This window comes from Lagenorhynchus albirostris, chromosome 10, assembly GCF_949774975.1.
Source record: "Lagenorhynchus albirostris chromosome 10, mLagAlb1.1, whole genome shotgun sequence".
NCBI classification, from domain to species: Eukaryota; Metazoa; Chordata; class Mammalia; order Artiodactyla; family Delphinidae; genus Lagenorhynchus; species Lagenorhynchus albirostris.
In genome coordinates this window covers 66,732,648-66,850,729 of record NC_083104.1, presented here as the reverse complement: position 1 = coordinate 66,850,729, position 118,082 = coordinate 66,732,648, and the positions used below count along the sequence as shown (strand labels likewise).

At 49.7% G+C, this 118,082-nt stretch overlaps 3 protein-coding genes across 8 annotated transcripts; 1 reads left to right on the top strand and 2 right to left on the bottom strand.

The window, feature by feature from the left end:
* Positions 1-20,229: 20,229 nt before the first annotated feature.
* On the bottom strand, positions 20,230-60,317 carry FGD2 (FYVE, RhoGEF and PH domain containing 2). 2 transcript variants are annotated; one of them, XM_060162740.1, is made up of 17 exons: positions 60,303-60,317; positions 59,680-59,924; positions 45,229-45,495; positions 43,572-43,652; positions 42,718-42,866; positions 41,275-41,431; positions 40,950-41,088; positions 40,385-40,443; positions 39,996-40,142; positions 39,186-39,278; positions 33,678-33,757; positions 33,562-33,592; positions 32,920-33,012; positions 25,491-25,622; positions 22,484-22,630; positions 21,163-21,309; positions 20,230-20,815 (listed from the first exon to the last, which is right to left on the bottom strand). In XM_060162740.1, exons 2-17 carry the CDS (start codon positions 59,776-59,778, stop codon positions 20,600-20,602), a joined length of 2,037 nt encoding a protein of 678 aa, XP_060018723.1. In that variant the 5' UTR covers positions 59,779-59,924; positions 60,303-60,317; the 3' UTR covers positions 20,230-20,599. The 2 variants fall into 2 exon arrangements, with proteins under 2 accessions (XP_060018723.1, XP_060018724.1); XM_060162741.1 differs by lacking the exons at positions 59,680-59,924; positions 60,303-60,317 and adding an exon at positions 48,443-48,677 and having other exon boundaries at positions 45,229-45,460.
* Positions 60,318-63,807: 3,490 nt separating this feature from the next.
* On the top strand, positions 63,808-82,505 carry MTCH1 (mitochondrial carrier 1). 2 transcript variants are annotated; one of them, XM_060162749.1, is made up of 12 exons: positions 63,808-64,143; positions 68,293-68,377; positions 71,492-71,598; positions 72,007-72,084; positions 72,452-72,509; positions 72,836-72,887; positions 74,396-74,455; positions 77,021-77,114; positions 79,233-79,280; positions 79,451-79,518; positions 79,796-79,871; positions 81,681-82,505. In XM_060162749.1, the coding sequence occupies exons 1-12, from the start codon at positions 63,823-63,825 to the stop codon at positions 81,750-81,752; spliced, it is 1,119 nt and encodes a 372-aa protein (XP_060018732.1). In that variant the 5' UTR covers positions 63,808-63,822; the 3' UTR covers positions 81,753-82,505. The 2 variants fall into 2 exon arrangements, with proteins under 2 accessions (XP_060018732.1, XP_060018729.1); XM_060162746.1 differs by having other exon boundaries at positions 77,021-77,165.
* Positions 82,506-84,901: 2,396 nt separating this feature from the next.
* Positions 84,902-97,025, bottom strand: PI16 (peptidase inhibitor 16). 4 transcript variants are annotated; one of them, XM_060162745.1, is made up of 8 exons: positions 96,809-97,024; positions 92,634-92,855; positions 90,711-90,820; positions 90,338-90,426; positions 89,611-89,709; positions 89,032-89,346; positions 88,678-88,817; positions 85,291-86,356 (listed from the first exon to the last, which is right to left on the bottom strand). In XM_060162745.1, exons 1-7 carry the CDS (start codon positions 96,977-96,979, stop codon positions 88,696-88,698), a joined length of 1,128 nt encoding a protein of 375 aa, XP_060018728.1. In that variant the 5' UTR covers positions 96,980-97,024; the 3' UTR covers positions 85,291-86,356; positions 88,678-88,695. The 4 variants fall into 4 exon arrangements, with proteins under 4 accessions (XP_060018727.1, XP_060018728.1, XP_060018725.1 ...); XM_060162744.1 differs by having other exon boundaries at positions 84,902-86,356; positions 89,161-89,709; positions 96,809-97,025; XM_060162742.1 differs by having other exon boundaries at positions 89,032-89,709.
* Positions 97,026-118,082: the final 21,057 nt, after the last annotated feature.

Genomic DNA, 118,082 nt, shown 5'->3' with positions numbered 1-118,082 from the left:
GAACAAAATAGGCAAAGAGGACTGCCCTCGTGGAGGTTTTCTTCCAGTAGGAAAACAGACAATCAAGTAAGTGGGCAGTGCCCTGAAGGAGCATCACACAGGGTAAAGGAAAGAACACAGTGGTCAGGGAGGGCCTTTCCAGAATAAGTCATATTAGCTTGTGGTTGTTTCTGAGAAGACATTTGAGTGGAGGACGCCTGTGGATAGCCGAGGAAGTGTGCCAGGCAGAGGAAACAGCAGTGCAAAGGCCTTGAGGCAGGAGTGTGCTTGGGTGTTTTGAGGAGCATCAGGGAGCTGAGTAGGTAAGTGGGGGAGTGGTAGGAAGTGAGGTCAGGGAGGTAATGGGAGTGGGGGAGGTACAGATCCTAAAGGCTTGTAGGTCATACTGAGGTCTCTGCTTTTAACCCTGAGTGAGGTGGGAGCCATTGGAGGGTTTTGAGCTGAAGAGTGACCTGGTTAGACTTAGGTTTCAAAAGGATCTTTCTGGATGCTGTGGAGACAGACTCTAATGGGGCAAGGGATGGAAGAGGACAGGGAGATAATGGGGGGCTGCTGAGACCATCCAGGTAGAGATGGGCTAGGTTGGTGATGGTGGAGTGGGAAGAAGTGGTCACCTCGGGATGTTCTGAAACTAGTCCCAACAGCATTTGCAGACTGGACAGGAGGTATGCAAGAAAGTGACAAGGTCAAGAGCGACCCTGGCTCCAGGAGCAGGAGGGCAGCTCTGCCCAGGCCAGGTCCACCCAAAGATGGTGCATCCTTCGCCTGGAGCATGGCATGGGGCATGGCACTGCCCGGGAGGATGTTGAGTCTGGACAGTGCTGGGCCCTTCTTCCCTCCCACCTTGCGGCTGCATGGCCTCCTCATTTCATTTCAAACGCTGTGAACTGGGCCCAGCAGCTGCCACTCCCCTCCTACCCTGGATGGGACCATCAACCTGCACAATGTTTCTGGAAAGCATTTTGTCCATATGTATCAAGAGTCTTAAAACTTGTCATGGGGCTTCCCTGGTGGCGCAGTGGTTGAGAGTCCGCCTGCCGATGCAGGGGACCCGGTTCGTGCCCCGGTCCGGGAGGATCCCACATGCCACGGAGCGGCTGGGCCCGTGAGCCATGGCCGCTGAGCCTGCGCGTCCGGAGCCTGTGCTCCGCCACGGGAGAGGCCACAACAGTGAGAGGCCCGTGTACCGCATAAAAAAAACCACAAAAAAACAAAAAAACCAACTTGTTATGCCCTTGGACCCAGTGAGTCCCTTTCTAGGAGGTTCCCCTGGAGAAGTCACCTGAAACGCGGGCAGCAGTGAATGCATCAAGACCTTCACTTAGGCTCTCGTGCTGCCCTTAAATTCATGTTTCCTAAGGGTTTTAATGTCAAAGGATAACATTTATGCTACAATGTCAAGTGGATACAATATTGTGCATGAGACACATATACAAGGAAGGAAATAGACAGTGATTACCACTGAGTGGAACTTCGATCGCTATTTTCATTTTCTTCTTTACACTTTTCTGCTTTGTACTGATGTTCTAAAATGGACATGCTTTGCCTTCATGATAATTTGATTAAAAAGCACTATTCAAAATAGAAAGAGAAAGGAAATGTGAGTTCCCAGAAGCTGAGGAAGCACAGCAGAGGCCAAGCCAGGAGCAGAAAACCAACTGACCCATCCCTTTCAGGGAAAGGCAGCAGCCACGTGGAGAAAGGCAGGCCTGGTGCCCCGCCAGCCGGACAGCCGGCCCCTGGGCTCACTTCCTCCAGCATAACTGCCCAGAGGCTGAGCTGAGAATAGTGGCGGGAGAGAGCAGAGCCAGGTCCAGAGGCCACTCTTCCTCCCCTTCCTACTGCTCAGGCCACAGGGTTACGTCCCTTTTCCTTGGGCCCCTATAGCCCTTGGAGTTTGCCCCTCCATCTCCTCTGCTTCCATCATATCTCACCAGAAACCTGCTGCTTTTGTGCTGTGTTTATAACCTTGTGTCTCGACTGACTATGAGTATCCTGTATCCAGAGGTTCTCAAAATGTGGTCCTCAGACTAGCAGCGTCAGCACCACCCAGGAACTCGTTAGATGTGCAAATTCACAGGTCCCACCCCAGACCCACTGAATCTGAAACTCTGGTGGTAGAGCCCAGCAATCTGTGTTTTAACAAGCCCTTTAAGGCTACAGTTTGAGAGCCACTGCCTTATGATACAGCCCCACTCTGGTCCTTGTTTTACATCGATTATTTGATTTTACATATTGCCGTGATTTCCACTTAACAAAAAAAACAAGCTCAGAGAGGTTAAGGGACTTGGCCAAGGTCACACAGCCAGTCAGAGGCAGAGCTGGGACTCTGAGCCCATACTTTTATTTTAACCTTTGTGCTCTGCGGCTGCCTGGACTTCAGGCTCCCTTGTGGGGCTTGGCTCTGGGCATACACAGTGCCACGGACATGGGTTGAACGGGAGTTTGCACACTGCGGCATCAGAGCCCTGGCTGCTCAGTCGGAAGACCAAAGTGATTCCGCATGAGACCCAGACAGCCTGGCCTCCTGTGCGCTGAGGGAGGCAGGCTCTGTGTGCCTGCTGAGGCCCCTCCAGTGAGGACAGCCAGTGGCAGTCAGGATGGACAAACACCTCAGTAGAGGGGCGCAGTGCCACCTGCTGGCCTGCAGCACATCATCAGCGATGCTGGCTGATAAACACAGGGACCCACACACACTCAGGGACACCGTGACAAGCAAGCACGTGTCTCCTCCCATTGCACTTGGATGGACACATCCACACATGGATGTCTGGACCTGTGGGCACGTGGGGCTCTCAGTCACACGGCCTGGCAGATAGCATTAAATCCACTCATTTATTCATTTCTTCCCTCACCAAATGTTTGTTGAGATATGCCAAGCCCACAGCTCTGGCTGGTTGATGATCAAGAGACTGGGCAATCACTAGGCGATGTGGATAAAAGTCTTGGGAGGAATGTGCCCGGTGAGGTCACAGAGGCAGCCCCTAACCCATCTAGACTGGAGTTAGGGGCAGGGACAACTTCCCCAGGAAATCCATGCCCTGCTAGGTCTGAGCACGTGAGCAGGAGATGGCTGGGTGGGGGAAGAAAACAGAGGCTAAACAGAGCAAAGCCCAGGGGAGGAGCTGGAGAGGAGAGCTGGGAGCCCCAGCAAAGGGCCTTACACACGGGCCACAGAGTCTGGACTCTGTCCCCACAGGCAGTGGGGAGCCATGGAAAATTTTCAGCAGGGGAATGGCATGGCCAGATTCTGGTGCCAAACCTACTGACACATTTGGACTAACACTTAGGCCCTGAGGGTCTCTTAGCCCCTTTTGTGGCTGGGCCTTGCATGTGATTTGTCCCTGTGTACTGTCTCCTCCTGCTGCAGCAGCTGCCCTTGGATGAGTCTGGGAAGGGGAGAGGCACCCCCCAGCCCCCAGAGGGAAGCTTGTGTCCAGTCTAGAAATGAACGAAGCAAACAGCAGCCACCGTTAAGGCAGGCATCCCTGTGTGCCCAGCATATGCCCTTTTTTCAACTCACCAGGCCATCCGAGACAGCTCAGAGGGTGTGACCTATTCCAAAACGTAGCTCCCTGTGCCCACTAGGTCCCCCAGTTCCCCCTACTAGAGGGTCGGTGTCTGTCTGCGGGATGGATGAGTCATGATGGGTGGTGAATACAGTAGGGGAGGCTGGAGCACTGACACGACCACAGTCTGGGTTAGAGCCCTGCAGGACGGCGGGGAGGGGACCCTGGGTGGCTGAGAGACAGGGGAGCAGCATGAGGACCCCCCAAAGAGGAGGTGGCAGGTGCAGCTGAAGAGAAAACCTTGGCAGCTTCCCAATTCAACTTGGCCGTGACTTTGTCAATGGCCAGCTCTCCACCAGCCTGGCCCCTGGCCTGGCCCGCGGCCTGCGGTTTTCCTCAGTAGAGCAGTGGTGGCAGCTTCCGAGAAGCCCCACCAAGACTTTCCTGTCAGAGCAACTCCAAGTTCCTCTTAAGGAAGGGGAAGTGGTGGAGTTTCTCCTAAGGGCTTTCAGTTTCTTTCTAAGAAGCCGGAGTGTCCCAACCCCAGGGCCCTGTGCAGAGCCAGGTGTTAAAAGGAGAGAGGTTCCACGTCGGGGGCTTTCCCACCTCAGTTCCACACGAAGCTCATTTGTTGTGGCCCCGGGGTGGACATTGCAGAAGAGGAAACAAGACCTGTGTTTTGCAGGTCCTTTCCCATGCCCCCTCCTCTCTTCCTCCTCCAGGGACACACCCCCTGCGCTCCCTCCCAGCCCCCACCAACAGGGCACGTGCACAAAATGCTGCCTGCCCTCCCTCAGGGACATCCCGGGTGGAAACTTATTTCCTCAACCCTCAAAGCCAACTTCTTCTGAGTCCTGCTTCCTCCGGGCTCTGCTGGGCAACTGAACATCTAACCTAAACCAAGAGCCAACAGGTGACATCAGCTTCTCGCTGACTCTGGGCCAGGAAATGTGCCCATTTTGGAGACCCAAAGCTTCTTGAGGACACAGTGTGGGAACCCCAAGAACCGAGAGCCCCCCTTTTTAAGAAGACCTGGCTTGGCGGTAAAGCAAAAGTCCTGATGTGATTATAACAATAGCCGTCATTGAGGTTAAGCACTTACCGTGTGCCAGCATTTTACATTAATTTCCTCCTATAACGCAATCCCCCCGGCGATCGCATGACGAGGACACAATCATTATCCCTGAAGTCAAGCAACCTGTCCAACTCACACAGCCCACAAGCCCATTCTTCCCAGTAGACCTCTTCTCAGAAAGGCGGGGAAGAACGACTATCAGGCCTTCAACGTAGCTGGCTGGGAAGGTATGATCTCCAGTATCACCAAGAGTCTCAAAGTAAGCTCTGAGAGGTGAAGAGCAAGCGATCTAGTTAAAGCCTGCTTGCAGCACTGCCACGGCTGGGGTTCTCCCCAGTGCCTTACACACTCCTGTTGACTCTTCTATTTTCCTCCCACGGGCACTGTTTTAGGGTTTCTGCATTATGTCCACATGCGTTATGGGACAATGGGGGGATTCCCCCCAAACCATGATGCTGTTCCGTTCAAAAACATTTGCCTAGAGGTCCACAGCTGTGTGACTCATGCTGCTGAGGTGGCAAGAAAACTCACAGCTGCAGGGTGGAGGGTGGGCAGTTTAGTAAATAAAAATACAGGACACCCAGTTAAATCTGAATTTCAGATCAACAGCAACATTTGGGATGCCCTGATACTAAAAAAAAAAAACAACCAAAAAACAGTGTTGTTTATCTGAAATTCAAATTTAACTGGGCATCCTGTTTTGTACTTGGCAACCCAAGACACTCAGCACCTGGGGCAAAGCTCCAGCCTTCCCCAAGTTTCGGCGGGGAGCTGTCAAGAGTAAGAGGCAAGCAAAACTGGGAGAAAACCACTCACCTGGGATGAAAACAAACCTAGGAGTTTGGTCAGAGAAAGATGGAAACACTGCTTCAAGGGTTCCTCCTGAGCAATCTCAAAATCTCACTCTCAACCCAGGGCAGAGTTCCAAGTGCAAATTCTGAAGAAATGCATGGTGTCCCTGAAGAAGACCTTCCTGCTCCTGGGTCTCAGTTTTCTCATCTCTGTCATGGGTAGGAGGTTTGGACTCTATGATGGCTAAGGACCTCCTAGCCCTTGGCTTTTCTGGCGTCATTGAAAATCTGCTAGAAGTAAGAGAAGGTGGGAGGTAGCCAAGGAGGAGAGAAGGAAGAGACAGCTCTGCTTGAAAAAGTGCCACCCCTCCTACCCTACAGCACCCAAAGGGGACTGGGGCATTGAGACTGGACCCTGGTTACTTGGAGGGCTCCTCTGGGGTCAGACCATCCAGCTTTTCAAACACCCATGGAAACACCTGAGCCACAGCTGGGATCATTGCTAGCTCCAAAATTAGAAAAGTATATTGTAAGGATGAAATGGCTAGATGGCTTCAAAATGTTAACTAGACGATTGTAACTCAGCTCCCATAGTTTATGTAACTTATATGTGCTGTGGCATGTGGGTCCATTTGAGTACATTTGAGGGATGTGGCCTCTGAGAGTAAGATGCCCAGGGCTTTGAAGCCCCACATAGAGCGGTCCCGTAGATGTGCAGACAGTGAATTCCTCCAGACCACCAACCATGTTCCGTGGTCTGATGGCGGTGTGGAGGTGACTCTCTGGAGATAGAGATGAGGGAAGGGCGGGTCTGGGAGTCAGGGAAGGTCCCTCTAAGAGGATCCCAGGTGGTCCCTTGAGGGGGACTGGTGAGACCCGGCAGGGGCCTCAGGGCCAGTCTCCACGTAGGGCTGCAGTCTTGACAGTGAACTAGAGCCCACATGACAAGGCAAGCCCTGGGTGCTTCTCAGGCTGATGGGTGCTGGGATTACTTCCCAACCTTCGCCTGCTATAAAGGCCAGGGATGTTCACATGTAGGCTGCAGTGGTGGCACCTAAAGCACTGGGGGTACCCAGGGCCCCCATGGTCACCATCAGCTCCATACCTCAGAGTCACCACCAGAAGGTAACAGTCTTTGCTGTGGACAATGCACATTTTCTCAATCTTGCATAAAAGTGTATCTTTAGGAAACTTGGTGAATTAGTTTGCTCAGGGGTGTTGGCAGAGTTAATTTCTTCTGAGGCCCCTCTTCTCCTCTTTGTCTTCATGTGGCCTTCCCCTGTGCCTAGGTCCTAATTGCCTCTTTTTTTTTTTTGCTGTACTTGGGCCTCTCACTGTTGTGGCCTCTCCTGTTGTGGGGCACAGGCTCCGGACGCGCAGGCTCAGCAGCCATGGCTCACGGGCCCAGCCGCTCCACGGCATGTGGACTCTTCCCGGACCGGGGCACGAACCCGTGTCCCCTGCATCGGCAGACGGACTCTCAACCACTGCGCCACCAGGGAAGCCCCCTAATCTCTTTTTATAAGGACACCAGTCATATCAGATTAGGGCTCACTTGTCGACCTCATTTTACCTTAATTACCTCTTTAAAGACCCTATCTCCAAATACAGTCATATTCTTAGGTACTGGGGGATTAGAACTTCAACATATAAAATTAGAGGAGGACACAATTCAGCCAATAACACTTGGTGATTTTTAACCTAAAATTGGAGATGAAAACAGCATGCTGGTTTTAGAAATGCAGGTTGAAGACTGGTCTCAAGACCACTCCTCAGAGATGACCACCTTTCTCTAGACATTCTGGAACCTCCCCTGCCTACCAGTTTTCATCAGGGGTAGTTTGGGGATGCAGCCTCTGTACGTGGCCCCCACTGGCCAGTGGGCTGGGAGGGGGTCAATATTGTGACCAAAATGCTGGGACGTAGAATAGGGTGGGCAGCTCTCTCTACCCAGTGATAAAGGTCTGGTAATCTTTGTGCTTGAAAAAATGTGGTCTTTAAAAACAAAGTTTCAACTTATCTACTGGGAGCTGCTATTTATAGGATCATTTATGAGTCTCTAAAAAAAGAGAGATGAACTTTCAGCATTTGTGTTTTTACAAAAGTAGTACATGTTTATCGTTGAAAACACAGATGAAAAAGAGGAAAAAATTAACGATAATCAGTAATTAGACCTCCCAGAGATAATCACCATTAACATTTGGGTTTCTATATCTATCTGTATCTATCTATGTGTCTTAATCTCCATCTTCATCTACATTTATGTAGTTGAATTTAATTTAAAGACAAGATTAACCTTACCATTTCATAACTTCTTATCCATTACTATATCATGATCACGTCACTGGGCATTGAGTTGTTTTCTATGATGCCACTTTCGATGGTGGCAGATACGCACCATAAGCTACTCAACAAATTTCCTACTGTTGAATAATTGGGTTGTTTTACCATTTTTATGATATTAAAGGGAGATGTGACAACATCTTCATAGTTACATCTTTGCCATGATTATTTACTAAGGGTAAATTACTAGAGGTGAAATTTCTGAGCTAAAGAGAAAGCACTATTTAAAAATTTTAAACTTTATTTTTGAATAGATAGTATATTCACGAGGTTCAAAATTTAAAAGGCATCTCCCCACCTCTGTTGTGAAGTCAGCTAGTTCCCCTCCCCAGAGGCAACTGCTGTTACCAATGTCTTATTTTCTTCCCAGAGATATTTTATGTACGTATATAATATATACATGTACATAGTATGTGTGTATGTATATATACACACATATGAAATATATGCATATGTACACATGTATCTCTCTATATATACATATATGTATATACATAATTTTTTTCACAAATGATAGTATCCTCTATATACTATTTTCTTTTTAAAAATTATTTATTTATTTATTTTTGGCTGTGTTGTGTCTTCATTGCTGTGTGCGGGCTTTCTCTAGTTGAAATGAGCGGGGGCTACTCTTCGTTGAGGTGCGTGGGCTTCTCATTGTCGTGGCTTCTCTTGTTGCGGAGCAGGGGCTCTAGGCACACAGGCTTCAGTAGTTGTGGCTTGCGGACTCTAGAGCTCAGGCTCAGTAGTTGTGGCGCACGAGCTTAGTTGCTCCATGGCATGCGGGATCTTCCCGGGCCAGAGCCCGAACCCGTGTCCCTTGCATTGGCAGGCAGATTCTTAACCACTGCACCACCAGAGAAGCCCAAATTTTTTTATTTTTAATTTATTTTTAGACCGCATCACGCAGCTTGCGGGATCTTAGTTCCCTGACCAGGGATCGAACCTGTGCCCCCTGCAGTGGAAGCGTGGAGTCCTATCCACTGCACCGCCAGGGAATTCCCCTCTATATACTATTTTTACACTTTGCATTTATCACTTAAATCATCTTGGAGGACTGTTCATGTCAGTACATAAAGAACTTCCTCATTTTTCTTTAAGCAGCTGCATGGTACTTCATTATATGTATGTATTGTAATATACTTAAATAGTTCTCTGTTGATGGACATAGAGGTTGCTTACTAATTATATATGACTATATAACAAATTACCCCAAAATATAATGACAAAACCCACAATAATTTATTTTCTCTTATGGTTTTTGTTGGTCAGAAATTTGAGAAGGGGACTTCCCTCTTGGTGCAGTGATTAAGAATCTGCCTGCCAATGCAGGGGACACGGGTTCGAGCCCTGGTCCTGGAAGATTCCACATGCCGCGGAGCAACTAAGCCCGTGCACCACTGCTGAGCCTGCGCTCTAGAGCCCACAAGCCACAACTACTGAGCCCGTGCACCTAGAGCCTGTGCTCCGCAACAAGAGAAGCCACCACAGTGAGAAGCCCACGCATCGCAGCGAAGAGTAGCCCCTGCTGGCCACAACTAGAGAAAGCCTGTGCACAGCAACAAAGACCCAACACAACCAAAAAAGAAAAAGAAAAAAAAAAAAGAAATTTGAGAAGGTCCCAGCTGGGCAGTTCTCACTTGGGTCTGTCATGAGGCTACAGTCAGATGTTGGCTGAGGCCACAGTCACTGAAGACTCAACTGGGGCTGGAGGATCATTTCTAAGGTTACTCACTCACATAGCTGGTGAGTTGGTGCTGTCTGTAGGCTGAGTGCCCCAGTCCTTTCCATGTGGAGCTCTCCACAGAGCTGCCAGAACATCACTTCTGCCACATCTTATGGGTCGAAGCAAGTCACCAGGTCAACCCAGATTCAAGAGGAGGTGAAATTGGGAATTCCCTGGTGGGCCAGTGGTTAAGACTCGAGCTTCCACTGCAGGGGGCATGGGTTCAATCCCTGGTTGGGGAACTAAGATCCTGCAAGCCAAAAAAAAAAGAGAAGGTGAAATAATTCCACCTTGTGGTAGTAGAAGCAGCAAAATCATGTTGCAAAGAGGCATGAACACAGGGGTGGGGGTAATTCTCTCCAGGGCCATTATTGTAACAATACTCCATAGGGATGGTGCACAAAGTTCCTACACTGGGTCAGCATGCCCCACACATGCACCCAGAGACCGATGAACTTTAGCCTCACTCTTGACAACAACCTGGCGCCTCCCAGCTTGTTCCTAACTCCCTTCTCAGCTAGTCCAGCTCAGAAGCTCTGCCCATTGGCTCTGCCTCCGGTTTGGGGCCCTGTTTATGCCCTTTGGCCTTGCTGATGCATGTGAGGACTTTGATTCAGATTACCTGCCAGTCTTTCCGCTCTTGGGTGGCCCCTACTCGGCTTCCTGGAACTCACAGCCCCACCCCCTCAGCTGCCCTCTGGCAGGGCCTGGTCTGCCCTCCCCCTGGGAAAGTTCATACAACACCAGTGGATTCTTCTTGACCAATTTCTCAGGAAAACTTCCTAATACATCTGAAAGTACGATATATGTCTTTCCCCTTTTATTCACCCCAACCTAATAAGCTCCAGTAATTCAGACCTTTGAGAAATTCTACAATTTATGCTCCAAATTTTAGTCCCCCCCGCTTTTTTCTTGGTCTGTCATACATGTCCTTTAGAACTCATGAGTTACTGAGAATATAAACCAATGACACTGTTATTTGATAAGAGCTATAAAAGGAAAAGATAATACCAATAAGATAGAATCTCATACAACGGTTTATTGGGTGGGCCGAAAAGTTAACATGAATCACATTTTCCTAATTGAATCGTATTTTTTTTTTTTTTTTTTTTTTTTTGCGGCACGCGGGCCTCTCACTGCTGTGGCCTCTCCCGCCGCGGAGCACAGGCCCCGGACGCGCAGGCCCAGCGGCCATGGCCCACGGGCCCAGCCGCTCCGCGGCACATGGGATCCTCCCAGACCGGGGCTCGAACCCGCGCCCCCCGCATCGGCAGGTGGACTCCCAACCACTGCGCCACCAGGGAAGCCCTGAATCGTATTTTTTGATGTAGTAGCTTGCTGCCTAAGCACCCTCAGAAGGCCATAAGGCAGAGCACAGAATTATTTAGTAATAAAATTTTAGATTTTTTTATAAACCAAATTTTTTGTAAGGAGAAGTCTTTTGGTAAAGATATTAATTTGCTAATTATTAAAATAATTCTAGTGTTTTAAGATGTATTGTTAAGTAAAAAACAACAACAACAAAAAGCAAGGTGTACAACAATGGCACAGTCAAGTACCTTTAGGGTGAAAATGGGAGAATCTATACAACATAACAAAACATAAAACATAATATGATATAATATGTGTGTGTGTCTATGTATCTCCTTTCTTTGGAAATATCTGTAAGAAACCAGTAATATTGAGACTTCCCTGGCAGTCCAGTGGTTAAGGCTCCATGCTTCCACTGCAGGGGGTACGTGTTCGATCCCTGGTTGGGGAACTAAGATCCCACATGCCGCTAGGCCAAAAAAAAAAAAAAAAAGAAAGAAACCAGTAATATTGACTCTTAGGAGAAAAAAATCCGTGTCTGACAGCAGGGTGGGAGGAAGATTTGTCAGTTTATCCTTTGCTCCTTTTGAATTTTTGTACCAAAATAAATCAAAATTGTGGGAACAGGTATCACCTGGGAGGGGCATGAGGGAGTTCTCCAGGGTGCTGGAAATGTTCTGGGCCTTGGTCTGAGTGATGGTTAAGTGGGTGAATACATGTGAAAAGTTATCATTCCATATACTTAAAATCTATGCACTTTATTATAAGTTATACTTCCAAGAAAGTGGTGACTTTCAATGAAAAAATTAAATATATTAAAATAATTTTTTATTTTGTTGGTTTTTGTTGTTTTTTGGGGGGAGGGGGGGCGCTGTATGGCATGTGTGATCTTAGTTCCCTGACCAGGGATCAAACCTGTGCCCCCTACAGTAGAAACATGGAGTCTTAACCACTGGACTGCCGGGGAAGTCCCAAAAATAATTTTTCAAGAAGAAAAATAAAGTCAGACTAGGCGGGCTGCCAAAAAATAAAGTCAGACCTTGCCTTGCTCCACAAAAGTAGATGTGTTTCTGAAAAGTTTACTTAAAGTTTACTTAAGCCAGTTTCTATAAAGCGAAGCATAATTTCCAGTTGGCTTCCATGATAATGTCTAAGAAGTAGTTGTGGACTTCATCCAGTGCTGGTCTTGATCTGAGCATTGGAACCCTGCTGGGGTGAACCCTCCTGCCCTCTGAGTCTGGGCTTGATGATAGTGAGAGAGGGGAAAGGTGATGAGTCTCCCTGAAAGGCCTGAGAAAGGGGAGCCCAGCAGAGAACAGAGGAAAAAAAGTTATTTACGGAGCGCCTCTGTGTCTGGGCCCTGCACACACTGGCATAACCAAGGCAGACAAAGAACCCTTCTGAAAGGCAAGAGAGAAAATAAAAATTTGAAAACAGAACCATATACATTAATCCACTCATATGCTCAGCACTTTAACATTTTCAAAGCCCTTTTACACCCATTTGTTCATTTGACCCCAAAACAATCCCATGAATGGACAGGGCACGTGTTGTTCATCCCGTTTTATGAATGAGGAAGGAAGCTGAGGCACAGACAGCGAAGTCACATGGAGGTAACAGAGTCAGAACTCAAACCGTGTTTTAAAATTCTAAGTCCGATGTGATTATTGTCGCTTCCCAGAAAGGTCACAGAGCATCCGGGGTCAGTTCTGGCTTCCCTACTTACCAGAAGTGTGATTTGCGGTGAGTTGCTGAATCTCTCTCTGCCTCCCTATTCGCATCTGTACAATGGAGCTGGTTTGTAGATTAAATGCACCGATACACTGAAAGCACACAGTAAGTGTTCATTAAAAGTTAGCTCTTGAGGGCTTCCCTGGTGGCGCAGTGGTTGAGAGTCCGCCTGCCGATGTGGGACGTGGGTTCGTGCCCCGGTCCGGGAAGGTCCCACATGCCGCAGAGCGGCTGGGCCCATGAGTCATGGCCGCTGAGCCTGCGCGTCAGCCTGTGCTCCGCAACGGGAGAGGCCACAACAGTGAGAGGCCCGTGTACCACAAAAAAAAAAAAAAAAAAAAAAAATGTTAGCTCTTGGGACTTCCCTGGCAGTCCAGTGGTTAAGACTCTGCACTTCCAATGCAGGGGCCATGGGTTTGATCCCCGGTCAGGGAACTAAGATCCCACATGCTGTGGTGCGCTGCCAGAAAAAAAAAATTTATCTCTTGTTTTTATTCGCAGAGGTAAAGAGAGACACAGTTAAAATGCCAAAGATGAGAAATGAGAGAATCATGGAGAGAAGAGGGTAAGGAGAAGAAATCAGAGGCAGAAATGGCTCCAGCATATCAGTGGCTCAGGGAGTTGGAACAAGAAGGATGTGACCAGGTAGAGGCCAGGGTCAGGCCAGAAGCACCAGTAGGAAGGTGCCCTCACCTCCACCTTGGCCTTTGACTTGCAGAAGCTCACTGTGTATAGGCCGAAGGCCAGCTAGCAACTGGCCCAGAATAGAGCCTGAGGCCAGGCAGAGGAGAGAAGAGATGGAAAAGGCACCTGGGTCACCTTGAGGGTTGCAAGCTCAAGACGTGGACAGGTGAGCAAGGTGGCTTCACTCAGTTACTTCAGGATGCCAGACTTCGTGGACAGTGTCGTGCTGGCAAGAAGTAACAATCAGACCTCTGTTGGGGGATGAGGGATAAGAGGGGGGCTGATTTGCTAATTTCCATGGCAGGAACACTCCCACCATGGCCAATTTCAGGAAGAAGCAGGGCCCTGGGGTCCAGTCATGGGGCAGAGACAGGCAGCCGGAAGGAAAAGGCAAAGGAATGAGGCCACAGCCATTGTTAGGAGACCCTTGTCCTGGTCCCTGAGAGAGTCCACAGAAGTGCCGTATGACCTTGCACACGTCATTCGCACCTCTCTGACTTCCAGTCACCTCAATGGAAGAGAAATACTGCCTGCCATGTTGGTGGCCTGACAGCGCTAGTGTGAATCCAGGCCAGAAGGTGTTTTTCGAGCACTTACTATGTGCTAAGTTCTGGGATACAGAGATGAATAAACGAGCTCTGAGAGGCAGCCAGGGGCCAGATCACAGAAAGCCTGGTGGATTGTAGGAGGGAGGCATCAGATGGACTTCTTACCGTGATGCCTCGGGAGGGTTGGGACCAGGACCCTGGATGGGAGTTTCAGATGGAAAAGAACTCCTGTGTCTGCTGTTTGGAGTACGACCACCAGGGGGTGGGTGTATGAGTGCAGGAGCCGGAGAGCAGCTCTTGCAATCAGTCACCTGAGAGAGGACATGGTGGCCTGGACCAGAGAGGTGGCTGTGTGAGAGGTGTGGGGTGCGAGGAGGCTCCATCTGGAATATATCCTGAAGGCAGAAGCAACTAGACTTGCTGCTGGAACAAATTATCCCAGGAATGTTGCTACATAAAGAGCGTAGCTAATAACAACTCCCAGCTGTTGAGCCTCTCCTGTGGGCCAGGAGCTTTCCCTGCATTATCTCCTTTGGTTTTCACACCAAGCATGCAAGGGGGCATTGCTCAATCTATTTACAATAAATAAATGGAGGCTCAGAGACACTGAGTGATGTGCCCAACGTCCCACAGCAAGCCCACCACAGAGTTGGGATTTGAGCCTTTTAGACTGTCATGGGTGCCCTCCCCATGATACCAGCTGCCCCTAGGATTTTGGAAGGATTAGGATACTGTCTGGCACATAATAGGGCCTTAAATGATTATGTTTGCAAAATATTTACTATTACAGGCCCTTATTTCATTACATCCATAAACTCCCGCCAGCTTTATTGAGGTATAATTGACAAATAAAAATTGTATAGATTAAAGATGTACAACATGATATTTTTGATACATTCATAAGCTTAAAAAGTTGTAAGCACTACACACCCACCAGAATGGCTAAAATTTAAAACAAACAGGGACTTCCCTGTTGGTCCAGTGGCTGAGACTCCATGCTCCCAATGCAGGGGGCCCGGGTTTGATCCCTGGACAGGGAACTAGATCCTACACGCCACAACTAAGAGTGCACATGACTCAACTAAAGATCCCGCATGCCGCAACTAAGACCTGGGGCAGCCAATTAAATAAATAAATGTTTTAACAAACAAACAAAAACCCTGCCTGTGCCAAATGCTGGCAAAGATGTGCACAATGGGAAACTCTGATCGCTGATGATGGGAATACAAAATGGTACAGTCACCCTGGAAGACAGCTTGGCGGTTTCTGAGAGAGGTAATCATACACTTATCATATGACCCAGTGATCCAATTTTAGGTATTTACCTTAGAGAAATGAAAATGTATGACCACAAAAAAAACCTGAACATGAATGTTTATAGTTCATAGCAGCACTATTCATAATTGTCCCAAACCACAAATAACCCAAAGGTCCTTCAGCTGGTAAAGGGTAAGCAAACCACGGTATACCCACTTAAGGGATACTACTCAGCAATGGAAAGGAACAAAGTACTGGTCCATGAACAACGTGGACGAGTCTCAAATACATGAGGCTGAGTAAAAGGAGCCAGACCCAAACGTCTCCGTACTGTATGATTCCAAATACATGACATTCTGGAAGAGACAAAACGACAGGTCAGAGAACAGAGCAGTGAGTGCCAGGGACCAGAGGGTGAGGGGAGAGGATAACTACAAAGGGGCAGCACAGGGAAACTTCTTGGGGTGATAGAGCTGTTCTATGTCTTGATTGTGGTAGTGGTTGCGTGACTGTACCTTTGGCCAAAACTCATAGAACTGTTTTATAAATGGTGGATTCTACTGTATGTAAATTATGCGTCAATAAATCCTAACTCATTTAGTGCCATAGTAAGGCCACTTCCCCCATTCCCCACTCAGACTAACCATTGCTAGGGAACCCCTGGGGACCTGAGCCAGGGTTCCCAAGCTCAAGAACTGGTCCTGCCCTTTCTGAAGGGACTGTTCATCAAAACTACTGGTGAGCTTTAAAATGCCGATGTTACAGCCCAGCCAAATGAGGGGTTCTGATTTAATGGCCTTGGGGTACAGCCCGAGCATTGGGAGTCTTTCAAAAGCTTCCCAGGTGATTTAAATGACCTAGACACTGACTCCCTAAGAGCAGGGCCTATGATTTACTCCACTTTGTATTCCCAGATACTCCATAAATATGTGCATTGCAGTGCATAGAGGCAGACAGTACAGAGTGAAACGGTGAACGCCTGTAATAATCACATGTGGCCACCACTGCTCTGAGTGCTGGACCCCCTCCCCCACAGTCCCCAGGAAGGTAGGACCATGGTTAACCCCCTTTGCCAGGTGAGGAAACCCCAGCCCAGAGTAAGGAAGTCTCACCCAAGACAATATAGCCAGTAAGTGGCAGAGCTGTGTGGAGGCCTGGACCCACTAACCACTGGGGATACTGCCCCCCAGTGCTGGCTACGGGCGGACTTTGGAATAAGACGAGCCAGGGTTTGAGTCTGGGTTCATTACCTACAGCCTGGTTGACCATGGACAAGTTATTTAGCCTTGACTGGTTTTACCTTCCTCATTTGTATGTAAAATGTGGACAGTCGAACCGATGCCAAAAGGCTGTTACTGAATGAATGAGATGACGTGTGCCCAGTGCTGACTGCATAGTAAATACTCAATAATTCTAGCAATAATGAATGTAGGAAGAAATGAGTGAATGAATGAGTGAACGCCATTCCTGGAGCCCCAGGACCAGGAGGGAAGGCAGGGAGGGGCAAGGTCTTCCGCTGACTCGGGGTCTACGAGGCCCTCCAGAGATGCCTCCACCCTGGCATCTGCCAGCCTTCCCTCCCCCCACCCCCAGCTCCCCTTCCAGGGTCAGGTCACGTGGGCACCAGAGCCACCAGACTGCTAGGGGAGCCTCCAGCCTTTTAGATGTAAGGAACTTCAGGAGTGAAAATTTGAACCCCTTAGAGTCTTCCCTTCCTGATGTAGACCATGAGCCTGGGACAAACAGGGTCACTGTGTGAGCAAAGCCAGGGTTTGATGCAGCCAGGGAAGGGCAGAGACTCCCCCAGGCCACACGGGCCTCTTTGAACTCCCAGGAGAGAAGCCTTGAGGATGGCACCCTCTTGGTGTCCATGGCTTTCTGGTGGGACCCTGAGTTCTGCCAGGTCCAGGCTCTGCTCTACCCTCTGGTCACTGCACGTTTCCACATCGTCACACTCATTCATGGAATAAGCACTCCATTCCGGCCAGTGCTTCCAGGTTGCGTTTCCCAGCGGCCACTGGGGTACCCAGCCTCTCGGCTCTGGCACTGATGCCTAGTGATCCCACGTGGTGGCAGCTCAGGATCCCGGGAAGGAGGGCAGGGTGGGTGAGTTCTCCTTTGGTCCTTTTTTTTTTTTTTTTTCTTTGCGGTACACGGGCCTCTCACTGTTGTGGCCTCTCGTTGCGGAGCACAGGCTCCGGATGCGCAGGCTCAGCGGCCATGGCTCACGGGCCCAGCCGCCCCACGGCATGTGGGATCCTCCCGGACTGGGGCACGAACCCGTGTCCCCTGCATCGGCAGGCGGACTCTCAACCACTGAGCCACCAGGGAAGCCCCTGGTCCTTCTTTTATTGTTCCCTTAACACAGGAAAGGCACTTTTGTTCTTGTGATTATAGAATAATACCTCATATTGAAAAAACATTCAAATACCACAAGCATGTAAAGAAAGCAAAACAGCCACTTGTAAAATGCGTCGTGTACCCCTTTAGTTGGTGCAGATGTAAAGTGTCTTCATCCACAGCCAAGTGGGTTGGAATGCTACCTCTTCTACCCCATGTTATGTGACCACAAGCAAGTTTTACTCAACCATCGTTACTTTGGTTTCCTCATCTGTAAAATGAGGATTTGGTATAGTGTCTACTTCTAATGCGATTATGAATTAAGTGCAATCATCTTCGCCAAGGCCTTAATTCAGTGCTTGACACAGAGTGAGTGTTTTAAAATGTTAGCTCCTTCTGTAGTTATCGCCCACTTAACACCTCACAGGCGTCTTCCTAGGTGAGTTCACTAAGACTGAAGCCTTCTCATTGAACAGCGGCAGGGTTCTCCACTGTGTGTACGCAGCAGTTTGCCACAAGTTCCCTCTCCGTGGGCGTGAGTTTATTTGCTGAGTCTCCTTTGGATGGATATTTACAGTTTCCAGTTTGGGGGACTAGTGTAAATAATGTGCGTGAGTCTTGTCACACTGATTTGTCTCCTTGGGGTACATTCTCAGAATTGTAACTGCAGGTCGAAGGGTTAGAATGTTGGGGTGTGTGCAGCTAGAATGTCAGGGTGCTAATGCCTAGAATTTGGGCATGTGCACAGTTCAAATGTTGGACCCCTTCCTTCTGTTTCACACACACGCTTTAAACCCTGTCTCTGATGACAGCTCTCATGTTTACAGCCCCAGCCTAGACCTGGTGCCTGAGCTCAGATACCTGACTACTGGCCGAGGCCGTGAGTGGGCACCTCAGCTATAACTCGTCCATGTGAGAGCTCCTGGTGTGTCGCTATCCCCCAAACTGCCCCTTCCATGGTCTCCTCATCTCAGTTAGTGGCAGCTGCACCCCACCACCTTGTTCTCAGGTCAGAGGCCTTAGAGTCGCCTTTGGCTCCCTCTTTCTCTCCCACCACATTCATTGTATAGGGGAGTCTCCTCCACGCTACCTTCAAAATATACCCAGAATTCTAGCCCTTCTCACCACCTTCACTGCTCCAACCCTGATATAAGCCTCCTTCTCTCTCACTTGATGGTAGTGGCAGCCTCTCAACTGCTTCTACCTTCATTCCTTTCAGTCCATTTCAACAAGCAGCAGGAGGGAGTCTGTTAAAACAAATCAGATTCCCCCCAAGACTCCCCATCTCATTCAGCCCTGCCTCTACTGACCCCCCACTCTTAGTTTAGTGATGATTTGATGTCTTCTCCTCTGATCTCCTTCCTGCCCACTCCACTTCAGCCACACTGACCTCCTCACTGTTCTTTGCATGTACCAGGCAGGCTCCCACCTCAGGACCTTTGCACTTGCTGTTCCCTCCACCTGGAATGCTCTTCTCCCAGATATCTGTGTGTTTCCCTCCCTTTCTTCTTTCCTTGATGTTGTTTTTCAAACATGTGTGTTTTTCACACACACATCCTATTCCCCCTCTGCTCCCTTTCTTGCTTTTTTTTCTTCCACTAGAGTGATGAACCATCCTGGTTTGCCTGGAACTGAGGGGTTTCTTGAGACTTAAGACTTTTACTTTTAAAACTAGTAAAGTCTGGATGGTTTGTCACTCTATTTGAGCACTCATCACATCTGATATGTTCTACCTTTTATGCATTTATTTTGTTGAATAAGAATATAAACTCCATGAAGGCAGAAATGTCTGTCTCCTTCACTGCTGTATCCCCAGTATAGGTACTGCATTTAGCTCAAAGAAGATGCTCAACAAATATTTGTTGAATTAAGGAATGAACTTATGGCCAGGTCAGCCTGGTCCCCAGAGAGATCATGCCAATTAGGTTTTCTTGGGCTTTAAAAAATACCCTATGGGGCTTCCCTGGTGGCGCAGTGGTTGAGAGTCCGCCTGCCGATGCAGGGGACGCGGGTTCATGCCCCGGTCCGGGAAGATCCCACGTGCTGCGGAGCGGCTGGGCCCGTGAGCCATGGCTGCTGAGCCTGCGCGTCCGGAGCCTGTGCTCCGCAACGGGAGAGGCCACAACAGTGAGAGGCCCGCGTACCGCAAAAAAACAAACAAACAAACAAAAAACCCTACGGAAGGGAGGTGGCCTCAGGTTGGGGGGTGGGGGTAGGCAAACTGCTGGGCCTAGAAGGGGACAAAGATCTATGACTGGTCTGTCTCACCTTCATCAGGGGCAGAGCAGCCCAGCAGCAGCTGGGCCTGATGGAAGTGGCTTCGGGTGTCAGGGCCCCGGCTGGGGTCCCTGGATGTGGCCTGCTGGTCATTGCCACCCCCTGGTGGTCTCTTATGAAAAAGCAGCCTCACCCACCAGCCAGAGATGCTCCTGCCCTCTCCTCCTGCTCCTACCTTTCCCCTCCTGTCTTTCCCCATTTCCTTCCCTCTTTCCTCTCCTTTTCTGCTCAGCCAATTGCTCCGCTACCCGATGGACAGAGCCTTCACCTTAGTGCACTACGTTAAAACCTGGCTCTGGCATCCACCAGCTGTGTGACCTTGAGCCAATGACTAAACCTCTCTAAGACTCAGTGTCCTCATCTGGAAAATGGGGATTATAAGTCCTGAAGGTAAAACAAGACAATCCATGTAAAACACTTAGAACAGTGCCTGCCTCAGTAGATGTCTGATATTTGTTATTATTATTAATCTCATGCCTCGCACTTGGTAGTTTGCTTGCTTTGTTCTTCATCCGGATGACCTAGGCTGCGCATCAGGCTCCTATGGGTACTCCTGAAACATACCCATGCCTCCCTATCCCAGACCAGTCAAATCAGAAATCTTTGGTGATGGATCCAGGCCTTGTATTGCTTGAATTTTTAGTTTATTTTTATATTTATTTGTTGGTATCTTTTAAAGCTTCCCAGGTGATACATATGTGCAGCCAGCCTGTGAACCACATTGGTGACCAACAGTCCTGGGTTACCTGGGACTTTCTTAGTTTTAGCACTGCAAGTCCCATGTTCCAGGAATCCCCTCGGCCCTGGGCAAACTGGGATGCTTCGTCATCCCCTCACCAAAGGAATGAACCCATGTGTTCTGAATCTCAAATCAGGACACACGCTCTGAACACAGACGACTGGAAATCAATTCTTTGAAAGCTCAGCTTGGGGTGGTGGGTCAGCTGAAGTGTCAGCCCGTGCGTGGAAGGAGCAGGGCTCTGAGGGGGAGAGGGCCCCGCTGTAGCTTAGTCAGACAGGTCCCTGTCGTTGGGCACCCCGGGGCTCAAGCCGCTGGCCGCCCGCTCCATGGCCTTCACCCAGCGATCCTTCAGCTCCTCGGTTTCGGCCTTGAAGGTGTAGAGCTGGCCTGACTGTTGCAGCTGGAAGACCCGGGGGTCCGCCTGGGGCCCAGCGGTCACCTGGTAGCCCAGCAGGGGGATGGAGGTGTGGGCCCTCATGTCCTGGGAGGGGAGGGCAGAACTGTGGGCTGCTGTCCTCCCATTCAGCACCACTGCCTCAGACGGCTGTTTGGAAGGCACCAGGCACACACCTGCCTCTTGCCCCCCAAAAACCCACGAAGTGGGGTGGGGTGGCAGGAGGGCATTGAGGAAGAGGACTGGTCACCCCCTGAGGGCAAAGCAGTCATGACCTGGAGTCTGGGCCCAGCTCTGAAAGCCACTAACCCTGTGACTTGAGGGAACCAGGTCCTCATTGAGCCTCATCTGACTTATGGGGCCAACAGTACTCACCCCCACCGCCACCCCTGACACACACACATACTGTGAGGAGGGGCGGGGCGTGGCATTACCTGGGGGGCAGCGTAGACATAGAGCACGAGGGGGTCATCCTGGGGGATCACGCACCAGCCCCGGGACCCGCTCTTGCCCCACTTGTCCCCGAAGAGCTGTAGGAAGCTGCACATTAGGCTCTGCTCAGACCCCGCTGCAGCTCCTTTCTGAAACCAGAGAGAGGGACTGTCAGGGAACAGAGCACCCACTATCTGACAGACGTCGGTCATTAGAAATCACTCTTTCTAAACCTTTCGGCAACGGTGCAAGGAGGTGTTATTTGTCCCTGAGGCTCAGAGAGGTCCCATCAGGGACCTGCAGTCACAGAGCTGGCCAGTGGCAGAGCTGCAGTCAAACCTCAGCCAGCCTGACCTCTGCGCAGGTGCTCGGAGGGCTTATCCCCTGAGAGCTGCCCCAGGGAACAGAACTGGAGCCTGAAAAGGGGCAGACCATCCCCTCTCTCCAGGAGCAAAAGCTGTGTGGTATGGTCTAGTGATTGGGGAGGGCATGGGCAGGGCCGGGGCCTAGAAGAATGAGGGAGGATTGGAAAGTGGGCAGATGTCAGTGGAAAGGAACCAACTTGAACCTGGGAGCTGAGTTCAGCTGGAATAGGCTGGGGTCTTCTCCCACCTCCCAAGGACAGCGGGATGTCAACCTGGCTTTAATGAGGGAGTGGCAGAGGGGCGGGGGTAACCAGTGTCTAGGCTGGGTGCCAGTGCCCCAGAGGTGCTGACCAGCAGTGAGAGTGCCTGGGGCTGGGGGTGGGGAGTGGCTCAGCCCCAAGGACAGCAGAGAACATCTGTGGTAGAGATCAGAGAGCTGGTTCCTAACTCGCTGTGTGACCTTGGTCACTTCTCTGGGCCTGGGTCTCCAACCAGCTGGTCCCTGAAGTCCCTTTCAATTACAATGGAGTCTCCAGGCTGCCTCTTCCCTGCAGTGGGACTCTGACCTGCAGCCTCAGTATCCCCATCTGTAAAATGGAATCAGCCGCACCAGCTCTTTTCACCTCCTGGGACTGCTAGGGCAGGGCATGGGGATATGAACAGGAGTGGTCCAGAGGGGCCGTGCGATTATCGGATGAGGATGCAGAGGAAAGGTGGAGAGCCTGGGCCACAGCCTGGAGCCAAAAGTTGCTTCTATTTGGTGACAGGCGCAGCTCTGTTTTATTTGGCCAGGGCCGGGCCGGGGTAGGGGGGTGTTCCGTCGGGGGTGCTGTCTGTGGGCAGAGAGAGAAGGACGGGGAGTGTGACCACGGCAGGCTTGTTCCTCAGCACCGAGGACAGTGCCAGCACTTGGTGAGGCCGTGCACACATTTGCCTAGTAGAGGAAACTGGCCCTCACCTCCAGGATGCCACGCCTCTTGTCCTCCTTGTCCTCGGGGAGCACATTTCCGGTGAGGAACGTGTAGCAGTCTAAACAGACTCGGCTGGGCCTGTTGTCATCGTATTTGAGCTCAGCCCGGTAGTCGGAGCACCTGGCACACACCACCTGGGGGAGGACAGGCAGGAGGGGCTTGGGGGCTGAGGTGAGGCACGGAGGTCCCCGTTCGTGCCTTGGCTCAGGAGGTGGGGACGTGAGAGCAACCCGAGACCAGAGGAAGAAAAAGAAAGCTTCAGGAGAGGGATGGAGGCAGAGCTGGGCATCCCCTGCGCTGGCAGAGGCCCAGCCACCTGGAGGCTGCAGTGCAGGGGGAGAGGGCCCGCAGCTGGGGGCTTGAGGCCTGGCCCCCACTGCAGGAGCTCAACCTCTCTCCCTTCACGTTCCCCGTTGTGAGGGCAGCTACTGATCCCGGGGGCTTGACCTGTGCACACCCCTTGCATCTGATCACTTCTCTGAGCGCTCTCTCTCCCCTCTGTCATCTCACATGACTCCCAGCAACCCCACCAGGTGACCAGCCCTGGGACTTTTACTCTCACCTGCAACGAGGGGACAGTGACTTGATGAAGGCCACAGAGCTCTCTGGCAGCAACTGGCCCTCCTCAAACAGAAGGTGTCTTTACGGTTCTACAGTTTAGCATTAAGAGTCATGCAGATTTTGCAGTCCACCCAATCCTAGAGTCAAACGTGTTCTGATACAAAAATGATGGGCTGGCCGTTTCTGCCAGGAAGACCCGCCATGTGGAGTCTGTGGAGTGGCGCCCGGCCCCCAGCCCACCACGGAGACGTCCCCAAGAAGGCCATCACAGATCAGGCTGGGGAGATCGGGTGAAAGAGGCATGAGAAAACCTGGGGAGAAACACAGGCACTGCAGGATGTGACTTCCAGGAAGACTGGAGTGTCACAGTGAGTCCAGGATGTGGGATTGGAAATGGGGGCAAGAGATAGAGACTTGGACGAAGGGTTATTCATCAGGTAGCCGGTCTGTGTGCCCAGCACAGCACGTGGCCTGGGAGGGAGCCACAGGGGAAGGCCTGGGCTTGCCCCACCATCACCAGGATTCCTGTCTGGCAGGCGGGGAGGCAGAAACTGGGCACCCAACCACGAAAGGATGACTCACAGAGTACAAACGTTCACACGGGCAGGAGAAACCCCAGAATCGGGTGCCTCACACAGCCCCACACACAGGGCTTCAGCTACCTTGAGAATACTTTATTTTGTTTTTTATTGAGATTTAAAATTTTTAAATACAATTAGCAAGTATTTATTTTCTCCTCTCCTCTACCAACTTTTTATTTTGAAAAATTTCAAACCTGAAGACAAGTTGAAATAATACAGTGATACCCCCACCACCAAATTCACGAATTGTGAACATTTTTGCCACTTTTGATTTATCCCTCTCTCCCTTTCTCTCTTTCTCTTTCTCTCTCTATATACATACACACACACACACACACACACACACACACACATACATATATATATTTTTTCTGAACCATTTGAGTTTAAATTACAGTCATCATGTCACATCACCCTTAAATATGTAGCTGGTGTCTCCTAAGAACAAGGGCATTCTCCTCCCTATCTACGATGTCATGATCACACACAGGAAATTTAACATCGATACAATATTGTTACCTATATATGCTTCATAATCAAATTTCCCCCAATGGTCCCAGTAATGACTTCTGTTTCTGGTTCTGTTTTTCCCATCCAGGATTCAATCAAGGATCATACATTTCATTTAGTTCTCAGAATATTTTATTTCTTTTTTGTACCTGGAAGGCAGGTACATGAGTGTTGTTATATTGTTCTTTGTGCCTCTTTGTATTTCTTAACTATTTAAAATAATTTTTTAGAAACTACTTACAAAGTTACAAGCGTGAGTAGACTCAACTCTTGTTTACTGATGTGACTCACCGAAAATGGAAGCTAATCCCCAGATCCTTTCTATTTGGCTCTGATATGAAACTCACTTACACGAACATAGGTGTGTCCCAGTCCTAGAAATTTACTTTGTGTCCTGATTGCAGTTTAACACATTTGGGGACGCCTAGCTGACTGGCCCCAACCTGCCCAGCTGGTCTCCTCCTGTCCCCCGAGGTCATTAAAGACGGAGGTCATTAAAGGGCTTCTCTGTTTGCAGAGTAAATGGAGAGGGTTGTAATGTCAACAGAGAACAGCTCAAGTACAGCAAGTGCTTAAAAAGCAAAGCAAGATCTGCCTCTGATAACTGGGCCTGAGCTGACAAGAGGGAGGAGTGGTTCCTTCCTCAATCAGCTGGTGGCTGTTCCTCTGAGTGAGGCTGCCCAAGTGATTAAGGAGGGGGAAGGAAAGGGGGACAAGGAGAGGGAAGGGGTTGAACCTTCTTTTGTTGAGTCCTTACTACCACCCTGGAGGTAGGTGTTACTAATCCCCATTGTACAGGTGAGGAAGCTGAGGCTTGAACCTGGCGGGCAGAGTTAGCAGCAGAACTGAGCAGGTGCTGGAGTGCTGAGGGTTTGCCAAGAAGAGGAGGGGACAGTTAGCTGAGGTCGGTCAAGAAAAGAGGACGGTGAGGGGTGGGTGAGTAACAGGTGTGGGGCTGATGAGGTGGTGGATGAAAGGCCCGACAGGGGCTGAAGGATTTGGGTGCCCCCACCCAGGAACTGGAGACCATTTCCTGGTGCTGGGCCCTGGGGGTCTTGGGAAATGGTGGTGAGGAAGCAGACGAATGAATAGGGTCAGCTTTGGGGAGTGTCTTGAACAGGTCGCTTAACCTGTCTGAGCCTTGCGTCCTACCTGCAGAATGGGGCAAACACCCGACCTGCTTCACACGTGGGCACCATGAGGCCCCCAAAACAGGTAACTCACACGCCTGGCACAGTTAGCGCCCAGCACTTCTGGCTGTACTGGTTGAAGCGGGCAGGGTTGGCAGGGATGGGAGGGCAGGGCCTGAGCTGGGAAGGCAGAGGCCGAGGTGGGTACTCACGTAGCCGCAGGCCCGGCAGTGGTGGCGGCGGCGCATCAGGGCGTTGAAGGGCTCCTGGCAGCGCATACACATGGTCACCATCTTGTCACGGACCCACTGCGGCGCCCGGAGGCCCAGCTCCTCAGACTGCAGCTGTGGGGTGGCAGGGTGGGTACTTCAGGACCCCCTGTACCCACCTGCTTATGGCAGAGATCACGTGTGCTATGTTTCCCGGTGGCTTCCATGTGAAGCGGACTGGACGAATACAGACCACGTAAAGGGGAGGTCAGTTACTATAAGCCCTATTTACAGGTGAGGAAACTGAGCCCCAGAGAGGTCAAGGGACTCAGCAAAGACACCCAGCAGGCCAGAGTTCAGAGCTCAGATGTGAAATCAAGTCACAGACGCTCTCCATAACTACCACCCCACCTGCCTTCCACCTTCCCTTGGTCTCACATTTTTCAGGCACTTTCAAAACCCAAACCTGGGCATGCGCTCACTCCCTCTTGCGAGAACAACGGAATCACGACTAACTGCTGAACAATCATCCACAGGAAGACAACAGAACTCGCCAGAAAAGATGCCCCACATCCACAGACAAAGGAGAAGCCGCAATGAGACAGCAGGAGGGGCACAATCACAATAAAAGCAAATCCCATAACTGCTGGGGGGTGACTCACAAACTGGAGAACACTTATACCACAGAAGCCCACCCACTGGAGTGAAGGTTCTGAGCCCCATGTCAGGCTTCCCAACTTGGGAGTCCGGCCACAGGAGGAGGAATTCCTAGAGAATCAGACTTTGAAGGCTAGCGGGATTTGATTGCAGGACTTCGACAGGACAGGGGGAAACATAGACTCCACTATTGGAGGGCACACACCAAGTAGTGTGTGCATCGGGACCAAGAGGAAGGAGCAGCGACCCCATAGGAGACTGAACCAGACCTACCTGCTAGGGTTGGAGGTTCTCCTGCAGAGGTGGGGGGTGGCTATAGCTCACTGTGAGGACAAGGACACTGGCAGCAGAAGTTCTGGGAAGAACTCCTTGGCATGAGCCCTCCCAGGGTCTGCCATTAGCCCCACCAAAGAGCTGGGTAGGCTCCAGTGTTGCGTCGCCTCAGGCCAAACAACCAACAGGGAGGGAACCCAGCCCCACCCATCAGTAGACAAGTGAATTAAAGTTTTACTGAGCTCTGCCCACCAGAGCAATACCTAGCTCTACCCACCACCAGTCCCTCCCATCAGGAAGCTTGCACAAGCCTCTTAGATAGCTTCATCCACCAGAGGGCAGATAGCAGAAGCAAGAAGAACTACAATCCTGCAGCCTGTGGAACGAAAACCACATTCACAGAAAGATAGACAAAATGAAAAGGCAGAGCGCTATGTACCAGATGAAGGAACAAGATACAACCCAAGAAAAACAACTAAATGAAGTGCAGATAGGCAACCTTCCAGAAAAGGAATTCAGAATAATGATAGTGAAGATGATCCAGGACCTCAGAAAAAGAATGGAGGCAAAGATCAAGAAGGTGCAAGAAATGTTTAACAAAGACCTAGAAGAAAAAAAAAAAAAAAAAGACCTAGAAGAATTAACAAACACCTAGAAGAATTAAAGAACAAACAAACAGAGATGAACAATACAATAACTGAAATGAAAAATACACTAGAAGGAATCAATAGCAGAATAACTGACGCAGAAGAACGGATGAGTGACCTGGAAGACAGAATGGTGGAATTCACTGCTGCAGAACAAAATAAAGAGAAAAGAATGGAAAGAAATGAAGACAGCCTAAGAGACCACTGGGACAACATTAAACTCAACAACATTTGCATTATAGGGGTCCCAGAAGGAGAAGAGAGAGAGAAAGTTCCTGATAAAATATTTGAAGAGATTATAGTCGAAAACTTCCCTAACATGGGAAAGGAAATAGCCACCCAAGTCCAGGAAGCACAGAGAGTCCCAGGCAGGAAAAACACAAGCAGAAACACGCCAAGATATATAGTAATCAAACTAACAAAAATTAAAGACAAAGAAAAATTACTGAAAGCAACAAGGGAAAAATGACAACATACAAGGAAACTCCCATAATGTTAATAGCTGATTTCTCAGCAGAAACTCTGCAAGCCAGAAGGGAGTGGCATGATATATTTAAAGTGATGAAAGGGAAGAACCTACAACCAAGATTACTCTACCTGGCAAGGATCTCATTCAGACTGAATGCAGAAATCAAATGCTTTACAGACAAGCAAAAGCTAAGAGAATTCAGCATCACCAAACCAGTTCTGCAACAAATGCTAAAGGAACTTCTCTAAGTGGGAAACACAAGAGAAGAAAAGGGCCTACAAAAACAAACCCAAAACAATTAAGAAAATGGTAATAGGAACATACATATCGATAATTACCTTAAACGTGAATGGATTAAATGCTCCAACCAAAAGACACAGGCTTGCTGAATGGATACAAAAACAATACCCATATATATCTTGTCTACAAGAGACCCACTTCAGACCTAGGGACACGTACAGACTGAAAGTGAGGGGATGGAAAAAGATACTCCATGCAAATGGAAATCAAAAGAAAACTGCAGTAGCAATACTCATATCAGATAAAATAGACTTTAAAATAAAGAATGTTGGGCTTCCCTGGTGGCGCAGTGGTTGAGAGTCCGTCTGTCGATGCAGGGAACACGGGTTCGTGCCCTGGTGCGGGAAGATCCCATGTGCCGCGGAGCGGCTGGGCCCGTGAGCCATGGCCGCTGAGCCTGCGCGTCCGGAGCCTGTGCTCCGCAATGGGAGAGGCCACAGCAGTGAGAGGCCTGCGTACCGCAAAATAAATAAATAAATAAAATAAAATAAAATAAAGAATGTTACAAGAGACAAGGAAGGATACTACATAATGATCAAGGGATCAATCCAAGAAGAAGCTAAAGCAATTATAAATATATATGCACCCAACATAGGAGCACCTCAATACATAAGGCAACTGCTAACAGCTATAAAAGAGGAAATCAAGAGTAACACAATAATAGTGGGGGACTTTAACACCTCACTTACACCAGTGGACAGATCATCCAAACAGAAAATTAATAAGGAAACACAAGCTTTAAATGACACAATAGACCAGATAGATTTAATTGATATTTATAGGACATTCCATTCAAAAACAGCAGATTACACTTTCTTCTCAAGTACACACGGAACATTCTCCAGGATAGATCACATCTTGGGTCACAAATCAAGCCTCGGTAAATTTAAGAAATTGAAATCATATCAAGCATCTTTTCTGTCCACAACACTATGAGATTAGAAAACAGTTACAGGGAAAAAACACAAACACATGGATGCTAAACAATACGTTATTAAATAACCAAGAGATCACTGAAGAAATCAAAGAGGAAATAAAAAAATACCTAGAGACATATTACAACAAAAACATGACAATCCAAAACCTATTCGATGCAGCAAAAGCAGTTCTAAGAGGGAAGTTTATAGCAATACAAGCCTACCTCAAGAAACAAGAAACATCTCCAATAAACAATCTAACCTTACACCTAAAGGAACTAGAGAAAGAACAAACAAAACCCAAAATTAGTAGAAGGAAAGAAATCATAATGATCAGAGCAGAAATAAATGAAATAGAAACAAAGAAAATAATAGCAAAGATCAATAAAACTAAAAGCTGGTTCTTTGAGAAGATGAACAAAATTGATAAACCTTTAGCCAGACTCATCAAGAAAAAGAGGGAGAGGACTCAAATCAATAAAATTAGAAATGAAAAAGGGGAAGTTACAACGGACAGTGCAGAAATACAAAAGCATCATAAGAGACTACTACAGGCAACTCTATGGCAATAAAATGGACAACCTGGAAGAAATGGACAAATTCTTAGAAAGGTATAACCTTCCAAGACCAAACCAGGAAGAAATAGAAAATATGAACAGACCAATCACAAGTAATGAAATTGAAACTGTGATTAAAAGTCTTCCAACAAACAAAAGTCCAGGACCAGGTGGCTTCACAGGTGAATTCTATCAAACATTTACAGAAGAGCTAACACCCATCCTTCTCAAACTCTTCCAAAATATTGCAGAGGAAGGAACACTCCCAAACTCATTCTATGAGGCCACCATCATGCTGATACCAAAACCAGACAAAGATACTACAAAAAAAGAAAATTACAGACCAATATCACTGATGAATATAGATGCAAAACTCCTCAACAAAATACTAGCAAACAGAATGCAACAACACATTAAAAGGATCATACACCATGATCAAGTGGGATTTATCCCAGGGATGCAAGGATTCTTCAATATATGCAAATCAGTCAATGTGATACACCACTGAAGAAGAAAAATCATCCATATGATCATCTCAATAGATGCAGAAAAAGCTTTTGACAAAATTCAACACCCATTTATGATAAAACTTCTCCAGAAAGTGGGCACAGAGGGAAACTACCTCAACATAATAAAGGCCATATATGACAAACCCAGAGCAAACATCATTCTCAATGGTGAAAAACTGAAAGCATTTCCTCTGAGATCAGGAACAAGACAAGGATGTCTACTCTCGCCACTATTATTCAACATAGTTTTGGAAGTCCTAGCCATGGCAATCAGAGAAGAAAAAGAAATAAAAGGAATACAAGGGCTTCTCTGGTGGCGCAGTGGTTGAGAGTCTGCCTGCCGATGCAGGCGACATGGGTTCGTGCCCTGGTCCGGGAAGATCCCACATGCCGCGGAGCAGCTGGGCCCGTGAGCCATGGCCACTGAGCCTGCGTGTCCAGAGCCTGTGCTCCGCAACGGGAGAGGCCACAACAGTGAGAGGCCCGCATACAAAAAAAAAAAAGAAAAAGGAATACAAATTGGAAAAGAAGTAAATCTGTCACTGTTTGCAGATAACATGATACTATACATAGAGAATCCTAAAGATGCCACCAGAAAACTACTAGAGCTAATCAATGAATCTAGTAAAGTTGCAGGATACAAAGTTAATGCACAGAAATCTCTTGCATTCCTATATACTAACAACGAAAGATCAGAAAGAGAAATTAAGGAAACAATCCCATTCACCATTGCAACAAAAGTAATAAAATACCTAGGAATAAACCTACTTAAGGAGGTAAAAGACCTGTACTCAGAAAACTATAAGACACTGATGAAAGAAATCAAAGATGACACAAACAGATGGAGAGATATACCATGTTCTTGGATTGCAAGAATCAATATTGTGAAAGTGACTATACTACCCAAAGCAATCTACAGATTCAATGCAATTCCTATCAAATTACCAGTGGCATTTTTTACAGAACTAGAACAAAAAAATCTTAAAATTTGTATGGAGACATAGAAGACCCCGAATAGCCAAAGCACTTTTGAGGGAAAAAAACGGAGCTGGAGGAATCAGGCTCCCTGACTTCAGACTATACTACAAAGCTACAGTAATCAAGGCAATATGGTACTGGCACAAAAACAGAAATACAGATAAATGGAACAGGATAGAAAGCCCAGAGATAAACCCACACACCTATGGTCAACTAATCTATGACAAAGGAGGCAAGGATATACAATGGAGAAAAGACAGTCTGTTCAATAAGTGGTGCTGGGAAAACTGGACAGCTACATGTAAAAGAATGAAATTAGAACACTCCCTAACACCATACACAAAAATAGACTCAAAATGGATTAGAGACCTAAATGTAAGACTGGACACTATAAAACTCTTAGAGGAAAACATAGGAAGAACACTGTTTGACACAAATCACAGCAAGATCTTCTTTGATCCACCTCCTAGAGTAATGGAAATAAAAACAAAAATAAACAAATGGGACCTAATGAAACTTAAAAGCTTTTGCAAAGCAAAGGAAACTACAAACAAGACGAAAAGACAACCCTCAGAATGGGAGAAAATATTTGCAAATGAATCAATGGACAAAGGATTAATCTCCAAAATATATAAACAGCTCATGCCATTCAATATTACAAAAACAAACAACCCAATCAAAAAATGGGCAGAAGACCTAAATAGACATTTCTCCAAAGAAGACATACAGATGGCCAAGAAGCACATGAAAAGCTGCTCAACATCACTAATTGTTAGAAAAATGCAAATCAAGACTACAATGAGGTATCACCTCACATCAGTTAGAGTGGGTATCATCAGAAAATCTGCAAACAGCAAATGTTGGAGAGGGTGTGGAGAAAAGGGAACCCTCTTGTACTGTTGGTGGGAATGTAAATTGATACAGCCACTATGGAGAACAGTATGAAGGCTCCTTAGAAGACTAAAAATAGAACTATCTTATGACCCAGCAATCCCACTACTGGGCATATACCCAGAGAAAACCATAATTCAAAAAGACACATGCACCCCAATGTTCACTGCAGCACTATTTACAATATAGCCAGGTCATGGAAGCAACCTAAATGTCCACTGACAGACAAATGGATAAAGAAGATGTGGTACATATATACGATGGAATAGTGCTCAGCCATAAAAAGGAACGAAATTGGGTCATTTGTAGAGATGTGGATGGATCTAGAGACTGTCATACAGAGTGAAGTAAATCAGAAAGAGAAAAACAAGTATCGTATATTAATGCATATATGTGGAACCTAGAAAAATGGTACAGATGAACTGGTTTGCAGGGCAGAAATAGAGACACAGATGTAGAGAACAAACGTATGGACACCAAGGGGGGAAAGTGGCGGGGGTGGGGGAGTGGTGGTGGGATGAATTAGGAGATTGGGATTGACGTGTATACACTAATATGTATAAAATAGATTAATAAGAACCTGCTGTATAAAAAATGAATAAAATTAAATTTTAAAATTCCAAAAAAAAAAAAAGATAAATGTTGGGAGACAGTTCTCCTAGGGTCTCTTGTGTTTCCTTTTTTCTGGACTGTCTTTTCAAGCATCTTCCTATAGCTATCAGCCTTGAAAATAGATGTTGTCTCTCTAGAGCATAGGGCAGACATACTCACTGCACATTATAAAAGATTCAGAGACTGATTTGCTTTTGTTTGCTGACATAGTCAATTCTGATTCTTTCAAACTGAGGACCAGTTCCTGCCCTTGGAGCATGAATTAATAGAGATAAATAAAGAACTCTTGAAAGATAGCAAAAAAAAAAAAGAAAAAAGAAAAACCCAAACCTGCACACACACCACCCCCACAGCCCGAGTTATACATATAGATGTAAAATCCTTTTTAGCGGTAGTTGCACATAAAGCCTCCCAAAGGAATTTTTTGCTAATGGGGGAATCTTTGGCATTGAGTTTCTGAGTAGGGTGATGTTGGCGTGTGTAAGCTTCCCCTGATCCCTTCAAATCATTCATGGTGGGTGACACTCTCCAGCCCTCCAAGCTGGCCTAGGTAGAACAAAGAGAGGGAATCATTCCTGTGTAAGGCTGGCGGCTCCAGGAGGGATACAGAGCCTTCATTTACCTCCTGCTCCTGGGTGTCTCCCTCAGGGCTCTGGACCACAGCTTTGAAGGTTTCATTCCGCTTCTCGATTTGGTCAATGGCCGCTTGGCAGGCCTGGGGCAAGGGGCAGAGCACAGGGAGGTGGTTGGGGGGCGGCAGGAAGGGCTTGCTCGTCTGTGAATCCATCTACACATTCCACAAACATTGCTAAAAGCCTACTGGGTGCTAGGGGTTAGATTCTAAGTGTACATTGCCTGATTTAAGGGAGGAGAAAATATTAGCCCCAGATTACAGATGTGAAAACTGAGGCTCAGAGACATTAAGTGACTCGCCCCAGGCCACCCAGCTAGGCAGTGAGAGGCAGCAAGATTTGAACCCAGGTCTGACTCCAACTACTACAGAGCAACTTTGAGGAAGAACAGGGAGCAAGCAGGCGGGTTTGCGCGCGCGCGCGCGCACACACGCGCACACGCGCACACGCGCACACACGCACACGCACACACACACACACACACACACACACGCAGACACACACACGCAGGCACACGCACACGCACACACACACACACACACACACACACACACACACACACCCCATCCCTCTCTCCCCCGCAGCCTGGGTAGGGAGGTCAGAATCCTAGGGGCCCTGGAGCATTCTGATACCTGCAACCAGGAGATCATTTCCTCCTGGGACCTGCTTGGAAAGTGAACACAGGTGTTGAGGAGAGCAGCCCCTCCCAGTTTTCCCATCTCACCCGGCCCTCAGCCTGCCTGCCTACCGGGCCCGCAGCTCCAGGGTGCGCTGCTTCCCGGACACCAGGAAGGAGTGGGGGAACTCAGCGTCAGTCAGCTCCCGCACCTGCTCGGAATGGGAGGGAGAGACTGCTCAGACTCGCCCACCCGCCCCCCAGGTACTGTGGCAGGGAGGTAGGTGAACTGTGCCCCAAGGACAATTCAAATTAGAGACAAGGATAGGGAGCTTGTTCAACTGCTCCCTAATCCCATCAAGCCAGGCAAATGCACCTGCAATCTGGCCTCACCCTGTACAGCAAATGGGACTTAGGGCTCCTGGAACCTTAGTAGATAAGTTGGCCCAGTGTGAGGTAGGGGTGACGGCTCCTGACAAAGGAGTCAACCAAAATGGAAACTGGGTCACAAATTGGGTTTGGGGACACAGCTTTTTCAAGATCAGATGTACGGCCTAGAACAAGACCCTTTTACCCCATAGAGTGAATGAAGGAATTGATCACCCAATTCACAGATCCAACAGACCCCCGCCCCACTTCCTGTCTTTTACCATCCTTGTCCCAGAACTCCACAGGTCCCGAGTCCGTTATGAAAGCCACCCGTCACAGAGCACTTACTATGCAACAGCCACTGAGCACCCCACACATGTTCTCATTTAATCAGCACAACTGCTGAACCCACTAATCAATTCTAATGCTTAATGGCCATCATGTGCCCCTGAAGGCAGTACCTGTCAACAGCTACAGTCCCCTGGCACAGCTGAATCTATGGTTACCTACCAGTTTACAAGAATTATGTGGGACCGAGGGACATGCTGAATGACACCACAGGGGTGCGGTCAGCAAAATCCAGACTGTGAGAAACTCTACCAGAGAAATGATCTGATTTCTTCAACTAATAAATGAGAGAAAAACTAGGAGAGGGAGGTATAATGGATAAAAGGGGATGTAAGAAGCATATTACAAATGATTCAAACAGATCAGCTGTGAGAAGACAATTATGAGACAGTCAGAGAAAACCAAGGGATCTTAATGTTATTAACTAATTATCATTAATTTGTTAGATGTAATAATGGTACTGTTGGCAACTTTTAGGGCAAAAAAAAGAGTTCTTATTTCTTAAAGAGACATACTGAAGTATTTATAGGTGAAATGATTATGTGTCTGAGATTTGCTCTTATATAATCCATTGGAAAAGGGGATTAAGAAGGGGATTGCTGAGTAAACCAGTTTTAGCCAGGCGATGAGTATATGGGGGTTCATTGTACCATTTTCTCAGCTTAAAAGTGTCCAGAATAAAAAGTTAAAGAAAATCTTCACAGCAGTCTGGACAGGTAGATATTATCACCCTCATTTGGGAGATGAGAAAATGAAGATCAGAGAGGGCAAGAGACCTGCCTGAGGAAACACAGCATCTAAAGAGCATAATGAAGATTCAAATTACGGTTTTTGGTCCCCAAGGGTAAAGCAGAAGCACATCTATTTCCACCCCACTCCCAGAGCCCAGTAAGCACAGACTTCTCCCAGGCAATGTGGAGACAGCGTCACAAAGGGAAGCTAAGATACAGACCTAGAGCCCAAGGGCCTAGCATGGAGGAACTTTGTTGTCACTGAATCCACCTGACATGTGGGCCCCTCTGCGGGCTCCCTGCCACGAGGTGACCAGGCCTTGGCACACTTTCAGGCGGCCCACCACACCTCAGAGAGCATGACTCTGGGAACATCCTTCCTCATGCTAGGCCTAGTCTACCTCTTGGGCCCACAGAACCAGTCCGTTCCCTCTAGAAGGGGCCTGATGTGATTTGCACTTGATACCCTTGACAATGGGGAGGCTCTAAGGGTTTATAAATGGAGAAGCTCATGTGGAGACAGGTGTTTGGGAAAGCCACTCCAGCAGCTATTTATAAGGGTCGAAGGGCTGGGAAAATAGGACAAACCAGCAGCCCAGAGGCCAGTTAGGGAGGGATACCCTGAGTGGTCCATGCCTGCCTGGAGAGAGAAAAGGTTTCTACCTGGGGAACAGTATCTGGAATCTGGCAAGACTCCATGCCTGATTGGGTGAAGGAGAGGGGAGCGAGAAAAGAAGGGAGAAATCTAAGGTCTGGAGTCCATGGCCAGGAAGAAACATGATGCTTTTGATAGAAAAAGGGGAAGTGGGAAGAGTCCCTGACCTGAGGGGCCACCTCTGCAGAGGGGCAGGATGAAGGTTTCTAGAGGACAATTCCTCGAGCTCCGCAATACCCAGGCTCAACCACCAGACTTGGCCGGTTCAGGCTCCTGCCAGCCCACACAGTGCCTTTGTGCTAATTAGAGAAAGACACCCCTTCCTCAAAACACTTTACTGACATCTGTTGGCAAACTGGCGTAACATTCAGTCAAGTATCTGGTTTGTTGAACCAGACACTTGACTGCCATCTGCCGGACAGTGAGAACTGTAAATATGCAATCTATGCTGTTGTCTGTGGATGAGGTGTGCTCATCTTAGTTGAGGTGTGCTTGCACAGTGCACAACCTGCACAGTTGTCCATGGAGACACTGAGTACATATGTACCCTTACCCCTTCCTTCTTCCCAGGCTGGCCCTGTACAGGATGGCACAACGATAGGACCAAGTCAGACCCTGGGGGGCAAATCAGCTGCTGAGAACTAGGCCTCCTTGACACTCAGGAAGGAGGAGGCCAGGGGGTCACGGCCAGTGGGAGCCATCATGGTGGTCAAAGGTCAGACCCACCTCCAAACCTTAGACTCAGGAAATGATTCCTGCACAAATGCGGGTAGGTGGACAGCTCTGCTCCTGCCAGGCCCATGCCATCCAGGAGTGGGCGCTGTGCGGCCACCAGAGCACCAGACACGCCCTGTAGGGACTATGTTCACTGGGACTGGAGACGCCAGGAACCCAGCACACACTGGGCCTGGGAGCCCTCGGCACATACCCTGAGCATCTGACACTGTCAGGCCCATTTCTATGTATTTTCTCTTTACGATAGTCTGTTGTGGTCTCCATATTTCTTGGCTTTTCTATCTGTCAATCTCTGCCTCTCTTTTTCTATGCCTGGGTCTCTGCCAGTCCTAAGACAGGGCTGCCTGTCTCCATTTCTCTGTCTTTAACTCTCCATAACCTGCCTTTCTCAGTCTCACTCACCAAGGCTCCCAGACGTACAAGCTTGCACGCACCCTAGCCTCTGGGACATTCTGGCCACTTCAGTTAGGAAAGCTGGATGACGCGGGGTGCGGGGGCTGCATTCCTAGAGGAACTCAGTCAGCTGAGATATGGGGGACGGGCTGTGAAGCCCCAGAAGGTGCCCAAGTCCCTCCATCAGCCTTCATCACCCGCAAGCTACACCCCACCCCCAAGCCCTTGATTCAGCCCCAAACGCCAGGCAAGCCTAGTCAGCAGCAGGGGCAAGGCCCTCCTGCTGGGGGCTCTCAGAGGCTCAGGGGTTCTCCAGAGGTGGAAGTATCCTGGTTCGAGTTCTGCCTGCAGCTCTCTCCTGCTGCAGATCCTGGGAGATGGGTGGGGGGAGGGGGAGTCAATAGGGATAGGGAAGGGGGAGATGGAAGGGTACCAAGATAGGCCAGATCTGACCTCTGCTTCTTCCAGCCCCAGCCACCAGGACTCAGGAGCGATCAGAGGGGCTGTCAAGAAGTTTCCCCTCCCATTTCCTCCACTATGCCTTCAATTCCACCCTATGCTTTATCTTTCCAGGTTGAAGCCTTAGTAGGAGATTGTATAGTATGCTGGTTAGGTACAGAGGCTCTGGACTCTGTTATACCTGAGTGTGATCATGCAAACCAGGATTTGCTGTGTGACCCCCAAGCAAGTTACTTAATCTTTCTGGGCCTTGGGTTTTTTTTATTTTTAAAAAATACTTTTTTTTTTAAGATCAGTTTTAGGTTCACAGCATAATTAAGAGGAAGGTACAGAGATTTCCCATATACTCCCTGAGCCCACATATGCACAGCCTCCTCCATTAATACCATTCCCCCACCAGAATGGTACATTTATTAGAATCAATGAATCTACACTGACACATCATTATTACCCAAGGTTCATAGTTTACATCAGGGTTCACTCTTGGTGTTGTAAATTCTGTGGGTTTGGATAAATGTGTAATGACTGTTATCTACCATTATAATACCATACAAAATAGTTTTACTGCCCTTAAAATCCTCCACGTTCATCCCTCTCTTCCCCCAACTACTGGTAACCACTGATCCTCTTGCTGTCTCCATAGTTTTGCCTTTTCCAGAATGTCATATCATTGGAATCACATAGTATTATACATGGTATGTAGGTATATATGTAGCCTTTTCAGATAGGCGTCTTTCACTTAGTGATATGCATTTAAGTTTCCTCCATGTTTCTTCATGGCTTAATAGCTCATCTCTTTTTATCACGGAATAATATTCCATTGTCTGGACGTACCACTTTATTTCCTTTTAAAAGTGGGATTAACTACAGATATACTTACACACAGGCATACTGTACACAGTTATTCACTGCAGTCTCATTTGCAGACACTGACAACTGAGAACAATCTAAATGTCTGTCAGTAGAGGATTGGCTGAACAAATTATGGTACATCCACATGCTGGGAGGCTATGCAGCTATGCAAAAGGATGAGGAAGCTCCTAATGAACTGACTTCCAAGCACCTCTAGAATTAGTAGTTAGTTAAAAAAGTCAAGTGCAGAATAGTGTATGTGAAAAATAGTCTCACTGTTTATGTGAAACAAAAGTAAGGAAGCCATAATGAATATATTATTAGTTTGTGTATGCAAAGACTACCTCTGGAAGGCCTCACAAGAAGCAAAGGCTGCCTCCAGGAAGGGGAACTAGGGGATGGGGTATATATATATGCAATATATATTGCATATATTTTTGATATCGTTTGATTTGGGAATGTGTATTATCTGTATTTTTAGGTAATAAAGTTATTATTTTTTAAAGATTTTTAAAAACCAAAAAAATGCAGGGGATAATAACAGTCCCTACATCACAGGGCTGTTAAGAGGATCCAGTGGGATGATTTAGGGCCCGACCCAACCCACAGTGACCGCCCAGTCGATGGGCACTACTATGGACTGCTGTGCTGTCTCCGCCCATTTGTGGCCATCTCTGGATGGGGACACACCCAAGTCAGCAGCTGAGCTGAAAGTGGAGACCCTTCCTACTCAAAGTATGGCCTGGGGAGCTGCAGTACTGGCATCACCCAGGAGCTGGTTAGAAATGCAGAATCTCCGGCCCCTCTCCAGACCTCCTGAATCAGAACCCACATTTTAACAAGACTCCCAAGGGATTCATGCATGTATTAAAGTTTTCAAAATACTGGGGTAGATGGTAGGGAAAGCAGAGCAAAGCTGGGAGCTGGGAAGGGCCCTGGACAGGACGGCTGGGAGGCCAGGTGGGAGAGATCTAACCCCAAAGCTTTTCCACCTTCATGTTGCCCCGGACCTGAGACCCAGGTTGGCCCCTCCTGCTACTCCGCATACTCGGTCCCACCCTTGGGGTAAAGCCCGAAGGTGGTTGGGGTGCCTCTTACCTTCATGCTGGCCACGTCGATACGGGTCCTGACCTGGAATTGGGCGCCCACCTGGATGACCCTGGGCACACAGTAGAGCAGCATGTTGTTGAACTGCAAGAGACACAAGCATGAGTGTGTGCACAGTGGCAAAGGCAGGAAGGACAATCAGGCAGGCTTCCCTGGGCGTGGGCTGAGCCCCACTGGGTCTCCCTCCCCTCTCGCCACCTGCTGGGCCAGCTCACAGGACCTCACAGGCGTGATAAGGAAGTGGTTGTCTAGCCCCAATCCAACAGGTAGGTCACTGAAGGACTGCCCTACCTGTGGGCATCAAGGGACCACATCAGACCTCAGAAACCTACAAGGCCTTTCTCACAGGGGCCAAGGGTGGCAGGGGCTTATGAGAGATTGTAGCTCCCTCCCCAAAACCTTCAGGTGGGACCAGTTTCCAGGAGACACCCTGGCTTCTTCAGTGCAAACCAGGGCAGTTCTTCCTAGCAGCCAACCTAATTCCCTCCTGCTGTACACTCTCTAGAGCATAGATTGATACCACAGGCTTTGGAGCCAAACAGACTGGGTTCAAATTCTGACTCTGTTGCTTCCCAGGGCATGTCTGGGAACCCCCTCAGTTAGAAATTCCTGAGGCCTGGAGGTAGCACGTGACTTGTCCCAAGTCACCTGGGTGCCAAAGTAGAGAACGATAGAGAAGCAGGCTCGTCCCTGTTCGTCCTGCAGTGCCAGCTGGGTAGATGCCAGGCAGGCAGAACCTGGGGCAGAGGGCCCGCGGACTTCCCTCCCCAGTGTGGGGCAGGCCCCCCAGCATCCCCCTACCAAGAAAAGGTAGCGCTCCAAGGGGCCGATGCGGCGGAAGGAGATCTTGAGGACAGGGCCCTCGCGCAGCAGGGTGTTGGAGGGGTCTACTAGGTCGTCCTCCAGGCCCAGGCGCTGGTACACTTCCCACAGTTCCTGCAGCCGCTCCTGGGGACAGGAGGTGTACCTTTAGCCAAGGCCAGGCAGGGCCTGCCTGCTTCTGGAAGGTTTGCCTTGTGTGGACAGGGACAGGGTGTGAGGGGGAGGTGGGCCAGGTGTCGTGAGGAAGGATCAGGGGATGAGGAGGTACAGAGAGCTGGGTGGGTTGGGGAGGCTGAGAGCTGCAGGGAGGAGGTGACAGGGCCCCTGGGGATGCCTGCTGCTTCTATTCCGAGGGCTGGGATGCTCACCATCTCAGTGATGGCTGTGTTGGAGTGCTGAGCGGCTGAGAAGATCATGTCAAGGGCTTCTGAAATGGGGGCAGGGCCAGAGTTACCCCCTGAAAATACGGGGCTTGTGGCTGAGGCAGGAGGTCCTTGAGGCTTAATCAAGTGGCCTCAGGGCCTACCATGAGCACCCCCAGGAGCAGCCTTCCCCTGTAGCCTGGCACATGAGGTATTTGGATGATGGGGGCCATTTCCCACCCAGAGTGGAGAGACTAGAAGCCACCAAAAGACAGGGCTTAGGCCATTGGCTTCTGTGACTTTCAATGCCCCCCAGATCCAGAGGGTGAAGGCATGGTTTCAAATCCCAGCTCTGTTCCTTTTTGGCTGTGTGATCTTGAGCAAGTCACTTAACCTCTCTGGGCCTTAATGTCTATAAAAAAGTGGCTGATACTATAGACAATGTCTACGAAGTATCAGCGGTCAATGTTGATGGCTGATGGTCATCATAACCATTTTAGCAGGTGCTCCATAAATTATGGAAGTGGCTCGAACCTCCCCAACCCCCTGGATTCCCTGGGGGTGTCCTCACTCTGGGCATCAGCCAGGTCTGGGGCCTGGGCTGGCAGCTTCTGGACATACTCCTTGAGCAGCAGCTCGTAGCGTGGGATTCTCTGCACAGGTTCCAGCATGTGGTGCTGCAGGGTCAGGCTGCCCGAGGCCTCGCTGCTCTTGGGGAGGGAGGGGGGAGGGAGAGCGTGGGGGTGAGGGGGGAAGGGGTAGGTCAGGCTGCCCCTGAGGGTCGGGGGAGTGCGCAGCAACTGAGCCAGGGAGGTGCCCCAAATCACTGGGGAACCTGAGCCACTGCACACTGGGGTGGCAGTGCAGGCTCTGCCCCGCCCCCACCCCAACCTCACCTGAATGCGGGTGATAACCTCCTGGAAGGGTGGAGACTTGTCACTCCAGGTGGCCAGCAGCTCAGCGGCTCGCTCAAAGTTCTTGACATACTCACTGTACATCTTCAGGAAGGGGGCCAGCTTCTGGATCACGTCGCCAATGCGGGGGGTGGTCGTCCTGCAGGAGGGGCACCAGGTACTGCCCTCAGTCTGGGGACCTCTTCTCTTAACTCCAGACAGGGTCAGGTTAGGTAAGGCTCCCTTCACCCCCCAACACAGCCTTTCTGCGGCACTTCTGGGTGCAGGTATCACGGGGTGTCATCCTCACACATGTGTGTGGTTCACTCCCCCTTAGACTGTGAGCCCCCTGAGGGCAGATGCTGCTCTCTCCCACGGATTGGATTCCCCCAAAGGCCCAGTGGAGTGTCAGGCCCACAACAGGCGTTCAATAAACACCTGATGCTTGTTCATGTAACAATAACAAGGGCCACATGCCAAGCACTGCCCAAGATTCTGTGCATGTCTCATCTCATTTAATTCTCACAACCCTGCGTGGGGGAGGAGGGACAGTCAATGGCCCATCTTAGAGAGGAGGAAATCCAGGCTCAGAGAGGTAAGAAAAGGTCATTCGACCCAGGAACTGTTACAGCAGAGCGGTAAGGACTGACCATCTGGAGCTGGCCCGCCTGAGTCTGATTTCCAACCGCACCACTTACTCTAGCTGTGTGTTCTTGGACCAGTCACCTAGCCTCTCTATACCTTAATTTTCCCATCTGAAAAAACTGGGCATGATGGTAGGCAACCTCACAGGGTTGTTTTTTTAAAAAAAAATTATTGCAAAAAATTTTAAGCAATCATAAAATAAAAAGAATATAATAACGAACCCCTATATATCTGTCCCTGCACTTAACAATTACTAAGATTCTTTTTTAACAAAGAATTTTAAAGGACATCCCAGACATCATGGCATTTCTTTGGCAAGATACTAATTTCAGCACTAAATACTTTAGTAGTCATCTCTGAAAACAGAGAGGGGTTCCTGCATAACCACGATGCCATCATCACACAGCAGGCTGATGTGAAGATTAAGCGAGTTAATAGGTGTAAAGCCCAAGGCAGGGCAAGTAGGAAACACTCAGTTAGTGCTGGTTATTTCCACTGCCTCCTAAGTCACTCAGCCTAGTGAGGACCTGATCCATCCCCTTCTCCAGGACACACACACACACACACACACACACACACACACACACACACACACACACACACACACACACACACACACACACACACACACGCCTTGTCCAAGCCCCTCACTGTGCAGACAGAGCAAGCCCAGAGGAGGACAGTCATGGTCACACAGCAAGGGCAGGGGCATAATAGGCCAGACCCAGTTCCCTGGGGGCTGCAACCGGACCTGACCAGGGCTGTGGTCAGGGGGCCTCAGGGGATCCTGCTGGACCTCACCAGTTGTCCAGTCGCTGCTGCAGCTCTGGGAGGAAGAACTGTGCATGGAACTGGTAGATGGAGGCGGTGTTGGAGAAGATGAGCCTGACCACATCCTCGGGGAAGGCCTTGCTGCTGCGGGCCTCCTTCAGCAGCTCCTGGAAGAACACCTACAGCCACAGCTGGGTCACTGGGCCTGTGGCAGAGAAGGACCTCCACCCCCAACACAGCCCAGGGGGAGACAAGCACAGTCCCAGGGGCTTTGGGGTCCCTCCCCAGCTTGCTGAATGCTTCCACCTCCTTAATCTCCCATCAATCTCACAAAAACCCTGGGAAGAGAGAGAAGCAGGGAAGATTGTATTCCGGCCACTTCACAGATGCGCAAACCAAGGCCTAGAGACACAGGGACTTGGCCAAAGGCTGGCAGCTGATGAATGTCAGAAATGGGCCTATCTCGTGTCTGTCAAGTCTTGGACTTCGCCAGGCTCAAGATCCCACTGCTGATGTTCAGTGATTTAACCCTCTCGCCTTAGGGCTCCTTAAGAAAGTGTGAAGGGCTAACAGTGGTGAGGATGTTGGGAGTTGGAATGACAGATGAGGATGCTGTGTGGGGCCTGGAAGGACTGGCTGGTGTGTTCTCCACTCCTGTGAGACCAGCCCAGGCACTAACAGTGGAACCAGGAGTGGGGCTAATGAGCTAAATCCCGATTTCTGCCTGAACTCCAGCCAATGGAGTTAAAAAGACTAAGGCTTCCTAGAATCAAACCCCGAGGTCCTAACTCTCAGCTCTTGTGAGGTGGGTCAGAAGGGAGAGCAGGGGTGAGGTGAGGACATCCAGGTGCTGGGGTTCAGGAGCGGGCGTCCTGGCCACTGGCCTGGTCTAGCAGGTGGAGGCGTGCCACATAGGCCTGCTCTGTCTCCAGCAGCTCCTGGACGATCCTCTTCTCCTCAGGCTCCTGCAGGGGAGTTGGGAGGAGAAGGAGAAGGAGAGCTTTGGTCTCCTCTGATGGGAGCAGTATCCAAAGATGCCCCAGTGAAACACGCCTCCCAGGATTCATGCCCTCCTGCAGCTCATCTGGGCTGGCGCTGGGATCAATTTAACTGAGAGGATGGGGCAGAGTGAGGCTGCGCCAGTTCTGGGCCTAAGCCTTAAGAGGCCTGGAAGCTTCCACTTGTGCTCTGTTGGGAGCCACGAACTACCACATCCGGAGGTCTAGCTGCCCTGATGGAGACGCCACGTGGAGAGGAGAGGCCCTGGGACTACAATGAGAGGGAGCCAGGGGTCCAGCCGTGCCAGCATCCCAGCTCAGGACAGCTTTCCAGCTGTCCCTGCCCGGGCACCAGGCTTGGGAGATGAGCTATCTTGGGCATTCCCACCCCAGCCAACATCTGACTGCAGCCACTTGAGAGACTGTGTTATGGACTGAATTGTGTCCCCAGATCAATACACTGAAGCCCTAATCTCCAATGTGACTATATTTTGGAAATAGGGCCTTTAGTAATTAAGTTAATTGAGATAGAAGGGTAGAGCCTAATCCACTAAGACTGGTGTCCTTATAAGAAGAGGGAGGGACACCAAGAGAGCATGTGAACGGAGGAAAGGTCGTGTGAGGACATAGTGAGAAGATGGCCATCTACAAGCCAGGAAGGGAGCCTCACCAGAAACCAACCCTGCCAGCACCTTGATCTTGGATGTCCAGTCTGCAGAGCTGTGCGAAAATGCACTTCTGCTGTTTAAGTCACCTAGTCTGTGGTATTTTGCTATGGCATCCTGAGCTGACTAAGACAAACTCCAAGTGAGACCAACAGAAAAACCAACCAATAGCATTCCAATCAACCCACAAAACTGTCAGAAATAATAAACTAGTTGGTCTCCACATTTTGGCGTAGTTTGTTATGCAGCAACTGATAACCAGTATACATAGTATGTACTACTATGATCACCATCCCCATTTTATAAATGAGGAAACGAGCACAAAGGGGTTAAAGAGATTTGCCCCAGGTCACATAGTAAGCAGAAGAGCTGGGACGTGTACCCTGGTAGTCCGGCTCCAGGGTGCACAGCCTCGTGCAGCCGAGCTCTTAAATTCCACAGACAAGAAAACTGAAACCCAGAGAAGGGAGGTGACCTGCCCAGGATGAGTCTAAGGGCAGGAATTAGCGCTGACCTCTATTTCTAGTTGGCACTGTTGCCTCCTTCAGTGGGTAAATGGAGGCCGCCCCTGGGAAAGGTACTAGGTTCCAAGTTGTGTGGCCTTGGACAAGTTCCTTAAGCTGTCTGAGTTTCAATTTCCATGCCTAAAAGACTCCTATAGTGAGGGGTATGAGAAATAATGCCAGCAGCAGGGCGCACAGTAGACACTTAATCAAAGGCCGTTAAGGGTGGGGTGGGTGTGAATCTAGCTTTCAGCTGATCTCTGGTCACACAAGACCCCACCTGGGGAAGTGCTGGCTCTGGCTGGGAGAGAATGTGTGGGAAGGAGGTCAGTGGAGGGGCCCCCACCCAGCTCCCCACTTCTACCCCTCGGGCACCTGTGTCCCTGGGCCGGGGCAGGTCCTAGCCTGGCAAGATTTCCTCCAGTCCCTGCTGGACAGCTTGTTCTTCAGGGAGCTCAGATACCTCCTGCTGACCGTCCTGGGCCCGGAGTCCACGGCCTCCTCCACGGTGGGCTTATCCCATGGCCCTGTGGGTGAAGGAGGCCTGCACCCAGGGTGGTGATGCCCAGCCTCCAGGCCGTGGACTCCGGGTGCTGCTCCCGGGGTCCTGAGGAGAAGACAGCAGACCTGAGGGTTTCTAGCCTGTAGAGTAGGGAGAAGAATAGCACCTCTCTGGTGGGGATTTGGGGGCAATTAATGCAAATCACAGATGTTCACTGGCCTCTGAGTACCTGGTGCACAGGAAGAACTCACTGAGACTTCTACTTCCCTCCCCAACACCTCTCTTGGAGGGAACTCCAGTCTTCAAAATGAGTCAGTGTAGACTGTGTCTTGTTTTCCGGGGAACAACACACTTCCTTGTTTAAAATGCAGCTAGGAACCCTTCTTTTTGCACATAGAGGGTTTTAAGTGCCCTCCCAGATCACCTTGCCTGTGGACCTCACCCCTGGTTTTAAGTCTCTGTAAGCAGGAAATCCCCTAAAATCCTAGTAACTGATATATCGAGGGAAGGTGGGAGCCATGGAACACTCTAAAGGGAGGGCAGAGCTGATAAAGCTGGGGCTTTTCAGTGTGAGCTACGCCCTGCACACCTCTAGTGGTGGGAAAAGCCAGCCTGGGATCAGTTTCCCTCTCCCTCCAGGGATGAGCTTTTGTAGTGTGGCTTTGTTATCCTACCTATTGGATTTGTAGGCCAGTTAAGTTCTTTAGATAACAGAGGCCACCATCAAGGAATATATCCAACGACTTGGGCTGGGACCCATTCCCTTTGGTGTGGAAGGGCTTGTGGTGACAGCACAGGGTGGGCACCCTTATAAGAAAGGCAGGCTGGGGAATGGAGGACCAGACAGGTACAAAATCTTCAAAACTCTGTGAGAAAGTTTCTCATTACCCCTATTCTGCAGCTAGGAAAAGAGAGGATCTTGCAGCAAGGGGGGGCAGAGGTGGGATTCAGATCAGGCAGGCTGGCTCCCGAGCCTGAGCCTTAAACTGCCCCTCCGCATGTGAGTCAAGGAGAAACGGGTGCAGAGAGTCAACGTGACCTGCCCCACATCACACCCTGGTTGGTGGCAGAGAGAGGATTGGGACCCAGTCCCCCATGGCTCCTCTCTGGCACTCCAGTGCACCACGGTTCCTCAGTGCACTGGTCTGGTCTGCAGCTCACGGAATTAGCTGAGTCTCAGGCTTTCTGTTCTACATTTGGTTTCAGCTTCTGCATTTCTCCCCAAGTGCCCAGGCCAGCTTCTGTTTCCTCTTCACCCCTCAGTTTCAGATCAGTTAAGGCACTGAAAGGAAGTGCCTCACAAGAAAGCTCAGGCCAAGGCAACTGGCATGGGTCCCCTCACACAGTAAGAGGTGACTCTCATCCTCCCGACAAGACCTCCTCTCACCCCATCTGGTCTGAGGGCTGCCTCCTCCTGCTAGAAGTGCTGCCTAGGCAGAGCACACATGCTGAGGGTCTCCACCGGGCACGCCTGGCTGTTGAGTGGGGTGGTGGTCCAGGAAGGTGCTGCCTAGAGCTGTCCTCGGTGCTGAACAGAACGTGCCCGGCAAAGCCCTCTGGGAGAGGCAGGGTCAGGTCACCCGCTCAGGAAGCTGAACTGCCCTTCTAGGTCCATGTCTATGCTGCCTCCACCATGAAGCCCACAGGAGGCTTTGCCTGCTCTGAGTACACTCAGCAGAGCGTCAAGGCCCCTCCCAGGATATCTATTGTCCATGACCTGGCATCATGGTCATTCCATGAGCTTAGCACCAAAGACAGAAGTCCTCCGGGCAGGGATCATTCTTTAGGCTCCTGCATCTGATACAGTTCCTGTGCGATGCTGTGCTGTGCCACCCACACCCCCTCAGCACTGAGGCACTCTTCCCCTAGCTTCTGGTGGTATGGTGGCTGACAGGTTATTGACTGGGTCCCTCCCTGGGAATTGCCCTCTCCGGAAGAGAGCTACCTCATCTAAGGTCAAGTCCACATCCAATGACTAGTCCATGTGAGGGTACAAAGACCTAGCCCTTTGCCTCACCTGGAACAGCCTGAAAGGCCTCCAGCTCCAGAGCTCTCTGGGACGGGCTGCAGCCTCTGTGGCAAGTGCTCGGCAGTTCAACCTCTCCCTGTGCCCAAAGCTGCCTCCCTCACCCACACAGGTATTGTTCCCAAAAGCCTCCCCAGCAAATTTCCTGAAGCAAATCTCTACCCCAGAGACTGTTTCCAGAGAACCCTACTTACAACAGTCACAATCCCTAACACAGTCCTGGGCTTAAGAAACGCCTGCAGAATGGATTAATGTCACATACAGACACACAGTGACCTCTACACATCCGGTTCAGGCTTTTCCCTTCAGATGGAAGCTCCTGCATTGCTCCTTGCCCATGAACTTAAAGCACTTAAAGCCTCCCCACCTCTCTGTGCCTCCCCTTTCTCATCTGTAAGATGGGTATAGAGATGGAACCTACCCCTAATAGGCTGTTAGATGATTAAATGAAATAAGTAGCAAACGCACTTAGAACAGTACCCTATAGGTAGGCTGACCACATATCCCAGTTTGCCTGTGACAGTCTCAACCTTTCCTATTGTCCCCTCCCTCCCACCAAAAATATTTAATGGCATTCAGTTTCCATTGTGTCCTGGTCTGAATGATAAATTGTATGGTTATCCTACTCATAGGGAGTAAGCACTTGATAAGTATTAGCTATTATTTCTGCTGGAGAGACAACGGGTGGAGTTCTGCAGCCCAAACACGGCATCTGGTCCACCCACGCTCACTCATAATTACACACACGTCTGGACTCTCCCCAACACATCAACACACATGCTCTCACCCCTGCGCAGGCCTGGTGCCCCCAAAACACTCTCCCATGCTCCAAGGAACCCATGGCCGAGGGACGTGGGCACTGCCCAGACAGGAGGAGGTGTGCAGGACAGGGCCCAGAGAGAGAACTGCTCACTGTGAGGGTCCAAGGTGGCCCCAGCCCGGCTCCTTAGCCTGGAGACTGGGAGGGTCTGGGCTGCCCAAGGGCCCAGGGGTGGGCAGAGGAGCTCGAGGGAGACTGCCAGTTGGCCAAGGTGACCCTTCCCACCTCCACTACCCCGTACCTGCTATTCTCAAACGCAGTCACCAGACTGGACACAGATGACAGCTTCTCCTTACTCGCCCCCTCCATCCTGCAGGCCTCCAAGGTGATCCTCAGCTACCCCTGAAGCAGGGAGAGAGGTCTCCAACCAGCACACTCAGCCACCCCCACCTGGGGTCACAGGTGTGCTAAGGTATCCTGGAGTCCCGTTTTTCCTGAGGCCTCAGCAGGCCTGCTCCCTGCTTCAGAGTGAGGAAAGAGGAAGTGGTCCCAGAGCCACAGCCTTGAAGGGGAAAGGCGGGTGCTCCCTACAGAGGGAGGAGCCTGCTTGGGCCCCACCCCACCCCCACGGGGCCTGACCTTTCACTCCTGTAGACCCCCTGTTCCAGAAGCCACCCCAAGAGGGCAACGGGGGCCTAGAGGGAGTTTCTGGAACTGGGCTCTTGGCCTGAGACACTCACCACTCTGGCCAACCACACCTTCTCACAAGGTCCAGTGGATTTTATTTGGTCCTTTCTCTACAACTTCTTTTCTGCATCTGACCCTGCTCACCACTGTAAGAAAACAGCTTTTTAAATTAAAAATAAATCACAAACCTATTAGGGGCTGGCAGAGAAAAGTAATATGGTGTTCCCACCTCCCCACTGGGGTTCTCTCATTTTAATAACTGATGTCTCCACCTTCTTGCCCCAAGGGAGGGCAACTTCCTCCCTGAAACTCTGATGATAATAATAACTAACACAAACTCTTTTCAGTGGTTTAGAAATATTTTCTCATTTAATACCACAGCAACCTTATGGGGTGGGCCCTATTACGATCCCCATTTTACAGAAGAAAAAACTGAGGATCAGAGGGTTTAAGTAACTTGCCCAAAGTCACCTAGTAAGAACGCAAAAAGAAGTCAGATTTCTAAAGCGAAGGTCAGTTTCCTACAATTCCAGCAAAGATTTGGTTGGGAGCCTGGATGATCACATTCCTGATGCTCCATCCTCAGGCTTCCCTATTCCTAGCACACTGGGTGGTCTCTGCCTGATGCCTCCTTTTACCACTTGGTCTCCCAGCACTTCCAGAACAATGATAACTGCTTCTGTTCCCCTTATTTAAGCTTCACAGGCCCTTCAGGGCTCTCCCACTGGGTTCTGGTCTCGCTTGCCCTGAGCCGGGGCCCTCCATTGAGACTGGTCTTTGTCCTGGAGGGTAGGGACTGAGCCTCAGTCATCTTGGTACCCGAAGCACCTGGCACAGCTTCACGCTCCAGTTCCTGTGAAATACTGGGGCCTCACACACCCAAAAGCCTCACTCCCTCAGAGCTCTGCCTGAGCAATTTCTTCTAGCAGATGCCTGGCTTCTCCCCCCAACCCTAAATCACAATAATCCTCCTCACTTTTTGTTTATACTTTTTGTTATGGAGAATTTAGAACATATGCAAAAGTAGAATAATACGATGCACCCCCATGAACTCATAACCCAGACCCAACAAACAACCATCAGCTCATGGTCAGCCCGGCTCCATCTATAGTCACATTCACTTCCCCTTCCCAGACCATTCTGAAGCAAATCAGATGATTTCACTCACAAACATTTTGGTGCATATCTAAAAAATAAGGAGGCTTCCCTCGTGGCACAGTGGTTAAGAATCTGCCTGCCAATGCAGAGGACATGGGTTCAAGCCCTGGTCCAGGAAGATCCCACATGCCGCGGAGCAACTAAGTCCGTGCGCCACAACTACTGAGCCTGCGCTCTAGAGCCCACGAGCCACAACTTCTGAAGCCCGCGTGCCTAGAGCCCGTGCTCTGCAACAAGAGAAGCCACCGCAATGAGAAGCCCGCACACTACAACGAAGAGTAGCTCTCGCTTACCGCGACTAAAGAAAGCCCGCGCACGGCAACAAAGACCCAACGCAGCCAAAAATAAAATTAATTAATTAATTAATTTAAAAAACTTTTAAATGCACATGCACTTTGATCCAGCGTTCTCCTTTCTTCCTGTTGCCTATACAAATATATTTCTTCCTGTGTGCAAAAATGTTAGGTCTACAAAGTATTCAGTGTAGCCTTGGTTATGATAGCACATAAATTGGCAGCAACTTAAACGTTACATGAATTTACGGTATGTTTATACAGTAGAGCCATTACACAGTATGAAATTTTTTTTTTTTTTTGGCGGTACGTGGGCCTCTCATTGTTGTGGCCTCTCCCGTTGCGGAGCACAGGCTCCGGACGCGCAGGCTCAGCGGCCACGGCTCACGGGCTCAGCCACTCCGTGGCATGTGGGATCTTCCCGGACCAGGTTACGAACGCGTGTCCCCTGCATCGGCAGGCGGACTCTCAACCACTGCGCCACCAGGGAAGCCCCACAGTATGAAATTTTATGCACTAATCTGACATGATTTTAAAGATGAAGTAGAAAAAAGAGAAATAAGATGCAGAACAACATTATACGCTACCATTTATATTTTACAGAAAAAAAAAGGAAGGTAGTTTTGCACATACATTTGTGTGTTGTCTGTAGAATATCTCCAAAAAGATATGATAGGAGCTAGGAAAAAGGATTGCCCTCCTGAGTGTAGACTGGAGGCTGGGATGGAAAGGAGACCCAGTGCAGCCAAAAATAAATAAATTAAATAAATAAATAAAAAACAAGGAAATATATATACTCCTGTGTGCAAAAATGTACACATAATGTACATATAATGTACCGTGTACATATCACAGTACATATAACGCCAATATTATTCTATACATGCATACATATATATTATACGTGTTATATACATGTATGTGTATATATGTGAAACACTTTACCATTATCATACCCCAAGAGATATTTAGCAGTAATTCCTCAATATAATCAAATACCCAGTCAGCAAAGTGCCAATGCTTCATAAATGTCATCTGCTATGAACTGAATTGTGTCCCTCCGAATTCACATATTGAAGCCCTAATCTCCATTGTGGCTGAATTTGGAAAGAGGGCCTTTAGGAGGTAATTAAGGCTAAATGAGGTCATAAGAGTGAGGCCCTAATCTGATAGGGTTGGTGGCCTTATAAGACGGGCAAGAGATCTCTCTCTCCACACCACCCCCCAACACATACCCCTGCACACTCCAAGGAAAGGGCACCTGAGACTAAGTGGCCGTCTACAAGCTAGGAAGAGAGTCCTCACCAGAAACAGAACCCTGCCACACCTTGATCAGGGACTTCAAGCCTCCAGGACTGTGACAAATAAATTTCTGTTGTTTTTAAGCTTCCCAGTCTATGGTATTTTGTTATGGCAGCCTGAGCAGACTAACCGATCACCATTTTTTTAAAAAATCAGGATCCAAATAAGGTCCACATGTTACAATGGGCTGTTCTGTCTATTAACTCAGTTTTCATCCACAGGTTCAACTTGTTCTTTGTTTTCCCACACAACATGGCTATGAGGACACTGGGTTCCTGGCCCTACAGGTCCCACAGTCTGCTGACTGCAGAACTGGCCCCTGGATTTCCTGTCAATGTGATTAGATCTAGGGGCTTGATCGGATTCGTCTTTAAATGCCACTTCTTCCTGGATTCTTCCCAAGTCTGGGGAGACCACCCTCCTTCGTGCTCCTCTCTCCTCCACTGCAGGGCCCAGTTTCCTCCTCTGCCTCCCACCAGACTGTACGCTAGCTCCTGGCTTGCAGGGCCCAGGTGCCCATGCTTCCTGGCTGGTCCCCAGCCAAGCCCAGTGTCCTGCACCCAGTGGGGCCTCAGAAGGCATGCAGGATGGACAAACATCACATCCTGAGCCCAGAGGCTTATCTCACCCCTCAGCTGCCAGCGCCTTGGGCTTCCAGAGCAGCATCTGGACCTGCCCCTCACAGAGGTGGGGGAGAGTGGGTAGGGGCACCAGCAGGAGGCCACACTAAATGCCCAACTCCAAACATGGCACAGGCACCATCAGAGCTACATCTGCCCAAGAAGGAGGGCCAAGATGCCCACACCCAAAAAAATGTCTTCCAGGGCTCTGCTTCCCTGGTCCTCCCACCTCCCTGACCTCGGCCCTCACAGTTCTGCCAGCCCTTCTGCCTGACTTGCTTCTCGCCTGTAGGCACCACCCAAGGCTCAGCTTCTGGTTCCCTCATTTACACACAGCCTCTTCCACTCAATTCAGAATCTATCTCAGGGTTCCACAGGCATCTCTTCCTGTCTCCCACCCCAACGTGAATATGCCCAACACCTTCAGGACATCACCAGGGGCATGTCCCACCTTCGCTTCCAACTCAACACACAGTCTCGAAAATCAGCACTGTTATCCCACAGAAGGAATCCCAAATTCCTTGGAGTGCTGCCAAGACCCCCTGGTTTGGCTCTGATCAACTTCCCAGCCATTTCTTCCTTATACACATGTAGGTCTGGGTTGGGACCTTGAGTGGTAGCTCTGGGCTGTGTCAGCTGAGCTAAGCTGAACCACAGTTCCAGAATTCCCTTTCCTGCAAGCTGACCATGGTGGCAGGGGTGGACGCAGCAGCCGTGCTTGCTCCTGTGGTTGGTGCAGGGCTCCTGCGGTGTTGCAGTTCACGCGTGTTGATGCAGATCTGTGGGTTCTCTGCCGACCTCCTTCAGCTTGTCTAGTCCTAGGCCGGGTATGTGTTTAGCTCCAGGACAAAGGGTGCCAACTTCTTCTGCATGTCACTTGTGTCACCGAAGTTGTCTCGGCGTGGCTGCCTGTTCATCCTCCAGAGTCCCAGCCCTTCCTCAATGGTTCAGTTCCTTCTTGTTCTCCCCAATTTCACACCCATCTTCCTTTCCTCACTGCCTGCCATGAGGATTTTAGACTCAGAAGCATCAATTCTTTAAGTAGCTGCCCCATTGCATAAGGTCAAATCCCATATTCTGTATCACTTCTGGTTGTTCTGCTTCTCTCATCAAATCTGACCTAAACTCCTTGGGCCAGTAACTGAACTTCACTTTCTTCATCTGTGAAATGGGGATAATTACAGTGCCAATCTCCTATGGTTGTTGTGAAGATTAAATAATACCATGTGTAAGGGTTTAGAGTAAGGCCTGGTACAGAGAAGGTGCTCAGTGAATGTTATTCCTGACAGAAGACCTTTTCTATGGCTCCCCTGCACCCCCCCACCCCGACCAATCAGTTCCTTTTGCCTGGAATGTCTCCACCCTGTCAACAGCTTATTTACTTCCTCCAGGAAGCCTTCCTTGATATCTACCGTTGGCATTCCTTTCCCTCCTCAGAGACCTGGTGTTCTTCTCTGTTTACTTGGATCTCTTCTGCCCCATTCATTAAGTCATGCATTCAGTTGGCAAGTATTTCTTGAGCATCTACTATGTGTCAGCCCTATGGTAGAGGTTATGGATTAAACACTGTCCCCTGCCCCTTAGCTAATAGTCTAAGGAGGAAGATGGGCCTGTTAACAACTGAAATACAATGTGGGAAATGCTTTGAACAGGGAAGCTGTGAACACCCAAAGAAGGGGCACTGAAGTCTGCAGGGAGCAGAGGGTGCTATCAAGGAAGGCTTCCTAGCAGAGGCAGCCTGAAGGATGAAGGATGAGTAAAATCTCCAGGTTGAGAAGGTGGGAAAAGGCATTCAAAGCAGAAGGAAGTGGTGTGGGCTTGAGAGACCAGGGAGAGACTAGGAATAAGGGCAGGGAGTCCAGCACATTGGAGTGTCTAGGGACTGGGGAATGGCAGGACATGGGCTGAGGGGGCCCCAGGAGCCTGTCCCTGGCAGGCTTTGTCTGCTGAGCTGAGGTGCTTTCACATGAACTGAATTTTATTTATGCAGAGTAGGCCCTGATTCAATGGTTGTGAACACATCTCTCTCTGAGTGGGGGCGTCCATTTCAGGGCTTTTGGGGTCCTTGGCATAGATAAGCCTCATGCTTTCTCTTCTCTTAGTTCTGCTTTCAAGCCTTAAGGAGGATGGAAGAGCTCAGTTCCTGCAGCCCAGACAGAGCGAAAGGGATGCCCAAGCAGGAACTGTAGGGCTGGGCAGTCACATGGCAGACAAGCTGGCTGGCTGGCAAGAAAGCTCTGCCCTGGGATGCAAATGGGACTTTGTGTGCAGACTAGGGGCACCCAAAGGGCCTCTCACTGGCAGCCCTGGGGCAGCAGAGGCCATTTGGGGGCTGCCAGGGAGGAAATGTCAACATTTGGGACCTGGATGTCGTGTGTGTGTGTGTGTGTGTGTGTGTGTGTGTGTGTGTGAGAGAGAGAGAGAGAGAGAGAGAGAGAGAGAGAGAGAGAGACATATGTGTGATCTCCAGGGGTGCGTGAGGGTGTGGCTTTTTCAGGGGAGAGTGAGGACTCCCCAGAGGAGCATGTATCCCCAGTGAGCCAAGGCCCAGAGAGGACAGGCTGGCTTGTTCCCTGCGACCCCCTTGCCCCCAGCCTGGCCTGCAGCCTCAGCCTAACATAGCACCTGCCAAGAACTTAATGGCCTGTGACAGACAGGCCTGTGAGTGAGGGATGACGCGGATCCAGGGGAGATGCCGGCAGCTGGCTGAAACCTGCTCCAGTGTCTGGTGCAGCCCTTGCCGCTCCTCCCCTCGCAGCCTCCCCCTCCCCCTCAGTCTTCTAGCCCCTAGGAGGCTCAAGGCTTGGGGAGGCCCTGACCGGGTTGGGGGTGTGGGCTGTCTGGGTAGTCATGCGATGAGCAGAGGCCACACCACCAGTGCCAGTGGAGGGGTGGGCTTTCCTCAGCAGTCCCTGGCTTGGAGGAGGAGAGATGAAAAAAGCTCGCCTCCCTCATAGACTAGTCTCCTCTGTCCCCTCCTCCAAACAGCCAGAATTTTCCCGTTCAGTCCCTCTGGCATTTATCTTCCTATCTTCTGGGAGAGCTTGGTGCTGCCGGCTGCCCATCAGCAGGCCTGGGTGCCAGGCTCAGGCAGCCCTGCTTCCTGCTGTTCACCTTCCCAGGAAGCTTCCCGTATTTCCCCTTCTGTGTGCCCCCTGCCCCTTTGTGCTCTGGGTGTTCCTAATTTGTACTGTCAGTCCGTGGGGTGTGATTATTCAGAGCCCATTAGCGCCTTGAGGAACACAGGGTGGCAAAATCAAGCTCCCTCCACGTGAGCCAGGGGAAGGTCCGTTCTAGGGGTGCAGAGGCCTGAAAGACAAGACAGCAAACGTATCAGTCCTGACGTGGGTGGCCAGGAGGACGTCAGTGAGGAACATAAACAACTCTTTCTTCTTCTTCGGCGTGTGAATGATCTAGTTTCAGACTTGGTACTCTCAGGGATTGGGCCAGCCTTGTGGCAGGCCCTGGCCCCGTCCTGCTATTCAAGAAGGCCTCAAGGTCACCAGAAGCTGGCCTCAGGTGGGACCTAGGGTGGTGTCCTGGGAAAGCCGGAATGAGGAGCCAGCCAGGTGGGTGAAGCAGCAGCAGGGCTGGCCTAACAGGGAACACGCAGGAGGCCGAGCTACGCCCACAGCCCCGGAACGGGGACCGGGCAGGGAGGCGCCAGATGGGAGCCAGCAAGGGAAGGCCCAAGCCCAGGAATGGTGCTAGGCGGCGGCTTCTCAGAGCACACGGCCAGCAGGTGGGGCCTCACACCCTAGGTCAGGCTCCTTTTATCTTCAAACAGCTGTGGGCCTTTCTTGAGGCCTGCTGGAGAAACATGAGCAGCTTGGAGAGAATCAACAGGTTTCGAGTGGAGAAAGAACAGATTGTTTCCGCACAGCCAGCTGCCCTGCCCACCGGTGACCTTTCTCCCATGAGCACTTCCCCGCCTGAGCTACCGCTGCCCATCTCCCCACACACCAGCAGGAGTTATTCTCCACTCGCCGGAGATCCACCATCAGCGCATCTTCTCTGTCGCAGAGCTCCTCTTTTGCATACTTCTGGGAGAACTGTTACATAACGAACCACTAAAATCCATTGCTCCCATCAAAGAGCTGCATGATTCCTTCTTTCTTCCCACCAGGATTCTCTCTTCATTCTTTCCTTTCAGCAAACGGCCCCAGTGCTAGGAACGTGAGGGAATGTGACAAATGACACTCTTAAAATCGTGCCAGAGGCTGTAGACTTTACAAGACCCTGAGGGGACAGGACCTTGGCTTATGTGTCTCTGTGTCCCAGAAGTTAGCACAGTGCCTGCCACATAGCAGGCCCTCCACAAATCTTTCCTGAATAGGGAGTAGGACACTCTGAGCATGTAGGAAGGGGTCGTGGAAGAGTGTAGGGTTCTCTTTCCTCCATCGTCTGCCCTCCACCTTGACCAGGTTCCAACAAGCCCCAGCCCTGTCCCGCCTCCTCTCCCAAGCCCCAGCCCCTCAGGGTGACACATACATACACCCTGCAGTTTTCCACCCATCTCAGGGTTCAGTGACCCCCCCCATCACAGTCCCAGTCCCCCATAGGGCAAATCAGAAAGAAAGCTGACTGAATGTCCATGACTCTAGCCTCAGTTTCCCCACACTTTTCAAGGGCCACCTTTGTCTGGTCTACATTAGGGAGATCTCTCCAATTTATGTGTCATTGGGTGTCATAGCCAAGTCCACAGACAATGGCCTACAAGGCCCAACTCCCTGACCTCAATTCCACCACTATCCCCCCCTCACTCTGCTCTAGGGACTTGACCTCCTCTCTGCCCTCCAACCTACCAGACAAACTCTCACCTCAGGGTCTTTGCATGTGCCATTCCTTCGATCTAGAACTCTCTTCTGCCATATACCCGCCTGGCTCACCCTCTCGCCTCCTTTAAATCTTTGCTTAAGTGTTAGCTTCTCACCAAGGGCTTTCCTCACCCCCATATACTCCCCAAATTGTAATACCACTACATATTTCCAGTCCCCCTCCTCTGCTTTATTTTTCTCACTTATCTCTTTCTCATATACTGATTTCTTTATTATGTTTATTGTCTCCCCCATTAGAATGCCAGCTCCATGAAGCAGGCATTTTTGTCTATTTTGCTTACTGCTATATCCCCAGTAACTGCAACAATGCTTGGCACATAGTAGGTGCTCAATAAATATTGGTTGAAGGACTCAAGGGGCATTTTTACTTTCTGTCCCTTCTGAACTCTCACAGGGCACCCAGCTTCACTGCGAGCCAAAGTTCATTCTGCCTCTAGTCCCTGCTGGAACCCTGGCCCTAGTCTTCTACCTGGTCCCCAGAAGCGGTGCAACTTATACCTGGTCCCCAGAAGCGGTGGGGGTGAGCAAGCCACACCTCTCTCACTGTCCTGCCCCTTTCTTATAGGAAGGACTGGGAACTACAACCTGAGGAGGAAAGAGAACTTAAGCTGGATGCTACATGTGACTCTTCCTTTGGTCCAAGGAAAAAGCACCTTTAACTGGTGCCTTCATTAAAAAAAAACAAAAACAAAAATCCGAAAAACATATTGGGATCATCTGTAGAGCTTCCCTAAAACATTTTGATTTCCAGACTCTATCCCCAGAGATTCTTAGTCAACTGTCTAGGCTGAGTTTTTTTTTTTTTAAACTCCTTTAGTGATTCTAATGTTCAGCGAGAATTGGGAATCAGGGGTCCAGGCAATGCCCTGGCCAGGTTCTGTCGTCCGTTGGTGTCTCAAGAGCACGCAGAGTGAACGTGAGTACCCTAAGATGCCAAGTCTGGTTCCTCCAACTGGGAGGATTGTAGCTGTGCATGGATATTCTTCAGCTCACCCAGCAGGTAACAGTCTACACACACACACACACACACACACACACACACACACACACACACTGTTCTACCAGAAACCAAACTAATTCTTAGAGACTACACAATCTAAACCAGGATTTAGAAACTCAAATTCCAACTAGAGCCATGTAGGCAAACCCCTGGTTGCAGCAGGTGTGTTGCTGAGATGCAGAGATGGGTGGAGAATCCATGCCCTTCTCACGGGGGCAGCTTTTATCCTGTTACAACCTGTTCTTGTCAGGAGGGAGTGCAGGCCTTCTAGTACTGGGTTTTTTTTTTTTTAACATCTTTATTGGGGTATAATTGCTTTATAATGGTGTGTTAGTTTCTGCTTTATAACAAAGTGAATCAGTTATACATATACATATGTTCCCATATCTCTTCCCTCTTGCGTCTCCCTGGTACAGGATTTTGCTCTTTGTTCTCCCCAAGAGAATTCAGGAATTTTAAATGAAATAACCCATATTTTCACTTGAAAATCCAAATGCTGCCAGCAGATTGCTAACCCCAGTTATACAGCTGCTGAACTGCCATATCTTGCAAGGCTGACCCCTCTTACAACGGGGTTGTATTTACACGACCACTTGAGAGCAGTGTCCCTTCCTTCCTGCCATCCTTCACGTTCAAGCTAATAGGAAATGGCTGCTCACCTCAGAGCCTCACACCGCTTAACAGCTGCTCCCTCAGCTCCGCCAAGACTCCCCGGAAGCTTTGCAATAAAGGCTTGCCGCAGGGGTGTGCTGGAGCTGGCTCCTACTGGCTTGCGAAAGTCAACTGTACCCATTTCTTCCCAAGTCTGTGCTCAGTGACATCTCACTAGCAGCATGAAATCAGCCATGGTGAGAATATTTACATTACGTGAATCAGCAAGTGCTACGAATCAGGGCTTTTCTTTTCCTAGAAAGCCAGTTATTAAACACTTAGCAGCACACCACTGCACATAAGGATACAGACTCTGCCACAGGCTGATAGGGAAGCAGTGGAGAAGGGAATAGTTTTGTTTTTCTAGTTATGTAAGAATTCACATGAATGTGTGCAATAGACATTTTGACCCTTTAAAACCCTTAGATACCCACTAAAAGGAAACAAGAATCTTAGTCCTGAAATATTTCTTCCTTAATTAAGGAATAACGGTCTTACAAGAAAATGCCCAGATTTTAAGAGTACAGTTTGGTGAGCTTTTACTAGTGTACCTACTCACATAACTACCACCCTAGTCAAGATGAAGAATGCTTTTATTCCTCCCAGAAAGTTCCTCATGCCTCTTTCCAGTCATTCTTCCATAGGTAACCACTGTTCTGATTTTTATCCCCACAGATTAATTTTGCCTGTTTTACAACTTCATATAAATGGAATCATACAACATGTGCTCTTTTTTGCCTGGACTATTTCACTTAGAATAATGTTTTTGAGACTCACCCATGTCATTGCCCATATCAATAGCTCATGTCTTTTCAGTGCTAAATATTCTTCCACTGAATGAAAAGTCTTGATATCGTCTTAATCCCCAAACTCACCCAGACTTGGGGCAATGGCCCATTAATGTTTGATTTTCACTGCAGGAGAAGAAAACTTCTTCCCACCTCTCAGGATAAACAGATATTGGGCACAAGAGATTTAAATGGACTCACCTTTCTCCACCAAGAGGAGGACGATAGAGCAGAACACCAACCAGGCATTTCATCCTTTCTGACGATGGGGTGAGTACTGTGCTCACCGTGACACACCATGTCTCCCCAGAGTGTAGAGGCCCCATTTCCCCGTCTTCACTCTTGTAGGCTTCATCCCAAGGCCTTGGGACCTATCGGTCCCTTAGCTGTCTTCCATGTTTCTCCCAGAAGGCTTAGTGATCTCGCATGCCAATACATCTGGTGACCTGCACGATATGCCAGAATTCCTGAGATGATGACAGTTACAGTGTACCTTCTTTTAGCCTAATTAGGACAAGAGGTGATTCCTGAGTTAAGGTGAGTATGGGACCCCAGGAATTCAGTACAGACGGAAGGCCAGTGCTCCCCACCCCTACCCCAGGCAAGCAGGTGAACAGAGGCAGCAGCCAGAACGTTCTTGCTCAGAACTAGTCAACAGGTAGCCTGCATCCAGACAAACCCATCTTCTTTATACTAGGATAAATTCTGACACCTGCGCTTCCCCAGGTGAGGCCTGAACTCTCATGCTGGCCTTGGCATCACCTCAAGTTCCTTCCTGACCTGGTTTGTGTGATGTCAACTTAGTTGCAACAATGGGTACTTACTATTTTGTATTCTCTCTTTTCATTGTAACAGTAGTTCCCCACAGGATCCCGGGGACTGGTGATCTATATACCTGGCAATTCTCAACAGTATTCTTTTCTTCTTTTTTTTTTTTCTTTTTTCCTGGCTGCACCGCGAGGCTTGCAGGATCTTAGTTCCCCAACCAGGGACTGAACCTGGGCCACGACAGTGAAAGCACCAAGTCCTAACCACTGGACCGCCAGGGAATTCCCAAGAGTAATATTTCTTGTTAATTCTCTACTGTTTGTTTGATCCTACTTTGGGGCATATGGGTCTTCCTAGAGTTCCCATCCTTTTTTTTTAATTTTCTTTCTTTATTTTTTTGGCTGCGTTGGGTCTTTGTTGCTGTGCGCGGGGTTTATCTAGTTGTGGCGAGTGGGGGCTACTCTTCGTTGCAGTGCACGGGCTTCTCATTGCGGTGGCTTCTCTTGTTGCAGAGCATGGACTCTAGGCACACGGGCTTCAGTAACTGCGGTACATGGGCTCAGTAGTTGTGGCTCGTGGGCTCTAGAGCACAGGCTCAGTAGCTGTGGCACGTGGGCTTAGTTGCTCCGTGGCATTTGGGATCTTCCCAGACCGGGGCTCAAACCCATGTCCCCTGCATTGGCAGGCGGATTCTTAACTGCTGCGCCACCAGGGAAGCCCCCTAAAGTTTTCATTCTTTTTTTTTTTTTTAATTTATTTTTGGCTGCATTGGATCTTCATTGCTGCGTGCAGGCTTTCTCTAGTTGTGGTGACCGGGGGCTACTCTTCGTTGCGGTGTGCGGTCTTCTCCTTGCAGTGGCTTCTCCTGTTACGGAGCACGGGCTCTAGGCGCGTGGGCTTCAGTAGTTGCAGCAAGTGGGCTCAGAAGTTGCGGCTCGCAGGCTCTAGAGCGCAGGCTCAGTAGTTGTGGCGCATGGGCACAGTTGCTCCGCAGCATGTGGGTTCTTCCCGGACCAGGGATCAAACACGTGTCCCCTGCATTGGCAGGCAGATTCTTAACCACTGTGCCACCAGGGAAGTCCAAGTTTTCATTCTTTAAGTGGTGCTACCATAAATAACTTTGTACAACTGTTAAAAGTATATTTGCTCATTCATTTTCTAGCAAATATTTAGTGGGCTTCTACCACGTGCCAGGCCCTGTGCCAACCATGAATAGGATAGTCCCTGGACTCCAAGAACTTACAGTCTAATGAGGAGACTGACAGGAAAGCAGGCAGCCACAGTGCTGCACGGTAAGCCCTGTGAGGAGGCAGTCACAGGGAGGCACTAACCAGCCCAGAGCTAACTGCTTCATAGCTCTGAGTACATACTGCCAGGTTGCTCAGTAGAGGGAATACTGAGCAAGATTTCCTTTCAATCATTTCAGTGAGTATACTTTTCATTTCTAGATGAGCTATTTGATTCCTTTTCAAATATACCTCTTCTTTTTTCACAATGTCCTTTTCTTTTTTTTCAGCACTTTCTATTCTTTATCTTTGCCTTCATTTGAAAACTACCGTTTTCCCCTTAAAGTTTCTTTCAGATTGCTTATTACATCAAGTTCCCACGAGTATTAATCCTCCTGTTTTGCGCACTTACTCTTGTAATGGAATGTGTTTTTGAGTGGTTTGTAATATTTTTATCGTGAGGATTTTTTTTTTCTTCCGCTTTTTGTCCCTATGAGCCCTGAGTTGTGGAAACATAGCTACAGGGCAGTTTTGCATTTGCTTCCACTTCATTCCCTAGAGATCTAACAGCTTTAATTGACCTATTTTTAGTTTAATTTCTTGGGCTAAACTGTTCAATTACTTAAAAACAATTCACTGAACATTTACTATATGTATATCACCATAGTTAGTGCAAAGATACAAAACAATGCAACACAATGTAGCTGCTTTACAGGGAACCATTTTGAAAGGACCAAATACACACAAAAAGTAAGATAACTACGGAAGGCAGAGTAAAAAGCCTAATGGTGGACACACTATGGGGTTCAGAAGGAAAAATAGAGAGCCGCAGAAACATGGGGAGGAAAAGCCCAGAGGAGGAGAAGGTTTGTGTGAGGAAGTTTCAGAAGGAAGGTAACCCCACTCTTCCGGGTGGAGTTAGTAAGGTGCTGTAACGTTAGATGAGGCTGTGGATGAAGCTGACTTTAAGGTCCCTGTTAAGGAAGCTAAATCAGAATCCAGGCAAAAGGAAGTCAATTAAAGTGCTCCTGGGGGTGGGAGGTAGGTTTGATGAAAGCTGTGTTTGAAGAGGCAAACACTGTAACATGAAAGGGCTAGGAGGCTTTCCAGTGACTCAGACCAGAACAAACCTGGATTAGAGAGGCCAGCGTGAGGGAGAGAGCAAGTGAGGAAGGCGGATTGACAGGATTGAGATGTGGAAAGTGTACAGAGTATTTGTTGTCAGGAGTAGCCAGCCGGGAGGTGGCTTTTCAGGGGGCGAGGCAGGAAGGGAGGCAGGAAGGGCAGACTTCAAACCCGGATTAAGGGGTCAGAAGGCAGATGTCTGTTCTAAAGAACTTTCTCACAACGAACACAGGATAAATACAAAGGGATCAGGTCACCCATTGCTGTGTCCCTGCCGACTCTTGGGATACTTGCTTTCTTTCCGTTGAAACAGAAACTTTTATTGAGCACCTCCACAACTAGCAGGCTTTAGGTGTTCTTGCAGGGGATGGGCACAGTGACAAACATGAACAGGGCACGTGCTGGAATAAACACCTTGCTCACAGGGCTGCTGAGAGGAACATACTTTAGTTATCTTGCTGCAAAGCACTTCAAAAGGTGGCACCAATAAGTGCGATTTAAGAGCCAGTTATTACTCGTTTTTATTACCTAACGACTAGACTATCGGCGCCTAGCAGAACGCTTGAGTGTGCTCACACTGAAGGACTAAATAAAACCTTCAGACCCAGTGAAGTAAATAGGGCAAAACACATTTTCTAACCATGAGCTCTAAGGCAGGTTGGCGAATGGTCAACTGCAAAGGAGGAGGACCACAACCTTCGAGGTGCAAATGGATTTGGTGTGGTGGGGAGGGCAAAGGGGTGAGACAAGGCAGGCGAGCGCGACGGCACTCGGCCTGCAGTGGGAAGCCTCGCAGGCAGCGGGGCCCGGGAACAGGGCCGCAAAAAGGCGGGCCCAGAACTGCGGAGAAAACTCCCGAAGCCTGGGTGGTGGATTGGAAGCGCCTCAGACCATATTGGGGGCATCTGGCTTCCAGAACCTACGAGCCCCGCCCCTGCCGCTCTCCGGGGATCCCGGGGGAGCGCCCGGGCCTGCGGCCGCCTTCACAGCCTCCGAACCCACGGCCCGGTCGCCCGCGACCACTGACCCCCGGCTCACACCCCAGCGCTGAGCCAGGACCCGACCCCGCCCGGGGACCGCATCCATCGCTTACCGACCGCCTCGCCTACACTCCTGCACTCCCCCGCGGCCGCGAGTGGTGCGGCCCGGCCCCGCCCCCTGACGCCGCGAGGGGCAGGCGCCCGTCCCGTCACGTGACGGGGGAGTGACCTCGCCGCCCCTTGCCATGGGGGCTTCCGACCCGGAAGTGGCGCCCTGGGCTCGCGGCGGTGCCGCGGGGATGGCGGGAGCCGGAGCAGGAGCTGGAGCTCGCGGCGGAGCGGCGGCGGGGGTCGAGGCCCGGGCTCGCGATCCGCCGCCTGCACATCGCGCACATCCACGCCACCCTCGGCCTGCGGCGCAACCCTCGGCCCGCAGGATGGACGGCGCATCCGGGGGCCTGGGCTCCGGGGACAACGCCCCGACCACCGAGGCTCTTTTCGTGGCGCTGGGCGCCGGAGTGACGGCGCTCAGTCACCCGTTGCTCTACGTGAAGCTGCTCATCCAGGTGTGGGACCAGGGGCGCCATAGGGAGGTGGGGGCTGATAAGAAGGTGACAGGCCAGGATCTGGAGGAAGATGGGGGTGGGGGAGTCGATGGCGACGGATTTGAGGAGAGGGGCGGGGACGGCGGGTTGGTGCGCAGAAGGAGCGGGAGAGGAAGAAAACGGTGAGGGATTTGGGGATGCAGGGGGCATGGGTTTGGGGATGCAGGAGAAGGGGGCAAAGGGGTCAGCGACAGATTTGGGAGAGGGTGGAAGGAACAAGGGATTTGGGGGTGCAGGGGAGGGGGCGATGGAACGGAGAGGTAGGTTTGGGAGACGAAAGAATGGAGGCGATGGACTTGGACTAGGAGGGAAGTGGCAGCATTTTGGGGTGAAAGAAAAAACAACAGAATTGGGGGAGGGGTAGGAAGTTTGGGCGATTGGGTGGGTAGGAAGATTGGGGGCCAAGGCAGAATATTCAGAAGATGAGCACATATTTAGGGTGAAGGGGAGCAAGAGCTCTGGATTTGATAGAGATGGATTTAAAGCGGTTTGGGGTGTGGGGAACAAAGGACTGGGGGTCATGGCCAAAATTTTAGGAAAGAAAAAGGGGCATCAGACTCCGGGGAGGAGGGGACCGGGGCACTGGATTTAACGGTGACGGAATTTGGTGGGAGAGGTGGAGGCGAATCGGTTTACAGGAGATGGGGGTTCTGGATTTGATGGCGACGACAGATTTGATGGGAGGAGGGGACAGGATGACGTGCTTTGGGGGAGGGGAACAGATGGGGCGACGCAGTGGGGGAGGGGTAGTGGTGATGTGTCTGGAATGGGGAGCCAGGAGGCTTTTAGGGGGAAAGGGATGACGCATTTGGAGGAGAACATTGAATTCACGGTTGGGGGTGGGAGCTATATGGGGGGATGGGCTGAGGGGTATGGGCGTAGTGGAATTGGGCAGAAGGACCAGTTGGAACACAGGGTAGCAGGATGTGTAGGGGCTGGCAGAAAATGAGGCCAAGGTAGGAAGTCTCTGAAATCGAGGCATGCAGGGGCACTTGGCATATTTGGTGGGACCAGCAGTGCCTTACAGATGAATTGGGCTGTTTGAGAAAGGGAGAGATGGAACTGGAAGGGGGTGCCCGAGCTGAGGTGGAGGGAGTGCATTTGGCAGAATTAGGTGGGCATGACTGAGATGAGCACAATGTAGATGTGGATGGTTTGGGCTTGGACTAATATCTGAAGATTTAGCCTAAAATTTTCAGTTAAGTTGCGGGGGGGGGGCGGTGTTTGAGATGGAGACCTAACCAAAACGAGATTTGATTTGAGGCAAATGGGTATCAGGTTTACTGTCCTGATAATGGACTGAGAATGGGAGTTACAGTTGGAATGAGAGGGACTTGAGAATAGGAGTAATTGAAATCTGAGGAATGGGGGCAGTGGATTTTGGAGTGTGACAAGGAACGTGACAAAGAACGAGATTCCTTCAGGGACATTACGGTGCCTGACTAGAATCTAATCGTGACTGAGATTTGGAAGTGGCTGATGGGGGAAGGTCGAGACTGGCGTTTGGTTGTGATTTGGGAGTGAGGGCTCCTTTACTTATAAAAATTCAGGTTGTATTTGCAGCAATAGAGATTCCAGCCTTGGGAGAGAAATTGAGGCTTTGGAACTGGTGGTACTTGAGATGAGAAGCAAGGATGATGGAGTGAGATTGGGTGAGGGCTGGGACTTCAGGGTGGCTGATAGGAGTGTCTGTGGAATGGAGGATGTTGGAGTACAAGGAATGGGGGGGGTGCTCCATGTGAAGGAACCTGGAAGTGGCTCCATCATTTGGACCTTGGTAGGTTTGGTTTACAGGAGAATAAAATTGAAATAAGGGTCACTTGGAAAGGCAGTTGAGGAATGAGAGAGAATGGAGAATGAAGGAGGATAGGGAATTGGGGAATGAGGAAGTCCAGAGGGTGAGAAGAACTGTATGGGGGGTGGATACTGATGGGTGAGCCCAGTTGGGGTGACAGGTGGTCTACCCGATGTGAACGCAGCTGGTGCTGAGTGTAACATATTTGAGGGTGAAGTCTTTTTTTTTTAATTAATTAATTTTTTTTTTGGCTGTGTTGGGTCTTCATCGCTGCACGCGGGCTTTCTCTAGTTGTGGTGAGCGGGGGCTATTCTTCGTTGCGGTGCACAGGCTTCTCACTGCGGTGGCTTCTCTTGCTGCGGAGCGCGGGCTCAGTAGTTGTGGCGCATGGGCTTGGTTGCTCCACAGCATGTGGGATCTTCCTGGACCAGGGATTGAACCCGTGTCCCCTGCATTGGCAGGCGGATTCTTAACCACTGTGCCACCAGGGAAGTCCCTGAGGGTGAAATGTTAATGTGTATAGCTTGGGAATCAGAGATAACATCTTGCAAAAAGGAAGATCTCAGTTTGGGGGTGCATGGCAGGATTGGATTGGCAGATCTGGGGGCTGTCCCGATTAAGTGAGTAAGAATGCAGTGCCTGAGATCAGGGCTCATGGGTGTTAGAGATTTGAGGGACTGGCTCTGCCGGAATATGGTATAGAACCACATCTTTGGCTGTGGTTAGGACTGGGTTAACAGATTTGGGGATGAAATTGGGTGAGTAGACTTGGGAACACATAATTAGAACTTGAGAGTGAAGGGAATAGGAGTGAGATAGGGTCAGCGTGCCTTTGATAACACAGGTGGAAGTTAAGAAAATAGACTCAACAGATTTGGGAGCCATGGGGATACAGGATGAAGGGAACAAGCAGGTTTACGGGTGAAATTGGAATCGATGGGCCTCCCCAGTTGTTGTGACTGGAATGGATAAGGCAGCAAAAGAACATTGGCTCAGACTTGGAGTTGAGGGTGTAAATGGAATGCTGCCTGTGTGAGAGAACAAAATCAAAGCAAAACTAACCTCAGAACCTTCGAGCTTTTAACTCAGAAGGGGAAAGGTCTGGAAGGGGAGGGCTAACTGCTTGGTTCACCTGGCCATCCCTTTCCTTCAACTCCCCTGGGCTAGATGTTTTTCTTTTAAGAAGTTCTCCATCGTGGAGGGAGTTTCTTAATTTATGATCAGTAATCTGTCATGTAGCTCAGAATCCCATCCATAAGGGACAGCCTGAACTTCAAAACACTTGACTAAGGTGAGGAAGAAAGGAAATTGAGCCCAGAAAACGCTGGAAGCATACCTAGTTCTATTTAAGACAGAGCTTCCCAACCCTGCTGTTTCTACCCTCTTCCACATCCGAGAGGAGCTCCTCTGGTCCATGGATTTGTCTGGCCTGCTCTAAGGGACAGGGCTACGGCCCTGGTCCCCTGCCAGGGAAGGGCCTTCTCACACCCCACTAAGGCGCTGGTCTCCTAGACACCTTGCCCCTTGCCTGGCAGCAGAGAATCTTCTCATTAATCGGCAGCATAACAAATGGCCTCACTCCTCAGGAGAAACCTCTCCTCCTCACAGAGGCTTGGGTGGCTTGGCCCTTCACCCACCCATGAGTTTAACACATACCTTAATTATAACCAGCATCTATACAGCAAGAACTATGATAACCCTGCAGAAATGAGGGGGTCATTCTGTCACAGGGATATGGGGTGATCAAGATTAGATCACAGTTGAGGAATTGTTTGAGGAGCAGCTGGGATTCGAGGTGGCTGGGAGTGAGAGGGACAGATTTGTCGACATCTGCAGTGGGTACAGTAAGAAATTTGAGCGTGGGGTGAATGAGCTATCTGAAGTTTGGGGCTGAAATTTGGGTGTGATGTGTTTTGGTGTTGCCACATTTGAGATTGAGACTGGACTGATGTTTTAACCTGGCGATGAGAATTAACTGAGAGTTTTTTCTGAGATGAGCATGGGGTTTGAAGTACATAAACATGGGGGGGGGTTCTGCACTGGAAATATCTGGAATTGGAAGGTAAGAATGTTGAGGGATGGGGTGACTTGGATTATGGTAAGGTATCTGGGACTGGACATTTCTGTGCATTGGGAGATTACACGATAGTAATAGACACTGATGAAATTTTGGGTATGTTTTGATGGGGAAAACATCAACAGAAATAGCATTAGACTCTGTGGGAGAAGAGTTAGAGGCCTGGGAAAGGTGAGAAGTAGTGAGACTGAATCAACAGTAGAATCTGACTTTCCCTTTGTATTTGTTGATTCTGAAGGTAGGTCATGAGCCGATGCCCCCCACCATTGGGACCAATGTGCTGGGGAGGAAGGTCCTCTACCTGCCGAGCTTCTTCACCTACGGTGAGTGTGCTTCCCAGGCAGGAAAGCCCACACCGAGAGAGACAAAAAAGAGAGAGACAAAAAAGAAACATCAAAACAGGGAACAGGCCCAGGTGGCCCTGGGGAGCACACCGGGCAGCATGGGGCACCCAGAGTCAGAGCTGGCATGGAAGAGGGGTCAGAGGCAGCAGGTTGTCAGGATGGGAGCAGGTGACCAACACAGCTTTGGTCCAGCTCCTCTGTGTGAGCTGCCAGCTGTCAGCCCAGGCAGCAGGATAGGGAGACAGGTCCAGGCTGTGCCTGGAAGCAGGGGTAGGGGGCGGATTTCCGTTTTTTTTTTTTTTTTTTTTTTTTTGCCTTCTGAGCAGTCTGGCTGCCCTTTTAGCAGTTCTTTTGCTTTCCTGCTCCTCCAGCAGGAGGCCCATTGGGGCCTCCTGGGTTCTTTTCCTTTGTCCTGTTCCCCTGCATTCCTCAGGCAGTGGTGCCTACTCACTCAGGCATCTCCATCCCCTGGGTGTAGAACAGTACATGGTGGGTCTTGGCTTCACCCCTGGTGTGCCCTCTTGAGCTGCTCGAGCTCAGGAAGGCTGCTAACTGCTCTGGCCCCATACTCCTTATCAGCTTCTTCATGCCCAGGCCCTCCATACAAGCACCCGCCCCCTCCGCCTCCTGCAGCCTTGCCTGCCAGAGGGTCTCTCCATCAGGAAGCCCACCACGGTGGAGCTTCCCTGATGCCAGCAAAGCCCACCAGCTGCCTGTGCTGCTCATTCCCTGACCCCCAGCTGGCCAAGGCCGTTTCAGATCCACCATCCCTGTCCCTCTCCCAGTCCCCACCCTTCCCAGACTTCTTTATTTTTTTTATTTTTTATTTTTTTGGTCACACCACATGGCTTGCAGGATCTCAGTTCCCCGACCAGGGATTGAACCCGGGTCACGTCAGTGAAAGCCTGGAATCCTAACCACTAGCCACCAGGGAACTCCCCAGACTTCTTTAAATGTGCCTTTGCTCTCTGTGTTCACAGCCAGGCTGACCCTCTCATGCTCCCTCCACCTCTGCTCATCTTATCTGTTTAGTCAGTCTAGCATCTTCTCTGAAAATCTTTCTTTCTGCCAAATAACTTGGGGCCTCGCCTCCTGTCCCCTTTTTTTCACTCCACACCCTGCTGGCAGAATCTGATGCCATGTTTCCCTTCTAGTTTTGCCACCTCATTGTTGAGTACAGTATAGAGCCAGGTGGAACATGTCATTTTGCGGGGAAATCTGTTCGTATTTGTTTCACTTAAAAGTTGTCAGCGTGGGGAAGGAGGACGTCAGGGAGGCACCCCCCACTGTAGTGCAACGAAGCCGGTATGCAGAGCAACGCTGGATTTGCGGGAGGCCGGGATGGCAGGCTGCCGACCCCTACGTGTGATTCCTCTATACACCACTGCAGGCTCTAGCCATAGAGAGGTTGGAACCCAGATCATCTCTGTTCATGTCACACAGTCATTCCCGAAAGGACTCAGGGCAGAGGGGTCTTGACAATCACCTTACTGCCTCTTGCAAAGATGAGCAGAGTTCTGAGGTGCTCCCCCCGCCATTTATATAAATGTTGTTTCAGCGCAGATGGTGTAAGCAGACTCCTGGTGTTGGGGAGGGGCTCAGCTGTCTGGCTATCTAGCGACTGTCTGGACGGGGTCTACTACTCCCCCTCAGCTATGAACAGTGCCACAGCTGCCATGACATTCTTTGGTGTTCTCCCAGAAGGAACTTCTGGAGAGTTTTCAGGGACCACAGAGAAACCATGGAATGATGGAGCCCCTTGCCAGCCAGGGGCCCTTTGGGCCCACAAAGGCCTCGGTAGACGTTTCTGCATACCTTTGTCTGTTCTCACTTGTTCGTAATTCAGCTCTGAGATGGGGAGAAATAGGGGTCCTTACTCCCTTTTTTTCTGGCTAGGAAATTGGATGGAAAGAGGTTAAGTGTCCTGCTGGAGACCACACTCAGGCTTTATCCCGCCAGCTCTCCCTTCTGCTGACTGGCACTCCCCTCCCCCAAAATAAACCTTCTTTCTGCCTGTTCACCCCGTGAAGCAGGGCGTCCTGGCCACGTCGCCCAGTGTCCTCTCTCCTCCTACTCCTGTCTTTCCAGCACCACCCCAATCTCAGGAAGCCAAACAAGCAGGTACCAGGTGCTCTCGGGACCAGGGGAAGCCCGTACAGCTGCCACATGGGATTGCTGTTGGCAGACATGTGGCAGAGGAGAGAACGGCACCCTCCCTTGCTGGTTCCCGCCACTGTGCGGTGCTGGAGAGCTAAAGTCTTGGCTCGAGGGGAGCACATTGTCTGAGGGAATGTTCTGCCAGCTTCCAGGTATGCAGGTTTATAAAAATACGTTTCCTTTTTGAACATCATTTAAAAGTTGATATTGAATAAAACAGCAAAACATTAAGAAAGTATCCTTTTAAAGACCCAAACAAAAAAACACTGACTCAAACAGGGTCAGGGTCCAGCTTCCCTGACCTCTTAAGTTTTTTTCTATAGAATAGTTCATTGGTGCCTCTGTTTTAGTTACTTCTCCACTGGCTTTCCCCCCTGTAATTAATAAATGCCAGTAGGTGCCAGGTGGGATCCTGGATGCAGCACAGTGACAAGGTGGGGATGGCCCTCTCCGTGGCATGCTCAAAGGACACTCTAGAGCCTTTCCCCTGGGAGCCCTTCCTTTTCCTTTTTCCCTGCCTTAGGTTGCAAACTTCATCATCGCTTGTGGTTGCTTTTTTCCATTTTTTCTTTTCCCAGAGAAAAACATTTTTTATAAGCAACAGAATTGGTTCCTAGGTTGCAGCACTTAAGTTGCTGAGTTGAGAAACTATAGCTAAGTTTGCCAAGTAGATTTTCCAAACTACAAAAAGAAAAACATATGAACTTCTTTGTCAGAAAAATATGTTTTGAAGGTTTTACAAAAAGAAATGGGCTAGAAAAGGTGTTTGGGGGTGGGGCCCGATTGCTTCCGGGGTCCTGGACGGTGCTTCCCTTCCGTGACTGAAGTCAGCAGGTACTGAAGAAGGACAAGCTGCGTCTGGTCTGGGTGTGAATGTGACCCAGGAGTGGGTGCGTCTGGGCTGAACGTGACGCTGCCACCTCTGCTTTCTTGTAGCCAAGTACATTGTGCAAGTGGATGGGAAGATAGGGCTATTCCGAGGCCTGAGCCCCCGGCTGATGTCCAACGCCCTCTCCACCATGACCCGGGGCAGCATGAAGAAGGTGAGCCCGGGGTGAAGCCAGGACCAGCTGCCCGAGGTTCCCCTGAGCCCCCTGCCACCCCTGGAGGCAGCCATGTGCACCGGTCCTGCTTCTCGGTTCCCAGACTGGTCAGGGCTCCACCCCAGCACCAAAGCCAGACTCCAAGCCCTGGTGGTCCAACGCCGAGTCTCCTCAATTGGAAAGGCCCCTGCCTTACCATCTGCCTGCTTTCTTACAAATGTGACACTAGGCAGGGACTTTCTCCCCGCTAGCTCCAGCCCCAGGGGGTTACCCAAGGTGGGCCCAGCTAATGGACATGGCCAAGAAAATAGTAGGAGCTGTTTCCTGCCCTCTCCATCCCTTCAAAGTTACATCGAAGAGGCACACCTGTATTTTGCTTTTGATCCACCTTTGTTCTTTGCATCTCAGGTTTTCCCTCCAGATGAGATTGAGCAGGTTGCCAACAAAGATGACATGAAGACTTCTCTGAAGAAAGTGGTGAAGGAGGTGGGTACCTGGAATTGGAGAGGAGAGCCTGATTATCCCTCACTGCCCAGTTGGGCAGGTCACTGAAGAGTCACAGTTGGGGCCTGCTGTGTGCACAGTGGAGTGGGATGTGGAAGGAGCCCCAGCAGGGCCACTGCAGGGAATCACAGAAAGCCTCTCAGCCGCCACGGGACCTGGCCTGGGACCTGGCAGCAGTCCTGGGCAGAGGGAATTTTGTGTGGGTGACAAGGGGGGCCATCTGAGGTAGACCGACCCCACATGGGTGCTGCAGGATCCCAGTTTTTCCCATGTAAGTGCTTATAGCTCCCAGTGAGCACCACTTCCAGAGACAGGCCAGACCAAGTCCCCGCCCTCTGCTCTCTTGCAGACCTCCTATGAGATGATGATGCAGTGCGTGTCCCGCATGCTGGCCCACCCCCTGCATGGTGAGCCGCCCCATTGGAGACTGCATCTCAGCCGTGGGGTGACCCCTCATGGGCTGTAGACGGGCAGCGGTAGAATTACTGGGAAGTAGTATCACTGGAATTGGCCGGGAGTTCAGTCCAAAGGGAGCTGGGGCTCTTCCCAGCCAGAAGAAATGGGATGCCGTGGTCATGGGGTGCGATGGGGAATCCCAGGGGCCCTCCTCCCCTCCCGCGCTCTGACACGGGCCGTGTTGTGCAGTGGCCACTGTGCCGGGCATCCCACCCATAGCTGGGGAGTCTTGGGCTTTGGCCGCCATGTCACCTGTTTGTGTTCTCTCTTTCCTCAGTCATCTCAATGCGCTGCATGGTCCAGTTTGTGGGACGGGAGGCCAAGTACAGGTGGGTAATTCTTAGGGTTGGCAGGAGTGGCCCTGTCACTATTCAGAGTCTGCCAGGACAGGCCATACTGTGGTCAGCTGCTGCCCCTTTTCTGCCCTATTTCTTGTGTGCCAGCTTCAGAGGAATGGGGTAGTGGCTTCCATAGTCTGGGTCCAGGGGTATTTTCTCCCTCTCTTGTCTGGGGCAGCCCTGGATGAGCCTAGATGCCCTGCAGAGGGGTGAGTGGGATAGGAGTCCAGGTGGATTAGGAGTCCTGGCGGGGTTCCCTCCTAGACCCCCTAGGTTATGCCCTAGCCCTTTTTCCAGCTGTCACAGAAGCCAGCTTAGAGTTTGTTTCATCCTCTCCTAAATGACCGTCTACCCCATGGCCTTGGGGCTTGGCCCTTCCATTGTTTACCAAATATTTACCCAGCACCTGCCATGCCTGACACTGAGCTGGATCTGTAGGGGCATAGGTGTGTTGACACAGTCCTTCCCTGTGGCACTTGTGCCCTCCCTGCCCCTCTGAGGCTCAGTGCAGGACAGGAGGTGGGTCCTGGAGGCTCGTGGCAGGAGTACATGCATCTGTTCTCCTTCCTCGCTCAGATTCTTATTTCCTGGGTTCAGTTGTTTTCTGCTGCTGTCCTTGGGGCCACTGCCCCAGGAAGCTTGGCTGCCATGGTGCCTCATTTTGAGTTCACTAATGGGAAATTGGCCCATTCCCCCAGTGGGCTTAGAACCCAGTGGGCTGAGCCACTGTCCTGAGAGGAAGGGTAGCGGGGCCTGGCAGGGCTCTGGCTCCCACCGTCTTTCTCCTAGGCTACCCTGGCCCTCTTGGCTTCGCAGAGCCTCTGTGCAGAACAGGTCACTTGGCATTGTCACAGGTCACAGAGGTTGCACTTGAGCCTCCTTTGCATTTCACACCTAAGACATCCCAGCCTGTCCTGTGATCTCTAACAGGCTGCAGTGGGCAGGGTGCGCATCCCCGAGTTCCCTGCTGGGGAGGGCCAGATGCCTTTTCCCAAGCTGCGTCTGTACAGTCTGATCACAGGGCCTCCTGCTGCAGGGCCCTGTATTCCTTCTCTGCCCTCTGGTAAGGTGCTTCTCTCCACTCGCCACCTCTCCTCCTCTCTCTGTGGGACATGCAGGCTTCTTTGCCAGAAGGTTGTTCAGCCAGAAGTAAGCACTAGGGCCAGGCAGGAGAAGGTCCCGTCGCCTCTGCAGCAGCCCAGGCTAGAAGGTTCATTCCTACATTTCAGATCCATAGAAAAAAGCAGTAGAGAACTGGGGTTCTGCCCCTGTGGGTGGTTGGGTTTCCCCAGTCTCCATAAACTGCGTAGACGCCCTCTCACTCCCCAACAGAGCTGTAATCATCTACACTTGGGTTCTGCCTGGTGACAGAGAATGCCCCTTCCCCATCCCGGCCAGGACTGGATGGCTCTGAGCAAGGGTGGCAGGCTCTGCTCCACACCAGGGCATGGGCTTCTCCAAGGTGCCCGGGTGACGTTGTATCCCTGTGTTCTCCACAGTGGCGTGTTGAGCTCCATTGGGAAGATTTTCAAAGAAGAGGGGCTGCTGGGATTCTTTGTGTACGTGAGTTTATACACCCCGTAACTGGCCACGGAGCATGGCTCTACTAACGGGCGCATTCTCAGCCCTCAGGCCACAGCTGTTGGCCTCAGACTAACCACAGGGCTCTGTCCCTGCCTGAGCAGCTGCTCCTTGGCCCGTAGAGCTCCATGGCCTATGCGCGCTACGGATCATCGGGAACAAAGCTGCCCAGCTCTGTCCACATTGCGGCTTACACAGAAATGGTACTGTTTGTCCAGCACGCTGGGGGTGGGCGTGGCCAAAACCGCACCCCCGACCCCACTGTCCCTGTCCATGTGCTCCAGGGCTGGGGGTGGGCACGAGGCTGGTCTTCAGGTCTTCGTTCGTCCTTGGTTTCACTGCTGAAAAGTCACTGAAAATCTGTGCCATGGGCTGAAGGTCAAGCCCTGGCAGCTCACAGGCTGACTCCAGCTGAGGGATCCTGTTTGACATAGCACTTCTGAGAAATTAGTTCATCATGTTCAACATTTAGGATGTTTCACAAAACAATCCCTATTTCTGGCTTCTCTTAAAAAGTCAAGACCTGGCTGTGCTGGGCCTGTGTTTCTGCAGAGCAGATGTCTTCAGGGCACACAATCTCCTGAGGGCCCCGGACCCCCTGCCCTCCTTGGTGTCTCACACCCATCTTACTCCACCTGTAAAGAAAGCTCACACTGAAAAGACTGTAAACTACAAACAGAACCCAAAGTCCAGGCCTGACAAATATTTTTTGTTTTGCTTTTTTAGGGTCTAGGCAGAGACACATGCTGTTACATACACAGTACACTAGACATGGGGCGCTCTGTTAACTCATCTTGTGGTTTCATCATCTGCCAGGTGTTCTGTGTGTAGGCGTGTGTGTGTGTGTGTGTGTGTGTGTGTGTGTGTGTGTGTGTGTGTGTGTGTGTGTGTGTTTCTCACTAGGAGGTGATTTTGCTCCAGGGGACATCTGTAATGTCTGGAGACATCTTTTGATGGTCACAGCTGGGATCTAGTGGGTGGAGACCAGGGATGCTGCTAAACCTCCTGCAGTGCCGAGGTCAGCCCCCATGACAAAGAATCGTCCAGACCTGAAGGGCAATAGTGGCAAGGTCGATAAACCTTGATTTATATACGCACATATTCACATGTATATTCATGTCTATTTATATGTACACATATGTATGGGTGTGCATATATATGTGTGTGAATAAATATTTGCTTGTGTGACTGGTGCTTCAGACCCTAAAACACTACATATCACTACCTCTGGTGTTTTTCACACATTGTATACATTCTTCTCTGGTGTGTGAGTAGGATTCCCACACAACAGATACCTTACCCATTGGGTTCTTTTTTTTCCTTCACGTGTTTGTAGAACAGGTGATGTACGTACTCAGAAAGCACTGAGTGTACCTGTGAAAAGTCAGTCTGAGCACAGGTGGAAGCAACAGGATTGGAAATTGCATTCATGAAGGTTCACTTTATTTATATCTCTCATATCATAGATGTGTTACAGGTATTTTGAACTTTCAAATATTTTGAAATAAGATTTTTGAAAGTTCAAAGATCATAATTCTGTGTCCTCTCTCCAAGAGATAGCTGTTTTCCTGGAGATCTTTCCATGTCCTTCTATATCTAAACAAGCAAATAAACACATTCAAAAAAAAAAAACTCACAAGGGCTTCCCTGGTGGTGCAGTGGTTAAGAATCCGCCTGCCAATGCAGGGGACACGGGTTCGAGCCCTGCTCCGGGAAGATCCCACATGCCGCGGAGCAACTACGCCCGTGCACCACAACTACTGAAGCCCGCGCGCCTAGAGCCCGTGCTCTGCAACAAGAGAAGCCACCACAACGAGAAGCCCATGCACTGCAACGAAGAGTAGCCCCCCGCTCGCCACAACTAGAGAAAAGCTCGCACAAAGCAACAAAGACCCAATGCAGCCAAAAATAAATAAATAAAAAGAAAAAAAACCCCAAACCCACAAGTATCACACAGGACCCACTGGTCTGAATCTGGCTTTTTGCCCTCAGCACTGTGTTTTAGGGAAACTTCACATTAGTGTGTAGAGATGCACATTCTAAAGGCCATCACTTTAAAAGTCAGCCCTCCTTGTAAAAGCTTGTATGGAATGTTTTTAGTGGAACATTCCAGGGTTGAATACAGGTGCACTGAGCAAAGTGTTTTGTGAGAGTGGATTGGGTAAAAAGGCCAGGAGAAGATGGCTAACGTGTAGGTACTCTTTCATAATCTGCATTGGAAAATCCCGGATTTTGCACCATTCACATCTTAAGGCCCAGCTTCTGTGGTTTGAACACCGCTTGTGAGACCATTAACTTGTGCTGTCAGATGTAGCATATAACACACATACCACCCCCCACTCCCTGTGGAGAAAGGAACACTGCTTTCCTGCTGTGGATAGCTGCTGGCCCATGTGGCCCCTGCGGGCTTCCTTCCCGAGGTGGTGCTGGTGGATATGCTGAAGTTTTGAGCTTGGAACGTCCTTGTCTGCTTCCTGGGTGTGGAGCCCCCAGGAAATGTTCTCTTCCCTCCCCTGCTCATCTTTGCTCACCTTGTTTTTTAGCGGCTTAATCCCTCACCTCCTGGGAGATGTGGTTTTCTTGTGGGGCTGTAACCTGCTGGCCCACTTCATCAATGCCTACCTGGTGGATGACAGCGTGAGTGACACCCCAGGGGGGCTGGGGAACGACCAGAATCCAGGTTCCCAGGTTGGTTGGAACAAGGACTTGTCCATCTTTCCATGTACTGCTGATGCCCAGGGTCTGGGGCAGACTTGAGGACTCTGGGATTCTGAGTACTGGGCCCCTAGGGCTGGAGAGGGCCTCTGGGAGGGGTCTGAGGAGACTCTGGTTGTCCCTGGGTCAGCTTTGCCTCCGAGGAGAACGGCCTCGAGAGAGGAGATCGCTAACAAGACATAGAGGGGTTTTTGGAATGCCCGTCCCTGGGCAGCTTTAGGTCAAACAGACCCTAGCTTATCCACGGCTAGTTTGAGGCAGTGACCCAAACCAAACTAGGGATCCCTGGTAAATCAGGATGTAGACCAGCTAATAATAACCCTTGAACTTCCGCTCAGTGTTTTAGGCTTTTTCAAGCCCTTTAGTGAACATTATGACATTTGATCCTGACAGCACCTCAGTTGTGAAAGGAACAGAGCAGTTATAACATCCTGTTTTACAGACAGATGAGACCCAGAGATTGAAGGGCTCTCCTGGGGCCCTTGCCTGCGAATTGACAGGGCTGGGACTAGGTCTTTCCCTGGGCCAGGCTGAGGGTGCTTCAGTCAGCTAGGAAGTGTCCCATGCAGGTGCACCCCACTCTTGTTAGCAGTGGTCTACACAGCCTGGTATGCACAGACCTCGACAGATTGGGTCAGGCACGGGGAGGTCTTGGTCCTTCTAAAAGGCACTTGTTGAGGAAAGGTTTCTGGGGATCTAATAGGTCAGCTGGTTCGGCCTGACCCAAGATAAGAGTTGGGGAGCAGTGATAGGCAGGGGTTCCTGGGAGCCAGACATTCTAACAGCGGGAATCACCCACCATCGGAGGCTGGGTGAGGGATTGGGGACCTGTCTGCCGTAATCACTTTGTTGGGGTGGGTGGGGTTCATAGTCTTCGTGTGTCTGTGTCTGGGCCCCAGAATGGCAGTTCCGGGGTGGGGGCGGTCTGGGAAAGAGTCTGTGGTGAGGGGTGCCTCTGAGAGCTCGCAGCTGGGGCAGAGGGAAACTGGCCATTTGAATTGGGTAGGTGAGTCTTACTGGCCTTTTAATGTGAGCAGATAACAGTTGCTCCATAGAGAGCAGCTCCCACCTGCAATTACAGTAGCACAATGCCCCTTCCTCGAGGGCCTTATGGGTGGGTCAGCTGCTGCCTTCACGTACAGAACAAACCTGGGACAGCTGGGGTGCCTTGAGGGGGAGGGGTGTCCCACAGCTGATTGGTTCTTCCAGTCCAGGTGGGCAGGTGTTTGACCAGGGGCTACGGCACTTACCTCACTGAGAACAGCAGTCGACACTTCACTGAGAGTATTTTTCACGTGCTTTTCTGTGTGTGGCTTAAAGGCTAAGATGAGGCTGCCACTCAGGCAGAGGGCCGAGCAAATCTCCGCCCAGGGTTGCAGGGCGTCCATCGGGTGGGATGGCCATGTCATAGGAAGCTGAGGGATAGGTAGTCACCCTTTGTAGTTCAGTGCCGTTTCATGGGCAAAGTTGAATTCAGGAGTTGGGGCCTGAAGGGGGCGAGAGTTTGGTGAGGTAGGGTGGCAGTAAGCCCAGGGTTGCCCTTCACCTTATGCTACAGGACCCAGGATTCTGTGTGCAGTTCAGATGGGTGCTTGACTTTCCATTCAGTAAGCACTTACTGTGCGCTGAGCCCTGGGCAGGCACTGATCAAGGCAAACAAAGGCCCAGCCCTTGCAGCTTACAGCTCGGAGGACGTTACGTAGGCCACAGCCCATGATCCCACCTACCTCGTCTCTTCCACTCACCATCCCTGGCTGGGTCACAGAAGGCCCTCCAGTCTGGATATCCCACTTCTGCCTCCCAGAGCTTCTCTTGGCTTTGACTGCCAGGCCACTGAAGCTGCTGGCAGGCCCTGAAAGGGAGCACAGCGTGTGCCGCGGGCATGTGAGGAGCTGAGTGCAGAGGGGGTGTGAGGCCAGTGCGGAGGGCGAGGTGAAGGGGCTGCAGACCAGGCAGCGCGGGCGGGGCGGGGGCCTGCATGTTTGAAGTCTGCATCCCGAGGTACCTGGGGCAAACCAGTCTCCCTTTTTGTCTTTGCAGTTCAGCCAGGCCCTGGCCATCCGGAGCTACACTAAATTTGTGATGGGGGTAAGTCTGGGCAGCTGCTCTTCCCACTGAGCTGGGGGCCTGGGCGGGGCTTCAGAGGCCAGCTCTGGAGATGGCTGGAGGCAGGCCTCCGTCTAGGGTGTGCCTGCTCCTGGAGCCCGGGTTGGGGGCTGGTGGTAGGTGGGCTCACTGACCCTCAGGTCTCCCTGCAGATCGCAGTGAGCATGCTGACCTACCCCTTCCTGCTGGTCGGTGATCTCATGGCCGTGAATAACTGCGGGTAGGTGTGTGCCCCTCCGCAGGCACCCTGCCAAGGCTGCTGGGGGGACCTGGCTGAGCCCGTCCAGTGCCCTGCCCCCTCCCACCTGCTCTATGTGTGGGCTTGGCCCACCAGGCCCCTGGCTTCCTCTGGGATTCATCACACCCCTTTGGGAGGAATCTGTGGTTTGGTATGGGGGTGGTGGCAGCCCCAAGCCATTTCTTCATGAGGGCTCCTTTTCCTTAGCTGATCTGTCTCCCACTGTTCTCTGGATCTAACATGTTCTCCTTCCCCGCAGGCTGCAGGCCGGGCTACCCCCTTATTCCCCAGTGTTCAAATCCTGGATCCACTGCTGGAAGTACCTGAGTGTGCAGGTAAGCCTGCTCTCCAGGGAGGCTTTTCTCACTTTTCCACATCAGTCAGATGGAAAGGTTTTGTGGACTCTTCATTACATGGAAAGTTAAGGGGTTGTCATGGAATCCGATGTTGTAAGGAGGATAAAGAGGATGTAGACTTTTGGTTTGAGGCATTTAAATTAAATTTTCATTTTATTTTATTGGATTGGCCAAAAAGTTCATTCTGTTTTTTTCTGTAACCTGTAGAAGGGGTTTGAGGTGGTCAGATCTGAATTTACTTAAGAATTACACATCAGACAAGGTCTTCTTTTCTTCAACTCTCCAAGACTCTTAGAACAAGTATGAGGGAGCCCACAGGGTAGGTGGTGAAGCCCAAGAACTTCTTATACCTCAAGTAACCTGGGATGAAAACACACCTGGCATGTTGGAGGCCGGCCCCTCCCTCCACCCGCGCAGGATGCCCCAGGTGCCCAGGAGAGCCTGAGGGTGGAGCTGAGCCATGTGGTGAGCTTGGCAAGCTTTGTGGGGAGTCTCTTATTTTTATGAGCTTAACTGTCTGCAGGGTCTTTCTCAGTCCTTTGTGGTTGTGTGAGAAGGGTTGTGTGTAAAGTGACAGGACTGGGGGCAGCCTGGCCTGGGCATGAGAAGTGCCCGGGCTTGGTGTAGATCAGCCAGGCGGCAAGCCGGGGGGGGGGGGGGTGTTGGGGCGGGGCAGGGCGAAGGCTCGGGTCATTGGGTGGTTTTCTGAATTAGACAAGCCGAGACTCCAGATCACAGAGCAACAGCTAGTGCCTAGGCAGCACCTTCTGAGAGGTGAGGCTGCGTCCAGTGGATTGGTCACTGTTAGACTTGGGGAAGGTGGGGTGGGGCTGGGGAATTGGGGCAGAATCCCCTTACTTTGCAGATTTCCTGAGTCTGCCAGTCTTGAAGTCTTTGTGTTGTATGCCCAAGCACCCTCCTGCTGGCTGGAGCTCCGGGTCAAGGATCCAGGTGGCTGGCCCAGGACAGATCCCTGACTTTTCCTGACCTTGGTTGGCTTCAGAGTAAAATGGGGCAGTGGCCTGGGCAGGAGGAGCTAGCACACTGACTGGCCTCAAGGTTGAGAAAAGGACGGATAGGAGGAAAGCAGGGAGGCCAGAGACAGACGCAGGCCTTCCAGCGAATCCAGTTGGTCCTACATGCATCACATCCTCCAATATTGGAGGAGCCCCGGTCCACTTGGGCTCTGAAGCCAGAGGGCAGTGAGTCTCCTCTGGGGGTTTCCTACTCAGTAGCCCGGTGAATACTGGACACCCGGGACTTCCCTGGTGGCGCAGTGGTTGAGAATCCGCCTGCCAATGCAGGGGACACGGGTTTGAGCCCTGGTCCAGGAAGATCCCACATGCCGCGGAGCAACTAAGCCCGTGCACCACAACTACTGAGCCCATGTGCCACAACTACTGAAGCCCGTGCGCCTAGAGCCTGTGCTCCGCAACAAGAGGAGCCACCGCAGTGGCAAGCCCGCGCACCGCAACGAAGAGTAGCCCCCACTCGCCGCAACCAGAGAAAAGGCCGTGCACAGCAACGAAGACACAACACAGCCAAAAATAAATAAATTAAAAAATATATATATTGGGCACCCTGTGGCATGAAGTAAACTGCTCCCTTGTGCTTCAGCACAGAGCAGATTCTGACCTTGCCCTCAGGAATGCAAACCTAGGCCCTCTATCTCCGACTCTGGGGTCTCTGAGCTACTGGACCCTTCTTTGTCTTTCGCTGGCCTGGCTCTGGGGTGGGATGAGAAGCATGGCCTCCCTTTCACTGACCCTACTGCTCCTTCCAATCCAGGGCCAGCTCTTTCGAGGCTCCAGCCTGCTTTTCCGCCGAGTGTCATCAGGATCGTGCTTTGCCCTGGAGTAACCTGAATCACCTAAAAAAAAACACGCTCTCTCAGCCTGGCCACCGTGGGTGAGGCCTGATCATCTCGGGGCACCTGTAAGACAGCCAACCCAGCAGCACCTAGATGTGCTCCAGCACAGCTGGGCTTCGGTTTCCATATATGCCATGTGTCTGTCCAGAAGTAGGGGTTGGGTGGGGGTGAGGCTGCATCCAGTGGATTGGTCACTGTTAGACCTGGGGGAGGTGGGGTGGGGCTGGGAAATTGGGGCAGAATCCCCTTACTTTGCAGATTTCCTGAGTCTGTCTTATGCAGGGGGCCAAAGAATGGCTTGTGGAGGCCCACGTTGGATGGGCAAAGGCTCATGAAGTCAGGTCCCAACCCCCATTCACACCCCTCGAGTCAGCCCCAGCTCTCATCCTGCAGCTCAGCTGGGAGTGTCACTCTCTTGCTTTGTAAATAAGGTGTGATCCCCTTTCACGAGGCCGCTGTCATGTCCAGGCCTTTGCTAGGAGACTGTCTTCGTTTTTCTCAACACTACTTTTCTGATGAGGCAGCACCTTCTGAAAGGGAAATCATGTGACTGCTCAGAACGTGTCCTTCTCGTCAAATGTTCATTGGTTTAATGGTGATGCCTTACGTGCAGGATATGGTTACCTGTGCACTTGTGAACACCCAGATGTTAGGCAGATCAGTGTCTTTTCCTATCCAGTTTAAAGTTGCTAATAAGATTTGACCCTTTCTCCCTCAAATAAATTCATTGGTGGTGGTTTGGAGCTTTGTGGGGAGTCTCTTATTTTTATGAGCTTAACTGTCTGCAGGGTCTTTCTCAGTCCTTTGTGGTTGTGTGAGAAGGGTTGTGTGTAAAGTGACAGGACTAGGGGCAGCCTGGCCTGGGCATGAGAAGTGCCCGGGCTTGGTGTAGATCAGCCGGAAGGCAGGCCGGGGGGGTGTTGGGGGGGGCAGGGCGAAGGCTCAGGTCATTGGGTGGTTTTCTGAATTAGACAAGCTGAGACTCCAGTTCACAGAGCAACAGCTAGTGCCTAGACCTCTTCCCAGGGAGACAGGAGCTCTAAAGGTCCTCCCAGCTTCAGAAAATGTTCCACCCAAACCCCCAGTTGTCCTCTCAGACTGCTTGCAGATGACATTGTGGGGTTTTACCAAGTCGGTTGGTGTAGCAGTCCCGTGGTTACAGCAGAAGGAGTGGACACAGGCCCAGCTGAAGCACTGAGCTTGGCCTTCTCTGGAAAAGGCAAAGCTCCCTTCATTTGCTTCTGCCCAACATTTGCTTTTGCCTATAAACAGGCAGAACTTACAAATGGAACCTGCTGGCCCCTAGAGACCGTGGGCTTCCAGCTGATGGGGTTTTAATACCAGTTGAGGGCCAGCTTGGTTCCCCAAATGTTTCTCTGCCCTTGCTGTAGGGGAGATGGCTTCGGAGAGCTGGACTTTGGGACTTTGGTCATACTTCCTCACAGGTATGGGCTGGGTCATGCCCAGGGAAGGCCCCGGGATGCTTTTGCAGAACTGGTTTTCCCCATTGGCCTAGTAACAGCTGCCCCAGTTTACCTTACGTATCCTTGTTCCCCAGGAACACAGGAGCATTCCTGTGCAGGTATCCTGTAAATGTACATTGGTGGGGGTTACTAAGATCTCACACTCGCTTCAGACAGCTGAAGTGGCAGGGAGGGAAAGCACACGGCAAGGTGAGCAGGCCAGGCCTCGCTAGCACCAGTTCTGTAGAGGAGGAAGGCCCTTTAGAGGTGTGTCTGCCGCACGGCACATGACCTTTCTCTAGCCCAGTGTGGTTTCCCATGGCACTGACCACTGCCCTGGGGTAACTTTTCTTCCCATTGCTCCACCCTCAAGTCCTGTTTTTGCAGCAATTCCTTCCTGTGGTCCCCCAGATTCAGGAGTCTGAGCTGAGCTGGTCCTGAAGAGCCCCTCCCTCTGACAGCCACCTCCTCCTAGGTGTCTGGAGAAGCCACCAAGGTAAAGAGCCAGCCTGGGTGGGCCTTTCGAGTCACTTTGAGGGGAGGCGGTGCCGTTCCCAGGTAATACCCTGGGATTTCTGAATTTCTGAATTTCAGGGTGTTGACTACATTTCCCAGGTTATCTTCCACCCAGAAACAGCAAGAAAATCACCTTTGATGCTCTGTCTCGGTTTTTAGTTGAGCTAAGTACAGGTTTTTATTCCTAACCATTTTCAGTTCAGTATTAAGGTGCGTGTGTTGTGTGTGGTAAGTGCTCCCTTTGTCTCCTGAACCTTTCATTCTTTGAGGGCTGAAGCCTCACCTGCTCCCCTCCCCCAACCCCCCATAGCACCTGGCATGTTTCCTCTCAGTCCTGGAAACTAGAGTGACAGGGTCCTTATCTGAGAAAGGAGATTGGGTTGAATTGGTGGGGGAGGGGTGTGGAGGGTGGAGGTTTGGGGGGTAGGTGCGGGGAGCTGAGCTGTCAGCAAAAGGAGGGGTGACAGGAGTGGGAATGTCCCTGTGGGGACCCAGTTACCTCCCTCCCCTCCTGGAAAACCTAATTGCAATGGACAAAGCTGGAATGTCCTCTGACAGGCCTTTTGGGACCCCCTGTGATGAAGTCCGAGGTGGCAGTGGTGGTCTTTGCAGGGCCCTACTGTAGCCTGTGTTGCCGCGCCAGTGCCCAGATGCCTGGGAGTCACGCAGCAGAGTGCGGGAGCAGACCTGCCCTACTCTGGTCCTCGAGGCCTCAGAGTGCCAGCCCCCTGCCCTCCTTTTGAACATGCCCTCCCATTCTCCTCCTCTCCCTGACTACTATGGGATACCATGTCTTGGCTTCTGTTATTTACCCCAGAAAATTTCCAAAGAGATTCCTGCTGCTGGTCTTAGTAGGTTTTCTCATATGACAGGTTGGGCTGGAACCTGAGTGCTGGAAACAGGTGTTCTTGCTTTGCAGGAGGCTGGTACATCCCACCCCAAAACTGAGAAAGATGGGTTTGGGCCTCCACAGTCTGGCTCTGCCCAGAGGCTACCTCACCTGACCACCTCATAGAACTTGGGACTAGCTTGCAAAGACAGGCCCACAAAGGGAGGGACGCCCTTCCCGCCTCAGGAAGGCAAGCAGGGTCAGCATCTGAAAATCAATTAATGTAATACATTCTGTCCATAGAAGGAACAAAACCACACAATCATCTCAATGGACACAGGAAAAGTGTTTAACAAAATTCAACATCCCTTCATGATGAAAACATTCAAAAACCTAAAAACAGAAGTGAGCTTCCTCAACCTAGTAAATGGCATCTATGAAAAACTCGTAATTAATATTATACCAAATGGAGAAACACCTAATGTTTTTCCCCCTGAGATCAGGAACAAGACAAGGCTCTGCTCTTGCCGTTAGTCAACATTGTACTGGAGGGTCTAGCCCAGGCAACTGGGAAAGAAAATGAAATATTATCTGTGTTAGAAAGGCAGAAGCAAAACTGTCTCTGCAGATGACATGATCTTGTATTGAAAATCCTAAAGAATCCACTAAAAATACTGTTATAACTAATGAATGAATTCACCAAGGTTGCAGGATATAAAATTGATGTACAAAAATCAATTGTATTTCTATACACTTGCAAAGTGAAAATGAAATTAGTGAAACAATTTCATTTATAATAGCATAAAAATTAATAAAATACAAATTTAATAAAAGAATTACAAAACTTATATTTTGAAAATTCTAACACATTGTTGAAAGAAAGTAAAGAAGACCTAAATAAGTGGAAAGCCATCCTATGTTCATGGATCGGAAGCCTTAACATTGCTAAAATGGTGGATTACATAATCCCTATCAAAATCTCAGCTGACTTCTTTGCAGAAATTTGACAAGCTGATCCTAAAATTTATATGGAAATTCAAGGGTCTTGAAAAAAGACTGGAAATTCACAGTCTTGAAAAAAAACAAAGTTGGAGGACTTGCACTTCCCAATTTCAAAACTTAACTACAATGCTACAGTAATCAAGATGGTGTGACATTAGCATAAAGATAGATACATAAATCAATGGAATATGATTGGGAGTCCAGAAAGAAACATTCACACTTTAATTCACACAATTAACATAAAAATTTAAAAACACAGGTATAAATCTTCCTGACCTTGGATTAGGCAATGGTTTCTTAGATATAACACCAAAACCACAAGCAGCAAAAGAAAAAAATAAGTCGGAAGTCCTCAAAATTAACAGCTTTTGGGTTTGAAGGATATCAAGAAAAATTGAAAAGACAACCCACAGAATGAGAGAAAATGTTTGCAAATCATATATCTGATAAGGGACTTATATCTAGAATATGTAAAGAATTCCTACAACTCAATAATAAAAAGACAAATACCCCAATTAAAAAATGGGCAAAAGACTTGAGTAGATATTTCTCCAAAGAAGATATACAGATGGCCACTAAGCACGTGGAGAGATGCTCAACATCATTAGCCATCAGGGAAATGAACGTCAAAACCACAGCAAGATACTACTTCACACTCACTAGAATGACTATAATCGAAAAAGACAGTAACAAGTGTTGGTAGTGTGGAGAAATTGAAACCCTTGTACATTGCTGGTGGGAATGTAAAATAGTGCAGCCACTTTGGAAAGTAGTCTGGCAGTTCCTGAAAAAGTTAAACATAGAGTTACTATATGATCAGAGTAGCCAAATGATACCACTCCTAGTATGTACCCAAGAGAAATGAAGACATATTGCCATACAAAAACTTTTACATGAATGTTTGTAGCAGCATTATTTATAATAGCCAAAATGTGGAAACAAATGCCCAACAATTGATAAATGGATAAATGAAATATATTCCATACAAAGGAATATTACTTGGTAGTAAAAAGGAATAAAGTACTATCTCATGTTACAACATGGATGAACCTGAAAATATGCTAAGTGAAAGAAGCCAGACACAAAAGGCCACATATTGTATGATTCTATTTATATAAAATGTCAGAATAGGGCTTCCCTGGTGGTGCAGTGGTTGAGAGTCTGCCTGCCGATGCAGGGGACACGGGTTCGTGCCCCGGTCCGGGAAGATCCCACATGCCGCGGAGCGGCTGGGCCCGTGAGCCATGGCTGCTAAGCCTGCGCGTCTGGAGCCTGTGCTCCGCAACGGGAGAGGCCACAACAGTGAGAGGCCCGCGTACCGCAAAAAAAAAAAAAAGTCAGAATAGACAAACCCATAGAGACAATAGATTAGTGATTGCTTAGGGCAAGGGCTGGGGGGCGTGGAGGGAAAATGGGAAGTGACTGCTGAGGGGTGTGGGGTTTCTCTTTGGGGTGATAAAAATGTTCCCAAATTGTGGTGATGGTTGCACAACCCTGTGAATATACTAAAAACCACTGAGTGGTACACTTTAAATGTGAATCTTAAGTTATATGAGTTATACCTTAATGGAGATACATTCTATCATCTCATACACACACACACAGCCTTAAGCCCTGGACTGATTTGTATGCTTCCTGTTTAGCTGCCCCTCCCCACCAGCCCTAGCTGAGTCCCAGGCTGCCCTCATCACCTACCATTGCTATCCCTACTCACACACTTGTGCTTTCCTGCCCCACAGCACTTCGGGACAATCCTGTACTTCCCTGGAGGGTGTCTGGGACTCCAGAGCCCTTTCTCAGGACTCCTCTAAGCACCAAGGGTTGGCAAAACCATGCTGAGGTACATTTCAGACCTTGTGTCCTGGGTGGGCGTGGGCAGCAGGACCCCTGTGAAGAGGTCGTATGCCACTCCTTGATCCTGGGTCACGAACCCAGCTAGGCTTCACTAGTGACTCCCAGAGCTGGGAGAGTCAGCCCAGCACCCTTCGCCAACCCTTGGCCCTAGCCCCTTTCCGCCGGCTACCTGAAGATTTGGGGTCGGGGGTTAGGAAGGAAAGGAAAAGTGCCTCAAAGAACTAAATGGAATGTTTGGGGGAGAGGGCGTGTGAAGAAGGAACAGTTGCCATGAGTCAGTAGGGGAAGAGGTGAGCCTCTCAGGGCCCCCTGCCCAAGAGCCCTCCCTTGCCCCCTTTGTTGCTCACAAGCACGGCGACTGGTCCTCTTACACAGGCTTTTATTCAGGAGTCAGGGGCTGCCTCCCTTCCCTGGTCCCTGCCTGCCCCACCCATAGAACTCCTCTCAGATGGGGCTTGTCCTTCATCTGCCCCTCACGACACCCGCTGCCTGCTAAACAGGAAAGTTAGGGGACCGGATACTCAGGGAGAACCTTTACCTTGCCCAGGCAGACAACCTAAGGCCAGGCAGGCAGGGACCTCCCCAGAGTCCTCACTCACCGCCCCCCCCAGACTGAGATGGGAGGAACAGAAGGGGTCCAGACACATGCAGTCAGCGGGCAGCAACCTGAGCTCGCAGTGGCCAGGCCCCATACCCCCAAAGATGTCTGTGGATGAGGCACATGCCCTGCAGCCTTTCCCTTCCAGAGGGACTTCAGCCAAGAAACGTCTTGTTTGGCGGGCTGGGGACAGGGTGGGGGAGGTGGCAGGAGGACAGCTGACCTCTTCACCCTGGGAAGGCAGGAAGCACTCCTGGGAACAGCCTTAGACTCCAATGGCTCAAGGAAGAGGCCAGGGGACTGGAAGGGGCTGAGGGGTTCCTGGGAAGCCCTGCGATCTTCTGTCCCTGGAAGAGCAGGACTGTGGCCCCAGGACAGCTGGAGAGTGGGCATAGGCCACAGGAACACTGCTCAGAACAATCTGCAGCTGGCTGAGGGGTGGACCTCCCCAAAGGCAGAGGCATCCTGGGGCAGTGCCAAGGATTGTCCCTGTCGAGGCCTCCTGAGGGCACAAGGCCTCTGGCCTGGAGTCTGGCTGGGGTGAAGGGGGCTGCTGGGCCACAGAGAGGACCTTCCAGGAAGCTGTGGTCTCTTATTGGAGAAAGACAATCCAGAGTGGGCATGAGGCTAGGGTCCCCCCCATGAGGCCTTGCCTTTGAGTGGTGACCCCTTCAGAAGATTCCAGCCAGCACCAGGGGAGGCAGTAGCAGCAGTCCCAGGAGGAGGCCCCAGCCGTGCCCAGGGCTCGAGTTCAACCCTGACTTGATGCCATGCTTTTCAGGGCCCTCTGCACCTGCAGGAAGGGAGAGGCTTTGCCTCAGCCTGGAGACAGCTCTGCCTGACCTCCCACCCACCCTACCAAGGCATGCACATGGGGCCCAGCAGCCAGGGAGGAAGCTCCTACTCGGAGGTGCATGCCCCGCCGTGCCTATATCATCTATACTAGAGGCAGGGTGCTGACCTTCTGGAGCCAGGAGGGAAGGTAGGACGGGCGCTACAGGCCTTACCTGGCAAGGAGGACTGCAGGGCCAGGGTACGCCCACCCATGGCATTAGCGGTGGCAGAGGCACTGGGGGAGTTGGACAGGGACTTGGAGGAGGTGTGTCCCTTGTGCTCCAGTGTGGCCTGCAGCTCACCTGGCTTGTCCTGCGCTGGAAAAACTGAGGCCAAGATCTCACTGGAATGAGGCGACTCGGCCTCAGCCTCGCCCTCCTCCTGGGTGTGGGGTAGCGGCTCCCATGTCCCCGTCAAGGACATCTTGGGCTGCAGAGAACTCTCTGGGCTCCTGGAGGGCATTCTTGTACTGCTGGCCTCTTTATCTGCTGATTTGGGGGTAGGATCATGGGTTGATTTGGGGAGGGTAGCCGGTCTCTCATCCAAATAGAGTAGGCTGTGAGTTGCCAAAAAGGAAGGGACCTCAGTTGCTAAGGAAGGTGGAGCCTCTGTTGCCATGGAAGGGGAGTCTTCTGTTACTAAGGAAGATGGGGCCTTGGTTTCTACAGCAGGTAGAGCGTTTGTTGCCAGGGAGCCTGAGACCTCTGTTACCAAGAAGGATGGAGTTTCCGTTGCTAAGGAAGAAGTGATACCCTCTTTCCTAGAGCCTGAGGCTTCTGTTGCCAGGGAAGATGGGGCCTCAGTTACTAGGTAAGGCAAATCCTGAGCCTCTTCCGGGCCTCTGATGGGTTCTGATAAGAGAGACAAGGCCTGGCATTAGTGCTGCAAGCAGGGCCCCGCATCCCTCACCCCACCGCAATCGAGGTGAGGTGATCAAATGTCCTACAAAGACACACAAACACACATGCACACACCCTCTCCAGTGAGTATGTCCCTCATTGATAATACATGTTATTTCTTGTGACTGACAGTTGCCCCTCCATCCACCTCCTTGTCCAAGTCTTCCCCTCTCTACACACGCATTTCCACTTTTTCAGGGGATTTCTCCCGCTGGATTCCTGTTCCTAAAACACCCATCGCATTGCAGGCCTGGCCTTTGGAGTCCCTCTGACCACCCATCTGGCCACGCCCCCCACCTCCACCCCCGCACCCCCTATGCTCAGGAGCCCCCAACTCTCCTCTACCCTCTGCTTGGAGGGTAGTAAGCTGTTCACTTGGAATGCCAGGGCGCCAAAGTGGTGCGCAAGGAGGGCAAAGCAGGTAAAGCGGGCTTGGGAACCCGGATGGGGTGGGGCCGCTGAGGGTTCCTCCCCTGGCCCACGCACCACTCTGGAGTCTTGGAAGACACCAGACCATCCAGTAGGCGTCCCCTGCCTCACCTGCCTCCCCCCACCCCACCCCACCCCACCCCGGACTCACCACACAGGGAGTTTTCACAGTGGTAGCCCAAGGGACATTGGGAGCATGGAGTTCCCTCCTGGTAGGGCCTCTGCCCCTTCACGTTCCCCCTGCAGGAGGGGAGGAGGATGCTGGGGGGAGGGGTGTCCCTGCCAACCCCTGTCCCTATCCCTCATACACATACCTAGTCTGGAAGCGCTCCCTGGGTCTTACTTGCCCTACACTAACTTGCCGGGCCAGTAAGAGCAGACTCCCATGGGTGCCCTTGCAGCTCCTCCAAGGGTATAGGGTATGGACCCAAGATTGGCCCCCTTCCTCCTCCTTGACTGTGTCCAGCTCAGCCCTCCCCTTGGCTCTGCCCACCCCCTTCCCCCAGGGCTCCCTCCCCACTCACGGGGGCTCATAGTTGCAAACCAGCAAGTGGATATCGGTCTCCTCAACGCCCTGGAGCTTCTCACAGAAGTGGGCACCACAACCAATCCTCTCTGTCTTGGCCCAGACCACCTGAAGGAGGGAAAACCCAACAGTTTAGCCTGCGCAAGATGGCTCCTAGCTAGTGTCTCTCTACATCAGCCTTCTATGAGTGAGGAGAGGAGGAACCCTATATGTAAGATCCAAGTCCCTGAGGACACACAGCTTCAGGACAAAACTCTGAACAGGGGGCTTGGGGGGAAATTTGTCCCAAGCAGCCTACTCTCCTCTACCAACCACACACACTATTTCACTAGGACTCTCCCTCTGAAAACCTTCCCCTTTGATAGACCCTCATGAATTCTTCCTGTGGGCTCCTTCTAGAGGCCCTTGCATTTTAAACAAGGGATATACAAAGGAATGAATCTCAGATGGGAGAACCTTAAACATCAGCAACAAGCAAAGGCCAAGGAAGGGAACAGGAGGAGCCATTTTGGAAGTAAAACTTCCCCCCAAATCATAAGTAAGCAGGGACCTGCCCTGCCATTTCTAAGTGCGGGTCTCCTAACTGGTAGAAGGCGTTCTGTCTTAAGTATAAACTTTAAAAAGTCAAAACAAACTTTGTGCCCTGCCATTGGCTGAGACAAGCCAATATAGCCTCCCTTTGCTATTTCTAGGCCCAGTCTGCCCAGGAGTCACTCAAACTGAGGCCCGTTTTTTGTTGTGAGATCTGGCTCTTGCTGTTAATTCTGCACAACTCCCCAGGATTGGGGTCTTGCTGCTTGAATCAGCTGAGAGTTCCCGAGGGACCACTGTCGAGCATCTCCCAGGCAGAAATGACCCCAGAATGCACAAGCACTCAGCCTTAGAGAACACAGGGGTAGAGATGGGGCAGCCCGACTCCTGCTGGGCACTGACAGCAATTCCTGCAGGAGGATGTATGTACGGGGAGTGTGAGAGGTGGCAGGGAAGAGAGAGAAGGGGGCAGGGAGGGCTGGGGCCTCACAACTTCCTGATCTGGGTGGGTGATGTTAGGATTTCCTTCTCTAAAGATCAGCACTAAAAATACCACCCAAAGAAACACTGGAAAATGGAATTGGTGGATATGGGTGGGAAGATGGTTGGTTCATTTCCTTTTTCTTTTTTTAAAATTTGTCATGTTATTGTTTGAACAACAAATAAGCACTGGGAAGAAAAAAAAAGAATTCAATAACACTAATGTTAATTCCCCTACACACACCCCTATGCCCCTTGTCTGCAAACTCAAACTTACGAAATGCAGTAAAACCCTGACATAGCAAGAGGCAGGAAATGCTCTCGGAAGGCTCTCTGAAACGTTCACTTGGTGATAGCTTACTCTCTTATTTCGTATGTAGTTTTTCAAGGCAGAAGAAAAATTGTGTATTTGCTTTATCAGTCCCTGGCAGATTGGAAGCAGCAACTTAGACACTCTGAGAAATGACAAGAGGGACAGTGAGAGAGAGAAGACCGAAGGCAGGGGGAAGCCCTTCACTGCTGGGGCAAACAGCCGTGTGTAACCTCGGCCAGAGGACGAGACTGCTTAGAGCTCGATCAGGATCGCCTGGCACAGTAACTACCTTCCAGGAAAAAGGCTCTGGGACACCTAATTCAGGTCTCTTCAGGACCAGGAGGCCGAGAGGGGCCGCCTAGGTTTTCAGAAGATTGTGGTTTTTAAAGAGACAGCTGAAAATGGTTTAGACAGTCTGAGAAGCAGACTTCGTTGGGGGCCTGGACAACACATGAATTCCTGTGGAGAGATGACTTTTATGAAGGATGCAAACGGGGCTTACGGACTCCCGGGCTCTGACTGGAGAGGTGGCCCCGCCCGGCCCTTCCCGGCCCCGCCCACTGCCCTGGGGCCCCGCCCGCCCGTCCAGCTTCGCACCTGCGTGTAGTGGCCGCACATCTGGCCTGTGGCGCAGGTGGCGGCGCTGAGGTTGTAGTGCTCGCGCTCGTGGTGCCACTCCTCCATGGCCAGCGGCACGTCCAGGCCCTCGTCCGTGATGGCGAACAGGTTCTCGCCGCGACGCCCGCGCTCCTTGTTGTGGCCCCACACGCACTGCTGCGCATAGGCCTTGGCGAAGGCGGCCAGCTCCTCGTCCCACCTCTGCGGGTCAGGTTGTGAGGGGGAGGTGAGGACGCCTCGGGCTCAGTGGAGGCGGGAAAGGAGGGTGGGAGAGGGAGGTAAGGATGTCCAAATTGGGTGAGGATCAGAAAAGAAGGTGGAGGGTGTTCTGGGGGGCCTCTGGAGGCCGAAGACCCTCCCCTCCTTGCAGGGTGACTCGTGGACATGATCTGGAACACAGCTGTGCTGATGGGGCGCTTCTGTGGGGAGGTGGGAGGGTACCATCCCAGGCCATGGGGTTAGGCAAACTTGGGACCATTCACCAGCTGTGTGGTTTTAGACAGATTGCCTAACTTTCTGAACTCTCATAGGACTTTGGGAAGAAAAAATGAGATGATGTTTTTGATAATGGGATTATTAATTAATACTAATATCATTCTATTTGCAAGGTGGGTGGTGATGCCCCTGCCAGGGCTGCCTGAACTGTTCTGAAGCACACACGATGTCCAGTGAGATGTTCCGGGGCTGGGTTGTTTATTCAGCCATTCCACTCCCTCTACCCACCCACCAGAAATCTTACTTGAGGGGCCAGCACCCCCTTTAACCTCCCACTCTCCCCTTGGGATAGCCCAGCTTTACCAGCTCTGGGCTTCCCTCCCAGTTGCTCTCTTGTCAACTGGACAACCCCTTTCCCCAAGAAAATTAAGTGTGTGTGTGTGACCCTCGCTGAGAGGCCTATTTTCAGAGCCTTGGTGGCCCAAAGAGCTGTCAGGTCCCAAAGGCAGTGTTCTCCAGGGAGGACCTCAGGTGAGATGGTGGGAGGGGGCATTTCAGGTTAGAGGGCCTCTGAGGTTCTGTGTCCCAGGCTGGAAGGATGGGCCAGTGTGGGTGGGAAGACAGATTAACAAGGCATCTGACCAAGAGATTGAGGAAGGAGGCCTGGATCCCATTAAACTGTCCTTGGCCTCTCCTAGAAATGGATGGCCTGGCAGCAACTCTTGCTCCACCCTCTGGGGGCCTGCCAGCGGTGGGAGCCAGACAGCCCATAAAGTACCAAGAGCTTGGGTGACCCTGAGGGGAGGGGGCTGTGTGGCCACACCCACCCCCCCTCCCAGGGTTCTCAGGAGCAGCTGCCTGGGGTACGGATGGGAGCATTGGGCTGGGATAGTAAAATGCTGTAAACTCAGGTGAATCCCTTTCCCTCTGTGGGCATTTTTGTCCCAAGTCACTGGTCCCTGAGGCTCTCTCAAATTGGTAGTAGTGGAGGATAGGGAGCGGGAAAGGGGCAGGGTGCTGGGGACCAGGCTCAGGGTGTCTGGGATGACCTTCAGGGCTCCAGACTAGACTGTAAGCTCCTTCAGCATGTCTGGCCCAGTGCTGGCCCAGAGCAGGTGCTCAACAGACATTTCTCAGCTGTTGATGACTGAGACACAGCCCTGCTTAAAGCAGTCTCTCCTACAGAGCTCGGCTGTAATTTCCATCCTGACTGGATGCCTGGAGTCCCACCATTAGAGAGTCATTCCTGTGAGTCTTAAGGCTTCTCAGTTGTCCAGAGACCCCTGTGGAGGTTCAAGAGTCAAGGTACCCACCCTCACTGGCCACTTGGTCACCATCTGAAAGCAAGTCCATTCATTCATCCACTCACTCATTCATTCAACAGTCCTGAGCACTATGCCAGCCCTGGGGGTGACAGCAAGGACTAAGAAGCCCAAGTTCCCAGTGTCATAAACTGTTAACTGGGCCACCATGTGGTAACTGACAGATATGCGATGGGTAGTATAGGGGCACCAAAAGAGGGCCATTTAGTGCAACCTGAGGATGGAGAAGGAGACATTAAGCTAAGTGTTAAAAGATGAGGCATTGGCCAGGTGGAGAGGGGAAAGGCATCCTGAACAGAGGGCAAACATGAATAAAGGCATGGAGATGGGAAAAGTTTTGGTGGGGGAAAGATAAGCTGCTCGGGTTACTCAAGGAGAAAGTGTGAAGGAGAGGAGGCTGGAGAGGTAGACAAGGCCAGACACACAGAGTGGGGCTTCTCAGGAGCTGGGGCTTTATCTGGAGGCAGCAGGGAGCCAATGCGAGCCATGGAAGGGTTTTGAAAAGGGTCAGGCCAGTGTGTTGGATCATTCATCCTGGTAGTAGAAGCCAGAGGCTGAGAAAGCGGGTAGAGGCTGTTCTAGAATTCCGTGGGAAAAGAAATGAAAGACTGAACCAGGGTTGTGTCAAAGAGGTGGCGGAGGGGTGGGGGGGGCGAGATAGGATTCAAGAAAAATTGAACCTTCTGAGAGGTAAAAGTGGTGATGATTAGACTTGGAGGCTGAGGGAGAGAGAAGAATCTGTGATAACCCCCACCTGCTTCACCCTGGATCCATTCCCTCTTTTGTTATCAAACACTTATTGCGCACTTACTGTGTGCCAGGCCCTGTTCTAAATGCTTTACATATAGTCACTCATTTCATCCTTTCAACCACTCTACAAGGGAGTTATTATAATGTTATCATCCCTGATTTACAGTTGGGGCACAGAGAGGTTAAGTAACTTGGCTGAGGTCACATAGCTAATAAATAGCAAAGTCAAGATTTGATGATGACCCAGGCCATCTGACTCCAGAGTCTCTGTATTTACCACTGCTGAAGCTGAGCCTACGCCTTGCCCCAAATTTATCCTAGTGTCCCAGTCGAGCCTTATCTCCCCCTCCTCAGATCACTTCCTACCAGGCAGCAGCATATCCCATCAATATCTGAACTGCTTCCTAGAATGTTGCCCCACTCCTGAGGTCCATCTCTGTCTACAAAGCAGCTTGCAGCCTGTGTAGCCCCCAGCCTCAGCCAGCAAGACTCTAGGGCATCAGGGACCTACAGATGGGGAAACTGAGGCCCAACAATATGTTCCAGGCCTCAACTGGGGAACTGTTGGCAGAGCTGGTAACAGAATCGGGAGCTCCTAGTTTGTTGTCTGCAATTCCTGGTTGCCAAGGCCGACAGGGCTGTGAAGGGCGGTGCTGTGTGCATCCGTGGAGCCCTTCCTAGATCTTTTTCATAGGTCATCCTGTCTGACCCTCAGGGCAGGGACTGCCCGTACCATGTGATCAGGAAACAGACGCCTTTGAAGGTAAAGGGTCCACCCAGAGTCACTTCAGCTGATTGGACAGAGCTGTTAGAACTCTGGTCTTGGACGCCTGGTGCAACCTTGCTCTCAGGCAACAGCTAGGGGGTCCCTGGACACTGCCCCTCACCTAAGGGTGACTGGAGAATAAGGGCCAGTGTAGCCCTCAGGGAGGGCAGGAAGGGGGTGAATTTCTCACTTTATCTCTTTCATGTAAATATACCCTACTATACTAAAAATATATGTATGTGTACTTCTTTTAGATTTCATTTTCCCCCATTCAATATTATATCTGTGAGATTCTGTCCATGTTGATATTTATGTAGCTCTAATGATGACATCATTTTACAGATGGGAAACTGAGGGTCCTTACTAGGTTAAGGGACTCACCCCAAATCACAGGCCTTGTGAGTGGTCGAGACAGATTTTGATCTGTGTGATTCAGAGCCCTGTCTACTTATGGTTCCTGTTCTCACCCCACCTCCTTAGTACATCCCTCCTACCCTGGGTGCTGGGACTCATCCTGCTGCCCTATTTTTTCTTCTCATCTCCTTGGAAGGTATCTGAAAGATCGTTTCACCAAGGTGTTAGGAACTTCCTGTGTTCCCCCTCCCAGGGGCACATGCATTTTAGGAAGTGCTGGGAAGGGGTCATTGGATGAGGGAGCAGGGCTTTCAGGCCTGGCTCTACCAGCTATGGGACATACAAGCCCCTGAGGGACCAGCAAGTCTCTCTGAGCCTCAGTTTCCTTATCTGTATAATGAGGCTGCTTATGGGGGCCTGTGAATTCTACAATGTCAGGGACTCTGTTCCTGCCGGAGAGATGAATCCCCGAGATAGCTTCCACTCACTCCATGAAAGGGGTTGGTGGGGGCCCTGGCCACACTTACCATTTGCAGCATGTTGGCGGCCGGTGGGGACACCTGGGATCGGTAGAGATTGTGCAGCTCCACCATCACGTGTTTTTCATCATCACTGAGGGCTCCGGCAGGGCCCATGGCAGCCCCCAGCAGTAGCAGCGGCAGCAGCAGACGGGCCGGGAGGCTGCGGAAGTTGTGCATGTTGGCCAGTCCTCTCTGCCTCTCCCGTTCAGGGGTCTGGCAGCTGGAGTTAAAGTCCTTCCCACACAAGCACCACCCTGGCTGGGGCGGGCGGGAGGGGCTGTGTCTGGTGGCCTGGCCCAGTTCAAACAATGTCTCGGGGAGGGCTGGGTGCTTGGGTCCCGACCAGAGTTGCGTCCACTCCCAGCATTTATCTCCCCTCAGAGTCCTTGGCTAAAGCCTCCTTTCGCTTGGTAACAGGGGCTCAGGCCAAGAGCTGTGTGAGTTCCGCAGTCCCTCCTGAGTTGTGGACAGGTCTCCAGGGGCAAAATCACAGTAACCTCTGCAACGACGGCTTGCACCCCAGGTCACACCCACTGGGTGCTGAGGACAGGTAACAAGAAGGGAGTCACATGGATCCTACCCCCAGAGGACTGGGCAAGGTGAGGAAGCAACAGGCGGCGTGTGGCAGAATGGAGGAAGACAAGATGTATTTGGCAAAGGTTGGGCCAACCTAAGTGTGAATCCTGGTTCTGTTCCTTTTCTAGCTGTGTTTTTGGCAGTTTTCTCAACTGAACCCGTGACAGTAATAGTACCTACCTAACGGAACTGGAAGGAGGATTAAATGAGATCAAATGTATAAAAAGCACCCAGTACAGTAACTGGCACATAGTAGGCTCTCAGTAACAGTAGACAACCACCCAGCCTTGGAATAGGCTTTTCACTATGGATACAATTGTGGCTTGCATGTGCTTGAGGTGCTCATTTGGAAGTGGGATGCTGGGACCCTTCCTGCTCTGAATATGTAGAAAATAGAATGTGTCTGTTTTTGACATCAAGAGAGAGCAGAAAAGCAGAGTGGTGAGTGAGTTGATATAGCAGGAGCTCTGAGGTGGGTGTATTGGAAGGGAAATAGGCCCAGTGGCCAAGCACTTGCATTGTAATGACCATGCAAGGGCAGGGACCAAGGTCTTGGCCTTGGTCCCTGCCCTTGCATGAGGTAGGAAGTGGGAACCAGTACTCTGGAGTTTAGCTGGGATCCTTGAAGCCTGCACTTGCAGTGAACTATACACATAAAACTGGTTAAGATAGCTCAATGAGCAGCATTTATTCACCCATTCATTCATCTGTTCATTCAACAAAGATTTACACAGCTTCTCCATTGTGCCAGGCACTGAGCTGGGTGAATAAGACAGAACTGGTCCCCACCATCACGAAGCAGGGAAACTGCCAGGAAACGTGTAGAGCATTGCGGTTAAGTGCATGGTGCTTATCATCTGGGTGGCCTCGGGCAAGCTATTTCCCTGCTTGCTGGCCTCAGTTTCTGTAAATTGGGCTTAGAACAGAACCTACCTCATAGGATGGTCATGAGCGTTAAATGAGTTAGTATACTGATAGGGCTTGGGATAATGCCTGGCACATACTAAGTGCTCATTGAGTTAGCCAGTATGAATGTATTCATTATTATTATTATTATTATTATTATTACAGGTGGGAGAAATTACAGGGCCTCAAGTTGTAGTAGAGAAAAAAATACAGCAGCCTGGCCTGGCTTTTCCTCTGGGGAGGAACCCCCTTGGCCTGGCGGATCTCACAGCTGGACGGGGAGGACATGCACCCTTGGAGGGCAGAGGATGCAGACTGAGGAGGTGGAGAAGGAGCCTGGTTTGCCTGAGAGGGGAGGGTGAGATGGAACAAGACTGGGAGGCCGACCAGAGCTGGCCCGAGTGTTTGCGGACCGCTGCACGCAGCCAGAGGGCCCTACTCTGTACATGCACATGCCCACACAGTGCTCAGAGTCCTTGCTGTGTGGGTGACCTCATTTACTCCTCATATGACAGCTCTGAGGTGGGTCTCATAATCACCACACACGAGGAAACTGATGCTCAGAGAGGTGAAGTGATTTCCTCAATGTTGGGGGCTGGGGAGGGGTGCACCAGAGCCTGGGACCTGCCACTGGGGATAGAGGGAGGTTGAGGGCAAGCAGACTGGGGAGAGAGAGGAATGGAGGACAGGAGGCGAAGTTAGGGGAGGAGGAGAGGGAGGGGTGGTGACAGATTTAAGCACATGCAGGATTGGCTGTGGTTTACATCAACTGTGTTTTTCTCTTTAACCAGAACTCGGGGGAAATTTATTTTGTGTTACTATCTATACATGCCTTAAATCGTTTCTCTTTTTTTGGCTGCACCGGGCGGCTTGCAGGATCTTAGTTCCGCGACCAGGGATTGAACCTGGGCCCCCACAGTGAAAGTGGAGTCCTAACCACTGGACTGCCAGGGAATTCCTTAAATTGTTTCATTTTGAATAGCAATATAATTCCACAACAAAAAATTAAGCCAAAGAGGGGAAAAAAAAATTTCACCTCTAGTATTTGCTTCTCGTCTTTGAGCAGGTGCTACTCAAAGTGTGGTCAACAGCCCAGTGCCATTCTGCCAGATGTTCACTACTGCTTCTCAGCACAACAGGTGCAGAAAACAAGAGTGGGCATTGAGGAACTCTTACGGCAATTTGACATAGTTGTTTTATGTCTGCTGAACATCTTATTCAAAACTTGAGGCTTGCATCTTTTTTTTTTAATTAATTAATTAATTAATTATTGGCTGTGTTGGGTCTTCATTGCTGTGCGCAGTCTTTCTCTAGTTGCAGTGAGCGGGGGCTACTCTTTCTCGCGGTGCGCGGGCTTCTCATTGCGGTGGCTTCTTTTGTTGCAGAGCAGGGGCTCTAGGCGCGCAGACCTCAGTAGTTGTGGCACGCAGGCTCAGGAGTTGTGGCTTGCGGGCCCTAGAGCGTGGGCTCAGTAGTTGTGGCGCAAGGGCTTAGTTGCTCCGCGGCATGTGGGATCTTCCCGGACCAGGGCTCAAACCTGTGTCTTCTGCACTGGCAGGCGGATTCTTAAACACTGTGCCACCAGGGAAGTCCCCAGCTTGCATCTTGTATATCTAGTTTTCGTTTTGCTTTTCTAATAATAATAATATTTTTTAATGTTTTATGTTTTTGTTTTAAGCTGCCCAGTTTGTGGTAGTTTGTTATGCAGCCCTAGGAAATGGATGTGGTCATTTTAATCGGTGTGCAGTGAGATCTCATTGTGGTTTTACTCTGCATATCCTAGTGGATAATGATAGTGAACATCTTTTCATGTGCTTATTTGCCATCCTCTTTGGTGAAGTGTCTGTTCATGTCTTTTGTTCATTTCGAATTGGATTGTTTTGTGTGTTTTTTGACTGTTCAGTTTTGCAAGTTTTTAAAAAAGTATAATTTTAGGGCTTCCCTGGTGGCGCAGTGGTTGGGAGTCCGCCTGCCGATGCAGGGGACCCGGGTTCATGCCCCGATCCAGGAAGATCCCACATGCCGCGGAGTGGCTAGGCCCGTGAGCCATGGCTGCTGAGCCTGCGTGTCCGGAGCCTGTGCTCCGCAACGGGAGAGACCACAACAGTGAGAGGCCTGCGTAACGCAAAAAAAAAAAAAAAGTACAATTTTAGATGCTCGTCCTTTGACGCATACATGTTTGTCGTTTATTTTTATGGTATTTTACAAAACTGTTGGTTTGTAATGGACTGGAAATTTTAAAAACACAAACTCATCCTTTACCACTGACAATTTGAGAAGCACAGTCCTAGTATGTTTCCTTTTTCTTTCCTTAATGAAGGAATAGCACATGTACAATGTTGGGTTGTGACTTTTTTTTGTCTAGGTAGTTATAATTTCTCCAACTTGCTCATATCTTTCTAACTACCACTTTGCAATGTTCGCACAATATTCCACAGAGTAGCTGTGGTGTAACTTATCCCGTTCTCAAAGTTCGACATCAGGTGAATCGTTTGCCTTTGGGCGCAAGGCTTTTTCTTATACTGTGGATATTATTTTCTTAGTTTCTATTCTCGCCATTGTAGCTCAGCTTGCTCTTTGATTAGAATTTACACGTCAGGCTCAGGTCAGATTGCTGGATGCCGCATTCCGTGTTCTCATGGAAACGAAAGGTCACCGGCACTGAATCCAAACCCTGGAAGCCTGGCTTTTGCAGTCCCAGCCACTTGATGGTACACAATTCACTGTATAGTGAATTATCTTTGTGTTTCTGGGTCAGGGAAGGAGAGGGAGTAGGGGAGATGGGAAATGGGGCAAAGAGAAAGGAGCAGAGGAGGGAGTCACACAGAGGGAGTCACACAGAAAGGCTGGGGAGGGAGAGACAGACTGAAGGGCAGGGAGGCAGGGTGAGTGCCAGAGGAAGGGAGAGGAAAAGGGGGTCAAGAGAGTTCAGAGGTGAAAACAGGTCAGACACATCCACATTCTAAGCATGACTGTCATACATTAGCTGGACAAATCATTTACCCCCTCAACCCTCACTTTGTTCATATGTAAAATGGGATAATACCACCTTCCTCAGAGACTTGCAGGGATGATTCAATAAAATTAATGTCAAATACGTAGCACTTGATAAATGGTAGCTGTTTTGAATCAGTGGAAAGAGGCAGGAGGTCCCCAGGTGCCTCAACAGGGGTAGAATGGGATCTGCTAACTAATTTCCTGGTCTCGGGTTTCTTGCTCTGGGAATAGGGACTAGGGGCTCTGAGGAGAGAGCATCCCCACCACAGTGGGGGGCCACAACAAATGGCTCCAAAGAGGAGAGCCTAGCTGACCCAGCCAGCCCCGAATCATGACCAGGTCCCGGCGCCCAGCCCACTGGGGTCGGAGTCTCCCTCTCTCGCCTGAAATACCAAGCTCAGCTAAGGCCCAAAGCCTGCATCCCGGAGACTCTTGGCCTCAGCAGGGCTGGGCGCCTGGCCCAGACCTCCCCTGGGCCACTGGCTTCCTGGTGCAAATTCCTGACAGAGCACAGCTGTCCCAGGCCTTGCTGGGACACTAATGGGACATGAATGGCCCTCTGTAGGAGTGTGGGCCGGCTTGGTTTTGGAGCTGGGGTGAAGGAGCCTGTGGTCAGAATTGTGGGAGCTAAGTCTGGGCCAGCAGGAGGGCCACCTGGAGGTGTGTGTGTGACCAGCAGGGGGCCAGCCTCTACAGGTGTTTGTGCCTGCCCCCGTCACAGCTGTCTGGAGGCCAGGTAACCAGGGCGAAGAGGACCAGAGAAGAGTGTCTATGAGGATAGAGGATGGTGATGGCAACAAGGGAGTGGCTGAATGGTACACGTGGGACGGTGTGGATACCAGAATGAGGAAGGTCAGATATCCCCACAGGCAGCACCACCCCCTTCCTCCTGCCATTTTCCAGGCAAAAAATTCAAGCCATTTTTGTCTCCTGCCTGGCCTGTACGCAGTCTTCATCACATTGTCCTTCAGGTCCATTCCAATCTTCTTCTTTTTTTTTTTTTTTGGCTGCATTGGGTCTTCGTTGCTGCACTCGGGCTTTCTCTAGTTGTGGCAAGCAGTGGCTACTCTTCGTTGCGGTGTGTGGGCTTCTCATTGCGGTGGCTTCTTTTATTTCGGAGCATGGGCTCTTAGGCACGCGAGCTTCAGTAGTTGCAGCACGCGGGCTCTAGAGCACAGGCTCAGTAGTTGTGGTGCACGGGCTTAGTTGGTCCGTGGCATGTGGGTTCTTCCAGGACCAGGGATCGAACCCATGTCCCCTGCATTGGCAGGCGGATTCTTAACCACTGTGCCACCAGGGAAGTCCCAGTCCATCTTCTTTAAAAATGTATTTATTATGAAATGCTTAAGGCATAAGAAAGTATAGATGATAATATAATGAGCAACTCATCTAGCCACCACCTGGCTTCGGAGATAAAACATGGAAGCCCCTAGTGTCCCTTCTCTGATCCTAACACTCACCTTCCCAGGCATACCACTGTCTGAATTTGTTCGACATTTGCGTGATCTCCATTGTACTTTTACTATACATTCCTTATCCAGGCACAATATGAAATATTGTTTTGTATGTTTTAAAAGGTCAGCGCTGTCCAAAGGAACTCTCTATGATGGTGGAAATGTTATCTGCACCATCCAGTATGGTAGCCACTAATTGCATGTGGTTATCAAGCACTTGAAATGTGGCTAGTGGGGCTAAGGAACTGCATTTTTATTTTAATTAATTTAAGCTTAAATAGCCACATGTAGCTTGTGGCTACTGCATTGGACAGCATGGGTTAGATCCTTCTAAAACTTGTTTTTCCCTTCTTTCCCTTCTTTCCCTCTTTCCTTCCTATGATTTCTTGACATCGAGGCATGTAGAGCTACCTGATCATTTTCCCTGCTGTACAGTATTCTACTGTATGAATACACAGCCATCTACCTATCTGTTTTCCTACTGATGGACATTTGGGTTGTTTCCTTTTTGTTTTGTTTTGTTTTCAATAATACAAATGATGCTGCAGCAATGCTTTTTGTACATATATCCCTGCCGGTCTTTCCCAACTTTACTTCTAGTGCCTGCTGTGGCGAACAGTCCCATGACCCTGATGTGGGTTATTCCACAGCCTCCTAGCTAACTGCCTGGCCCCCGGTCTCTGCCCCCCACATTCCCATTCCTCTCCTGGCACCTGTCAGCAGCCCAGCCAGGCTGATGATACTCAAACACCACTTTCATCCTGTGTCATTCCTTCTGAGGAACTCAATGGCTCCCACTGCATGGCATCTGATCTCACAACCTGGCCCTACCCTAGGACTCGCTGTGTTTGCCAGCCTCCTTCTGGTCCTCTGCACACATCGTGCTCTCCCTACTTCTGTGCCTTCATTTTCCATGCAAAGCACCCATTCTGGAATATCTATTTTCCTGCCCCTCGTCCACATACCTAAGTCCTTTAACATATTTGGGGGTCCAGCTCAGGCCTCACGTTCTCTGGGGTAGTTTTCATCCTGCAGCATTCATTCAGGAAACGCTCGTGAAGAGCATGTCCTCATGGAGCTCACAGCCTGGCTTTCACCAGCAACTCCAGTCCACCCCTGCCCCCCACCCCCGGCTCCCAGCTTTCTGCACTCCCCTTGCAGCTTAGCATGGATGAAGCTTTGGAATCCAGGGAGGTGTGGGTAAGGCCAGTTATGCCAACCACCTGGGGGGCATTGTCTCCCCAGTCAGATGGGCACCACCAGCCTCTGCCTCCAAGGCTCTCCCTTTTCTGGGCTTCCACCGGTGGCCACTCTCTCCATTTTCTGATGGGCACAATCTTTACATTAATGTTTCTCTGTGTTATATCTCCATTCTGATTTCAGTCAAGTTTGGAAACCATTCCTTCAGGTGGCTTTGCATCTAATTCATCTTGTATTGATATGGTTTAATTCTCAGAGAGCATCTTACCTCCCAGTATTTAGTTCTTAAAGTGCACTTTACACGTGATCCCCATGTCTCCACAACAAGATTTTTAAACCTCAAGGGGCTGGGACCACGTTCTTTTCTGTAACCCCAAGGATATCTAGACTAAAACATAACACGTACAGCCAGCCCTTGGTGCTCTGCACAGCTCGACTCAAGATGCCTGGAGACTGGCAGAGGACAGACCTGCAGGCACTGTGGGTCGGGCAGGAGTTGGGGAGCCTGAGGGCCAAGAAGTATCTTCTGGGCCAAGACAGTTCTCTCCGAAGCCTCGTAAGTATGCTGTTGGCTGCACATCTGTGTAGAGTTTTGTCCTCAGTCAGGAAGGGATCTGTGTGGGTGGAAGGAGAATGTGGCTGCCTCTGTCCACATGATCCGCCTTAGGGAACCAGAGGGCAGGAGAGCAGCATGGGGCCTCTGACAGAACATTGAAGGACCCAGCCTCTCGAAGGAGCTGGTGATGAATTCAGCTGAAAAGAACGAGCTTTGTCCTTGTTCCACAAACCCGGGCCAGGCAGGGTGAAGGAAAGCATTAAATGCTGGGAGCCAGCAAAGAGGATGAAGGCTGAGCTTGGTGGGAGGCTGGGAGGTGATATCTTCAGGTGATTTTTACCGAGGGTTCAGGATGGAACTGGGCTAAGGGGAGCCAAGGAGAGGACTATGCAGGGTACCGGGGAGCAGAAAGACAGTATTTCCATCAACCTAAGAGGATTGGTGGTCGGGAGCACTGGGTGGGTTCTTCCACTCTTGATTCAGCCACTAACTACGGGCCTCAGCTTTACCTATTCATAAAAAGGGAGGGGGTGATTAGAGAACCTTTGGGGTCTGGTCTAGCTCTGCCTGTGATTTCAAGGATGGCTCTTGAGGCTGGAGGAGGGCTGTCCACAGTGGAGGGCAGAAGCTAACTGTGAGAGAGGACACAGGCTGAGGATGAGAGGAAAGTGGGAGAACACACCGAGTCCCTGATCTGTGCAGGGACAGAGCTGGGCCCTTCACATACCTGGTGTCAGGTATCTTTATACTGATGTTCCGAAGACAGGATTAGCTGCATTGATTTAGGGATGAGGAAACCAAAACCAGAGAGGTCAGTGGACCTCCCGAAGGTCAGTGTCCCAGCAAGCCAGAAGTGGGATTCCTACTGAGGCCTTTGGCTCCTGAGTCCCTGGCCCTTCCACCTCAGGGGGAGGCTCCTGAGGGCCAAGGAGGCCCTGTGTGTGGGTATGTGCCTGAGTGGATGAAAAGGAAGGGACTATTGAGTTGGCTTTTACACTAATGCTGTAGTTTCTTAGATTTACAAGGTTTTCATTAACTTAGTTTTCAGTACTTTCACTTTGTGGGGATGGAAAATAAGGATTTTTTTTTTTTTTTGAACAAGAAGATGGAATATGGTAGGAAGTTGAGAAAATATGAGTTCCTGATCAGGACAGAGTGAAGACAGAGAAAGTCGACTCGAGGTCAGGAAGACAGGGAGAGAGAGTCTCAGCTGTCTACCTGGTGAGGAGGATCCTCAGGTAAGAAAGTGCAAAGATGGGGCTTTTGTGGCAAGTGCTAAATGGGTTGCATAAGTCAATACTTCGTTAATATGGTAAAACATTAGCATTTGTAAAATCTTAGTGGTGGGTACAGATGCTGTTAGAATTGAGAATGTACCCAGATTATACAGAAACAAACAAAAGGTTTGGCCAGAGCTGCCATGTTAAGCATGAGACATTGAAAAGAAATGGCAGGGTAGCTACAGAAATATATGAAAGAAAGGAACATGTATGTGATCGATGAAAACCAAGTCTAGAAAAAAATGTAACCCAAGGAACAGAAAAAAATTTTCCTACAGCATTTTGAACTACAGAAAAATTTAACGGGACTTCCCTGGTGGCGCAGTGGTTGAGAATCCGCCTGCCAATGCAGGAGACATGGGTTCAACCCCTGGGCTGGGAAGATCCCACATGCCAAGGAGCAACTAAGCCCGTGCGCCACAACTACTGAGCCTGCACTCTAGAGCCCGCGAGCCACAACTACTGAGCCCACAAGCCACAACTACTGAAGCCCTTGCACTCTAGGGCCCACGTGTCGCAACTACTTAGCCCATGTGCTGCAACTACTGAAGCCCACGCGCCTACAGCCTGTGCTCCACAACAAGAGAAGCCACCGCAATGAGAAGCCCTCGCACCACAATGAAGAGTAGCCGCTGCTCACCACAATGAAGAGTAGCCACAGCTCGCCACAACTAGAGAAAGCCCGTGCACAGCAATGAAGACCCAACGCAATCAAAAATAATAAAATAAAATTAAAAAAAATTAACAACAACATGAATTCAAGAAGTAAGCAAAGGTGAAATGACAGAACGAGATAAAAAGGGAACAAACTGATGGCACTTTTATAAAACTAACATATCAGAAGTAACAAGAAACTGAGTAGATATGGCTGAAAAATAAACTGATATGGAGGGAAGACTTAAGATAATCATGGTAAATGAGAAAAAAGGTAAGTTTTTTTTTATGGTATTCATAATAAGACTACATTAAAGCCTTTTATTGTATTCCCTAGACCACCAGGTACAACACCCAACACATGGTATTTTAAAAATTATTGTTAGGGCTTCCCTGGTGGCACAGTGGTTAAGAGTCCGCCTGCCGATGCAGGGGACACGGGTTCGTGCCCCAGTCCAGGAAGATCCGACATGCCGCGGAGCGGCTAGGCCCGTGAGCCATGGCCACTGAGCCTGTGCGTCCGGAGCCTGTGCTCCGCAATGGGAGAGGCCACAACAGTGAGAGGTGCGTGTACCGCAAAAAAAAAGAAAAAAAAATTATTGTTAAACTGTATCAAGTAAATGTAATTGTATATGCTAATACACAAAATGTCCAGTTCTAGATTCAGCATAAGATAGTATACCTCCACAGAGAGGCAAAAAGCTAGATGCTATTTTTACATATTTATAAGGCCCAAACAGGTTAATGTACATTCTTGACATCACAGATTTATTTCTGTGTTAATTCACTTTCAGAAAGCATGTATAACCATAATATACATGGTGAGAAAGTAATTTTATTCATATGTTTGGACATAAAAAATATCATTATGCAGTGTAATAATCCCAGTTGACAGAATCATTTTTTTTAAAAAAACAGATATATTAAGAAAGAATTCAAGAAAAGCAACAACCAAGCCCTGATCGGGCTCCTCTGTTTTGCCGGGTGGCACTGATTTACACCAGCTGTGTACAGTCATTTGTGAGTTCATTTCACGATCAGTGCCTGGCCGAGTTTGCTTTTATACATTATGGAAAGTCATCTCAACATTTGCATTTGTGCAAGCAGGCCTGCTAAAGAACTCTGCCTCTGCTTTGCAGGCAACTGAGAAAGCAGTTCATCTTTTTTTTTTTTCCCATTTTATTTACATACTGAATTTTTTTTTTTACCCTGTGATGACAGCGCAGGTACTGATCTCTGGAGAGACACCGAAGTTCTACTATACACCATTTCAAAAGCTTAAATGGGGTTATTTTAGATGTCGGTGCAAATCTTTCCCCAAAATAAGAAAGGATATTTTTATTCTGTTTGGGTAACTCTGAGATTTTTCTAAAGAGATTTAACCTAGAAGGCGTGAAAGTCAATCAGGCGTGAAAGTCAATCAGGGAATCTTCACTATCTTTGCCAAGAGTGGGGCCCCAAGGTCAGGCCAGCCTCCAGCCAGCCCACAAGCTGTGGGTAAATCGTGCGCTTCTCGGGCTGAGCTGAGCCCCTACACTTCCCTCCGCCCACGATGAACACAGAGAGAAAATGGCTCCATTCTTTGGAACCACAGACCATTGAGAGAACTTCGTAAGATGGCTTTTTTTCTTCCTTTTGAGAAAAAAAGGTAAGTATTAAAAAAGAGAAGACACTAGTCATAAAAGATCAAGACAATGAAACAAAGGAATAAATATAGAATCTGAAACAGAGAACCTAACAAATGGAAAAGAAAAAGTAGTCATTTTAAAGAAAATACAAACCACCTTCCCCAGAATGAAGAATGGAATTGCAACTCAAAAGAGCACACTTTGGGAATTCCCTGGCAGTCCAGTGGTTAGGACTTGGCGCTTTCACTGCAGGGGCCCGGGTTCAATCCCTGGTCGGGGAACTAAGATCCCCCAAGCCACGCGCAGTGTGGCCAAAAAAAAAAAAGCGCACACCTTTTTCCAGGAAAAACTGATAAACAAGAAAGAATGAATTCTTCAGGCACACAGATGAAGAAGAAGGAGGAGGACTTCCCTGGTGGCGCAGTGGTTAAGAATCCGCTTGCCAATGCAGGGGACACGGGTTCGAGCTCTGGTCCGGGAAGATCTCACATGCCGCGGAGCAACTAAGCCCGTGCGCCACAACTACTGTGCCTGCGCTCTACACCCCGCGAGCCACAACTACTGAGCCTGCATGCCACGACTACTGAAGCCTGCGTGCCTAGAGCCCGTGCTCCTCAACAAGAGAAGCCACCGCAATGAGAAGCCCGTGTACCACAACAAAGAGTAGCCCCCGCACGCCGCCACTAGAGAAAGCCCTCGCACAGCAACGAAGACCCAACGCAGCCAAATAAATAAATAAATACATTTATTTGGGGAAAAAAAAAAAAAAAGGAGGAGAAAAGGAGAAGAAGGAGAGGAGGAAGAATGAGGAGCGGGGGGGGAGGGGAGGAAGAATAAGAAAGAAAAAGAGGGGAGGAAGAATAAGAAAGAAAAAAAGAAAGGCACCTTCATTTTAAAGGGGAATCTTAGGCTGGCCTGTCTTGTCCCTACCAACAGTCAATGCTGCCAAATGACAATGGAGAAATGCCTCCGAAGTTCTGAGCAAAAGGAAATGTGATGCAAGAATACTTTACTCAGCCAAGTCATATTCAAGCACAAAGACCACAGAAACATTCTCAAATACAGAAAACACAGCGTTGATGAGCCATCCTTGAAAAACTTAGTGATGATTCAGCCAACTGAGAGTTTAAAAACAACTCAGGAATGAAGAAGTGATGGTAAAAGTACTGGTGATGAGTCACAAATCATTTTAAATATAAAATGAAGGCTAAATAACTCTGAGAATTATGGTTTCAGAGCAGAAGGAAATGCAATAGACCCTGATAATGTCAATGTAGTTATAATTCACACAAATTGGGAAGTAGAGGAAGAGATAATGTTGGTAAAAGAGCAGGCTAGTCCCTTATCTTCAGAGCCTTGAACCATGACATCTAAAAAGGAAACCTTATTAAGAACAGCTGTAGTTTCTCAATGTTTCTCGTCATCTTAACTTCACAGAGATCTTTTAGGAATTAATTTTTTTGTGTGTGGGAAAGAAATGTCTACTTCACTTTCTTTTTCTTCTGTTACATTCACATAAAATTGATGTAGTGTTTTTATTCTTTAAATGGCATGACTGGGCCCATTTTAATAAAAGCATTTCTATCTAGCCTTCTAACTAGAAATACCCTCGAGATACCTAGAATGCTGTTCACCTAAAGTCAGTAGTTATCGCTGGGTGGAGGTTTTCATAAGATCAAACTGTCTTCAATTCTTTATAAGATGAATCATTTTTATAGAAATAACAAAGTCATTATTATGAAAAAATAAGATTGGTGAAATATCTATCTTCAACATGGTACCTAGAGGCTTGTCAGTTTGATTTATTAAGAAAGCCTAAAGTACATGTGTCATGTTGAAGGAATGTGCCCTAATACAATGGAATTCAAACTGAGCAAAAGGACATATTGGAGTATAAAAATATTATCATGGGATAGGAATTATAACTTCTAATTTAAAACAACCTGGATGCAACTAGATCTGCAGAGTCAACGCAACCTCAATCAAAATTCCAGCAAGTTATTTTGTGAATTTCGACAAATTGATTCTGAAGTTTACGAAAGGCAAAGGACCCAGAATAGCCAACTCAATATTGGAGAAGAATAAAGTCAGACAACTGACAATACTGGACCTCAAGACTTACTATAAAGCTACAGTAATCAAAACAATGTGGTATTGGAAAAAGAAGAGACAAAGTACCAATAGAGCAGAGTAGGGAGCCCAGAAATAGATCCACATAAATATGGCAAATTGATCTTTGACGAATGAGCAAAGGCAATACAATGAAGCAAAGATAGTATTTTCAACAAATGGTGCTGAAAGAACTGGACACACACACGCCAAAAAATGAATCTAGGGCTTCCCTCGTGGCGCAGTGGTTGAGAGTCCGCCTGCCGGTGCAGGGGATGTGGGTTCGTGCCCCGGTCCAGGAAGATCCCACATGCCGCGGAGCGGCTGGGCCCGTGAGCCATGGCCGCTGAGCCTGCGTGTCCGGAGCCTGTGCTCCGCGATGGGAGAGGCCACAGCGGTGAGAGGTCCGTGTAACGCAAAAAAAAAAAAAAGAATCTAGACCCAGACCTTATACCCTTCATAAAAATTAACTCAAAATGGGTTATGGACCTAAATGTAAAATGCAAAACTATAAAACTCCTAGAAGATAACATAGGTGAAAACCTAGGTGACCTTGGGTATGGGGATGACTTTTTGGATACAACAGTAGAGGCATGATCCATGAAAGAAACAATTGATAGGCTGGACTTCATTAAAATTTTGAATTTCTGCACTATGAAAGATAATGTCAAGAGAATGAGAAGCCACCAACTGGGAGAAAATATTTACGAAACATACGTTTGATCAAGGACTATTATCCAAAATATACATAGTCTTAAAACTCAACAATAAAAAAATGAACTACCTGATTACAAAAGGGGCCAAGGTCTGAACAGACACCTCACTGAAGAAGATACACAGATGGCAAGTAAGCATATGAAAAGATGTTCAACATCATATGTTATAGGGAATTGCAAATTAAAACAATGAGGTATCACTATACAACTATTAAACTGGCCAAAATCCAGAACGCTGACAATACCTAATGCTGATGAGGATGAAGAGCACAGGAACTCTCATTCATTATCAGTGGAAATGCAAAATGGTACAGACATTTTATAAGAGCTTGGCAGTTTCTTACAAAACTAAACATTACTCTTATCATACGATCCAGCAATTGTGCTTTTTGGGTATTACCCAAAGGACTTGAAAACTTATGTCCCTACAAAAACCTGCACATGGATGTTCACAGAAGCTTTACTCATAATTGCCAAAACTTGGAAGCAACCAAGTAGGTGAATGGATAAACTGTGGTACATTCAATGGAATATCATTCAGCGCTAAAAAGAAATGAGCTTTCAAGCTATGAAAAGACATGGAGAAAACTCAAATGCATATTTCTAAGTGAAAGAAACCAGTCTGAAAAGGCTACATATTGTGTGATTGATGTCAACTATATGACACTCTGGAAAAGGCAGAACTATGGAGACAGTAAAAAGATCAGTGGTGGCCAGGGGTTAACAGGGAGGGAGGGTTGAAGTGGCAGAGCACAGAGTATTTTTTAGGGCAGTGAAACTATTCTATATATTATATTGTGTATGATACTATAATGATGGATACATGTCAGTATACATTTGTCCAAACCCACAGAATGTAGAACACCAAGTGTGACCCCTAATGCAAATGGACTATGGATTTTGGGTGATGATGTGTCAGTGTAGGTTCACTGACTGTGACAGATGTACCACTGTGGTGCAGGAAGTCAGTGGTGGGGAAGCTGTGCCTGTGTGGGACCGGGGGTATACAGGAACTCTCTGAACTTTTTGTTCAGTTTTGCTATGAACCTAAAACTGCTCTTAACACACACACACACACACACACACACACACACACACACACACACACACACAAAACACACACATAGCCTGGATGCTTCCAGGAATTATGGATGGTCTAGTAGAGGTGGGACACAGGAGATGAGGAGGGGAGGCAAAGCCAAGAAGTGGAATGAGGCTGGAGGGGCCAGCCAGGACTTCTTGTCTTGTGGGTAAGGGAGAGCCATTGAGGAGTGCTGAGCACGGAAGTGAAGTAACACGTGCTTTAGAAAGATCACTGCGGCAGCTAAGTGGACGGTGAATTGGGATGGTGGGATGTGCGTGAGAAACAAATGAGGTGGGGGGTCGGGGGGGTGGGAGGGAGGTCCAAGAGGGAGGGGATATAGGTATATATACAGCTGATTCACTTCATTGTACAGCAGAAACTAACACAACATGGTAAAGCAATTATACTCCAATTAAAAAAAAACTGGAAGAAAAATAAAGTCATGAATTCACAGCCTAAAAAAAAAGAGAAACATATTAGGCAATTACTGGCAAAGCCTAGGAGTGAAACAGCAAGGTTCTAAACTGAGGCAGTAGCCAGGGGGTTGGACATGTGACAAGGAGGCAAACGCTCCAGAGCTTGGTCCTGACTAGAAGTAGAGGTGCTTTGGGAGACAGCTGATGGAGATGAGCTCCTGACACTTGGATTTACAGGACTAGAGCTCAAGTGAGAAGTGGGCTGGGCATGGAGGTTGCCCATGGATGGAAGGTAAAGCACAGAGTTGAGATCTCTCCCGGGGAGAAAGAAAAGAGGAGAACCCAAGGGCAGACTGGTAGGGGAGACCAGTGTTTCAGAGACAGGCAGAAGATCCTACAGCGGAGACAAGTGGAAAGAGGAGGTTCAGGAAGGGAGTAGTGAGTTTCACAGAAGCCGAGGGAGGGAGGTGTTTTCCACAGGTCAGTGTCAAGGGCTACAGAGGGATTGAGGAAGAAGAGGACTGAAAACAGGCAACTCTGCCACCTTTTTCCATGGAATCAAGCCTTACTTTTATTTATTTATTTATCTATCTACCTATTTATTTATGTTGAAGTGCAGTTTTCAAGCAGGTAAATGAATAGCACTGTGGAATGGGATAATTTTTGAAGAACCTACATGAGACTTGGAGCAAATAAGAAGGGATATACATTTTTTAAAAACAAGTATTTTAAAAATTAACTGCAGACTTCTTGACTTACAATCCGGATATTCATTTACCAACAAGGATGTGATTTACCAACAAGACAACGGTTGAATTCATACCATGGAATATTAGCCATTAAAAAGAATGGATTAGAGAGCTATGCCAGCTGACTTGAAGAGAACTCTGTGGGGTATTGAGTAAGAAAAGCAAGAAACATCAAGTGCCTGTAATATGATCCCAATATTGGCAAAGCAATGACAAAAATCTTATGATTTCTGATTGTGATTAGAGAACAAGGAAGAAAGTGTGGAAAGATACATGGCAGGGTATGGCTGTGTATATATTACATTTAGCTGACATGGGAAGGGAGGGAGAAGGGTGCAGCAAGTAATAAAAGAAAACAGGACACTAAACACTATATAAGAAGTGGCCATATTTATGCATTTATATAAAACTATGCATATATTAAAAAGAAATTATAAAAAAATGAACACACAAAAATGACTTAAATCAAATCTCGACTGAGTTGAGTGCTGAGTGGCCCTAATCTTGTGGCAGCGGGGGTGAGCCAGCAAGGGGGCCTGGCTGTTCTCCTGCAAGGACCAAGGACATCCACGGATGAAGTGACACTGTGAGGGCACCTGGGCTGTGTGCAGCCGTCTGGGAGAAGGAAAATGGCGTTGAGGGTCTCATTTGAATTTTGGGCAAAGTGCAAGAACAGGGGAGAGTATTAACAGGAGGACTGAGATTTGAGAACTCATGGAACAGGAGATCAGAAGTCATTGTGGGCAAAGGGTTAGAACAGGGATAACAGAAGAATCTGTGAACGCAGGCGAGTACAAAGCCGGGTGTAGGTGTTAGAAGGACCAAGGCCCATGTGGACAGGTAACCCGGAGGCCCACAGAAGAGCCTTGAGGCCTGCCTCACGAGTAGGATGTGGCTACAAGTGTCCGAGTTACGGGCGAAGAGAAAACTGGAAACCAAAGAATGACATCAAGTACAGGAAAGTTCTTATCAACCAACATACACACTTTTAATTGCAAAAAGTAAAAATTTTTGTTACATAAAACTTTAATTTACATACATTCTTTACAAGTTTGCAGGACATTAAGTTATGGTCAACATTCCACACTGAACACAGAGTAAGAGCTTAGACCATTTGGAGCACTCGTGGCGGGACAGGTGTCCCCCTTCCTCTGCTCACTGGGACCACCCAGGCCCACCACCCTGGTTCCCTGAAGACGAGCTGCAGTCGTCCTGGCTCCCGTCCCTGATGGCGGCGAGGAAGAGGCTGAGCACTGAGTTCCTGCTTCCCTTTGCCTCTCCAGTGTTCTCCCCCAGCCTAGGCATCTGTTACTGACCTTTCCCCAGGAGGGAGGGGGAGGAAGAGACCACAGCCAGCACTTTTCTGAGGGTGAAACTATGGAGAGAAGTTTGGAGGGAAAGTCGCCTATGAGGCTGGGGCTTCTCTGGGAATGCCACAGGTCTGTCAGTTTCCGTCACCAATTTTCATAGGTTAAGTGCGAGTTTGTTCCTTGACAGGCTGGAAGTGCTCTGAGGGGCTGAAGTTTGAAGGGTGGGACACTGCTGACCTCACCTACCCCACAGAGCTGTTGTTAGGAATAATGAGGACAATTATGCCTGGCACAAAGCAGATGTCCCAACACTCCAATTTCTGTCTGAAACTCTAAATTGGTTTCCATCCTCAGCACGGGTGCTTGCAGCTGTGGCTCACTCTTGGATTGATGTGGGCTGACTGACAGATTTCAGCTGCATGAAGACAGGAGGAATGGCCTGTGGGCAGCCCCACCATGTCTGGACAGTTCCAGGCCTCCACTTGCAGTTAACATTTCTTCTCTCTACTATTCTGAAGAGGGCTGGACATTTCACAGTCTCCAGAGAGGGAGAAATAACAGATTTATAGCTCTAATGCTTAAATTACGCAGGACAGGGAAACCAGACACTAGAGGACCTGGACCATAGACGAGCTGGCTGGAAGGTTTCTCACCAAGGCCAGCACTTAAAGCCACGTTGCGCCCGGTGGGTGGACTCGGATGTGGTGCACAAGGGAGACCGCCCGTCCATCTTCTCTGAGATGCTTTTGCAGAAGAAGCTGCTGGAGATATGGGGAGGCTGATGGCGACACAGCACGTTCCCAGAGCCTCCCATTTTTCATTTGTGACAGGGCTCTCTCCATAAGCGCCTGACCTTCATAGCCTCCTGGCTCAGATATGCGTCTGCTCTGGACCCAATATACGCAGGTCCAAACGTGGAGAGGCTCTCAAACCAAAATGCTATTTTAAAGCACATCTCTGGCACTCCCGTCCTTCAACCAATTTTAGTGGGTGAAAAAGTTTAAAAATGAAAGTTAATGAGTGTGGAACTTGTAACTCAGGAGAGTTTTTCTTCCATCGATAGGAGAACTCAAAAGCCTAAGAGATTCCTGTTTAATAATTGATTCTCAAAAGGTAGACAAGAGCGTCTTTCTCCTTGCAACCAGACTTCACTTTCCCCTACGACCTGGCCTTCTGCTGGACAAGGATTAGATGAGAAGCAAACATCTGCTTTGAGGTTTTGAATTTTCACAATGGAAGGCACTGGTTAATGAGCAAAATATCATCTAGACTGTACTAAAATGATTGAGGCCATCACCTGCAGCTGAGGAACTATTTTGTTTTAAAATAATTGTTCCTACGCTGAGGTGTATGCTGGGTTTTGGAAGAAGGGAATAGAAAACCGAGAACTCAAAAACAAGTGATGTAAACTCCAAGGGGACCCACAACCGGAATTGGGCAGAGTCCTTCTTCTGGTCACACATCTGGAAACTTGTGGTGATGGGAAGATGGCTGGACATGGTTGTGTTCCAGCCACATTCACTCTTAAAAGAGCTTTCAGATGGGGAGGGAAAAAGTGAAAGCCTTTTTACAAAAGTCATCTGTTAGATTCTCTCCATTTCTGGTTAAAACAGTTTTGAAAACAAACCCTGAAGAGTTCCCGGCTTGCTGACCCTGCCCCTAGGTTCTCCTACCTGGCTGGGCACACCTGAGTCAATTAAACCCACAGCTTCATTCCTGGGCACCATACTTGCTGTAGCAGGAAAATAATGTGGAACCATTATTGGTGGAACCAGCCATCTACAGGACAGCCCTCAGCCCCAGGACTGTCCTGTTTCTTTACTTGTAAAATGAGGATCTAATACCTGCTTTACAGGACTGACAAAAGATCAGAGATCATGTATATCGAGACACTTTTTTTTTTAATTAATTAATTTTTTTTTTGGCTGTGTTGGGTCTTTGTTGCTGCACGCGGGCTGTCTCTAGTTGTAGCGAGCAGGGGCTACTTTTCTCTGTGGTGCATGGGCTTCTCATTGCGGTGGCTTCTCCTTGTTGCGGAGCACGGGCTCTAGGCGCGCAGGCTCAGTAGTTGTGGCGCACGGGCTCAGTAGTTGTGGTGCATGGGCTTAGCTGCTCTGCGGCATGTGGAATCTTCCTAGACCAGGGCTTGAACCCATGTCCCCTGCATTGGCAGGCGGATTCTAAACCACTGTGCCACCAGGGAAGCCCCTCAAGACACTCAAGCTGGAATGGACTGGACAAATGTTACTATTTCTTTCTCTCAGAAAATGACCCCAAATTTGTCCACTTCATAGACGTTTTGTATTTTGCCGAAGAGGCAGATTCTGTTTTCATAAACCAGTTATTTCACTCTCTCCTTTCCTTGAAAAATTGAGAGTGGCGAGAGGATAAGTTCTACCTCTCTTCATAAGCCAGAACAGGTGTAGAGTCTGTTCAACACCTGACTCCTGGGGACCTCAGGACACCTGGATATAATACTTCAAACTGGTGTCAAAGCAGCCTTTCTCCCCTGAGAGCTGAAATCTGGGGACACGAGCCTCTGCTCTGGGAGCTGACAAGAAAGGGAACCTAACCCATGCGCGGAGGTCACCGCCATGTGACCTCTTACTAAACAACTCAAATTCACGAGAGCAAGTCCCTCTGTTTAAAGCAAGCTCTGCGGTTTTGCTCTTACTGTGGTGGTAGAGATGGGGAGTTATGTGGTCCCACCAGCCCCCCGACCCTGTTTCCTCATCTTTATGACCCTTTTCCCACACCGGGAAACGTGGAGGGACTTTTGCTGCTTCAATGGAGGAGCTGAGAGCTAGGTGAGCAGGGGAGATCCTGCGGCACCCTCACACAAAGACTTGGATAACTAGAAAGGAATTGGCCGGCAACCCATTGATCATTGACTGGTCAGTGGTAGATTCTGCTTTTCAGAATTACCTTGAGAAAAAGGTGAATTACTTCTCAGTATCCAGTAATTAAAAGTGGAAAACCTCTTTGAAGAACTTCTCCCCTAACATAAATCTATATTCAATTCTGAACTGGACAGATTTTTAAATGATTTTAAAAAGTCTCTACTTATCTGCTGCCATACCATTCTTTGTTGAACTGCAGACAGCTCAGGGGACCTCCCAGAGGATGACTCAGAACACCAACACATACAAGGGTTTTTCAGTTTTGAGCTGAGGAAGGTATTTTATGAACATTTAAGGTGTAAAGGGCTGGAGTAAAATGGGGAAGGAACACAGGGTAATTCATAAAAACAGAAATTTCCATCAACAAAACAGTTACTTTGCTCCTAAGGAACCCTGTCTTTTGTTAACCCAGAGGACCTAATTTAAGAAAAACGCTGAGAGGCCGCTAAAGAACTTGTTTACGTATAAACCTTCCCCTTGTGCAGTGGGGGTAAGGACACTGAAAAGGCTCAAAAAACTTGCACAAAGCTGGCCTCCAAATGATCTCTGATCGAAAACCTCTTAAATTGTAACTGCTTAGTAGAGTGACTTTCATATGGACACAAAGTTTTGTTTTTCCTGTATCAATTCACACAAGGCCTGATTCCTTTAAGGAAAAATTCCCTCATGTACAATTCATCCTAGTTTCACTCAAGACTGTGGAGGAGGCTCTGAGCTTTTCCACCCTGGACTCTGCGAACCCTCC

Excerpts from the sequence above, each read along its gene's own strand:
- FGD2 (XM_060162740.1), bottom strand. The coding sequence starts at position 59,778 with ATGGTGTGTCACGGTGAGCACAGTACTCACCCCATCGTCAGAAAGGAT. Across the intron at positions 42,867-43,571 it reads GCCTCCACCTGCTAGACCAG|GTGTTCTTCCAGGAGCTGCT; the intron begins GCCAGTGGCCAG and ends CTGTGGCTGTAG. Across the intron at positions 20,816-21,162 it reads ATGTCTACGCTGCCCCCCAG|GACATGAGGGCCCACACCTC; the intron begins GTAATGCCACGC and ends CTCCCCTCCCAG.
- MTCH1 (XM_060162746.1), top strand. The coding sequence starts at position 63,823 with ATGGGGGCTTCCGACCCGGAAGTGGCGCCCTGGGCTCGCGGCGGTGCC. Across the intron at positions 72,510-72,835 it reads GCTGGCCCACCCCCTGCATG|TCATCTCAATGCGCTGCATG; the intron begins GTGAGCCGCCCC and ends CTCTTTCCTCAG. Across the intron at positions 77,166-79,232 it reads ACCAGAATCCAGGTTCCCAG|TTCAGCCAGGCCCTGGCCAT; the intron begins GTTGGTTGGAAC and ends TTGTCTTTGCAG.
- PI16 (XM_060162742.1), bottom strand. The coding sequence starts at position 96,979 with ATGCACAACTTCCGCAGCCTCCCGGCCCGTCTGCTGCTGCCGCTGCTA. Across the intron at positions 90,821-92,633 it reads TGTGCGGCCACTACACGCAG|GTGGTCTGGGCCAAGACAGA; the intron begins GTGCGAAGCTGG and ends TCCCTCCTTCAG. Across the intron at positions 90,427-90,710 it reads GTTTGCAACTATGAGCCCCC|GGGGAACGTGAAGGGGCAGA; the intron begins GTGAGTGGGGAG and ends CCCCTCCTGCAG.